We start from the raw sequence: 144,179 nt of genomic DNA on the forward strand, positions 1-144,179 counted from the left end.
GATATCAAGGTTTAGGTGACATCATTATTTAATTTTTTAACTAAGACTGAACTACCGATCTAGGTCAACTACCGATGAACTACCGATCTAGGTAGTTTCCTTCTATATATATATTCAAGAATGAGGTTTTGCCCGATGTTTCGCATTTACATATTGCATATTCATGGGCTGGGCACAAGAAATAAAATATTTATTTTTATTCCATACCTATATAAAACATTGTTTTAATTCATATGCCCATGAAAAAGCAAAACACGAAACGTAGGGCAAAACCTCATTTTTTTTAATATGTAGCTTCAGTATATTGGCCACAGCTCAGCACTACAGTTGCGTTGAACGTTTGCTGCAGATTATAGGGGAGGCAAATAATATTGCAGTAGATTAGAAGACAATGTTTAAAATTATCGCCATGTCTGGCGCAGTAAATACAGTGGCGCAGTTTCGTAACGGCGGAGCGCGATTTTCAAACACTTCCGTCACCGCTTTTGCAGTATCGAGTTCTCTGCACACGATTCTCGCTGATTTTCAGCCGTTTTTCGGTAACTGAATTTTTGAAAAATTGGGTAAGTATTTAACTTGCGTTTATCTAGCTTCCATGCTGTGAGTAAAGGATGAGGAAATAAAGCGCTTCTACGAATGTAAATATCCAAGACAGAATGAATGATTACAAAAACATCAAATGTATTTTTGGACACAAAGCATTCGGTATGAAAATACCTTGATCACTTTTAAATAGAGAATTTAACTTAACTTGACAGATATTATAATCGACAGCTTGAACACAAATCAAAATATAATACCTTAAGCATTTTATATTTATTTTATATTTGTGTACAAGCTGCTGCCTGCTGGTGATAATTTCTGTCCTCATTACAATTACCTACTGTTTAACATAGTGATCAAGGTATCTGGTATTTTCATTCTGAAAGCTTTGTGTCTAAATATGCATTAGGCCGGCGTGCTATTGTTATCATTTATCCAAACCACACTAACTTTCCTCAAGCTAATTTTTTTGCTCCAGTTTTATGATTTCATGCCTTAAATGATTAGAAAATAAAGCAACTAATATTTATGAAAGACATTTTTTAAAACTTCTTTTCATATGGGAGAACTAGATTCCATTTTTGGTAGCAGTTAAATAGTGGTGGTGCGGATGCTTATGCATTGACCATTCACATTGCGTAGTTCAAAAGCACCTGCATGCTGATTGGCTGAGCTTAACCACTGCGACAAGTGGCTGAATACATAACATTCTTCTTCAAGTGACATTCCTCTACAAGGCACTCTTTTTGGAACAAGAAATGAAATATCTTTGCATACAGCATAGGGTGATCATTGGGGTGTAAAAGCTCCTGATTTGTGCTAGCTTCAGCACAAGCTACATACTGCTATTCTAGTTCAAAACTCCATGTTAAAAGTGGTATATTTCTTTCAATGTGAGTAAGCTTTAGATTCAATACTCATGTGTCTCTATGGTTTACTGAATAATGAAATCAATAGGTAGGTATCAGGTATCTAGGTATTCCTAGAATAGCTAGTGCCTACTTTGTTCTTAGGTACCTCATTTTCAGTGTACCTACTTAACAACAAGGGTTCTAGTCTGAGTCATAACATTAACATCTAACCAGACCATCTTTTCAGATCACACCATGAGTCTCTCTGGAAACAAGCGTGATCAGCACAGTGTCAGCAAAAGGTGAGAAATTTATTTAAAGCTCTGACAATTTTAATAGTTAGCTGTTACTCTGCAGCTTTTACCTATATTGATACTATTCAGTACATTTTTTTGTCTATCATTTTCTTGAATTTTGATTCCAAATAGGCAATGTAGGTATCTGATTTTCAATGGTGTTTTTAGAATACCATTCTGATTCATGTTATCTATGCATTCTGATATCATCCTTTTTTCAGGCTTCAAGCAGAACTGATGACATTGATGGTAAGCAGTCATATTTTTCTTAATTTCCCTTAGGTATTAAAATGTAGTTTTGTTCATGTTTGTTCATTGTTAAGGATTTCAATGAAATTTGTCACATTGTTATTTTGCTTTGTTTAAGTGTAAGTCATAAAACCCATTATAGTGAAGTGTTCATTTGCTCTTCATCGCTTTCACATCAATGAATGAATTGAATGAATTCCACATTGTTACGGAGCGAGCGAAGCGAGCGGAGTCTTACGTAGAATAACGGAAATTTCTGAGTATGAGCGGCCGGCCGGCCGGCCGGCCGGCCGGCCGGCCGGCCGTGCGGACGCTTTTGCGAGGCTTATATCTCAGCAACCACTTGACCGATTTACACGCGGTAATTTTTATAGGGTAGCTTCATTCCTTCTACCAAGTATTGGACTATTCCCGATGCATGTGGGTGACCCCTTATGCACGTGCCACGTGCAAAACGAAGAGGTGTCAGTTTTGCAATTGTTGCAATATTTTGGTAACTACTTGGCCGATTGCGCTGAAAGTTGGCATGTAGGTAGGCACCCACTAGGCACTGCATATCCATGTGCCAGAGTTGGGGTGCTGCTGCACGTGCGCACGTGCAGGGGTCGTTTCCAGATCTCGAGAACGGCTGGACCGATTGCGCTCAAATTTGGTACACAGTTAGGGACCGGTTAGTAGGGTGCCGTGCAAAAGCCAGTCGGGACCCATTTTGCACGTGCGCACGTGCAGGGTGCTGCTCCCAGATCTCGAGAACGGCTGGGCCGATTGTGCTCAAATTTGGCACATCGCTAGAAACCGGTCAGTAGGGTGCCGTGCACAAGTCAGTTGGAGGTACCCCCTCGAAATTTCGCACGTGCAAGGCTCACCCTCTCGCTCGCTCCGTTAGTCGCCCCAAAAGGCGTTATACTGGTATTAATTACGGAGCGAGCGAAGCGAGCGGAGTCTTACGTAGAATAACGGAAATTTCTGAGTATGAGCGGCCGGCCGGCCGTGCGGACGCTTTTGCGAGGCTTATATCTCAGCAACCACTTGACCGATTTACACGGGGTAATTTTTGTAGGGTAGCTTCATTCCTTCTACCAAGTATTGGACTATTCCCGATGCATGTGGGTGACCCCTTATGCACGTGCCACGTGCAAAACGAAGAGGTGTCACTTTTGTAATTGTTGCAATATCTCGGTAACTACTTGGCCGATTGCGCTGAAAGTTGGCATGTAGGTAGGCACCCACTAGGCACTGCATATCCATGTGTCAGAGTTGGGGTGCTGCTGCACGTGCGCACGTGCAGGGGGCGTTTCCAGATCTCGAGAACGGCTGGACCGATGGCGCTCAAATTTGGTACACGGTTAGGGACCAGTTAGTAGGGTGCCGTGCACAAGTCAGTTGGGACCCATTCTGCACGTGCGCACGTGCAGGGTGCCGCTTCCAGATCTCGAGAACGGCTGGGCCGATTGTGCTCAAATTTGGCACATCGCTAGAGACCGGTTAGTAGGGTGCCGTGCACAAGTCAGTTGGAGGTACCCCTCGAAATTTCGCACGTGCAAGGCTCACCCTCTCGCTCGCTCCGTTAGTCGCCCCAAAAGGCGCTATACTGGTGGTAATATGATATATTCACAAAGCATGTATTTTATGTGGATTGCTTTGATGTGGATGTATTTGTGATTGCTTATGAATGTGGATGTATCTATCCACATTCCTGATTGTTTTGTCACCCTTGAACCATAATCTCTTTTCACAGACTTCTGGAGATAAAGGCATCTCTGCATTCCCCGATGGTGACAACCTCTTTAGCTGGGTGGCTACCATCTCTGGTGCTGCCAACACGGTAAGCCAGTGGTCCGGGCCACACTGCCTGGAGGTTTAGTTTGAATCAGCAACTGCACTTTTAATCTTAAACTTTTTACTTCTGCTCGTGGTGGATGAGACACTCATTTCACTTGACTCAGCTGGTGGATCAGAATCATCCTCTTTGCTCTTCACTTTTCGCCAGCAGCTGCTGCCTATTCGCGCCGACTTCTCGCCTCGCCTGCCGCCCTGGCCCACACGCCCTCCTCCTGTTTGCTGATGGTCTCCCCCGGTCCACAGGTGTACGAGGGAATCGAGTTCAAGCTGCGCTTGGAGTTCTCCAACAACTACCCGTTCTCGGCGCCCACCGTGCGCTTCACGTCGCCCTGCTTCCACCCGAACGTCGATCAGCAGGGCAACATCTGCTTGGACATCCTCAAGGAGAAGTGGTCGGCGTCGTACGACGTGCGCGCGCTGCTCCTCTCCATACAGAGTCTGCTTGGCGGTGAGTCACGTCGATCGATCCGCCAGCCCGCCGGGTTCGCGGGCGGGTGACCTGCAGTCTATGATATTAGCTCTATAGAGCATGCCGGAAATGCAACCATTTGTTTTCTACCTTTCGGTGTTGCTTTGCAAGCTCGCTCCCTTTGCTACAACCGCACCACACGCTCGATTCTCATGTCTCATATACACTGTTTTACCAGCCTGCCGCCTGTCTGTTTCAGAGCCCAACAACAGCAGTCCGCTGAACGTGCAGGCGGCCGACCTGTGGAGCGACCAGAGCCGCTTCCGGCAGAGCGTGCTCGAGCGGTGCTCCAGCTGCGTGCGCCAGTCGTGACGGACGTACCGCCAGCAGGCGCGGCCAGGTGCGTCCCTGACCGTCCCGGACCATGGGGCGTGTCTGGTCTCGGACCGTCTGGTCCCGGACCCCTGGACCGTCTCTGGTCCCAGATCTAGGGACAGTCCCTGGGCCCTGCCGCCGTTCGGGGAGAGTTCGGATAGGCTGGTGAGGCAGCGCTGACAAGGCGGCGCATCGGTTCCTTGTGTTGTCTCTCATCGGCAGTGCCAGAAGACCACTGCTTTGTTGGTAATTCTGGCGCCTTGGAGCCCGGGTCCGACCTTAGCCCAGTCTCGTAGGCACTGCCTCGCGAACCTGTCCATATATGGTGTTTCCGAGATGTTCTCATTGCTCATCCCCATACGTAGTTTTTCGGTTATGATTCCACGGATGGCCAATTCTCGATTGCATTGTAGAGCATGTGCGCCTTGTTTTGACTGTCTTTGACTTTTCCTATACGTCTCCGTTTTTTTATGCAACATCACTTATGTCTAATGAACTGCCTAACAAACTTTCCATACATTTAAGTACGCTTGTGTAATTTTCACGCCCTTGACAGTGATCGGATAGGCCACTTCTAGCGGTATTTGATACATATTTGGTAAAATATTTGCATAACTGCATACGGAATGGTTGCGTGGGTTTCGGTCTCAGTCACGACGTATACGACGCGGAATTGATATTAATTTGTGTGTGAATTAGACTATATCTGGCTCTTTGTGCGGTGCGCAGTTAGGCTCAGTTAGGCTCAATAACTCACCAAAGAACCGTGCTCGACTAGCATTTCACTATGCATCTACGATCGATACGAATGCAATAAAACGATCACATAACTAAAGAATGTCTTTTCTATCGTTGACGCCAAAAGTAATTTTGGGCCTTGCTGCCCTAGATGATTTGCTATTTGTTATGCTGTCCATGCCCTGGGCTTTGTCAATGAGCGACCTGTTCTATCGAGGATTCGTGTGTGTGTGAAAAAGTATCGCACTATTCTCGGCGCTGGTTCCGAGGGATGGAGGTGGGAGGGGCCTGATGCAAGAGCCAAATGCTCCGTCCAAATGACAGGCTCCTGGCTCATATTGACTCCCGTTGCCTCGTCCTTGATCCCAACAAGCAACGAAACCGTAAGCGCTAAATGCGATTCTGGGGGCACGGCTGTGCAGCGTGCGCTCTGCAAGCTTGGTCACCTAGGGGATCGTGGAAGTGCGGGCGAATTGTAACCCTCGCTACTCGCTTATCAGAATTCTTATGGAATTAATTTTATATATAAGTTTTATTATGTAGATCCCGGAAGTGGATGTGCGGTTCACAGGAGCGTGTTTTCTTCGTTTTGTCGTTGGTATATGGATCAGTGATCACTCGTAGAATGCAAACTGAGAGTCCGATCCTAAGAAAATAACGTTTATTAAAACGAATACACAATATGAGGTGTTTACACTAGGTATAGGATATATCATACACGATAGGGAAATTCCAGATTTCTGTGAGGGATTCGCGTGCGCAGGTGCTCCATTTACCAATATTTACCGATATACCGACAATCGTACACCATGGGCATATACAAATCAACGACAACACACAATACCTTCGGGATATTTCAGTGAAGTTGGACACAAATATAAACTAATCACCCTCCTCTCACACAAACAATTATTGCTCACAACGCGGCTCGCGGCTATCTAAAGCGCATGGAAACTACATGGAAATCGCTCAACAGGACAGCTCTGTCACAACTGGACGCCGCCCGCGCCGCGGCGGGCGACTGGAAAGCACTTATGTTCTGTCATATCCTCTCGGGGTGCGTAACAACAAGTGTGCGCTCGCGGTGTCGGGTTCGCGGACCCGCGGCCGGGCTACGGGGCAGTTGACGCATCGGGCGTTAGGTGGAAGCCAGGTATGGCTCGAGGTTGGTCTGAATTCGGCTCTTGCTCGACGGCCTTGGTAGGCCCGCATTCTGCATATCGGTGCATTGCTGGTACCGGATCGTTGGTTAGCCCTCGCCAGGACCGCTGCCGTCTGTTCGTAGTATCCCGCTGTCGGGTCGATCCAGACTCACTATGCTATCTCCCTTCTCCCCTGTGTGGTCCCGGGAAGAATCGAACCCCGTCCTTTCGTCCATCACCATCTGCCCCACGCTGCCGCCGCCACGACCACCAGAGTGGCGACCAGCAGCGGCCGGCCGGTCGGCTCCCCTGCCCCGCTACCGCTGACTGAGGCGCGGTACGGCGGCCACTGGTCGGCCGGCCGGGACACCTCCAGCTCGTCCGTGAAGTAGTTCTTGAAGTACCACTCATTGGCAGTGTCGCGCGCCGGCTGGGAGCGGCCCAGCGCCGGCTGCTGCGACAGACTGTCTCCGAACGGGATCGTGTTGCTCTCGGGCGCCTGGGGAGGCTCGGGCTCGTCGGGCGGCGGCCGCGCGGCCTGCTGAGGACCCAGGCCGCCGCCGCGCGGCGCTATGAACTGCGGCAGGTCGTACTGGTTGTCGTAAGCCTCCACCTTGGTGATGCTCGGTCGGCCGCGAGGGGACGCCGGCAGTTCGGCTTCAGGGGGAGGCGGCGGCGCCGCGGTCGTCCTCACCATCGGAGGCGGTGGAGGAGACGCTTCTTCCTTAGTGTGAACCGCCAGCTCGGCTTTCAGTCTCGCCTCGTATGTGGCATTTTTGGGCCGTCCCCAGCCGTGATCGGGTGAGACCGTGTCCAGCTCAGGAGGGTCAGATGTCTCCGTGGTGGTCTCTGCGCGCTCCTCCGGCGCCGGACTGACCGTGGTCTCTTCCTCCGGCTCATTCGAGAACCAGTCGGAGAATGTATCCGACAGCGCGTTCGACAGCACGTCAGAGAGCTGGTCGTCATCGGCCGCCGGCGCTGGCTCGGTCAGCTGGTGTTTCTCCGAGGCCTCGTCTAGCGCGTGGACCGGCCACTCGGTGCTGGCTCGACGGTCGGCTACGTCTGTCCACAGTGGGGTCGTCTCGTCGGTCCGCTCTGTGCTCGTGATCGCCGGCTGGCGCTCCGTGGTAGACTGAGGACGCTTTGTGTCGTCTGTCGCGTCAAACCAAGCGGCCAGCGTGTCGCCGGGGCGCGACTCGGACGTCTCAGCTATCTCCTGGTACTCTTCCGCAGGCGGGGGCGGGGTGGTGAAGTCGGAGAATCCTGTGCCGCCCTCGGGCCGTTCCACCGACCCCGGCGTCGACTGCTCAGCGATCATGCTCAGCAGGTGGTCCAGACTGAAGTCGGCCAGCTCGTCGGACGGGTAGCTCTGCTCGGTGCTTGGCTCGCGCTCCGTGGTGGTGGTCGAGGGTCGCGCGCGCTCCGTGCTGGTAGTGGTCTGTCGCTCCCCGGCCGCTGCGTCCTGCTCCAGCTGCCGGAGCTCGTCCAGCAGCATGTCCAGCGTTACCCCGGCCTCATCAGCTCCCTCCGGCGGAGTGCCCTCCGAACCGGGCGCCGGCCGCTCGGACCACACGTCCTGCAGGCCAAACCGACTCCCCCCGGGTACTGCTGGCGCCGCCGCGGGCCGCTGTCCTCCCTCCGACAGCGGTCGGAACCCGTTCATCTCCTGGGGCTCGGCGTCAAACGAGGGGCTGGGTACGAACGGCGCATCCATCGGAATGGTCTCGGGCGTGGCTGGTCTCTGTGCCGGAGCCGGGGACGGAGCACTCTCCTCTCCAGCGAACACGACTGAGTTGTGTGAACTGGAGGCACCCGGGTTCAGCTGCGGGTCGGGGAACACGAACGCGTTCAGGCCCAGCGGGTCGACGACGTCGTTGTGTCGGATGTGGCCGTGCTTGGCCGGCACAAATAGTTGGTCGGATGGGACAGGCGGCCGCCCGGGCGGCTGACGCTCCGTGTTTTGCCGCGGTGGAGGCGGCGGCGGCTGGCGGGGCCTCGTCGATGGCCGGTTGGTGGCGCTCCCTGGCGGCGGGCGCTGGTTCTCGGGCCGGCCGCGAGGTGGAGCCTGCGGCGCCCCGGGCCGGCTCCGCTGCGCGTAGAAGTCGGGCCGGCGCTGCTGGTTCGGATACTGTTTGTTGTGTCCGGCGAACTGAGGCGGCAGCGGCCGCCGGGGTCGGTCGTGGCCCTGTGCCACGTGACCGCTCCGGTCCGAGTTACGGTTCGAATTCCCCAGTCCAAACGTGAGTCCCAGTTTCGGCAGAAGCGTCCCTAGCGTTCCCAGGGTACCCAGCGTGCCGAGCAGACCTCCCGCCGAGGCCAGTCCGGCACCCAGCGCCCCCACTCCTCCACCTCCTCCCTTGGCGGCGTCGGTCTGTTTCTGCACCTCGGCCTGCTTCTTCACGGAGCCGACGTAGATGGTGGGCGTGTCGCCGGCCGTGTAGTTGGGGTCGGCCACGGCCAGCGGCGTGGTGGCCGTCGGCGCCGCGATCTGCGCCGTCGTCTCGGCGGCCGTCACCGCCGCCGTCCGCTGTCCGGAAGTGGGCGCCCCCGCGGTGGATGCCGACGGAGTGGTGATCTCGTTGGCCGAGTCTGGGGACAGATGGGCGGGAGGGGTGAGGTCCGGGACCAATCTATTGTAGCCACTGAGACGGGGCGTGGCAATCGGAATGGACTAAGGACTCCGAGAAAGGGAAACATGTCTCATAATCCGATCCTTATTATCAGAAGTCCCTCCCATCAGGTATCGGCCTGTCAATTGTAATGATTATTTTTCGGTTCGCTACTTCTTTATCTATTATTATTTTTTATACGCTTTTAAGACTGGACGGCTACCCAAAGCATAGTCATGAACCTTGACAGGCAACGTCCAACAATCCTCATTCAGCCCATAACGACCCCACTTATCCTCAATCTCCTCACGCCAGGGTCTCTCCCCCGTCGATCTGTATCGTCTGCTACCCACCTGCCGCCGTGTCGTACTCCCCATCGTATCCGGTGAGCTGGTGCGGGTTCCTGGACCCGGCCGGCCGCGGCGTGGGCTGGAACACACGCAGCTCCACGTCCGTGAACTCGGGACACGGCTCCTCGTCCACGGACGCCCTGTGAACGGAACGGACGTGACGTGACGTGGTGTGCGCAACTGGAGACGTGATTGAGTGCGCGGGGGCGTAATGCGGGACGTGAAATAAACTGGGTTGGCATTGGACGTGACCGGTTACGTGTTGGAAGATGATGTGGCACATGAGAGCAGTGAGTTACTACGAATAACGCCCTGGGAGATCCGTGACGTCCACTGACACGCTGTCCGTCCGTGACGCCGCGTGACGCGTGCCCGGACGCCCCTGTCAGCGGCCACGGTGTGACGGGAAGCACGCCGCCGGGCGGTGTCGGTTAACCGTCGTTTCACGGGTGATTAGCACGGGCGCGGCCGCCCGTCCGTCGGCCGGCGGCGCGTGCTTCCTGTCTAATCCAGCGCTCGATGATGTATGTTTAGTGGAAACATTTACATGAAGTGTCGCTGACCCTGGTCAATGCCTCGCTGGTTACAGCCACAGGCATACAAGCCCAAGACTTCCTCTAGATTATGGATTGATTCAGCACCTACGCGGATAAGTTGCTCACCGTTTAAGCCCTGTCCTATTGCACAATCATTTTTGCTCGTGGGGTCTGTGTCTTCCCCACTCACCAATTACCTCGTCTCTGAAGATACTCACCTCTCGCACGTGAACTCATTCTCTCTGGTGCGCAGCATGGGGATGCCGCGCATGGCCTGCGGGTAGTAGCAGATGGGCTCGCGCAGCAGCCGCGCGGCCGGCGGGTGCAGCTCTCGCAGCTCCCCGAGCCAGTCCCGTAGCCACTGGATCTCACAGTCGCAGCGCAGCGGGTTCCCTGCGGAGGGCGGCATGACGCCGAGTCAGTGCTTTGTCCGGGTCTCATCGACATTCAGTCAACTCTGAGAGTAGTTGTCTCTTTAGGGGAAGTTAGGGCAATGCCGGAGTTGGGGCAACGCCGAAATTCGAGATATTTCTAAAACCGTACGACATGGATGCCACGTCTCAGTGATGCTCTGAAGCTTAAGTGACTACAATTATCGCATGTTTGTTATGAGTCGTCATTTGGAATACTTCGGCTGTGAGGGCGCCAAAAGCGTTTTCAAGGTACGTTTCCTTGTACTACATGCGCCTTTGAAGCTGCATTTCTTACTCATTATGCTACCGTTTGTCTGGCCAATTCGGTCAAGTAATCTTCAGCATGTCTTTGCATAAGTGTGCTGCCTATTTGAAATTTATACAGCACGTTTAAAAGTTATGGGCCTGCAAATGAAAGTATGGCTGGCTGGGGTAATGCCGAAAACGTGCAATTACGCACGTTAAAGCACGCTACGTGGACTTTACTGTTGTAGAATAGCAACGCGTATTTTTAGTCAAACAAATTACACTTTCAGCCGGCACAACGGCCTGTTACCTATAAGGAATGATTTGCCTGGCATTTTCTTATTATATCACACAATTATAACTTCCAGTGTGCACCAAGCGTCCTCAAGCAACGCGTGTCAGCTTTGATGAATTTTGGATAAAGTTTGAGATAAATTGGCAAAACATCAATGTCGGTATTCCTCGTAGATCATTTATCCCATTTTCGGCTTTCCCCGCAGTCCGGGGCAACGCCGAAAAAGTCAGTTCTTTGATATTTTTAGTTTTTGCGCTTAACGGTATGCGAATTCATCAAATGCGCCTGGTATGTTTGAAAGACAAAAGACTGGCCTCTCGAATGACGCCAACAAGAATAGCTTATGTTGTCTATCTTGCGTGCTACGGGCGTCAGCAAAAAAGTGTTCGGCGTTCCCCCAACTTCCCCTACTGTAGTTATCAAAGGACTCCGTTTTCACTCGCATTCGTCAGACAAAATCGCAGAAAAGTGAAAAGAGCGATGAACACTTCAATGGAGAAAACAGCACTCTCGTGCGCTCCCAAGCGTGGCACTCCCGCTGACATTTCATTCTGTGAACCATCACACCCCAACTTACCTGAGACCTCGAGGTGTCGCATTCGTGAGGTGACCCGCCGGAACAGGGGTTTCCGGAGGGAGCGCAGTCGGTTGTTCTGCAGTAGCACGGTGTCCATATGCCGCTGGCCCGAGAAGGCGTCCTCGTGGATCCGACACATACCGTTATCGTTCAGCTGTGGCGAGAACGGGGGGCGTCAGTGGGGGAGAACATGGGGTAATGATGCTGCGAGTGTTGGGTACCCACTGCTCAGTCGCTCGGCTGTGACGGGAGTGAGGGGCTTCACTCACGGAGAACATAATAGGGTAATGATGTTGAGGAGTGACAGACGGTGGTTAACACTGAGGTTGTTCCCTATGTGGTCAGGGAAGAGTGAGACCCACTTGACCGGTAAACGTTTGGAGGGGGAGCGAGGTAGGTAGTTGTGGGCCTAATTATATGAGTAAAGAGCACTTGATCAGGGAAGGGATCACTAATTCTACAAGGGATGGCCGGACCTCGCGGCCGTCAAAATAATCGTGACGCCTTCTTGCCGCCGGCCGATTTCAGTGTTATCCACGGCTGTTTCGTGCTAATGAAAGTAGCCCTCTGAACCATGTCACGGGTCAGCTCGGTCGCCTGCATTTATCGGCGCTTTCAACACCTCTGTCACACGGTATTCCCTAGCTGATCTTCCCTTTTATCTAGCTGTCTATCTTCGGACTCTGCTATCAGCGACCATCACGATCGGCGCTGGCCGTCCTACCGTCACGAGCGTGTCAATCGTCACGGTCCGCCGCTCGGCCCGTCACTGGGGCTATCGATGGGGAGAGGGGGACGGGGTCATGGGTCACTGCCGACCCGATGACACCGCCCCAGGCGATCGCTGGCACTGTCTCAACCAACGGTGTCGTCGCTGATGCAGAGTTCGCGAGGGTATTTACGATCGGGAATTGTGGCAAATGTCCAGCGGTTTGTGGCGGTTTGGTCGGTGGTCGCGTTAGGTATGTTAGTGGCTTATAATGGCGGAATGGGACGCGTGCAAGTTATATAATTGCAGCAATTAGGACACATTCTACGCGTGAAGTGATTGTACGTGAAAGTGAAAACGGTGCCATACGAGGCGTTAAAAGGAAACTTTGTGAGGGGTGCCCACTTTACTAACGCTGGCAGTCGGGTTACCCTGCAGCGCGCTCTACCACAATTATCCACAGTCACGGTGAGTGACCTTGTCGGTCAGCCTGGTATCAGTCCGTCCACGGAGCACGCACGGAACAGGACACAGATCGGTCGCATCACGGAACGGTCCTGCCGTGGCCAGCCGACCACAAAGGCTGAATTCCGGGGCACACATGGTTCGGAAACGATCGTGGTTAGCCGCGCGCGCGGCGATGCCGGATCAGTAACGGTGACGGACGGAGGTCACACAACAGTTGCCGGTGGACGGGTATTGCCGCTCGTAATTGCTTAAACCGAACCATTACAACTTTGTTCCATGGCGCAAAATGACCTTGGTAGTCGGTGCGCCCTATAGACCCAATAAACCAACAAACAGCTTTGTACCAACAGATGGTGATGGGTGCGAAATTTGGCAATCGATATCGTAACGAGCTTCTTCCTTTTAGGACCGACAGTTCACTGGCGTTTTAGTTTGCATCAAATAATTTTCCATCCCCTTTTGAGCACCACTGAAAGCGGCTTTACAATACTTTCGGGCATATTGACTGTCACTAGCCCTGATTTATCAAGACAACTATTATTGCCCTGTTAATCCACTCGCTGGCCTAGAGTTAGCGCTTTGCGAAGGTCATCGGTTGTGTCGAGGCATTGGGAGTGTAGAGGGTGTAACAGACGAACATACTGTATCATTGCCAAGTGGTGGCTTACATAAATCACAATTAACAACAACTGTCGCCCGCGGGTGTCGGTTAGCTCAACGGACCTTGCAAGAACCTAGCAAACAGCTGCCATTACAAACTTTGTGCATGACATGGCACCATGGCGTGGCCTGTTTTATGCCAGCTCAGCTCTGTGAAGCGCAGAGAGAATGTTTAACTTTTCCCTATCACCACTTTTTCATGGCGGTGGGTGACTAACGACTAACCCGCCAATATATTCAGCGAGAGTTCGACCGTGTCCTGGTCAATGTCACCTACTTAGCAAGCTAGCAAATCATTTCAATATACCTAAAATGCCAGTCTGTCTGATGCTACCTATACGGGTACTCACATTATCATCCACCCTTTCACTCAACCTCATCGTGCACCCTAGCTACCTATGTCCATCTACTCATCTCCCCTTCACCTACCTTGACCATGCGGAGGTCGGCCAGCGGTCGGAACACGGCGTCCGAGACCTCCAGGATACGGTTGTGGCCGAGGTCGACCCTCTGCAGCGCTGGTAGATTCCGGAATGAGTCGCGCGGCAGCCGCTCCAGCTTGTTGAAGGAGAGGTCGTACTCGCGCAGCGCCGGCAGGTTCTGGTAGGCCTTGTCGTCCAGCTCGGCCAGCTGGTTCTCGCGCAGGTCGAGCCGCTCCAGCCGGTTCAGGTTGACGAAGGTGGCTTCCTTCAGCTCACGCAGGGCGTTGTTGTTCAGGGACATGGTGACTAGCTGCTGGTCGCCTCGGAAAGAGCCCGGATCTAGCTCGGTTAGAGCGTTGAAACTGAGGTCCAGGTGCCGTAAGGAAGGCATGTTGAGGAAGGTGTTGCTCTTGATGTGCTCCACGTAATTGTGGTGCATCTCCAGGTGCTCCAGAGATGGTGTGTTCTCGAAAGTGGTGGAGGAGAGGACCTGGATGTTGTTGAAGCTAGCGTCCAGGTATTTGAGCGAGGGCAGCTGGTTCACCATGTTGTCGAAATCAGTGAGTGTGTTGTTCCTCAAGTCCAGCGTCTCCAGGTGTCCCAGGCTGTGGAACGTCTTGGGCGGGATGCTGCTCAGCAGGTTGTTGCTGATATTGACCAGCCGTAGCTCTCCGTTGTGCTCGAACAGCTCCAGTGGGATGGTCTTGAGGAAGTTGCCGCTAAGCTCTACCGACCGGAGGTCACTCATCGCCCGGAGCATGTCGGGGTCCAGCTTCGACAGCAAGTTGAAACCCAGGTCCAGATCCTTCATCCTGGTCAACTTCTGCATGGCCTCAGCCGGTACCTCGCGCAGCATGTTTTGTTTCATCCTCAGCTCAGTCAGTCCTCGGAGCTCCATCAGTGCGGACGAAGGGAACGTGTCGATGAAGTTAAAGGAAAGATCCAAAGCTCTCAACGACTCGTGAGTGGGCATAGAGCCGGTTTGAATGACGGATATTTTATTGTACTTCATCCCCAGCGTTTCTAACCTGTCCAAGTGAGAAAACAGCCCCGTCTCTAGGGATGCGATTTCATTGTAGCTCAGATCCAGTTGCCTAAGCTGGTGCAGATTCTGGAAGGTAATGGGATTGATCGACTGGAGTGAGTTATAAGAAAGGTTTAGGTACTTGAGGATAGGTGTTTCTTTGAAGCAGTCTTCGTCCATTCGTGTGATGATGTTGTAGCTGAAGTCTGCGTGCTCGAGGAGGCTGACGTTGCGCAGCAGGCTGGCCGGCAGCTGGGTGAGGTCGTTGTAGCGGAGGTCCAGCACGGTCAGCTTGGGCAGGTCCCACCAGGCGCCCCCAGCGGCCGGGCTCAAGGCGAGGAAGTTATGATGCAGATGCAGTTCTCTAAGACTGGGGAGCGTGATAAAGCTGGATGGCGTCAGCTCCTTGATGTTGTTGTGGTTCAGGTAGATGATTTCCAGCGTCGGGTGACTGAATGTGTCATCGGGAACTGTCTCGATGAGGTTCATGCTCAGATCTAGAATGCGCAACTCCGGGAGCCGCCTCAAAACGTCTGCGCAGCCTACGAGATCAGAGATGTTGTTGTTCTTGAGAAGCAGCTGTTCCAAGTTTTCCATGCTGTAGAACGCCTCCTTTTTCAACGAATTCAGATAGTTATTGGTGAGATCTAGTCGCTTCAGCTGTGGAAGAACATGGAAAGCGTCCCTGTCCACCTCTGTGATGAGGTTCTGTCGTAGGTCCAAACTCTCCAGCTTCCTGAGGTCCACGAAGGTGCCGGTCTTCACGTGCTCGATGAGGTTGCCGCTGAGGTCGAGCCGGCGCAGTCGGGGCGCCTCGCGCGCCGCCACCGTCACCACCGTGGCGTCCCGCAGGCCGTTCCCCTCCAGCGAGAGGTGGTCGAGCTGCTGGGCCGGCCGCAGCGCGCGCGGGTGGATGTAGCCGATCGAGTTGTGGCTGAAGTCGGCCACGCGTAGCATGCCGAGCCCGATCAGCGCGGCCTCGCCGAGCGCCACGGTCGGGTTGTGCGTGAAGTGTAGCTCGCGTAGCTCCGGAGTGCCTCCGAACGAGCGCGCCGCGATTTGCGTGATGCCGGTGCCGTTGATGTGCAGCAGACGCAGCCGGTCGGCGCGCGCCAGAGCCGGCATCGTCTGCAGCGGCGTGCGCTCCACGTGCAGCGACTCGAGCGTGTACAGGTCGTCGAAGGCGTCGAAGGCGAACATGTCAGCGGCGGGCTCCTGCAGCAGCAGGTGGGTCAGCGAGCGCTCGAGACCATGGAACGCGCCGCGGTCCACCATGGTCACGCCGTTGTCGATCAGCTCCAGCCGGAACAGACGCACGCCGTCGAACAGCCTGTTTGAGAGCGTCGACAGCCGGTTGTGGCGCAGTGTGAGCCGCTCCACAGTCCCACGCCACCGCGCCAGGGCCGCGAGCGCATCGCGCACCTCGGCCAGGGCGGCGTTCTCACACCTGGGGAAGGTCAGAGGGTCAGATCTTGGTGAGAATGGCGTTCTCGCACCTGAGGAAGGGCAGAGGGGCAGATCTTGGTCAGGGCGGAATTTTCACGCCTCGGAGGGCCGAGGGGCAGAGGTAGGTCACATCACCATAATTGGGTAAAATACTTGTCGGGTGTGAGATCATTCAAAGGAACACACTTGTCAGCATACACCCCGTCGTGCTGGTATGGTGATCACTTGATCAGTGCTGAATGATATGCGTGAAAATGTCGACCGTTTGTATTACGAGTACATCCTCCCTCAGGCATTGACGATTACAGCAACACCACTACAAATAGATATAGAGTAAGTAAGCTTTGCTGGTTTATGTGAAAGTAACACCACGAGATGATGGCGGTAAAAGTGCCTGTTACAGCGACACCATTGGTCATGGTATGGGGAGTGCAATAGTTCATGACAGTATAGTAGCATCAAGAGAGGGATGCATTAGTTCACGTTACAGTGACATCAGCGTATGGAGACTGCGATAGTACATGTAACAGTAACACTTCACGGAGACTGCATCACCTAGTCTAACACTAACATCAGAGTATGAAGACTGAGTAGGTAGTCTAACAGCAACGCTACAACATGGAGACTGCATCAGATCATGTAACAGTAACCCGAGATGCTAGAGACTGCAACAATTCACATGACAGTAGCACAATATGGAATTAGAGACTGCATTGGTTCATTTAACAGTAGCACCAGGGTGGAGACTGCAAGAGCTCACGTAACAGTAACCCAAGGGATGGACTCGGGAGACTGCAGGAGTCTGTGTAAGAGTAACACCAGGGGACAGAGACTGCAATAGTTCATGTGACAGTAGCACCAGGGTTTACAGGAGAATACACAGTGAATATGAGAGTACCGCAACCAGTCGAAGGCGGCGGTAACACATGCACGATCAGCAGTTAAGACCATGGGATGGAAGCCACTGGAATTCACAAAACAATTACACCACGATATAGACTATAGGACTGTGTAAGTGTATAACTTCCTGCAGCACAGTCGGCGTATCAATGCACGTGTACTTTGAGCAAAGAATGAAAGGTGTCTACGCAAGTGATGCGTAGCTGATTTGCTGATCGTATGAGTGTGTTTTTTTATATTGAAACCTTTGCTTAAATGAATGAAATAAAGTTTCCAGTAAGACTTTGCATCCACGTGATAATGAGTCTCCCGTTCAATATTGTTTAGCTTTGCGAAAAACGTTTGACATGGCATGAACTATTTCTGTGGGATTCTCCTTAGCCTACCAAATATCCAAACATTTTTTTCCTTTATCATTGTCATGCAAGACTTGGATGTTGCATCTAAACGTTAGGTACGAGCATAACAATGCTTTGGTTGATGACTAGGCTGTCAAAATGACCGACGTGCGCACGACGTCCGTTTCACCTAATTATGTTGCCGGCAAAAATGGTGACAGCGTGACAAACTGATGACACCGAGACAATGACAGTGGTTGCGTCGGAACCATGACAAACAAATGCGGACGTTGCGGGTTACACAAGCCAGGATTTATGAGTTTCTGTGAATTCATGCTACCGCTGTTTTGGTGGAAAGCCAGCAAGATTGGTCAACTTGTATCACAATGAAGATGCTCCAGCTTGAATCGGAACTCACGTGATATTAGGCATTTCAGATGGGGACAGACAAATATAATAGTTAATTGCGGAAGGGATCGGACACTCACGTAACATACGGAATATAATGGTAAAGGTGGCGCAGTAACTCAAATGGCAAATCGCGAACAGTATCGGCAAGTCACTCGGTATATACCTACAATATATTACCGGTGTGGTTGATAAACTCACGTGACATAGACGGCGCCGCGCTCGCTGGTGCAGACACAGGGCCGCAGGTCGCCGGGCACGGGACAGTCAGACCGCGACTGGGCTGCAGCGAGGGCCGGCAGGGCTGCCAGTGTCAGTACCATGACCACTAGCGGCTGAGCCCGGCGGTAGGCCATGCTGTCAGCGGAGGTGGACTGGCCGCATCTCCGGAGCGGCGGGCCGTCGCCGCGACGTGCTGCCCTGCTCGGCGCCACCGTGCCCTGTAACAGGGAGAACACAGGGAGGGTCAGCTGGGGAACGGCGTGACACGGGGAAACACTCCCTATAACACAGACAGCTGGGGAACGGCGCCGACACGGGGAAACACTCCCTATAACACAGACAGCTGGGGAACGGTGCCGACACGGGGAAACACTCCCTATAACACAGACAGCTGGGGAAACGGCGCCGACACGGGAAACAAACCGTGCTCTGAAACACAGAGGGTCAGTGGGGGAACGGCGTGACATGGGGGACAATCAGTGTCCTGTAACAATGGAGAGAGGTCAGCTGGAGAGACGGCGACAGAGAGTTATAGGTAGACGGCACCGACCGACGAAGGGACAATCTGTGTCCTGTGGCACGGATAGAGGGTTAATGGGGGAGACGGTGCCGACACGAGGGAACAATGGAATAGATTAGTAGGACTGGTGGTGTTGACGCGTGTAATGAAGTTGTAAGGAGGATGACAAGGCTGTTTACAATGTTGTTTTATGGGTAATTAATTGAAAGGAAGCTGCGAATACGTGAAGCTGTGGTTGCTTGAGCATTAGTTCTCTATCGGTGCATCAGATTTTGTAGCGAGGTGTGGTATAGGCAGAGTTTGGAAGCATGTCAACTCTTCAAACATGAAACATTAAATAAGTCTACTTCAGCCCATGGCTTCGTCCAGCATCGCTTGGCTGTCAGCGTATATTTTTGGATTTAATTTCCAGCGGAATCACCGATTACCCAGCTGAGTGTCACTTCCTAGCTCGGGTGAAACGCTGCCGCTCCGAGCTCCGTGCACACACGGCGACGGCGCGTGCCGCGGTCACGGAACGACGCGAGTTGTGTAAGCTCGCCGCGCGGCGCCCGGCCGCCTGTGACGTCACGCTCTAGATGACGCCGCCGTGTGTGACGTCACCGCGGAACGGTCGCCGTCGGCGCGAGTTCTGAACACGGGTCGGGCAGGTAGTCTATTCTGGGTCAGAGGAGGTTGGTGAGGCCGCAGGGTGTAATTTCCGTATTTTGAACGGAGTGGTATAAATTTGTGAATCGGACAAGTGGATCTGAGCATGTTTAAGAATTTTGCAAGATGATTTGCACCTTCAGTCTTTAGATTTGCTTCCTCAAATAGGTATCTGAGGCCGGACGGTTATCCTCTGAAGGTGGTATTCTAATCATGACAAATAATGATGTTCATATTTCATGTGTAATATCAAGGCGTACAGGTCCTAATGGCAGTTACGTGATCTACATGCCCTACTCCGACGTCCGGCGACCGCCGCAGGGGGATGTCGTCCCGGTTCTCCCCATGTATTATTCGCCAATCAGCTTAACACTACCAGTGACGTCACTGGTGGATCGCCAATCGGGGCCGGCCGGCCGGGCCCGTAGCAGGCCAAACGCAGACGTTTTCAGAAAAGCGTAAGCCGTATAGATACAGTCTTGGATGGAGTTTTGCTGTGATTCGGCTCTCCAAGAGTGCGTCAGCGGACAAGGACCAAGATAAAGGTCCTAGTGAACCGGCATCTGATAAAATCCGCTCACGGCTTAGCAGCCGACTTCGACCCTTCGCCCTCGTAAAATACAAAAGCTTGCCGGTTATCAATCCACCTGCATCTCCTCATCTGCTCACTGCCTATATCGACCAGTTACTGCAGCCGTTTTGGAGCGGCTCACGGCCGATAACACGCCGGGCGTGCGCTAGCCGCCGGTGCTAAGCGCTAACCACTGAGTGCGCGTGGCCGACTGCCGCCCCGATGGCGCTGGCCCCCGGCACCGACACCGGCGCGGCGCCGCTGACCCATGGGGGGGGGGGGATTGCTAGAGCCGGAACTGGGATAGAAGCCGGTATGGAATTGGGATGGAAACTCAGCGAGACTAAATGATTGTTAAAGGTAACGTTTGGCTACCCCAACCATCCTGACAGCGTCGAATCCCCGCCAACCACCCCGTCACCTCCAGGGAATGGTTCGTATGTCAATAGTAGCGTAGGTGACAATTTCCTCATCCTCTTCCTCCGTCCGTCACCTGTCTCTCGGGCTGCGAAGTATGTGCATACCAATAGGGCGTAGATGTACCTACTTCAAGGACGCAGCCACGAGAGATGGGAGGCCGATCAACAGCCAACGGTGACAACGAGAGATTGAGGTAAAGGGAGCGGGGAAACGTTACAGAAGTTAACATAAGATAAAGTTAGTTATGGGATTGTGTTGTGCCTTCGGTAGGCCCCCAAAAATCACCGGTGTAGTGCCCTCAGGGCCGCCGGTTATGAAGCCTTTGGAGGCACTGGTGTGGGCCCTCAGAGGCATTGGTGCGGGGCCCCGGAGGTGCCGCTGTGGGCCCTCTGAGGTGCTAGTGTGTGGCCCTCAGAGGCGCCGGTGAGGGTCCTCACAGTTGCCATTGTGGGCCCTCAGAGACACTGCAGTGTGGGGTCATCACAGTCGGGAATGGGACCCTTAGAGCTGCTGGCTCGAACCCTTTATAAGCCGACAGGGGCTCTCAGAGACCGACAAAGGGCCCTTAAGAGGTCTGCGGTGTCTTCAGGAGCCCTGTGGAGTCCTCAGAGACCAGCAAGGTACCTACTCTCAGACGCCGGTGGGGGCCCTCAGAGTCGTCGGTGCGGGGCCCTCAAAAGTCACCGGTGAGTGGCCGTCCGATGCGAAGGTCCCGTCTTAGGCCGTCAGAGGCTCCGGCGTTGAGCCCTCAGAGCCGCCGATATATGGCCTTAAGAAGCACTGGTTTGGGCCTTTGGAACTTCATTCAGGGGTGTCGGTTGAACTCAGAGGTGGCAGTGTGGGGCCCTCAGATGGGCACCGCTTTGGGGCTTTCACAGCCGCCGGTGAGGGCCCTCGCAGGCGCCGTTGTGGGGGCCTTCAACCATTGGTTTAGGGGGTCATCACAGGCGTGTGTGGAACCCTTAGAGCTGCTGGTCCCTGATAGGCCGGTAAGGGCCCTCAGAGGCAGGCAAGTAGCCCTCAGAGGTCGCCAATGGGCCCTGAGAGGCCGGCAAGGGGCCCTCAAATACCGACAAGGAACAATAAAAAGCCGGTGTGTGGCTCTTATGGAGAGAAATGTGGCTATTGTGTGGCTATTCGGAGCACATAAGATGTTCTTTCGAGCCCTGCGGGGCCCTTCTGAGTCGAAAATGCCAGCGTGGACCCTCAGCCGCCAATTGGCGTCGCAGGGCCCCTCGGGCCCGAGAGGCCCCCTGATCCGATGGGGGCACGTGCCCCCTGCCCCCCCCCCCCTCCGGGTGCAGATAGAGAATGCAATCGGCGGTGCGGGACACAACAATTGCAATCGTTCCTTCTCCCGTCGCGAGGTCGCCCATTCGACCCATTTATCCCAAGATTGTCAACCCTGGGGCTCGGGTCGGCAATGCATCGGCAAGGAAATCAGCTTTAGGTGGGTAAAAAAGTTATTAAGAGTCATTAGTAGTCGTTACGTTCAGTAATAGCAACGATAAAGTGCCAAATGTACCCGACGTACGGCTTGGAGCCGGGCGCCGCGCGGCATCCACCAGTGACGTCACGCTAATGCTTAGCGACCGGTCCATTGGAAATTGCGGGATGATTCTACCTCTCTTATACGGCCTTGGACCGCCGGACCGGCGTCACTCTCATTACACATCCAGCTCGTCCCAATATTCCCTCCTTCACTCTCCCTTCCACCCGTCGCTCGTCGTCTCCAGTGAGGCGCCTTCACCTGTCCGTCTGCCGCCCTCCCCTCCCCCCCCCCCCCCGCCGTCCGTCGTCCGTCTACCGGCCCGCTCCGCCCGTACACTGGACAAAGGGTCGGCGGTGCGGTACCGACACTACCCACACGTGTTAGAAAAGGCGGCAACAAAAGGCACGGACTCGCTCAGTGAAAGGCTGTCCTGTCATGCATGCCCTCTGAGCCAACACCTACACGTGAAAGTGTTCTGCGTTCGCTCCAGTGCCCTTTCCGCCCTCTCGCCTCGACGAGTGTGTTTCAGAGGACATTTCGTTGTCCTTTCTAGTTTGCCGCCTTTGATGTTTTTTTTTTCTTCTAATTTTAATTTATTCCCTGCAGTTTCACGAAGAGACTGAAGGGTTTACACGGCTTACGAGCTAAAATTGTTTGACAGCGTGTGCGATCAAGACATGTTGAGAAGTCTTTGTGGCGGTATTTTGCAACCTTTATTCCTCCAAAGTAACTTGGTCAGAGGCCCTGAGGAAGCGCATTTCATTTCTTGCTTTAATAGGTAGCATTAAATGTGTGATCACAAATGCATGTAATTGACGATGTTGTCGTCCTGCCTGAACTGGCGTTAGCATTACCTTGCAACGCATATGCAAGTCTGGGTACCATGAATATGAGAAAAGCACTGGATGTAGTGTAACATGAATTTTGCGAGTCGAAAAAGTGTAAGGCACTATCGAACCTGATGCTCTTATGTGGAAGGATCACAGTCCCTACCAACGTGTGTTTTTCACGCTATTGTAACCACACGTTCGGCGTGACACGTGAAGTAATTATTTTCCCGCAATTATCACCACGAAAATTGTTACTTATTACATAAATGAATGTTAATTGGGATACTGGGGGTCCAACCGGCAACCTGGGCCTCGTTTTATAAAGCGAGTCCGTAACTTACGCCGATTTTTGGTCTTGTATTGCAAGTGCATGTGAAGCAATAGTTATTTTCCCCTCTCCCTTCTGTTTTTGCTTACAAGATAAATAAATTTAACGATTCAAACTATCGTCATCGCTTCACAGTTCACATGCACTTGCAATTCGATTCGATTAAGACAATACAATACAATACAATACAATTCAAGACCAAAAACCGACGTAAGTTACGGACTCGCTTTATAAAACGAGGCCCTGGTGCCGAAAATCGGGAAAAGCACTAAATGGAGTTCGAGGATCCGATGTTCAGGCATAATGTTTTCTGCCCTAAAATAGGCGTATTGTTAAAAATCAGTTTTTATTATGGCTGATGGCTCACATGCCCTCTGCGGCCTCCGGTGATTGACCCGGACAATATTTCTGGTCACAAACTATTCACATGATGATGAATCTGTTTGTTATAGGCTGATTTTCTCGTTCCGCTCCGGTCCACAATTAGTGACAGTCTTTGAGTTGAAAGCAAAAATCTGCAGAAAGCGTGCCGAGATTGCGCCGGCTCAGCCAGCCACGAAAACAGTGACCGCGCGGATAGCTGCCTGGGCTTCGAAGTTCAGACGATAGACCGTGACACGTCAATAGCTGTTCGCCGACAGCTGTCCCGGGTCGTTGGGTCTTTGTCGCGCTGAATCTGCCGCTATTCTTCGAGCCCGGAAGCCGTGCAGAGGAGAGAATAGAGAGAGGAGGTGCTTTACGGAGGTGGATGATGATGATGTGTTCACTTTTTAGCCAACCGTCATCTCTTTTAGATGTCCAATGCACCGTTTTCGAGCACTTGCTCTCCGCTACAGGTCATCATTTAGCGCGGTACCCCATCTACCTCGCTGTTGACACAAGCGGCGCGTGCGGCCGAAATGTGGCGCGCCACGCGGCCAATGTCACGTGAGTCACGCGGCTGGTGGCGCGCGTCACGGGCGTCCGGTCACGAGCCGGCCGACGGCGGCGGCGGTGACGGAACTGGGACTGGAGGCGGGTCGTGAGAACGGACCGTCGGCGACTGTGAGAGTGTGCGTGCACGGTGCAACTGGCGGGCGCCGGCTAACGAGATGTTGGTTTAGGAGGCGATGCTTGCTTGGAACGTTGACTTATTGTTATTACATGTATTGCAAAGCAAAGCGGTCTGTTCTGATACATGATCCAACACTTAAAAAGATGAAAGTCCCACAACTCACACGCAATCTGCATTGTTTCATTACCAAACGTGTGCCAGCCAGCAGTCCCCATGACCCGACCACCGGCCGGTCGTCTGTAGCCGGCGGGCCCTGTCCCGCGCTGCTCCATGCCGGCGGCCGCGCGCCGAGCTCCTCCGTGGCCTGTGGCGCTGCCGTATCGCGTCCAGCTGACACACTTCCGCTCCCCCTCCCCTCCTCCTCCCCCACCACCGCCGCCAGACCGTGGTTTTTCGCGAACCGGGCGACCTTTTTGTCACAGCACACTCACCGGCTGACCCCAATACGGCCTGCGGCACTCTCTAGCAGCTCACTGTCGCACGAATGTCACGGGTGTGTTCTGAGGTCGCCGGGGAGCTCGCTACAATGGAAGTGGCATGTCATACTGGGTTTTATTGGCGTTGACGTATTATGATGGCACACGACGTAGGTTTGGTGTGAAATATGAGCAACTCCGGGTCACTAGAAGCACGGGTCTGTTTTCCCAAATGTATTCCAGTGAAATATTGTTAGGCTGTAGACCACATTTGCGCATACGCTGTCGCTTGAGTGCAGGGGACTTTATAGTTCGGGTGTAGCGGGGGCTGACCGGAGCTGGGCGATCAGAACGGATCCACCTGCTGTTTCACCTGCCCACGCCACCTGCCGCTTCCGTCCGGCTCCTTCGGGAAAACGATAGGCCGCTAATGACTTCGGCTTGTTTTGGACCAGACCAAGACCAGACTAATTGAGCTACAAACATGCGCACAAAACACTGTCCGTTCGTCACACCTTCTCCACTCTCGAAGCGGAAAAGGCAAGACGGTAAAATAGACCTTACAGCATTTCCGACTTGTGCCCAAATGTTGTTATAGTGTAACGTGTTTGCGAAAGGAAAGTTCTTGATGGTGAGACAGCGCTTCAAGCTTACCTTCAAGGCTAAAAAATCCGCAGCGGTCAACAATTGTTTAGTTCGTCCCGGTTTGACTTATGTTCCCCTGCATGCAGCTGCCTCCAGCCTCATTTGTGCCACCTTCTATCTTGGGATTACAGGGTGGGGCAGAAAGATTTACCTCTTGATTTTCTTAAATATTTCGGCCCTGAACAAAGATATCAAATTGATTTCTGGCACGTATATGCAGTAGCATGTACACTTCTCAGCGACGGCATTATGGCTCAATATGGTCACCTTGTCCTTCACCACTGCCTCGAAACGTTCCTCTGCGGAGGGGCACGAGCGCCGCACGGTGTCCCCGCCAAGATTTGACGGTGCCGTCTCAAGGGCCAGCTTCAGGGCGGCGATTCTGCTGTGTGCTGCTGCGCACACCCTCCTCTTCAAGATGGTCCAGATTGCGAAGTCCATCGGGTTCAGGTCTGGACTTGATGATGGCCGAATGTCTGTGTCCCAGAACCCAGGCATGTGGGTCTTCCACCACGGTTGAACGATGTTGGCCGTTTGCGGCGGCGCACCGTCCTGGACAAAGACGTATCCGTCTCGGAACGACTGAGTGACCCAAGGCAAAACATGTTCCTCCAGCAGATGGACTTAAACCTGTACATTAACTTGCACAGCCTCCTTGATGAATACCAAGGATCCTTTTGAGCCGTCGGATGCGACGGCAGCCCAAACCAAGACACCAGCAGGCTTCTGGCGACGAAAAATGGTGCGAATAGCAGGATCAATGCTGGATGAACCACCTGCCAAAAATTTGACGTTTTGGGAGTGTCTCTGGGGCTCAAGCATGAACATGTTGTCATTGGACCAGAAGAATGCCTTGTTACCGGCGCTCCTGATTTCCTCCAATGTTTTTTGGGTCCTGTGTAGCCGCTTTTCCCTGGATGCCGCCGAAATTAGGTGCCGATGTCCCATCCTGTATGAAATAAAGCCCAAGCCGTCGTTTATGATTCTCTTGGCGGTTCTGGGCGAAACACTGAGCTCCCTTGGCAGTTTGCGCATGCTTCGCCTAGAACTTAAAACACCTTCTTGTGCACGATATTAACCAGCTTTTTGAAGCAGATATCCCTTATTCTGCCTGGCATGGACTTCGTCGACACCAACCCTGTCTTTTTAAGTCATTTATTTACAATGTAAACAGTTTTTACGGCAACACCGAGCTGTTTGGCAACGCTTCAGGAGCTATGGCCAACCTACTTAAGCGACGCAATTTGGGCTCTCTTAGTCAGCTTCGCCATAGCTCACCAACAAATATAACGAAATGCAAAAACGATCTAAATGTTGATACATGAGTCAGTTGGGAAGCTGCATGCAAAATTTTATCAAAATCCGTTCAAAACTTTTTGAGTTATGGACTGAAAACAAACAGGTAAATCTTTCTGCCCCACCCTGTAGATGCTGTATCTCATCAACATAACAACGTCGGTTCAGTGCCATCTCTCATTAAATTAAATTCCTATCAGCGTCTGGCGAGGAATTTGCAAACTACCACTCACACCGTCTGATTGCCAGGTGGTCGAACCGCCTCCACACACCCCCCACACACCCTTCCGGCCTGCCCGCGAATCAGCAGAGACGACCTTGGGGCGCGCGCCGTCACAGGAAGCTCAGGGGCGGGGAAGACAGGTGTGATGACCGGCCACCCCCCTCCCCCCCGCCGCGCCTTGTCTGGCCGGGCAGGGTGGGGCACCGTTCTGGGTGCAAGTGTCGAGCCACAGCCGCCCCGAGGCCCCAGGCGGTAGCTCGAGTATGACCAGTGTCCCACATCGTCCGCCGCCGGCCGCCGCGTCGGCACGGGTGCCTGGCCCCGTGCCGTGTCGGCGGCTCGGGCGCCCGTCTGGTGCCGCGGGCTGGCCGCACGAGCCGATATGCCCCACTGACCCCTGAAGCCGGCCAGTGTGGCTGTGCAGTGGTTTCGGTCAATGGTGCTGGTAGCGTGAGCCTGTGTTGGTATTCTTGTGCTCGGATATATTGAAAGAATGAAGAATGCGGTTAGTTGAGCTCAGTTTTGATGGGGCCAGGCACTCGTGCCGTGCACATGTTATATGGTATAGCACAATGCCAGCGTGAGTTCATTTAAGAGGAAATGCCCTTATAAACATCTGACACAGGACTGATCTGCTCAGTAGTTTACTCAGGTGCCATCAGGTATAAGTACAATCGTCTCGCACTCGGTGCCCGACTCACGTGACCGTGACCGTGTTCTGGCGGGCGGGTCACGTGACCTGGGGGCTATGTCACGGCGTGCGGCTCGGCCGTTACTGAAGCCGCTACCCGGCCGGCCCGTGTCGGTAGGAGCCGCGCCGACTGGTAATCAGCCCGACACGGGACTCTGTGCGGCAGTATAGACCTGTACTGGTAGAGACAGAGTGGCGGCGGAGGGAACGGTGTCTGCATCATGGCAGAACACTACTACAGATCGCCGGGCTATAAAACCGCATCAGTTGATACTGAGGACTGAGGGCGCAAGCCGCAACGGTTCCGGAAACAATTGTTTTGCGACTAGATATTACATTTTGGAACTTCTAAAAATCAGCACTTTCATGGATATTAACCGAACGATTCTTTTTTAAATGGAGTGTTTTTATTTTGCTTAATTGCCTTCGTCTTCTGACTCCACTCCATTGGTTCTTTTTACATTTGATGTTTGCGCTTCATTTGCGCGACCGATAGGTGAGCCTGAAGCTTTCCGGCACGGTCGCCCCGCGTCACGCCTCCGTCGTGTGTCGGTCACCGTATATAGCGGTTCACACACGGCTCCATTCACTGCAAACTGAAGACGAACGGACAGGCGGAGGACAGGGGCGGAAACCGCTGTCGGCAGTGAACAGGACAAGACAGGCAGGGGCAGACAGCTGTGGACAAATGACAGTACCGGGCAGATTAAGTACTAAGACAGGGAAGGAAAGTGAGCGGGCATAAAGCGGACGGCAGCGGACAAAAGATGACAGTGGTGGACACTGGACAGTGGGCACTGGACAGTAGCGGACAGAAGCGGACAATGGTAGACAGTAGACAGTAGCCAGACAGTGGCGAACACTCGTGAACAGGACAGTGATGAACAGAAGGGGATAGTGGCGTATAAGAAAGGACGGCGGCTGTCAAAGTCAGGACAGCGGCTGTCAGTAGCGGACAGCGGCTGTCAGTAGCGGACAGTGTCAGACAATCGACTGTGGTGGCGGCACAAGTGGTCATTAGAAGACGTCAGTCAGCCCTGCGTAAACGAGCGGACGGCGGTCTCGGTCATATTAGGTCATTATTAGTGTCAATCACGGAGGCATCCGGATCTCAGTGAGACTTGAAGGACATTCCTCACAAATTAGAGATGTGGTAAAACGTGCAGATGTCAGTTTGTCATTGATAAAAGAGCTTTATTGAGGGGATTCATATGTAAGTACTAAGTAGTAAGTAGATGATATTTTGAATGCATATGTCACTAAAACAGGTGTTGTATTCATTGGGATAATCACTGATCATTTTGCATGCATGTACTACATAACCTGAACCCCGGGGCGACATCCTTACGTGGCCTTTGAGCTGGAAGATGCGATCTTTACAATGGTATAGCATCCCCCATACAGTTTGGGTAAACATCGCTACATGAGCCGCTGCCTGTGTAAACATCCCTCTCGTGACGTCTGTACAAAACGACAGCGCGTACTGGCGTGACGGAGATTTGTCACCTTTTCAGTCGCCACGCGCCGCCGGGGGACAAAAGAGCTGACCCGACGGTGCCCGTGTCGACACCGGGTCGACCGCTTGCCCAACGGGGCGCGCATTGTCCCCCGTGAGGCAATGCGGAGCAGTTTTCTGACACGGACTGCGGACCGTGCCGTGTCGTAAGGTGACACGGTACCGCTGACACGCCTCCTGCTGGTGCCGCTGCTACCCTTTCCAGCGAGTGTTCAGTAGGGTTGTTCAAAAAAACCGAATTTTGAAAAAGTATATGTGCTCATGGCTCATGTGGTGCGGTATTCTTTTCTGAGACCAATGATGCCCTTTTTACTGAAAACTATTAACTGTTAGGGGCTCCTCAAACGGCTTAAAGAGGATCATGTTACGCCCGCCGACCGGCCGGTGTCAATAAGGGCGAGAATTCGACGCCGCACGGCGGCGGCAGCGCCTTATCGGCACCGCGCGCCACGACATCTGCCGGGCCGCCGGCTGGGCGGTGGGAAGTTATAAGTCCGTGGTCTTAATGCACACGATCGGGGTGAGCTATCCCATGTTTTCGGGGTGGAAAGTTTCAGTGCAGCATCGGTGCGTCTGCCACGGTGGTCTGTGTCGATGGTATAGAAAATAACTCAAGCAGAGCTCAGAAAAGAATGAATGATTCCGGGTAGTTGCCTCGAAATAATCCGTTTCAAGAATACAGCTGCCTTCTTAACGTACCGTATCACTTGTCAATTCTTCAAAAAGCAAACTCTGAGCAATAACACACCTCTTTGCATTGCTGTTGACAATTTACGTTAGTTTTTGACGGTGGCTCGCACCCCAATATGCTGCCGCGCAACTTTATTCCAACGGCAAAACGGCAACTTCGCGAGAATCGAAAATTCACGATATACGTACAGCAGGGGCTGACAATGCAGTATGCACAAGGACAGAATATGGAGGAGACCCGACAGTCATCGGTCCAAGTTTGGGGGTGGCTTTGACGAGCATATGCGTCACCAATGTCATTATTCAGATACGTTGATGTCAGATGCTGGGGCAACAGAATCGACGCCAGGTGTAACTTAGATTAGCGGGTCGAAAGAAAACATAACATGTCTGGGAATGACAGAGTGGCCACCCTGACAGTGTGACGAAGTGAGACATGAGTAGAGACATTAGCCGGAGTACCTACTCATATAAATCAAGCGCCGTTTAACCAATCCTTCGAGCATAAGCGACGCCGGCAGTCCGGCCAGGGCGGCCGTGCCCACCGATGCCGATCAAGACCCGAATCCAGACCCGGCATAGAACACAGCTCTGCCCTGACGTTACACATTACCCCGGTGTGCCACTCATGACGGATAGACCAATGCAGGAGCCTTGCCAGCTCCTGTTGTACCTACTTCGTTAAATTTTCGATTCTCGCTAAGTTGCCGTTTCGTCGTTGGAATAGAGTTACGCGGCAGCATATTGGGGCTGCGAGCCACCGTCCAAAAGCAACTTAAATTGTCAACAGTAATGCAAAGAAGTCTGTTATTGCACAGAGCTTGCTTTTTGAAGAATTAGCAAGTGATACAGTACGTTAAGAAGGCAGCTGTATTCTTGAAACGGATTATTTCGAGGCAACTACCCGGAATCATTCATTCTTTTCTGAGCTCTGCTTGAGTTATTTTCTATACCATCGACACAGACCACCGTGGCAGACGCACCGATGCTGCACTGAAACTTTCCGCCCCGAAAACATGGGATAGCTCACCCCGATCGTGTGCAATAAGACCACGCACTTATAACTTCCCACCGCCCAGCCGGCCGCCCGGCAGATGTCGTGGCGCGCGGTGCCGATAAGGCGCTGCCGCCGCCGTGCGGCGTCGAATTCTCGCCCTTATTGACACCGGCCGGTCGGCGGGTGTAACATGGTCCTCTTTAAGCCGTTTGAGCAGCGCCTAGCAGTAATACTTTTTGGAAAAAAGGGTATCATTGGACTCAGAAAAGAATACCGCACCACATGAGCCATGAGCCCATATACTTTTCCAAAATTCGGTTTTTTTGAACAACCCTAGTGTTCAGGTGTCCGAAAACGGCGCCACGGGCCGCGCCGGCCGTGTGTAAGTGGCGTGGCAACATTGATCATCGTGACACGCTTTCCAGAGCACACGAGCTCAATGGTCGAGCTGCGTCCCAATACCCCATAATGGCCTTGCATTCTTGCAATACGTTCTCTCTAGATGTTATCACCAAGGACTCTCATAATCAACAATTGGGGAATTTTTGCATGACCTGATGATGTGCTTGCATAAAAAAATCACGCACTGTTTGGCTCCTGGTTAAGGCCAGCCAACCACGAGCTGATAAACATCACATTCGCCAGCCATTCTGACGGTTAGAGTTATAATTCTGGTGACACGTCATATATGCGTTTTCCTCTCAACTTATACCGGCCAATTATGCCGACCTTTCTGTTGAACGTGATTCACGACTCGGTAGCTCGTTTTTGTGCGAGTGTGTGTAACCTGTGAACTTTCTCCCTGTATGCCGTACAGTACAGCCGCCATGAAAGCGTAAATGAGTGGCTCGGTAGCCAGGTTTTAGAGTTACTGGGCAGAACACGATCAAACTGAAATGGCGCAACCCACCGCCACTCAATGAGACGGCGGCTTTTGAGTACCGATGACGGCTGTCAGGATATCAAGTAACGGATGAGAATGGAACGTTCAAGGAATGATAAAGAAGCATTGAAAGCGTACCGTTCACACACAACAACTCAAGCAAGCACAGCACATCAATTCAACCCTCGTCAAACCTAATATGTTGCATAACGTCCCGAACTTGGGGCTGCAGAGTATGTCCTATACATCGCCGTTTCGGTCCTGATCGAGCTTGTTTTTAGCGATGGAAACTGACATGCTGGTCTTTACAAGACCCTGCAAAATGCAAATGGTACCCAATTTTAAGTCCTCTGGTCACAGTTCATCGACCCATAATGTCGGGGCCCGGTTTTTGGGAACATAGATTCGATACAACAGTCGCAAAGCATCAAGATTAGTACCTACTTACTATCACGTTTGTCATATTTAACTGCGTCGACATGTTTCTTTTTGTTTGGAAACAGTCAATTCTGGTGTTAACCTTAGGTCAAGTCAAGCTCATAGCAATGTCAGCCTGTTGCATATCACCCGACTCGGCAGCTCATGTCATTCGTGCCTCTTCTGATTCGCCAGCTCAATTTGCTCAGGGCATTGAGAAAAAACTCGGACGACGTCCAATGACCTCATGAGTGACGTCAACACAATGTCCAGATTGCAGGATCTTAGCGTCAACATTTGCGAGTTGGCTATAGAATCTCGATTTCATTTGTTTGGTAATATGATGAAATCACTTCTAGAGCTAAAAAAGTAGTTTCCGCATTTGTGGTGTTACTTTTGTGTGTACTGTTGCAGTCTCCATCCTGTGGTGAAGCTGGAGTGTATATTGTAGTCTCCACCCATTGGTGCCACTGTTATGTGTATATACTGTTGCAGTCTCCGTACCGCGGTGCTGTCCCCTGGTGCTACTGTTGTGTGTACTATTGTAGTCTCCATCCATTGGTGCTACTGTTATGTGTACTGTTGCAGTCTCCGTACCGTGGTGTTATCTCCTGTTGCTACTGCTGTGTGTACTATCGCAGTCTCCATCCCTCTAGTGCTACTGTAGTGTGTACTGTTGTAGTCTCCATTTCCTGGTGTTACTGTAATGTGTACTGCTGCATTCTTCTATATATTGGTGCTTCTGTTGTGTGTAGCGTTGTAGTCTCCATATCCTGGTGTTACGGAAGTGTGTATTGTTGCAGTCTCCATCCAGTGGTGTTGTACAATTGCAGTGATTCGCGTTGAACGGTTGAATGTGTTTCTGCAACCCAAAACTTGAGCGTTTCGTGATGAAAATAGTGCTTCAAAGCTGTAACTTTCTTGGGTGTAATGCAGTCAGTTTCACAGTCTAACAATGACGCATTCCACTTTCTCATTTTGGGCTTTTTAGTGGTTATGGTTCCATTCACGCTGCTTCACCGTTATTCCGACTTTGCAGAACGGTGTGAAATGTGAATGCTCTCGACAGCTAGTGCACTGCTAGGGACTGAAACATGCAGCAATTGATATACTGGTGGATGATTGTCAATAGGTACCTACTCTCTTGATACGGTCTAAGGGTGTTGAAACCCCTGCAGAAATTTCACGTCTAAAATGGGACGTGTTACGAATATAGAACCAAATTATACATTTGACCCGTCTCTCCGCAAATAATTACGAAGAAACATGCCGATTTTCCATAATTAAAACGGGTATGCACCGTGCAAGCACTGGCGGATCCAGAAAGGTGGACCTAAACGCTGCGGAGGGGGGCATACCGAGTCTCTTCTAATTCCAAAAACTCATCGGATTTGCAAATTTTTGTCGATTTCGGGCGTTGGGGGGGGGGAGGGGATTTACCCAAAATGCCCCTTCCTGCAGGAAGGCGGATCCATTGATCCATGGCGGATCCATGGATCTGCCAGGGCGTGCAACTACGTTCTCCGAAATATGGGAAATAGTTAAAGATAAAATACAATTAATCACAATTCGAAGACTGTTGGTCTCATGTATGATCTCAACTAAACCTCCGAAATCTCGCTCACTCCATACCTGTGTCAGCGTCGCTCCGGTAAAATCCACACCTCTGCTCTCCCTCCGTCCACACACTCCGCTTCCCCGCTCGTCTAGTCCAGCCTCTGCCACCACCACACACCCAATGACCAGCCTGACACACTGTCACAGTCGGCGCGGGTCGGCACGGGTCGGCTCGGCGCACTGAGGTCGGCGGCACGTGCCTCTCGTCGCCGGCTGCTCGGCTCGACTGAGGGGGCGGCGGCGACGCGCGGCACGTCTCCGCGCCGTCGACACGGCCCGCAGAGCACGGCCGGCCACGCCACGCCGACGCCGAAAAGAAAATGTGAAACTGGAGCACCGGTTGGGTCATCGCGCGACCCGCCGACCCCGCTCCCTCCGTGTGGTGTCCGGGACAGGCGTACAACACTCCCTGTATTCAAGGTGTTTGTACGACCCGGTTACGTGTTTCGGAGCCTATACAACATGTGTTCATGGATCCCGCGAGGTGTCGGAGACAGAACTCCAGAATCCCCCTCTCCATGTATTCAGGTAAGCTGACATATTTCCAGTAGCGAGTGCTCATACGGTCTCCGAAATGCAAAATATCAGCATTCCAGTTCGGGAAGGCATGTGTGTTTTAGCAAGAATTCCGCTCAGGCGGTGGAGCCAATGACTTTCGGTAGTCATGAGAGGCCGGGTTCGAATGTCTCCAGAACTCAAACATATGAGCGGTTGATAGGAGCAGCCGCGGTCTAATATAGTCAGTTTGAGTGGGGCGAACCGTGTCGGGTTTTGATGGGCACGCTAAATTTTGGCTTCTACCCTCTCCCGATTCATCCCGGATTGTCCGATCGAACGGTAGGGATATGGACTATACGTGCGTAATTGGCTCTGCTTGGCGTGGGCTACGGCGCTGTCGATCCATACCTTCATACATTCTAGTTATACCTATTCATATAGAAAAAGAAAAATAGAGCAACGAGCGTTTCAATCACAAAGCACAGTGTCTCCATTCTACTGTCACAGATCGATGCATCCCGTGATCCATTTTTACCGCAAGAAAGTTTTGTTTTTACGTTTATGGAAGCAAAGGCAAGCACGTAACTAGGTCCCATCATGACCGAAGTGTTCACGAAACTGCTTCGAAGCAGTTTCGATCGAAAACATTGGCTTTCGGTGTGAGATGCTCAGTTATGTAAGGTGTCAAATTAAGGTCTAACTCTGATAAAATGACTTGGGTCCTGGGTCTCATAGCGCCGAGTAGCAAGAAACACTCGAAAAGCTGACACAATCAGTGAGAAAGAATTTCGTTCATATTTATGCCAGGTCACTTGGGGTAAAAAAGATCCCAATGCGGTGTCACCCATATCCGTCAAATACCGGCTTCCTATCCCTCAGCTACCAATTTACCCACTGTCATCTTCGCCATAAGCTGCAGCGCTTCGCACACGGCACAATGTTCGCTCAGCACTGAAACTGAGGTCAGAAGTCGGTACTGAAAGTGAGGTGTTCGTGGCGTGGTTTTGATGGATTAGGCTGTGCTTGTGGAATCAGGCCGTGCAATCGTCCATCAGCCCCTGTGCCTCCGTAGCCAGTCGTTGTTCCTCCAATACCGGCCCCGCTTGTCCCTCTCCTTCCCGCCCCGTCCCTCCTCAGGTGCCAGTTCCCACCCTTCGCCACATCCCCCTGTTCCACTGGTTCCAGTCCCTTGTCCCTCCGTTACATATCATATGCCTCTGTTCCACTGTTTCTGAAATATCGATCCCTGTCCCTACGCTGTCCCCGTGGCAGCTTTCCCCACTGCACCACGCTGTTAGTATCGCTGCGCTGGCGACATTGCATTACCGTGCCGATAGCGATCGCCTGGGCCCGCTGTATCGACGCTGCCTGTCACGGCTAGCGGTCAACGGGAGGGTCAAACGCGGCGGCACGTCCCGCAGTGGCGGACTTTCACAGAGCCGCAGGACGGGCCTCTGGAAACGGACACCGAGAGAGGTGTTCGCGCCGTGGATTTGGAGGTTTGGGCTGTTCGTGGAATTAGGCCGTACTACTGCGTCGGACGTGGACGGAAGTGTGGGATGAGATTAACAGGTGCAGGTACAAAAGTGAACATCGGACTGGGAACTCGTAATTCGTAGTATGCACGGAAAAATAGTGGAAAATAACACGAATTGAAAAGAAAGGCGAGATCTTATTAAGTTCGCATTTCCATCCGTCCCCGTACATACACCTTTTCAGAAAATCAAAAGCGCTTAGCCAAAGTGAAAGTACCTACCTACATCTTTCTCGCCAAAGCGTTGCAAAGTTCTGCCTACTGCACACCTTTGCGAAATTGCCCATTGGCACACATTTTTATATCTTGCAGTCACAGAGTGTGCCCAGATGGGCGATGCGATATCAAGTCCCCGATAATTTTATAAGATTACGCGATAAACATCATGGCCAATCAATCCCACGTCAGTTCAGCAATACGTTGTGAAACCGCATGATCAAATGCAGACGCGAACGACTCGAGATCCCATGGGTGTAGGAGCGCCAAAAATATTGGTGAAGGATGTCACCTGAACCTTCAGAGAGGGTGCAGGACCTTACCGCAGTGGAGGGGGGGGGGGGGATTTCGCCAACTCGTTTTTTTCTCGCAAATGTCTCACGCCATTATCATCTAATTAACGTCAACTTTTCAGTACATGCCTAAAATTGAATTTTTAGATATCCAAGCATACCTTTGGATACCTACCAAAGGTATCCACCATCCAAGCATACCTTTGGAACCTAAAGGTATGCTCCACTGCATTTTTTCGTGACCAAAGTCTTACAACTTTCCCACGAGTAAAAACAAGCCAATTTATTTCGATATTCACGGCATTTACTGAGACACATTTACACGTTTACCAACTTCAATACAGTTTTCGGCTTTACTGTATGCCTGGCCTATTCAAATACATTAGCCAGAGGGGTGTGGTAATAACTGGTGTAAGCAAATTGACCACGGTCAAAAACGAATTACCAAGTCAACATTTTGGATGGCCTCGTTCAAAAACGGCTAAGAGTAAGAGCTTCGGTCTAGACAATTATTTTATCGTTGGCATACAGTAAAATACATACAAAACTCGGCCGGTGATAAATTTTCAAGACCTCAGTCCTTACAGATTTTTGAACTCGGCCTTCGGCCTCGTTTAAAAATTCAGTAAGGACCTCGGTCTTGAAAATTTATTTACACCGGCCTCGTTCAGTATTATATATTACTGTATGACTGGCCTATTCAAATACATTAGCCTGAGGGGTGTGGTAATAACTGGTGTAAGCAAAGTGACCACGGTCAAAAATGCATTACCAAGTCAACATTTTGGGATGGCCTCGTTCAAAAAACCGCTAAGAGCTTCGGTCTAGACAATTGTTTTATCGTTGGCATACAGTAAAATATATTCCTGCCCGGGGCCGGGATGATTCAATAAATGTCACCGAGGTTTTTTAGCGAAAACTCCGAGGGCCGTTAGGCCCGAGGTGATTTTGCTAAAAAAAAGCGAGGTGACATTTATTGAATTCCCGGCCTTAGGGCTGGAAGGTGTTTCCCATACCTGCCAAAAAGCTCACAACTATATGATAGTGACGTCAGCAGCCGTGTGGTTCAACGTGTTTAACCACACCCCTTGAACCACACGGCTGGTAATATTAAAGCATTGCATTAAACTTTGAAAAGTGTGGTACAGTGCACGTGCCGTTTAAATGCCTGGATGTCTCGATTTAATCATGCAATGTAGCAGGTATGGGAAAATACATACCAAACTCGGCCGGTGATAAATTGTCAAGACCTCAGTCCTTACTGATTTTTGAACTCGGCCTTCGGCCTCGTTCAAAAATTCAGTAAGGACCTCGGTCTTGAAAATTTATTTACACCGGTCTCGTTCAGTATTTACGAGCGAGCGAGCGCAGCGAGCGAAGCGAAGTCTTTTCAATATAAGGGAAAAATCTCAGTATGAGCGGCCCGGCCCGGCCCGGCCTGTAACGCTTTTGAGAGGCTTATATCTCAGCAACCGCTGGACCGATTGGCTTGCAGTCTTTTTTGCTGGGTAGCCCCATCCCTTCTACCCCGTAATTGACTACTTTTGATACATCTCAGTGACCGTCGTGGCACGTACCACGCATGGGTGAAACTTTGACATCACCATTGGGGTCCCAAACGTCCAAGGGGGCCTCCATTTAGTGGGGGCCTCCAAGCAATTAGGGGCCTCCAATTGCGGAAGCGGTAATTTACGAACCACGCCAGGGCCTCCTCTAAGAAATTTTCACTTGGGGACCGGAGGCTCAGAAGCCAAACCTAGGGTACCCCCAAATCCAGTTTTATCATCGGATTTAGGCCACTTATTTTTCGTCACAGCCCGGATGCCATGATTTTTTTAATATTAATAAAGAAATGGTAGTTCACCTGACCCATACTGGTGGATCCAGGCCAGCAGGGTGACATTGTATGTAAATATCCCCCGCAGCGTCCGAAATCGATGACAATTTCTGGCTTTTTCACTTTTGACAATAAAACAAAATGCCTTTATTTTAGAAAAAAAATTTAATGGCACAGTATTACGCAAGGAATCTAACCTATACCCCAGAAAGTGTGAGGCTTAACCCTCGCCCGCACCTGGGGGGAGGGTTGCCACCCCCCCCCCCCCCAAGTTAGTTTTTTTCTGCTCTACACTGAACATTTTTAAAGCTAGAAACCCGATTTTTGGATAGCTGCTTTTCTATCTTTTCTCAGCGTCGCCTTTGAAAATTTCAAGTTTCTGTGGCTTTTGGGTTTGGAGATATGACCTTGTTCTTCAGGTCATGTCATGACCTAAATGAGGAATACCCAATATCTTGCGTTCAGCGTTGGCTATGGGCCTTGTGAGCTTTTGAAACCTTGATTTCCGCTTTTTTTTTGCCAGTCTTACCTCCTACCTATCATTGAACATGTTGTTCTGCGATGTACAAATGTCAGGGTCAGGGTTAAGGTCAACCTAGGTCATCTAAAGTTATTTTCGTGAAGTTTCTTTGACTGCATGTTTAGTAAAAGCTTCTCAGTTCATGATCTCATCACTCATGTAATAAGGACACACAACCCAATCTGTGCACACATCAGTACATACACAGACATACACAGACATACAAACACATATCATTGACCTTGACCTAACTTGACGTGAAATGACCACAGCCAGCAAATTAGTCGGATAGTGTGACAAAGAGCTGTTCTAGCTGGCTTGGCACCAATACGGCAGCGTCATCGATATATGATGGGTTGGCCCGCTGCTTGTGTAGGTATTTTATTCGACATCACCACAATTTATTCAAACAGGATTTTAACCCTCGCCCGCACATGCCATTTTCCCATCCTAGAACGCACATGGGGGGGTGGTTGCCACCCCCCCCCGCGCCATTTCGTTCCTGTTGGAGATAGAGCTTAGCAGTAAGGACCAAAAAGATTCTTTGGGAAGAGACGAATCCAATGATACCCAGTTTTACCTTCTCAGGTCAGTCATTGACCTTCCAGGTCAGGTCAAACTAAAAAATGTTGCTGTTTTGGGTCACCGTTGGATATCAAGTGCGCTGCTTATCAAATACCGATGACGATGCTGTTTTCTGGTGCCAAGCCAGCTAGAACCTCTTTGTCACACTATCCGACCAGAATTTTGCTGCTGAGGTCATTTCAGGTCAAGTTAGGTCAAGGTCAATTATATGTGTTTGTATGTCTGTGTGTGTCTGTGTGTATACTGATGTGTGCACCGATTGTTTTTGGGTCCATATCACATGAAATCATGATCTGAGAAGCTTTTACCAAAAATGCAGTCAAAAAACTTCACAAAAAGTAAATTCAGCTTGCCTAAAACGCAGTTATCTTAGATGACCTAGGTTGACCTTGACCCTGACCTTGACCCCTGTACATCGTCGAACAGCATGTTCCATGATAGGTGGGAGGCAAGACTGGCAAAAAAGGCCGAAATCAGGGTGTCAAAAGCTCACAAGGCCCATGGCAAACGCAAGATGTTGAGAATTGGCCATTTGGGTCATGACATGACCTGAAAAACAAGGTCATATCTCCGAAACCAAAAATCACAGAAACTTGAAATTTTCAGTGGACATCAAAAAAGGATAGACGAGCATCTATACGAAAAATCAGCCTTCTAGCTCTAAAAATGTTGAGTGCAGAGCAGAAAGACTGCCTGGGGGGGGGGGGTGGCAACCACCCCCCCCATGTGCGGGCGAGGGTTAAGCTTCGCGGTTAAGAGCAACAGATTCTTGGGAAGAGACGAATCCCATGATACCAAATTTAACCTCATCAGGTCAGTCATTGACCTTCCAGGTCAGGTCAAACTAAAGAATGTTGCTGTTTGGGGTCACCGTTGCCCGTTGGAATATCACGTGCGCTGCTCATCATATACCGATGACGCTGCCGTATTGTGGTGCCAAGCCAGCTAGAACCTCTTTGTCACACTATCTGACTAGTTTTGCTGGCTGTGGTCATTTCAGGTCAAGTTAGGTCAAGGTCAATGATATGTATTTGTATATCTGTGTGTGTCTGTGTGTATACTGATGTGTGCACCGATTGTGAATGTGTCCCAATAGCATGAGATCATGAACTGAGAAGCTTTTACCAAAAATACAGTCAAAGAAACTTCATGAAAGTCAACTCAGCTTGCCTAAAACGCAATATTTTTAGATGATCTAGGTTGACCTTGACCCTGGCATCTCTACATCATCGAACAACATGTTCCATGATAGGTGGGAGGTAAGACTGGCAAAAAAGGCCGAAATCAAGGTGTCAAACGCTCACAAGACCCATAGCCAACGCAGGATATTGGGCATTTGTCATTTGGGTTATGACATCACCTGAATAATAGTCATATCTCCGAAACCAAAAAACACAGAAACTTGAAATTTTCAGTGGACGCTAAGAAAGGATAGAGAAGCAGATATACGAAACATCCGGCTTCTAGCGATCGAAATGTTGAGTACAGAGCAGAAAAAACTACCTGGGGGGGGGGAGTGGCAACCACTGCCCCCCATGTGCGGGCGAGGATTAAATAATTTGAACATCAGGAAAACAATTTATTCAAACAGGCATTCCAACAGAGTCCCACTTTTTATAGGCTGACCTACGATTTGTGTAGCCTCTAAGTTGCCCAGGGGGCCTCTTATTTGTAGGTATAATTAGTACAGAGAACCTCCTACTTCGACTACTTGCACAGAGAGCCTCCTTTTTGTACATACCTACAGCTAAGCTTCTACAGGCCGAGCGCCGGCCTCCTATTTGTACGTACGGAGAGCCTCCTACTGTTACAGAGTCTATTTGTCTAGGGGGCCTCCTATTTGTCCAAGCGGCCTCCAATTCGTCTAGGGGGCCTCCTATTTGTCCAGGAGGCCTCTGTTTGTCCAGAAGGTCCCCTATTTATCCAGGGGGCTTCTATTTTCCAGGGGGCCTCCTCTTTATCCAGGGGGCCTCCTACGTGTTCAGGGGCCTCCTATTTATCCAGGGGTCTTCTATTCTACCAGGGGTCTCTTATTTGTGCAGGGGCCTCCTATTTGTCCGGGGTCTTCTACTTGTCCAGGGGCCTCCTTTTTTGAAGGGCCTCCTTTTTGTTAAGGGAGCTTTCTATTTGTCCAGGGGGCTCCTATTCGTACAGAGGGCCTCTAGCTCCTACTTGTCCATGGGGCCTCCTATTTATTCAAGAGGCCCCCTATTTGTACAGGAGGCCTCCTATTTGTTCAGGGGGCCTCCTAGTTGTCCAAGGGGCCTGTTATTTTCTAGGGGCCTCCTATTTGCCCAAGAGGCCTCCTATTTGTCCAGCGGGCCTCCTACTGATTCAGGGGGCCTCCCATTTTTCCAGGGGGCCTCCTATTGGTTAATGTAGCCTCCTATTTTCCAAGAGGCCTCCTATTTATCCAGAGGGCTCCTATTTTAGGGGGGCTCCTTTTATCCAGGGGGCCTCCTATTTATCCAGGGGCCTTCTATTCATAAAGGGGGCCTCCTATTTGTCCAGGGGGCCTCCTAATTGTCCAGGGGGCCTACTAATTGTCCAAGGGGTCTCCTTTTGTGAAAGGGGGCCTCCTATTTGTCCAGGGGGCCTCCTTTTGTGAAAGGGGCCTCCTGTTTGTCTAGGTCTAGGGCCTCCTATTTGTTCATAGGGCCTCCTCTTTTTCCAGGGGGCCTCCTAGTTGCAGAGGGCCTCCTACTTGCCCATGGGGCCTCCTATTTGTTCAGGGGCTTCTTATTTGTACAGAGGGCCTCCTATTTGTCTAGGGGCCTCTTATTTGTCTAGGGCCTCCTATTTGTCCAGGAGGTCTCCTGCTTGTCCAGAGAGCCTCCTATTTCTCCAGGGGGCCTCCTGTTTTCCGGGGGGCCTCCTACTTTTTCAGGGGGCCTCCCTGATTTGTCCAACAGGGCCTCCGATTTGTCCAAGGGACCTCCTTTTTATACAGAGAACCTTCTATATGAACATCGGACCTCCATTTGTAAAGTAGCTGGTGCGTCTCGGGGGCCTCCACTATTGGGGTCCCAAAATGACAATTGGGGTCCCAAATGTTCGCATTGGGGTCCCACATGGGACCTCAAAAGTAGGGTGAATAGGTCAAAAACGCCCCCATTAAGCGCGAAACCTTCTGACACTCAACCCAACACAGATTACTTAAACCTTTGGGTACCATCATGTAGCTCATTCTTTTTACTACGCTTTGAGACCAAGAAAAGACACCTGCGTGTGGTATTTAACCCCCCAAAAAGGTTTTCGCATACCCTTACAAAAGGGCGTTTTGCCCCATACCCTGGGTAATACGCCCACACCCATGTGCAAAGCGCCCCCCACCCCATCCATCAACAGAAAATGATGAACATGGCAGAACTTGACGTCATTCTGACGTCATTTGTGGTCAACCTATCATAGCCTTTGGAATAAAATTTTGTTGCAATGTGTAAAATAGATGCCCGGAGGAGTCCTGAAAATTTGGTGACGATATCTGCAGTCGTTTAGGATATATCAGCAAAAAAGGACAGGGAGAAGCCTTTTCGGCCCCGACCTACAGGGCGCTACCCTGCACTCTCACCACCGTGCAAAACGCCCCCCTTTCAGAAAACTGGGGGCGTCTTGCCCCATGCATCGAGTAGGCGTCTTTCCCCATCCACTCCATTTACGGTCAACAAAATATTGACAAAAAACGCGCCACTAACGCCGCAGCATAATACATTCAACAGAATGACAATAAAACGCAGTTTTGAGTGATGTGCACAATAGCAAGTTTTGTGATATAAAGAGGGCATCAAAATATTAGGAATCTTCTGTAAAAACAACAAAAACAACACCCAAAACCAACATCAGCACCTACCCACGCTGCTCCTCAAGACGCAGAACCGGAAATAGAGACCTACGTAAACAAGCAGCTGACTGTTCTGAAAGACAGGATAAAACACCTATCCGTCGATAAGAAGTACGATTTTTTTAGGGGAGGCGTTTAACCCAGGGGTGCGTTTTCCCCACAGTTACCCTATACAAAGTTACACCCATGGTACCACGTGAAAAGTCAAGGGTGTTCAAGCAGTTTTGCAAAAGTAATGATTTTGAGAGGCCCATATCTCAGCAGCGGCTTGAGCGATTGTCTTGCGGTAATTTCTATATAGGGTAGCTGCATCCGTTCTACCAAAGGTCGGATACTCTTGATCTATGTGAGTGACCCCCACTGCACGTGCAAAATACAAAAAGAAGAGGTGCCAAATTTGTTCCCATTTCAGTAACTCGGTAATTACTGGGGCGATTTCGCTGAAACTTGGCATACAAGTAAGCACCCACCAGGCAACGCATTCCCATGTGTTGCGGTTAGGGTGCTAACTGCACGTGCGCACGTGCAGGGGGCGTTTCCAGATCTCGAGAACGGCTGGGCCGATTGCGCTCAAATTTGGTACACGGTTGGGGACCGGTTAGTAGGGTGCCGTGCAAAAGTCATTTTGGACCCCGTTTGCACGTGCGCACGTGCAGAATGCCGCTTCCAGATCTCAGGAACGGCTGGGCCGACTGCGTTCAAATTTGGCACACCGCTAGCGACCGGTTAGAAGGGTGCTTTGCACATGCCCGTTGGAAGTACCCTCTCGCCCTTCCGCACGTGCAGGGCTCACTATCTCGCTCGCTCGTTCTTCGCCCAAAAGGCGTTTTACTGGTATATATTACCTATCATTTATTAAATGGCGTGAATTGTGAAAAAGGTGGGCATAACGCTTCATAACTGAAAGGATGGGGTAATTGGGTACCTGTTACCGTTTTAGGCTTTTTGTTCATCCCATTCGGCATTGCTTTTCTTTTCTTTTTAACATTAGATCGACCGTCGAACCCAGTCGTTTCAGCATTGGTGAAGACCCTCACCTGCATTGCTCAAGATTGGTGAAGGATCCTTCACCAATCTAAAACTTTGGTGAAAGGTATCCTTCACCAAAGAGATACGTTGCTACACCTATGCGAGATCCCAACAGATACATTTCACATTTACGTTGATGCGATTGGGAGACTGATTGAAATAGGATTTATTTATTTATTTATTCATTTATTTACTTCGTAGTGGCCGTCCCCTATCTATGACCGAAGTCGAAGAGGCTATTCTTGGCACTGAGTCAATAAAAAATGGTGATGAAGTGGGTAAAAGAAAATCATGCTATGACATAAAAAATGCTTAAAAATCACTATAAACGCACATAACACAATGCACATTGCACATACATATACATACATATCACACTTCGTCCGCACCAGACGACAGTCGACGTTTCAGCTGGTTTCTAAACTCGGTGACGGTCAGATCAGTAAAGGCGGCGGGGAGAGCATTGTACAGCTCTGCGGCACGGTATGTAAACTGCCGCTTTCCCGCCGCCGTGCCGCGTATGTCAGGGAGCCTCAGCAGGTTGTCACTGCGAGTGCTGCGCACATGGTTGGGCCGTTCGCGGTTCGTGCGGAACCGAGCAGCCATGGAGACTCGGGCTGCCCAGTCTGACGGACCTTATGAAACAGTGTGAGGGTGTGATGGACGACCAGGTCTTGGGAACACAGCCAGCCCAGGTCTTCTCGCACGGCGGATATATGGTCAAATTTACGCTTTCCAGAAATGATGCGGGCTGCATAGTTGATTTTTTTTTTTTTTGAATGGTTGCCATGTTTCTGCCAGAACCGTTGCCGTACACTGCCAAACCATAGCGGATGTGCGAGAAGACTAGGGCTGAGACGATGATAGGAAGGGATCCGGGGGGTAGGTAGTGACGTAGGTGAGAGATGGCGGTCAGGATCCCTGCGCACTTCTGAGACAGCTGTGATACGTGCAAATCCCACGAAAGATGACGGTCGAAAGTGATACCAAGATTTTTTGCCTCGTAGCCGGGAAGGAGAGCTGTACTCCGAAATTTTACAGAGAAGGGGGGAAGGTTTCGTAGATTTTGCCGAGTGCCGATAGGGAGGAGCTCAAATTTCGCCTCGTTGACTTTCAGTCCATTGGACCGAAAGCCACCGATTGGACCGATTGTGAAAGACTGCGACTTTGAAAAGTAAGGCACGTGTCACGTGCATACATTTAGGGATATTTGTCCAGGGGCGTCGACACCGGTCCGACTTTTCCGACTAGTCGGACCACTTTTTCGACTAGGCGGTGCCCTGCTGTGGCTCGCGGGGGCCCATGCTGCAGACCGCGGGGGCCCTACTGCGGCTCGGGGGGCCCTGCTAGAGACCGCGGGGGCCCTGCTGCGCCTCTGGGGCCCTGCTAGACACCGCGGGGCCCTGCTGCGGCCCGCGGTGTCCCCTTCTGCGGCCGCGGGGGCCCCGTTGGGGCTCTCGGGGGGCCCTGCTGCGGCCACGGGGGCCCCTGGGGGCCCCCACCGGTGGGGGCCCCCCGAAAAAAAGTCGGACCAGTTTTCCTTACGCGTCGACGCCCCTGTATTTGTCTTTGTAACTTGCAGGCATGCTTGCTGGCACGATTGGGGGAGGGGGGACTACAAACACGTGAGGACGATATGAGGGGTGGAGACTTCCACTGGCGTCCAACTGGCGTCCAACTGAGCAGACGTTCAAGTTTGCGTCTAACTTGGCGTCTAACTGTTGGACGGAGACTTCCAAGCTATTCATGTTATCACCATCGTTTTTGTTTCGTCCAAACACGTCGCATGGCTTACAATTTGAACTTGAATAGAAAACTTGACATCAGGTAAAGGTCATGACCTGACTAGAAAAGAACCTGCTGCATAGGGATCGATCTGTGTTACTGAGCTGAACACACCCCAGGTGCTGTCATCGCTCTACAACGTCTCCATTAAAAGTTGTTGTCGAAAATGTGTTAGAGACCTTTGATGACCTAATCACTGACCATTCCAGTCACCACTGGTCATTAGCTGCACCTTGTCTCTAAAATGAACAAGGTGCCATGGCTACAAAAGTATCTAGCGTTTTTAGCATATTCTTTCAAAGCAGAAGTCATCGTGCTTTTTCTCATATCTTATCATGATTGGTGAGGTCACATACCTATTTGACCTGACTTCACTTCTCAGATGTAAAATCCCAGATCCATGAACTGTTGACACTTATAATCCCATTCATTACACCAAATTTCAGACTTAAAGGAGTCATCAGGAGATAATCTATAGGAATGACAAGATTGCAGTTTTAAGAGGCATTAAAACTGAACTTGACATGACATTGTGACCTGACCTCAGGTGACCTGTGCTTGATTTTTATGCACGATGCAAAATTGATATACAATAAGATATACCGCTGCTTTCGCGGCGCTGCGCGCCGAGGTTTTTCTCCGGGCACACGAAAAAACCGGGAGTGTGGCTAAAAACACCCCTACCCATCAAGACGAAGACCGGAAACCCGACCCCCCCACTCAAAAATCCGTGGCGACGCCCCTGTTCGCGTCTAGCTAGACGCGTCTAGGTCTTAGACGCGTCTAGCTAGACGCGAACAGGGGCGTCGCCACGGATTTTTGAGTGGGGGGGTCGGGTTTCCGGTCTTCGTCTTGATGGGTAGGGGTGTTTTTAGCCACACTCCCGGTTTTTTCGTGTGCCCGGAGAAAAACCTCGGCGCGCAGCGCCGCGAAAGCAGCGGTATATCTTATTGTATATCAATTTTGCATCGTGCATAAAAATCAAGCACAGGTCACCTGAGGTCAGGTCACAATGTCATGTCAAGTTCAGTTTTAATGCCTCTTAAAACTGCAATCTTGTCATTCCTATAGATTATCTCCTGATGACTCCTTTAAGTCTGAAATTTGGTGTAATGAATGGGATTATAAGTGTCAACAGTTCATGGATCTGGGATTTTACATCTGAGAAGTGAAGTCAGGTCAAATAGGTATGTGACCTCACCAATCATGATAAGATATGAGAAAAAGCACGATGACTTCTGCTTTGAAAGAATATGCTAAAAACGCTAGATACTTTTGTAGCCATGGCACCTTGTTCATTTTAGAGACAAGGTGCAGCTAATGACCAGTGGTGACTGGAATGGTCAGTGATTAGGTCATCAAAGGTCTCTAACACATTTTCGACAACAACTTTTAATGGAGACGTTGTAGAGCGATGACAGCACCTGGGGTGTGTTCAGCTCAGTAACACAGATCGATCCCTATGCAGCAGGTTCTTTTCTAGTCAGGTCATGACCTTTACCTGATGTCAAGTTTTCTATTCAAGTTCAAATTGTAAGCCATGCGACGTGTTTGGACGAAACAAAAACGATGGTGATAACATGAATATCATTTACATTCACCGAATCATAGGTTGTTACATAACAAATGTTTCGGCAAAATCCGTCCGTTTAGCTGTTTGGACTCTATGGTACACAAGCCATAGACCCGAAGTCATATCTGAGGCGAAGTTGGCGAAAGGGCTTTAAAAAAGCTATCGAATACACTTTCTGTGTTGCTGTAGGCTAGCTCTTATTCGTATTTTACGGGTCGCTATAAGGTAAAACGCTTACCAACGTAACGCTAAGGCATGCTTTCGGCCCCTGATCGAGGTAGAGCTTCGTGGAAGAGCGAGAATGCTGCCCGTGATGAGAGAAAGCCAATGATGCCCAATTTCAAGGTCTTGGCCTGGTCATCTTAGGTCAACGCCCAAAAGTAGGAAAAATCTGGCCGCCTGCTAGAACTTAGTGAGCCGTAGCTGTTATCGGGGTCCCGAGTACGAGTTTGATGTAAGTCTTGAACAAAAATGATGACTCCATGCATTTTGGGTAGATCGGGTCGGGTCAGGTCAGGTCGACCAGCAGGCTTCCTGCCGGCCATCTAGAGTGGGTGACTGACAACCACCAACGATAGCTTCGTAACATGTTACATAACCACCATTTATCAAAACTACTTCAAACGGTTCAAACGGGCGCTAAACTCGAAATCAGCCCCAAAAACCACACTTGTAAGTGGAAGCAAATAAAACTAAAAAAAGTTAACCAAGGTCATCCATATTCGAATCAGGGCAATTTTTTTAGAATAGGTGTAAAATTCATTAACTCGAGGTCACTGGAAGTTTCGTTGCAATATACTCCTTTTTGCGCGTCTTATTAGGAAAGCCCCAGAGGGATCCACCATTGACCCCATTTCCCCTATGCAGGCAGGTCCGAGGGTAGCAGGGCTGAGGCCAGCCAGGTACCTCGTAGTTACTGATACGTCATCCGACGAATCGACTGCAACCATTATTTTGACAATCAGAATTCAGATGAACGCTTGGGTCAGTTTTGACGCGCTCGCTCATTTGAGGGATAAAATGGGACTAGAATCATATTGTCATGCTGATGTTCTAGCCCACAGCTTATTGACCTATAAGCAATAGGGACTAGGGAGCTCTTAAGGCAATTCTGAATCTGACGTATTTGTTGATGTAGCTGACGCCAACTTCCCTGACATGATAGCTAAAAAAAAGCATACTCAGCATCGCCAAAACTGGGGGGGTCGACCCCCCCGGTTCTGACGAGTGGGGGGGTCGCGACCCCCCCGACCCCCCCGTCGGCGACGCCCCTGGACGCGAAATGGAAGCCTCCACCCAGGGGTAGCCAGTAACAGTTGGTAGCATTAGGCCAAATGGGCGCTCAAAAACTACTACCCCATAGGGTTTCCATGTTAAATCAACCTTTTTCAAGCGAGCCTCACACGTAAGCTAAAAGATAAAGAGCCAATATTATTGTGGGGAAAGGTAGCCTCAAGCTTCCTCTACAGCCTTTTTATCTAGCGTTTTTCGATGCGGAGGCCATAACAGGTCCAAAAAGCATTGGGCGCTGCGCGAGGTACCAAAAGCCCCTCCATGAGAGCACAAGTTCCTGCGCATGCGCACATTGCCTCAACCCTGTACTGGCGTACATTAAAGATACTGCTCACGGACTCGGTCAGCCAATCAGCGTTCCCGATTACATAAGTAGATGTCGCTAGCATTACGTAAATCCTGCTTGCGAACACATTTTAAGAATGAAACAGCTGCGCCATTTCCGCCTTCCAGTAATTCCTGCCATCTTAGTATCAACTATACACTTTTCAACTACTTCTAGACCAAGTTTTAAACTATGGTCAGTATGATATTTCTGGTACATATAATTTAAAAATAACTGCTTTATGAATTTGGCTTTACTCGTCAGAATAGAATACTCTATTTTTTCCATATTCAAAAAATATATCACCTACCATGTAACTCATCCAGGTAAAATGGGCGCTTTCCGCGTCGTTGGTGTACCCGTTGTTCTATATACCCTGCCTCCACCCAAGATGTGCTGCTGCAAGTAGGCTGCAGCTGCCGGACATTGGTCACGTGACCATATTTTCCGTTTGACCTTGAGTTGGCACCAGATTTTGTCGACAGATGTGGCGCAGCTTATTTTACTGCATTATTTTAGATACTAAATATTTAGACGTGTGGTAGCAAATGATACCGTGCAAATAATATTGAATCATCGGTGACAGAGTTACCATTGAAACTCGAATAGCATCAATAAAATACAATTCAACTATTATTACTCTTCCATTGAGTTTATTGTGTTTGCAGGTATAGGTAGAAACTAAAGAGCTGAGCCTGCAGCTTACAGTTGTTCTAATTTCTATGACTCTTAAATGCATAAATCAAGGCTACTGAGGGCTGCAAATTTGTTTCACTTATCTCTAATAACTTATACCCTACTTTCATCAACCATTATCTGTAAGAATCTTGCATCAATCATCCCCACTTATTAGTTTTTTTTTTTACATACCTACGCCCCGGCCGCAAGAGTGGGCGGGTACGACTCCCTCGCCCTAATTGATCTAGCCTCGCGGGAAAAACAAGCATGTGTGCCGTTACGGGACCGGGGACGCAGCGATTGATGCACGGTTTAAAAGTCTCAGGTCAACTGGTGGCCTCTGAAGGTCAGGTCAAGTGCCCCGGGCCAAAATACGATTTCGGGTTTTGAGAAATAACTGCCAAAAAACGGCGCAGAGTCGCGATTTTAGTGCCATCATGTTTGTCATGCTCCGGTGCGTCAAATGGTACACTTTTTTTGGGTGTTTTTTTTTTTTTGTTTTTGTTTGGGTGGGGTCAACATAAGGTGTTCACATCGGGTCAAAGTCAGGTCAGAGGCACTCAGATCACGAAGTTGGTCGGAGGAGGTTATATCGTATATCCTTCGATTCGGTAGGTCTTCCCGAGTCCAACGGTGACTTTTCCGACTTGCCAATTCAATTTTATCAGGAGTTATTGACGAAAAAACTTGTGACCTATGACGTCACGCTAGGTTAAATATGCAAAAGTGAAGCATTGGGCATTGCAAGAAGTGCATGAAATTGCGAGATTCCATGTGCTTGAGCTAGGTTTAGATCATTCTCGGCGTCAAAATTATAGTTTCCATATTTTCCCCATTGACTTGTAATGGTGACGTCACGCGATCGGCCTGACCTCATGTGACCTCTAGGAAAAATCCGAGATATACAAGTTTTGTGACTTCTAGAGGATACTAGGTCCTGTAAGTATCATCTCGCTGTGACAGCTCCTCTGGCACCGAGGGCATTGCGAAGTTTCGGTATTTTGGGACTATTGCAGAAGTCAGTGATCTGACCTGAGACGGAAATGCAATTGGTTTCCAAAGATGCGTATGGAAGCAAAGATAAGGTGTGCCAGATAGCAGCCCTCTAGCTGTAAGGTGTTTTGAGCTATCGCCAAAAGTCGTAAGTGGAGCGCTACTGACTCCTCCGATCGGCCGCCGGGGGTTAGGAGGCGTGATGATGATGATGATTTGGTGTTTTAGGGCGCACCAGCAACGAGGCTATATGGCGCCCATATCTAACCAATCTTCCTCAAAGTCGGGGGTTAAAAATCACCTGAAGCCCGGAGGCCGTGATGAACGAAAAGAGGCGAAAGGAATCGAGAAAAGGGGAGTCGTCGCGGAGAAGTGTTCTCAAAGAGAGCTGGGGGCCACGCAATCCAAAAAACCGCAATCGCTCAGCGTCCAGTCTCGGGCACTCGACCAAGACGTGTCGGACCGAAAGTCGGTCACCACATCTGGTACAAATAGGCCTGGAGCCAACGCCGATAAGGAACCCATGGGTGCCATAAGTGTGCCCGGTACGAAGCCGGCAGAGGACCACCTCCTCGCGTCGCGATCTGCGTGAGGCCGACAACCAGGTAGCTAAACCTGGCTTGATACGTAAAAGTTTGTTACCGTGGGATTGGCTCCAGGCCTCCTGCCACTTTCCGAGGAGGAAAGAGCCCACCGCCGGTACAAAGTCCCTGGCGGGTAGAGGGAATCGGCGGGAGCACGGATACTGCGCAGCATGGTTCGCAGCTCGGTCCGCCCGTTCGTTGCCGTGAATACCGACGTGGCTAGGGATCCAGCAAAAAGACACCGACGTACCCTCTCGGTCGAGGGCTGTCACACGAAGAAGAATCTCCTGTGCGAGGGGGTCAGAAGGATAGAATTGTGACAAGGACTGGAGACCACTCAATGAGTCAGAAAGAATAACATATGACCGAGCGGGATTAATCTCGATAAAACACAGGAGTTTGAGGATAGCGACCAATTCGCAGGAAAAAACGGATGCATGTTTAGGTAAGGTAAAACACCGCACAGCGTCGCCGCAGACGAAAGCACACCCGGCACCGTCATCAGTCTTTGAGCCGTCAGTATAACAGGCTATGTAGTCAGAGTACCTTGAAATATGTTCCAGCGCACGAGCCTTTAAAACAGCTGGAGGGATGTCGCCTTTTCTCACATCGGTGAGGGAAAGGTCCACCTTTGGCGGGACTTGTCTCCACGGTGGGACAGATGGCCACTCCTTACGCATGACCCCCCGAAGTTTAATTTGAGCTTCCGAGAGCAGCGATTGCATACGAGAGCAGAAAGGGGGGTAGCGGACAGTACGTGCACCTTCTCCGGTTCTGAAAAGCGCCAGGTTGGCACGTGAGAAAACTGCATCATAGGCAGGGTGGGAAGGCAACTGGCGGAGTTTTATGGTATATCTCATGCCCAGTAGCTGGCGACGCAAGGCAAGAGGTGGCTCGTGGGCCTCTACAAGGAGGCTGGCTACTGGGGTGGTCCGGAACGCACCAGTGGCAATACGAAGAGCAGTATGGTGCACAGAGTCCAGAATACGTTTCGAGGTCTCCGTGGCGTTATCGTATATAAAACAGCCGTAGTCAAGTCTAGAACGGACAAGAGCACGATAAAGCAAGAGCAGTGTCTTACGATCCGCCCCATAGCAGGTACGCGCAACACATTTCAAAACATTCATAGCTCGAAAACATCGGTCGCGGGTGAGTGCGGTAGGTAAGACGGCTGTCTATTACCATCCCAAGAAACTTCACCTCCGACTTCACAGGGATCACTGCACCCCTTAGCCTGACAGAGAAGTCAGGGCAATTACGGCGAAAACGGCAAAAGTGGACACCTACAGTTTTGGCTGTCGAGAATCGTAGTCCGTTAACAGCACTCAAGTTTTCTAATCTTTTAATTGCCAACTGGAGCTGTCTCTCTACTATACGTGTGGTTGCACCACTGGCCCAGATAGAGAAGTCATCCACAAAGAGGGCACGGCCAATGGAAGGGGGCAGGTGATCGGCAATATCGTTAATCATTACCCCGAACAGCACAACACTTAGGACTCCTCCTTGGGGGACACCGTTGACCTGGGGGAACTGCTCTGAGAGGTTGCCACCGACACGGACTCTGAAAGACCGGTTAGATAAAAAGCTGGCGAGGAAATGGCCCATTGTACCGCGTATACCGTACTTGAAAAGCTTTTGTAAAATACCGAAACGCCAAGTGGTATCATACGCAGCCTCAATGTCGAAAAACAATGCACCAATGTGTCGCTTCCGCCTAAATGCGCAACGAACCTCGGTATCAAGGGCTAAAATGTGGTCTACTGTGCTCCGATACTTTCTGAAACCGCACTGCGAGTTAGATAAAACACCTTGTTCCTCCAGAAACCAGACGAGACGCGCGTTTACAACTCGCTCAAGCAGCTTGCCCAGGGCAGATGTCAACGCAATAGGGCGGTAGTGAAGCGGATCAAGCCCGCTTTTACCAGCCTTCAGCACCGGGATAATGATGGCCGTCCGCCATGTTTCGGGATACAGCCCTCTTTCCCAGAGCGCATTGAAAAGATGGAGCAATGCTTCAAGTCCCGGTGACGGGAGACGCCGAAGCATCTCATTGTGTACAAGATCAGGGCCTTCTGCGACACACTTCAGGCCACCTATAGCGGACTTTAACTCTTCCATAGTAAAGGGATCATTGTAGCTAAAATGTTGTGATGTGTTAAAATTGACGCCAGTCGATTCGCACCGAGCACGATGGCGGGCGAAGTCGGGGTCAGAACAGTCACCGACACAGCGGTCATGTAACGCACGGCCTATTTCGTACGCTACATCAGCTGGGTTCAACACATTTCTGCCAAACACCAGGGTATCGGAAAACCACCTAGTACTTTGCGAATTTTGCCGATAAAAATACGTTTCTTATGCCGACTTATAGCCAAAAGACGACTGAATCTCAAACCAGTCGTATCCTTGCACTAAATGGCTTGGTTTAGACACGATAGGTCTGAAAAGAAAAGGCCCCATGTATTCTCTATGGGCGCCGCGAGGCCGTTGGCACCAGAGTTTCGGGAAGTGCCCTCGCCACAACCGCACGTGCAGATTTGGTCACGTGACGAAGCGCATTTGCCGCCACTGTATTTATATACACTGTGGTAGGCTGAACCCAGGCTGGCACGGTCCGCCGACATCAAAACAACGGTGCGTCAGCTGATTATTGGTCCTCCGATTCAGGAGAAATTGTTAACGCGGGAACGCCGGCGCTAAATAAAGGCGGTAGCAAGGCCATATATAGTGGCGGTAGGATTCACGGCTTCGCATGATCGTGTGCAATATTTTTTATAGTATCAAGCGAGGGGTATTGCTGGAGTTTTGCAAATAAATATTTTGTTCTCAGTTTGGCTATGCGATCGTGAACACTTTATTATCATAGATACGATATGAAACAGGATAAACAGGCCAAATGTAGGCCAACCTTAGACTTCGCATAGCCATGGACATTGCGTAGGAAGGTTTAGGTACTCGCCGATCGTACCACGATACCACGGGCAAGATATCAGACTTTTGGGAGTTTTGTGTCGCTGAAATGTATTTTAAGTGCTAAGAAGGAAAATAATTCAATTTAATGATGTCATGGACAATGGACATTCAGCCATTCCAAGCATATAATTTGCCTGGCTTCGACAACCAGATAGCCAGGTTTATTTCAAGAGCTTCTAAAGAGGTAGTGGATTTAATATCGTTTCTATTACATTTATTTGATAATCCTACATATCAGTAAACCTGCCACGCTATCATTCTCGGCGAGCGAAGCGATTACCGGCACATCGTACCAATGCCAATGCAGCGTCGAGCGTCCGATGGTTTACGATAGGAATTATAACAATAGTTTTAAACTAGCGCTTTTTAGAACCATGGTCCGAAATGGTAATTCAAAGAACCTCTTCCCCTTTCAACTCACCTGAAAAAGCTGCTTTCGTGTACCACCCAGCACCCGTTTCGTAGAATATCAAAATCATAACCGGAGGCGAAGATTATCTTTATGATCTACCACGATTCGTGGGGCTGACTAGTACCGACGGGGATCCCACAAACACGACGGTCACATTCATTAAGCATGATGTACGGCGTAAAGCACCACAACTCGGCCCCAAAAGCGCAACCTTCTGAGATATCTTATATTTAGTTTCAATGCTGGTACTGGTGCAGTTTCAATGCTGGTACTCTGCTCATTTCTGTTCAATGAAGTTATTTCTCGCTTAAATGCGCCTCACATTAATCGTGTGCTGTGCTCCACAATCATTGCGCCGCGCGCTCTTCCTTCTTATCGGCCCCCTTGAGATCGTATCCATCAATATCTATTTGCTTCTAAGTTCTAATGACTTGTAGAGAAACAATTTTAGAGCGTTTAACAAAATAATTGCATAACGAGCGATGGGAAAAGCCCAATCGTCCAACTCATAAAAAACTTTGGGACACAAACAACTGGAAACTGTTGGTAGTTGGTACTTTCGCGCATAGGCGGCGGAACGGGGAGGGCACCGGGGCACCGTGTGACCGTGCCCTCCTTTGATTTTGGCATTTTAACAATGGGCTCTATGGGCGTTACATGGAAAGAATGGGACCAAAAGTCGGCAGTGCCCCCCCCCCCCTTCCCCAGTTGAGCTGGGCGCAGGTACTAAATAGCATCAAAGGAAATCCTATATTCATCTCGCCGCATTTAAGCGCACCAATCGAAAGACGACAGCGTGACCGCGCTGACAGGCAATCAACCTGGCCACATAAAACTAGCTAGTGCAAGGAAGATGTCTATATAAACCACTGGACCATGCAAAGCGTTCAGTAAATAAAATACGAGTAAAGATGACGCGTTTGAGGGCAGACTGGCCAAACAGTGACGTTACACGCGGATCTCAACACTGCACAACACATTCATCAAAAAAGATCTCGTGGATCCCTATATACGTCATAACTAGCCCTAGTACGGGGGTATATAGCCATGGACGTAAATGGCCGGCTTAAGGCACAGGATCCCAATTGTCATCCCCATTACGTGGTCCCCAGAAGTCGCCAGACCGAGAGCTAATGGCAGTTAAGCACATCTTACACGTGCCGACAAACGTGACACAATGAATCCAATAACGAGTCCGCTAATAAGCCTGCCTAATTCTGCATGTAGGCTGCTATTTACCACCACGGCGGAAGGCTAAAACGCATCCATACAGCTCAACATAGGTGTCAATTTCCGCCGGGTTGGGGGTGCTCAAGCTCTTTAGATTCCCCGCCGGCTCGGCTGGCTTGGCTTTGGAGCCCCAACAGACGGTGCGGGTCAAGACTCAAGGTCACCGCTAAGGCAGCGGCGGATTTGCTGCGCCCGGGCAGTGGGCACCCTCAATTCGGTGAAAATCGACACCCATGCAGCTCAACATGACAAAACGCTGCATACAAGCGCACGTCCTCGCATTTAATTGACGCATTTAACTGCGTCACTAACCTCGTACACTGTACAACACTGGTGAGATGACTGTCCGAAGGAAACTGCCGACTTTGGCTGGCAACATTCAGGGTTGGTGACTTATGTACTGAGTTCGGCTGGCTGACGGCGATGTGACTTCAGGACCGGTTGATGAACGGGCCATCCTAGCCCCATACTACAGGAGCCCAGCTGGTCTTGGCGAGCGGCGGCGACTGGACGAGGCTGGACCCCTACTACAGGAGCCCAGCTGGTGCTGACGAGCGGCGGTTACTGGACGAACGGGTCAGCCTGGACCCCTATTGCAGGAGTCCGGCTGGTCTTGGCGAGCGGCGACGACTGGACGAGGCTGGACTCCTACTGCAGGAGTCGAGCTGGTCCTGTCGAGGAAATAGTTCACCTTTAACATGGGATTTTAAACTGAGATAGCAGTCTGATAGAGCAGATTTGTGTATGCCTTATATTTGAACCGTTTGAGATATTCACCTTTTATCAGTGAATATTGGTGCTTAAATTAATGTTCTAGTGCTCATTTACAGCAAGCAGAAACCTCTTCAACACACACAGTGGCCAATCAGCGATGAGAGCACTTACAGGAGCAGAATCCCTTGCAGCTGATAGGTTGTTCAGCTGTAAGTGTTCATAACTCTAATCATTAAAATAATGAAATCCCTTTAGAAGAAGTGTGTAATTCCAAGTTAGAATACATTTAAATTTTATTCATCACATTTTTAACACACCTTTTTAAATTTTATTTATCAAGTTACTCACAGAAGGTGAACAATTTCTTTTAACACTTACCTTGCTTCAATGGTGACATGTAGCTCTTGCAGCAGAGAAGGCACAGCATTTGGCTGCAACTTCAAATATTTACTTGTTGCTATCAATTATTCAGTTTTGAAATGCATACAGGTAGGTACAATGAATCTTGGGTTCTCCTGTAAGAATGCCGACTGCAGAAGCAGAAGTTCATCCAAAGCTTGCGCCTGAAAAAGGGCCAGGTTTAATTATCATTATACCATAATCACATTTATGCCTAATTTGTAAGAAATAGGTTTAGGTTAGCAGAAATAGGTAAGGTTTTGACTAGACCCCCTGGGCCCTGGGTCACAACAGGAGATGACCCCCGTGATTGGTGGGACCACCAGGCACCAGCGTCCAGCACTGGCACAGTCCGTTCTGACCACCGCACACCTATCAGCCACATTTAAAATGCACTACACTACATCCCCCACCACCTGACCACTCACCACACCAGACCAAATCTGCACTGCGCTACACAAAATCCGCACTGCACCAAGCTAAATCCACGCCACACCAAAGCCTCACCAGCCGGACAAGCCAGCACAGACGAGATCTTGTCGAAATTGCCATGCTTTGCAGAGTGCATACTGGCCTACCTGAACCTGACCTTACCCAGCATATGAGCCTTACTGTCCTTAGCACTGGGAGCTCATTGAGACCAGGCCCCACAAGCCTAGTGGCCTCCTGAAACCTGATTTCCATATGGGGTGAGCTATTTAAGAATGGTGATCGGATATCGAACGTGAGACAAGACAGCAATGAGCAGTGGGCGGTTCATGCAACCATAATCATGTTTCCTTACCACAAGTATCAAAGCAAAATCAAAAATAGCTACCTATCGAATTCAAATTTCACTGGAACCTCACCTGCATGGATCTTAAGTGAAAGGATCTTGATACATCTGCACGAAAGATACATCTTGATCCACTCATCTCAATCTTGTTTTTCTGCATCCAGGGCATGCAACACTTCTGGTCAAGGCCGTATATAGGACATCGCTTCTGGTATTTTTGGCACCACACTCGACTGCTGAGCTCAAATGCAAATTTGGATTGCAATCACGGTCATAAAATACTGAATGAATCGCAATGTATGTTCAGTCGATGTACCCCTCGTTCGATGTCTCTCAGACGACGAAGATTGTACGTCGTCCGGCCAATCCCGTTCTAGATCAACGGGGGCTCGGCTGCAATTATGGAATGTGATTGGCCGAATGGCGTAGAATCTTTGTCGTCCGAAAAACATCGAACAAGAGTAATGTCGCTACTGCGCCATTGTTGCATCGAATTCGCCCCATAGAAGCACGTGTTAACTCTCTCCCATAGGCATGTTTTTTAATCCCACCCAGAAATGACAAACAAGCTCCCTGATTGGCCAGTTGCCGGCCAGTTGGACTTCAGCGGTCGCCATGGTGGTATCGGGGACTCGGCCGGCATCGTTAGGTGTTGAATTATGTGTTTCGTTTTGCTAGATATCGCCAATTTGCTTTGATATTTGATAAATAACGTTGGCTCATTCTTTGGTGACCTTGCATACTAATACGACGATATTTTGATACCGATTATTATACATCAAACATCATGAGACAAATGTGGCGATTTCCACACCCTTTTGCAGTGCCCCCTCCCCTTGTGTAGTGAGTTAACAGGCTTGTAAGAACCAAGTGAACCATTTTTTAGTCAAGTGGTCATGATCGTCCCTACATCTGATGGATAATAGTCTTGCGCAAACTTATAAAGTACTGGAGGAAGCAGAAGTTACGATTTTGGAGTACGCAAACTTAATATTAAACAATATCAGGTATTTTGGCTATATAAAGTGAGAAGAAAAGTTCAATTGATCATTTTTTATTACAATTGCAATAATGATAATATCATGATAATTGTACTGTCAGGTATTGATAATAGTCATGTCACGTCATGCCACTAACCAGGCTCACAGACACAACACATTTTCATCTTTATGTATCTAGGCATAAGGTATTACAGGCATGTTTTTGCACACCTCTCATGTGCGAGTGGGCATGGCCTCCTTCACAGTTAAGTTTTGGCTGATTGTGCTCAAATTTTGTAAGCACCTACATGTAAAGGGATGTAGATACAGTTAGTCGGGCACTCTTCTCAATTCAGTTTTGTGCAGCACTTCCTGCTTTCACCATGCTGTGCCCACTCTGTTTTACAGTGGACAGCTGCTTCTGTGACACACATTAATCTTGCGTTCATTGAAACACTTAGTTTTGAGTGTTTTGACTCAGTTTTGTTGTAACGTTACCTGTGTTTATATTTGAATAACTTGTTTTGGGCTTCTCATATTTATCTTTTTTTCTTGGCTTAGCAGGTTTAGTGTAAAACAAGTTTTAGCTGACATTTTACATGTTAAGATTACATGAGTGCATACATTTTATAAAAGCTATTTCAAAGTACTGTAGCCATGTGTAACATGCATATGTCTTAGTGAATGACTACTCAGCATGCTGCTTGGTGCTCAATGGTAATAGTTTGATTTGTTTTTGACATCAAGTAAGATTTGATTTTTGTTTCTGAGATTCCAATGTTATTTGTGGCAAATATTTTCCAAAAATTCTCCATCTAAAGCTTCAACTGAATTCTAAAATGCCTGCATTTTCTACCAGAAACATTATCATTGATACCTCCTACAATATTTCATTTTGTCACCAGGTACCTGGACTGGTGAAAAGTGAAAACTGAAATTCATTCATGTCACCATTATCCTATGACCTACCCCCTAAATGGAATTGATCTTGTTTCACAAATGAGTTGTACATTGTACAATGTCTATCAGCTGATGTCTATTGTCTATCTCTCTTTCAGCACAGAAGATCCTCAGTCATAGTTAACAAAATGGAAAAAAAATTAGCTGTGTTTTTAAGATTCCAGTGGTGGCCATCAACTGCTCAGGAAAGCAGCCCAGAATCACTTCACAACAGGTATGTTGATGCATGTACATTGTACATTGACATCAATGTCTGAATGCTGAAGAATTGTTGAACAGGGAACACATTTACCTAGCCTCTAAAAACCACAAATCCTACATTACTTACATAAACATTTTTTCTATAGAACTTATATTATCTACTTTCATCTGGCTAAGGCTTTTTTACATTATATTCCCTCTGTTAAACATGAAAATATGATGAGTTATAGACTAGTATAACAAGCTGGTAATTATATCTACCTTGTCAGCTTGGCCAACATCTGCATCATGTCTATCACAAACTATGCTGCTTTCCTGGCATTTGCATTTGTTCCACTCACCAATTGACCACTTCTACCATCTGCTTGCTCTATGCACAGACATTGTCATAGGGTCTGTTCCAGTCGCACTTCCTAACACCTCTTAACTCCTCCAAGATTGCTTCCCTGTTCCAGTGGCAGCTTTCGCCCCTACAAAGCCAAGAAGGGCCCTGCTCCAACCTCCTCTATCTTGCTCTTTGAGGAGTTTAGATGTGTTAGGAAGTGCGACTGGAACAGACCCATAGCAAATTAGTTTCATCTCCCTGAGTTGTACTGTCTTTTTCCAGGTTTCCAAAGGATCATCATTCATCAGCACAGAAGGGTGGGAAAGAGAAGGCTGTTCAAATTCTGAAAAGCCAGAGCTGCAAAGGAGGTCAAAGATGCAGTGCAGTTGGCCCACTCAGTAGAGTTTCACTAGTGGTTCTGATGTGGACTGAAGATTACACGCTAGATTGAAGTGGCCGGTCTGGAGCAACTATAGTTCATCATTCTTGCTGATTGTGGACGAGTAAGAGCCCGCGTTGGCCCCGATCGGCGATCGCTGGCCAAAGCCCACCACCAGTTTGGTGATAGGCGTTGGCTGTGATATCTAGTGTTAAGTGTCGCCTATGTGTGAAAAGGATAAGTTGATAACAAAACCTGTTGCGCCATGTTATTAACCCGCGCCCGGGTGGCCCTCAGCCAACTTGGTGGGGGGGGGGGGAGGTGTATTCGGCCACACCAGGTTATCTTGGAATGTAGCAAAGCTGGAAAGACGCAGTAAAATCAATCTATAGATCGCTATTTTTCTTCAGAATCATACAGGTCATTTTTGATCAGGTCATCGCTGAGGTCACTGGAGGTCACCAAAAGTAAAATGATGACGAATTTTGGCCCCCGATTTTGACAACTTCACAAATTGGTTCATAATTCGGGAACCAAAGAAGCTACAGCGCCGCGGAAAAGCGAATTCGATAGCTCTTTCGAAAATCTTTCAGGTTCTCAGATTTGAGCTAAGGTCAACTAGGGTTAAGCCTCCAAAGGGCAAAAACTGAACAATCGGCTTGCTTCGGAAGTCGTCTTTTCTTTAAAAATTGTTTAAACTGATACCAACCTTTTATTACGTTGATTTTACCGGCACTGCGTTTCTCTCGTCTTCTTGGCCTAACAAGGTCAGCTTAATAAATTTGACCTCAGGTCAATGTCGCAGAAAATGCCATTTTGCATGTCATTGATTCGTTACATTGAAATTGAGATTAACATCAGTAGCGGCGGAACACCTTCAATTAAGGGGGCATTGCCGACTTTTGGTCTCATTCTTTCCATGCAACGCCCATAGGGCTAATGTTAAAATGCCAAAATCAAAGGGGGCACGGTGCCCCGGTGCCCTCGGCCTGTTCCGCCGCCTATGATTATGATGCTTTTAGCGCTCTGGCCACGTTCCATCTAAAATCGATGTACAAAAATAAACTGTTGGGAGGCGTTACATGACCTGAGATGACCTCAGGAGCATACGATAGATCCCGATGTTTGAGTGCTTTTGTTTCAAAAGCAGAACATTTCGAGTTCCTCATACTGACTGAAACTGGAGACGTCGCAAAGTTGACCTGACCCTAGGTCACCACCGAGATCAAAATTAAAGATATTCAAGATGTTGGTACTGATTCTCTCATGCAATAGCTCGAGTTTCAAACTTCTACTTCATGGTGACCTGACCTGACCTTAGGTGACATGGGGTTACTTTTTTCACAATTGATGCGAATCGATGCATTATACATAAGCTATACTAAGTTTCGTGTCGTTTTATCTATGCAAGCACAAAATTGTCAGGTGTGGCCAAAAACGCCCCCACGGCCCACCCACCTGGGGAACGTTAAAGCAGTGATGTATTTTTTCGGTGTATTCCACGATGCATCGATCGGTGTAATGCATTACTTGATAATGCATTATTTATTGCTGCGTGTGTACGCTTTTCCTCTGTTCAGTGTGATCTGTGATAGGAAAACTACCGATATATCTCCACGCGCATGACTGAAAGAGCTGGCGTGATCTATAATATTGGGTGTCTGTTTTTGTTTGACATTTTATAAATAATGAGTCAGCTGTGATCGTTTGATGAGACACTGGGACAGCCGGCCTGTATGATCAGCGAACGGCAGGCGGCGGGGCAGTGGTCCGGTGGCTGCTGCATGGGACTGACAAGTGACACCAGCAGATTCAGAGCTGCGATACGCGGACGTTATGTTCACAGTACCTTTGCAAAATAATATCTGATAGATATCATGTCCTCGAAAATGTTCTTCAATCAATATGATTTTACCTCCTGGCTTATTCCATGGGGGCCGAAACCGATCGTTTTATGCACGCCTTTTCTGGGCCTCGTTCTCCTCTAAATCCGTGTAGGTAGCAATTTTATTCAAGGGACGATTGAAGGTGCCTCCGATTGGTTTTCAGCGTAGGTGGGATATGGCCGTTGAATGTGAGGCAGTAGATAAGGAACGTCGAGCTGGAACGGTCTGACTCATTGGGTAGGTACTAGGTAAGGTATGTGAAAGGCAGCAGTGGAAAACAAGGAAGGGAGGCGTTTGGTGTGATGTTTCAAATGCTCTATGCATAAGAAAAGTTCATTTGATTATATGACACCGTCCTTTTTATCGCGATACGTGAGCAACGCATGAGACGCTCACTGTTCAGACTTGTAGCGTTAGAGACAGGCTGAGAAGGGCTATTTCCGCGAAAGGATATTCTGGAATTTGAATTGAAAGGCATTTAGTTTTGAAAGTATCAGTACTTCTTAGCACGATACTAACTCATTTAAAATTTCATTTTTTCCCCATTGCGATAACATAAACAGAAACTGCGGTGTCCCCGTACGCAGGATTCTGGAGACTGTCAGGCGGATGTTAGTAGCTAAAAGCTTTTGTTCTTTATTTAACAGATAACAATCATTTCTTTTAATACTTTGTAACACCTAACTCACTAGAAACAATCTGTACGGGCTTCCAAAAATGTTATATTTAACATGTTAGATCCATTACAATATTTTAGCTGCCCTAACCTGTAAATGTAACGGATGCGTCATTATTGAAAACGTGCTAAAGCATTGTATTCTATTGCTGACAAATATTCTGCGTCTGTCAGCCAAAACTGGCCAATCAGAGGCTTTTTTTGTCATTTCTGGGTGGGATTAATAAACATGCCTCCCATAGGGCCCTGGGTTGACTCTCTCCATAGGGTCCTGGGTAAACTCTCCCCTTGTCTATTTTCTTTAAACGGAGATAGTTTGGACAACAAAATATTTTCGACCTCAAAAAAAAAATAAAACTTAATTTTTGATGTACCTCATTGATGCAAAACATCAGAAAAACATTAGAAATTAAGTCAAAGAAACCGATTATTTATAAATGGACAGCTGACGGCATGCCTCCCATGTCCCCTGGCTTGAAGCTTCGGCTCCGTGTTACCTTAGTATTCTATGACCGTGGCTGAACCCAGGGTATATTAGGCTGAACCTAACACAGTCCTTTTATCCTCCAGTGTTATGGTCGTGACACCGCCGTCAACTCACCCACCATCAGACCAGTCCAGTCTCCCGCCAAAACCAAACACCCAAATGGCATGTCGTAACTGTATATATCATCGAATATACTCGGCAGATATAAATATAAAATATAACGGCTGGTACCTCGAACATAATAGACGATAACACAATCAATCTCACAGTGGCGGCAGCGCGGGGCGCCCGATGTAGACAACAAATCAGCGATTTGGTGCGCGCCGGATTGGTGCGTCTCGGTTGTCACAGCAGCGCCGGGGGGCGGCCCGTCCCCTCTGCAGAGGGATCCATCGCGCCAGCAACTCAGTCTATATGCACCTCCCATCCCTCCCCGGCCCCAACCCAGCTTCAGAAACGCTCCCGAGCCAGCGGAGCCTACTCGCTCTCTCGCGCTCTCACTCAATCGCAAACCACTCTTACACGCCTACAAATGCAGGTAGGTTCCGTCGTTTTCACGCAAGCAAATACATATGCGGAGTCTCACCATGCGCGCACGAGCAGACAAGCGCCCACGCACGCCAAACAGCGTCGTTGTGCGCCCTGTTGAGATAAATGCCGAAAAGCTGCAGAGTGGAGCCATCGGACGCGCGAGTCAGCGGTCGCATCGTCCAAGGCACCGCTGGAGGCCGGTGACGTCATACATACGCACTGTGACGTCACGGCGCCGAGAGTATTGAACTGGCCAGTCGGCCGACTGCACACAGTCAGATGACGTCATCCCCACAGGCCGGCTACACGTTGATGACGTCATCCAGGGAGAAGGAAGGGTCCAGCACCAGTTTTGGCACGGGAGACGCCGGCACGGCGCCGGCGGCAGCGGCGTCAGGGTTGAGCGCAGCGACCGGCGGCGGCCCGTCAACTGAGCTCTCCATCAGACTCTGTAACACGTCCGGCGGCAGGAGTTAGAGCGGGGAGACAGACAACTGAGGTCTACAGGAGTCAGGGCGGAGGACAGTCAACTGATGTTCAATGTCCAGCCTCAGACTCCCCAGCGTCAGGCATTAAAACGGGGCGCCAAATGATGGTGAACTGAGCTCCCCAATCCCATCGGACTAAAAACGTGTCCACCTCAACACAACGGGCAACTAATAGAGGGTTACGTCGGAGAGCACGTAGTTCATGAGTGCGGAGGTCAGGTCGTACACGTTCACTGCAAAGGTCATAGATCACAAGGTGCTGGCTTCTGGACTCTGGCAGTAGCGCCTGGCAAGGGCCAGACAGATACTTCGAGCACCAGTTCGAAATCATTTGAGCTGTAAGACGCAACCTTTCTTCAAGTATTTGGTTACCAGAGCCTCCTCTTCGTTTTAGGAGACTTAGTCGGTCCAGGTAGACGGCCGTGACAATCAGCATTCACTTACCTGGAGTTCAGCCGTCGTGAGCGGCCTGCGCGGGCGCTGGACACTCGGTGAACCGGTGCTTCCATCTAGCGGTGCAGGTACAAAGCGTTAGTGCCGGGCCGCGACACTAGGATTCCGTTACCGAGCATTTAGGACCGCCGCCGCGCCAGGCGGGATAAATGATAATGGCAAGGCAACTGAGAGCAAAACCAGCAACAAAACAAAACACAAGCAGCACAAGCTAAACTGACTGTGAACCGGCTCAGTGGCGTCAGTTGGCGGCACGCCTATTGTACAGGGAGGGTGTGGAGGAGATCGAATATCGGTGACACTACTTGGCATGCATTCGATCATCAAACTACGGTGATAGGCAAAACCAGTGAACAAAAATGACAAGCCAAGTGCAAACAAAACGCTAATGTGATCATACAGTACTCATAGTAATCTCTGGCCATTTTCAATATCGCAATATTTCTGACTTGTCTTAAGCCTTGACAACTCCGATTTAATTTTTGCAGCACACGATTCTCAGATCAAAAATGAAAAATATAGCTGAGACATATGATTGGAATATCCGGTTTAGGTAATAGTTATGTATAAGGACAGAATACATAATGTTATGTTAAGGACGGTAGCGGTTGCCTCACATTGTTAAACCTGAACCAAGTTAATTGTTAATAAAACGTGAAACACAAAGTTAAATCTTCTTGTTGGACGTTATTAAAACAATAACATTTCTAACACCTACCCGTAAAAAATCAGAACGGAACATCAATACCATATTTCACATACACCTAAGCAATAATTCACGAGTCAGTCAATAACAGGCTCGTTTTAAATCAACTAGCGAACAAACTGGCCCATGCAGGCAGCATGCCAGCCAAGGCCGAGCCTTTGTACAGACAGGGTCAGTGACCGTGCGGCTCTGTGACGAAACGTGGCGGTCGTACTATGGCCTACACTACTGCTAGGCTGTTCGAGCCGACACCAAACTTACATGCAACTCTGTCTATCCCGTTCCAACCCTAGAATACAGCCTTATACGTCCGCTCCGACATCCTCCTCCCGTTCTAACTCACAATACGGATGCAGCCGGTCAAATCCCGCCTGCGTGAGAGCTCACCTGGTGCGCCGTCGGTGACTGCGGGCGCCGGGTCGACTGGCCGAGAGTTCCACGACTCCGGGCCGCTGTCGACCGCAGGCGGGCTGGCCGCCCCCGCGGCATCATCGGCCTCGCCACTGGACACACTACCGCCACCTAAACAGGGGAGAGGAGAGGTCAGCCACTGGTATAAGCCGGGGTACAAAGCCCCGCCGGCGGGCTGGCCGCCCCTGCTGCGTCCTCAGCCTCGCCACTGGACACACTACCACCACCTAAAGGACGGGGAGAGGGACAGTCAGACAACGGTACAGACTAGAGTACAGACGCCACCGCCGGCGGGCTGGCCGCCCCCGACGCGTCCTCGGCCTCACCGCTGGACACACTGCCGCCACCTAACGGACGGGGAGGGGAGTCGGGAGAATCAGTCAGTCGTTGGTTTGGACCAGGGTACTTACATACTGGGTATACTCAAGTCTGCTCATTGGCCATGCCTACGTCACATATGGAAGGCGCATCTAGTAGCTGGTAGGAACCAGATTCTAGTCTATTGTGTGAAATATGGATGGATTTCTGGTAGGTTTATGCTAGACTCTAGTAGGTACTAGATGTGGTGTAACTGTTTAATACTTTTTCATAAGTTTTCTTTTTGATTAATGTTTATTTTCACTTCAAATTAATTTATATTGTATTTTATAGTGATAAACACTATCTTTGATTATATATTCATGTGATGCGACGACGTTTTTCAGAAATAAATGGATTAGTCAGCTGACTGGATTTCGCCGAACAGCCGTTATTAACGGCGCTACGTTCAAATAAGCAATTCTTGGGGCTTTTTGTGGCGCAGTTGGCGTGTTTTGTGCGTTTTGGAGGGTTGGTGAAACGAGAGTGGTGGAATTTCTGTGCTTTTTTGCTAGCTGGTAGAAATTGATTGATATTTTTCAGTCAATACGGTGTGCGAGCTGCCTTGGATATGCCAGGCTGTGCAGTGCCGGGGTGTAAACACCATACAAACTGGAAAGAAAGAGATAAAAGTGTGATTTTGCATTCTTTCCCGAAAGATCAGGCACTTGCTGATGAGTGGTGGCAGAAGATTCGTCGACTCGCTGAACCAGCCAGTGTCAAGGACAAGCGCGTTTGCAGCCTGCATTTTACTGAGCATGACTACCAGAGAGATCTGCAGTGGGAGCTCCTGAATGCAGGAAAAAGTCCCATGCTGAATCCCCGTCGGGCTCTGATTCCTTCGGCAGTACCTTCATTAGACATTGATCCTGCTAGGTGAGAGCACAACAATATGGAGAATGTAATGAATGCAACACTCACTAATTCAGTTTTTCACTAACCATCCTCAGTTTTTTTTGTGGTGCAAATATAAATAGGCTAATGCTATTTATGCTAATACTGTTATCATAAATGGCATTGTTATGCTGTTAGCCTCATCAGCATAAACCTGTCACTAAACCTGTCAGCCTCATATTTGTATTGTCAATTGTCATAATTGCAAAATTGATCTTAAGTTGTGCATGAGTGCATCAGCAAATCTCTGGATAGGTGGCATCCTTTATTTCACTTATAAAACTACTTTTTGAGAAATGTTGGTACCTTAGACCTGAGTTCACATATGAACTGTTTTTCTTCGCAGTGCGATGACCAGCAGTGGAACTGCGGGCCTTCAGAAAAGAACAAGGAAGAAGCTTGCTGCTGCTGCCCTGCAATCATCGGTGGAAGAAGTGGAAGCCACAATGACAGTGCACGAGGAGCAGCCAGGAGGTGGAGAAGTTGAGGATCTTCGGCATCAGGTTGCTATGCTCAAGTGTGAGCTGAGCGAGCTTCGGAGGTCCTGTGCCAATTCAGCAGCAGCTCAAAATGGTCTCTTCACTGAACAACAGGTAAATTAAATGAGGATGTTGGCAGTAGAATTGAGAGAGGTAGCTACCGTAAAACGGGGTGTTAAGGGACAGTGGGGTGCTAAGGGACAGTTGCGTGGGCAAAACTTTGAGTCACATTAAGTTCTTAATTATGGGCAATTCCATGACAGATCACCTAGGCATGTTCACCATGACCTCTCCGATTTTGCTCAAATTTGGCATGCAAGTTGACCTATGGGCACTACTTCGTCACAGTAAATTTTTAGTCTCTAGGTCACAGGGGTCATGAGATATGGGTCATGCAAATTTTTAGGTTTTCCGGAACATTGAAATATAAAGTATTTTTTATCTCTGCAACGGTTCACCGGATCAAAAAAAGTTATATATGATATAAGAAGCGCAAAGACTGGTGCGTCTAGCAAAAATGTGAACGAAACCCCAAGGTCATTTTTTGACCCTTTGACCTCGTGACCTTTCCTTGACCCCGTGACCTTTCAAATTTGTCCTATTTTAAAAATTCTGATTTTTTCTATCAGAGATGTCTTATCCATGCTCTTAATAGTGGTATGTGATTTGGCTGGTATATCGGACCCGTTGACCTCAAACTGAGGTCAACAATGTGGTCATGACCTGACATGAAAATGACATCTGCCGAGAACGTCGAGAATCATAGGCAATATGGGTGTCATATGAAAGCTTACTTCACGGAGAATACATTGGTGGTGTTTTTGAGTAGGTATGGGCCGGGTCAAGGTCACATTAGGTCAGTGACCTAACACAGCATTGTGTTCTTTGAAGGTGGCGTATTTAATTTGTTTGGTAAGCCCAGTGATCAGCACACAATAAAAAAAGGAAACAAAACGTCATAAAACATCGTCTGTCTTTATTCAAAAAGCAGAGATAAAATGCACACATACCCATATAAACACACTCGCAAAAACACACACATTCATACACCTTGTTCGAGGAAGTTCTTTCAAACAAACCCCAGTGACACACGCGCTGTGAAGAACGAGTCTCAGAAGACTCGGACAGTTTGAAGGCTGCTATGGTATTGGAGTCGAGCAGTACAAAGCGGTGAAACGTCCTGGTACCCTTCACCATGCGGGCACTTGTGAAGCGTTCTTTCATTTTTGTCTTCGTTTCTGCTATTTGCGTTGCGGGAGCTGACGCGGGAGCTGAAGCGGCATTTCAGGCAGTGGTTATTCCCCACATTTGAAATGAATGCCCAAGACTAAAAAATACACTACTTCTCTGTCCGAGCAGCGTCCCAGTACAAGAACAAATACAATTTTGCAAATATATGTCATCATGCCGAGGATTTCGGTGTTCAATGTGAGTGGATTTTTTTGCCACCTCGCATGGCAAAAGCGCATGCGATGGTATTGGTAATACTGTGAGGACCACCTTACCGATAAAATGCATTTCTTCTTCGTTTCGGCAACGCAAATAGCAGGAACGAAGACGAAAATGAAAGAGAACGGTTCACAAGTGCCCGCACGGTGAGGGGTAGGTAGTAGGTACACTCGGGGGCATATTGATGTTCCACCACTCCCTATACCCATCGGGCTCCCATGGCTCAGCACTGGCTGCTGCCAGTGGCAGCACTGGCAGCACTGGCACTGGCAGGCAGTGCTGAGCAGTGCTGAGGGCAGGCAACACTGGCAGCAGCCACTGCTGATCCATGGGAGCCCGATGGGTAGGGAGTGGTGGAACATCAATCTGCCCCCGAGTGTACCAGGACGTTTCACCGCTTTGTACCGCTCGACTCCCACACCATAGCAGCCTTCAAGCTCTACTAGTCTTCTAAGACTCGTTCTTCACACCGCGTGTGTTACTGAGGTTTGTTTGAAAGATCTTCCTCGAACAAGGTGTATGTATGTGCGTGTGTTTGTACGAGTGTGTGTATATGGGTGAATGCATTTTATCTGTGCTTTTTGAATAAAGACAGACGATGTTTTATGACGTTTTGTTTCCTTTTTTTATTGTGTGCTGATCACTGGGCTTACCAAACAAATTAAATACGCCACCTTCAAAGAACACAATGCTGTGTTAGGTCACTGACCTAATGTGACCTTGACCCGGCCCATACCTACTCAAAAACACCACCAATGCATTCTCCGTGAAGTAAGCTTTCATATGACACCCATATTGCCTATGATTCTCGACGTTCTCGGCAGATGTCATTTTCATGTCAGGTCATGACCACATTGTTGACCTCAGTTTGAGGTCAACGGGTCCGATATACCAACCAAATCACATACCGCTATTAATAGCATGGATAAGACATCTCTGATAGAAAAAATCAGAATTTTTAAAATAGGACAAATTTGAAAGGTCACGGGGTCAAGAAAAGGTCACGAGGTCAAAGGGTCAAAAAATGACCTTGGGGTTTCGTTCACATTTTTGCTAGACGCACCAGCCTTTGCGCTTCTTATTTCATATATAACTTTTTTTGATCCGGTGAACCGTTTCGGAGATAAAAAATACTTTATATTTCAATGTTCCGGAAAACCTAAAAATTTGCATGACCCATATCTCATGACCCCTGTGACCTAGAGACTAAAAATTTACTGGGACGAAGTAATGCCCATAGGTCAACTTACATGCCAAATTTGAGCAAAATCGGAGAGGTCATGGTGAACAATTGGAAAAAAATTAGGTGATTTGTCGTGGAATTGCCTTAAATTTGAGAAGGTTAAATAAAAACTTGAGAGTGGTAGTTGGCACTATTTTGTTCTTGACTATAGGACAAAATGGCATGGTTTTTCATGCAAGTGATTTGGTTCTTTTTGAACTTGGTTTTGAAAATCATGCTACATTTTCACGAAATTGAAACATCTCCAAAACTCTGTGTGTACCACATAAACTAGTAGGTGTACAGGGAAAATGAATGCATAGGTGTATTGCCACATGTATTGCACATGTTTCCTGAAAAACTTATAACAAATCCACCCATTCATTCATCATCCTCTTCGTCTTTTCCGGACATATGCATATTTTGAGGTGGATGTGGGGTGCTAAGGGACAGGGAAGAAAAAAATACAAAATAACATCTAAATATAATTTCATAAAGTTTTCTTTCAGTAGGCATGAAAAACACCAAATTCCACATAAAATGATGGCAAGTTAATGCTTTTATCTCTAAAGTTATATAACAAAACATCTCAAAAACTCTCTTAGCACTCTTTTACAATGATGGGTCAATGAAGCCTGATGTAGGTAAATGTGATGTCATCATAAAAAGGCCAAAACAAAGATGGCAACATCATGGCAAGTGACTAGCCTCAAAATGGGTTTTTGTTGATGACAGAAGAGTACTTTTTGGTTCTGTTTACCTTATAAATAGCACATTTTCCAGAAGCGAACTTGAAATCTATTAACATTTATTTGGCAGTGCAAGTTTCAAAGCGCATCAAAGTTAATATAATAGCAAAAATGGTACTTAAGTAAAGAAATTTCAAACAGGGCAACTAACATTCATTAGGGGGCTCAGTCAGCATTATTATTTCTGCCCACAGGCCAAGTTCCTGATCTACGGGGTGAGGCCCTGTCCGTGGGATGATGACACAAAACTGAAGGCTCTGGATCTGCGTCTCCACTCTTCTCGGAGGACCTATGACTGGATTCGGCGGTCTGGGATGCCATTGCCAAGTCTGGCTACCCTGCAAAGGTGGCTGTCTGCCATCAAGCTGCGTCCGGGGGACACAGAGCAACAGGTGCTGCTCCTGCGGAAGTTGCTGGCCCCCATGACAGAACGTGACCGCCACTGCATCATCATGTTCGATGAAATGGATCTGATGGGACGAGCCAGCTATGATCCACAGCTGGATCAAGTGCTTGGCCCACACAAGCATCTCCAAGTGCTGATGGTAGCAGGCATCTTCAAAAAGTGGAATATGCCAGTCCAGTTTGCATTCGACCAGGCAGTCACAGGCCAGATGCTACGAAAACTGGTGGTCGACCTGGAGCGAGCCGGAGCACGAGTGGTGGCAACTGTAAACGACATGGGTGGCAGCAACCAGGGCCTCTGGCGTGAGCTGGGCATCCAGCCTCATGGCCAAACGTCGATCACCAATCCCGCCGATAGTGACAGGTAAGCTTTTACCCAACTGTAGGCCTGGTGGTTGCCTGGTGGTAGTGGTTGCTAATGCGTGGTAATCTGATTGTTGCAATGAAAATGTTAGCATCTCACTTTTCAAATGCTGGAAAGTTTGATATGCAAGCTTAATATCATGTACCTATCTCATTGTAAATGAAAATAGCTATAATAATAATTGTTTTTTCCTGTTGTATTTCTTAACCCGCGCCGTGCTGGTGGCCTGAACTTTCCGCCGAGTGCTGGGGGGGGGGGGGGGCGTTTTCACGCCCCCCCGTCTAACTCGGCTCCTGGGCCACGTAGCGACACGCGGTAAGCGGCAATCGAAAGAGTGTCAAAAATAAGGACGAAAACACTTCGGTCATTTTTTGGGTCAGGTCAAAGGTCAGGTCACCAGAGGTCACCAAAGGTAAAATGTTGACTATTTCAACATTTTGGAAACTGCCAACGGCTATCTCGGGAACCGATAGAGCTACAGCGCCGCGGAAAAGCGCATTCGATAGCCCTTTTACAGACCTTTCTGAGTAATGTTCTCAGATTTGACCTCAGGTCAACGGTTTAGCCTCCAGAGGGCAAAAACTCCAAAAATAGCCGTTTTTACGAAAAACGTTTTTTCGTCAATAACTTTTGACTCATAAGCGCCATGACATTACTTTTGCCAGCATCGTGTTCCTCTCGTCGAGACGCGTCGAATGAACTATTTGTTGACCTTGAAAGGTCATTTTGAAAATTTGACCTCAGGTCAAGGTCATGACCTGACCGAAAAGGGTCATGTTGCATATCAGTCGATCCGTATCGTCGAGCTGAACACATCTGACGTGTTTTCACCGCTCTAGCACGTCTCTATCAAAAGTTATAGCCAAAAAACTGCTGGCGACCGTTCATGACCTGAGATGACCTCAGGGGCACACAGAGGGGTCACAGGTGCATTTTTCCTATTCAGTGTGTCATGTTTACCTATGAACCGATGTTTGAGAGCGTTTTGAACGATATTCGTCCAAAAGAGGCGCATTTCAATTTTCTCCCATTGACTTATAATGGAGAGGTCGCAAAATTGACCTGACCTTAGGTCACAGATATCAAAAATCCGAGATATACATTTTATACATACTGTTACTCATATCAATCGCTGAAAGTTTCAAAGTGATCGTTCAGTCGGTGTAGCTATAGCGAGCCTTTGAACTTTTTCTGAGGTAAGGTCACTTGACGTGACCTGGTGACCTGACCTTGAACGGCCTAGGTCTGAAATTTTCACAACATGTGCGGAAATGATGTAGGAACACGTGTACCAAAAACGGCGGCGCTGCGCGCCGCCGTTTTTGAGATATTCGCGAAAAACCTGAGGGGGGGCGTACTACCGGCGGGCTGGCCGCCACTCCTGCGTCCGTCCTCACCGCTGGACACACTGACACCACCTAAAGGACGCGGAATGAGGAGGGAGGTCAGCGAAGCAGATCGTGGTACATACAGATAACCACTTACAGCAATGGCCGCCTTACAGCAATGGCCACGGCGATACCTGGGCTCAGCTGCCAGCTTTCACGGTCATACAGTTTTTATATACATTTGGCTCACATGCATGTGCTGCATCTGCAGTGTAAAATTTTTCAGGTATTAGCCTGGAAAATCACAGTTAATAAAATCTGCTAATTTTTCATCCTGGCTCATAATTTTCATCTTTCAACACAAATGCACCAAATCCTTATTCAAATCGGTTAAAATGTCCCAAAATAATGTTAGAAGGTTAAAAACTGCACCTATCATGAAAACCACAAAAAATATACATGATAAATTATACGCACCTTCCTTTCCAATCAGCAATGATAGTAATGACACATGGAAATATCTCAGCACAGTGTATGTATCATGCGCTTCGTGATTGCCTCGATTAAAAAAAGAAACAGAACAATAAAAAGGTGTAGGTAAGTGCAGATAAATACACTTGATAATACAATATTATCAATCACATAATGTCTAAAAATTAAAATTAAATTAATTTATTGCTTTTGTATAAACATTCCCTGAAGAATTGCATTAAAGGGACCCTCCCACCTTCAAAAAAGTTAATGAATTGGCATAAAAGTGATGTAGCGTGAATCACAAAGAGCGAAAATGAACATCTACCAAATTTTACCGGAAAATATCCACCCGTTTTCGAGATATAAGACTTTTATTTTTGTTTACTTTTTGGGAAATCCGCTGTTTCCATGACGTCACATAAAGGTTTTCTTTACGTCGGCATTTGGAAGCAATAGTTTGGTATCAAAGTGCGACAAATATTGCGCGAATGATGCGTTTATCTTATCAAGGTCAATATATGATGGCCAATAAAGGATTCCAGGACAATTCTTATGGCATTTCTTCGTATCACAATTCTTCGTCTGCAAATCTTCGTCAGGGCATTTATTCGTACCTATCGCATTACTTTGTCTCGCACCAGGGTATATGAAAATCGGCTCGCATTTCTTCTTCAACGCAAATATATGCAAGAGTAAGCATTGAGGGACAAATAAATGCACCGACGAAGATTTGTAGACGAAGAAATGCGGACGAAAAAATTGTGCTACGAAGAAATGTCATGCGAGGATTCGTTCGGGTACCATGACATTTATGTGATTTCAAAGTCATGGATTACCTACTACCTGGATCGGCAACTCCGCGGAATTCCCATTGTATTGCGCGACCGCCCGAAAGTGCTGCCACCTATCGAGCAGACTGATCCCTGCTAAGGACAGCCCGCCGCCGCCGCCCAGTCAGACAGCGGCCGATACCAGCAAAGTCCGAAAATGACCGGCAAGTTACATGGCCTGAACCAGCCGCGGCTAAGTTTGACATAGGCCAACAGTGTCGGGTTCCGGAAGAGCGGTCCAGGGCGGTTCCATAGACTATGTATCGTTTTGGAAAGAATGGTGTGGTGGGTCGTTTACCGAGCGCGACTGGCCGATTTTACCTCAGCACGTCGTATTGTTAGCTCTCATGGCCAGGCCAGGCGCCTTCTGCCAGCTGCCTGAAAATACCTTCGATCAAACGACTTTGTCTATCACTCGGGTTGCCCCTGATCAGCTTGAGCATTCCAACTCAGTCGTCGGTAGACCGCAGAGGAAATGTGCCGTCCGCCGTGAAACATCCAAATCATTGCTACAGCCATTTTGACTGACTTATAAAGATCAAGACAAATGCTGTCATATCGATTAACGAATATCTGCACCACTGACAATTTCTATCAAGAAGCATTCCAGGATTATAAGCTTACCATACACCGTTTCGTTAAAAAACTGTTTCCATATTGAACTTATATTTGCCGTCGCATGAGCGAATTGCCTACTGAGTACCTACAGGCTGAAACCGATTCTTTCCGCAGTCAGAAATCATGTGCGAGACCGAGAGCCTATTCAAATAAACCCCGGTCGCACTCGCATCCATAACACGCACCTCCTTGCGTGCGATTGATGCTATTGCAACTTAATGGATTTGAATAGGTTCTCGTGTGCGATTTCCTGAATGTGGAAATAGTCTGTCACGGCCTGAAGTTCAGAATTTAACACAGGTTCAATGACAACTAAGGTGAACGATGACACACAATGTATACAATGCATATTATTGCATAGACTGATAGGTAGGTTTCGAGAAACGACGTGCCACATGCCTACTAAACGGTGTCGTAGCACCAAGCTGGCTTCCAATTCACACCTACCACCAGAGTATATCGGGAATAAATGCAAACACGATGCACACGAACGCATTATCCGCTCAATGGGTATGCCCGTAGTGGGTATGTTAGTCAGTTACAAACGCTGTGATACCTTAAACATTTTCGGCCGAGCCAGTTCACAGTTCACACCCCGGCTGCCTGCTGCCGTCACGTCACACGTGTCCGCAGTGGGCGTGCACCTGCGAGTGCGTGCATCATAATTCACATCACAAATCACAGGATGCCAATTCAAGTCAGCACACCGTGGAAACTGAACCCATCTCTTTGATCTGAAACGAAGAGTGAGAGAGGGAAATTAGATAGGTACCTGAGCATACCGTAATGAAATGGAGATCCCTCGCTGCAGATCCCTCGAGTGCGCAGTGAACACGCACGGAAGTCGTTCTTTTGTCGTGCTGTCTCACTCTGGAACCGCGCTCCTGCGGAAGTGAGAGAGTCCCGCTCTGCCAGAGTCTGTCGGAGAAGGGCGAGAAAGTGGCTGACGACCTCCACCTAAATAGGACACTGATACTTTTTTTAAATGGTGTTGATAACTTTTAGGCGTGTTTCATGTGTATTTTAATATTTTTAGTGTAGGGTGCAATCTTACTTTTATGCTGCATATTTTACTTTTAATAGGTACCTGATTTTATGTAAACCTGACACTTGTTCCGAAAAGCCATCGAATGTGGACGAACATAAGAATACATGATGATGATGATGAGAGTGAGGGCATTCCAAGGCAAACTGTTTCCCCACAACATCACAAAAAGTATTTTACATTGCGATGATGTTGGCAAAAAATAAAATAAATAATACCTTGACAAGATACTCCCAAACAAAAGTACCCAAAAGCTTAACACCTTATCTGCTAGGCTTACATAGTTTAAAATGGCTTTATCTTACTTAAATCTATCTGCTATCTACACACAGTTTGGCTAGCACTCGTTCTAAAAAGGTGATTGTTATATATCATTCAATAGAGGGAAACTCACAAACTTCTTCGTACTACTCTGGACCTTTTGGCTTTGAGAAAAGAAGGAAGCTGATGTCAGGGACCAGGGTCGGCACTCTTTTGTCATTTGTGGTTGACAATGGCACTGGCTGCCATTAGGCTTTCTTTTTACTGTCAAATGGTTCAGTTTTTCAGGCTGAGAACATGATTTATTTAAATGTGTTTTTTTTTATTCAATATCATTCAACTATTTATGAAATCAGGGCATTGGCAAGCAGGTTATAAAAATTAGCTGAAATGACATGATGCCAGTCAACTGCTCCTGAGTCCTGAAGTGTGTTGCACTCTAGTCAGCCGTTCAGAGAAATACGTAGGAAACTGATATGGGTGAGCAGTGAGTCTGAACAGTGAGCAGTTGACCAATTTATAGGTAGGTATTGGCACTACACAATATAAAACAGAAACCATTTTCAATAGTTGAACAAATATTGAGTTAAAAAATAATGGCACACTAACTGATTTTGCTAAACTAAAAACTTAACAAAAACTTAAGCAATTCACAACTAACAATGCATCATCCACCACCTATCATGCGCTGCCACGACCGAAATTGTATCACAAGCAAAACCATGGCTATATCAGCGGCATGTATAAGCACGGGTGGAGAATGTTTGAAAAAGTTACCCCGGCCGGCGACCGAAAGTCAGAAAGACGATGATGCTCAAATATTTGTCAACGGTTATCAACAAACGGTCAAACCCCTATTCTGTGGCATAGAATAATGGATGTCTGCCGTTTGTACGTTTTTAGGGAAAACTGCTGCACGCAGGTGCGGAAGATTTCGTAATTGTAACAACAATTTTGCAACACGCCTTAAAATTGCGGACGCATGTCACCTAGTGCTAGGTCAGGTCATCAGGTCAAATTTGCTGGATGATCGTGCTAAAAATGTCATCATGCCCTTTGCAAAGCTTATTCCGTGGAAGTTGCAACCTTCCCACACCAAACAAAATGTCAAATTTGACCGTTTTGGCCCTGTTATTGATTTGAGCTCGCACCTGAAATATTATTCGCGACCGAGCCTTAAACGAGTGATCGAATGTTATGTTTGCAGTGTTTAAGCTCCGCTATGTTCCTGAACTGTGAGAAAAGTTGTCGGAGAACGATAAAATCAGAGAAATTTGGCTTCTGATGATCTATGGTGATTTTATTATTGAGCTTGCCTAAAACATGACCAGATTTCTCTGATCACGTTTGTCGCTCTTTCAAACGTCGTTCCGCTTCTCGCCTCGTAGCCCAGTAGCCGAGTTAGAAGGAGCATGAAAAGCCCACCTCTCGACTCAGCGTGTTACGATAGGGCCACCACCCTGGCGCGGGTTAAGTTGGGGGAGCCTTGAGCCCCAGCAGCTCGTCCTTCTATCTCACTGATATTACCCTCGTCCTGTCTTGTGATGGTATACAGTGCCATCTTACGATAACGGCCCTTAACTATGATTTACTTCTGTTTGATGAAACATGTCGGGCTCCGCGATGAAAAGACTTAAAAACATAGAAGCTCCAAAATGAAAATAAAGTAAATTTTCAAGAACTTTTCAAGGTAGATAAGAATAATGAGAGACGCTTTTATAGATGGCAGTTTTTTCGTATGGAGACAGCTTTTAGGATTTACAAAAGTGGAAAAAGTTACCCCGGCCGCGCCGGGGTCGGCTGAAAGTTACCCCGGCCACGGCCGGGGTGGCCGGGGCAGGTTCTCCACCCATGTGTATAAGCTTGAGATATGATGTGTCAAACATATAACAAACATATAAAAACATAAAATTAAACATATAAATAAGTGATTAACCATTCAATTACGGAAATTATACGATTTTTAACGACATATGGCGAGAAGCAATGTGCGCCAGTATCGTCAACAGCCGCTCTTTACAGTCATATTTTAGGCCACTCAGACCCTCCAACCACAAAAAAACCTTACCAATCTTACCTTGCCATCTTCCTCCATCTTCTGAAACCTTCCAATCTGCTCCAAAGGGGCTTAACTTTTCAAAAAACAAGGCAAACGATCCTACGACGCGACGCCGACCATTGTTTTGAATAGCACCCGCTCCCCCGCGTCCTTAGCGCTCGACACCACTGCCACCTAGCGGTGGTCACAAACATCGAGGAGTTGCCGATCCAGGTACTACTTCATCCATGTCAAAGTCAAGGTTCACAGCTGATCTGCTAAATCAAGCCAAGAATCCAAACTATCAAAAAACTATAAATATTTGTTTGTCTGTCACAGAGGTCTCAAGCAATATAAGGTTGACATATGTTGAATCGAAAATCTACTGCCACAACTCACATCTCCTGCCTTAGTTTATCATTGTTGTTTTAACTTGCTTTCAAGAGAAACAGAAGCCAGTATCTGATATCACTTCAGATGATTGTTTCAAGATCTGAGTTCAAATGGAAATAAAAGCAAGATCAAGATGAAACAGGGATTATTGCTGTTAAAGTAGTTTGGCCATGATACAACAAGCACATAAATCATTAGCCAAATCAAATACTGGTTGGTTTGTCATTTGTCAAGATGTTTGTTGTCTGTCGTCCATTAGCGTCGCCACGGGGGGGGCAAGCGGGGCAGCTTGCCCCCCCAACCTCGGACCGGGCACCCCTTGAGATCGATACAGATCCGATGAGATTTTGGAGTCGGGAAAAAATGGGGGGGGGGGTACCTTTCTGAGAATGCCTGTTGAGGTCAGACTCGGTTGGAGAGTGAAGTTCAAACCAGAGTCTGACTCGCAGTCGCCAAAATCTTCAAGACTCCGAGTCCAGACTCGGAAATGTCAATGCACTGTGATTCATTTCATGTTCCTAGTTCGTTCTTTATTACATTTTACAGCTGATTTTCATAAGTTTTGGAGTGCTGACACAATTTTCGTTCAAAGCGTGAAACGAAATCTTCGGGGCCTTTCTCAACTCTCGTCAAATGTCTGCGACAGGCTCAAGTACCGTACAAGTGTCGCAGGGCTCATGAGCTTGCTTTAAACGAAGGCTCCTAAGGAGCTCCACTGAGCCCTAAAGAAGCTTTCAGAGGGCCCAAACCGGCCGCTGAAAGTCCCACTGGTGTCCATGTTCTCTGAGGGCCCATACAGGGATCTTTGAGCCTTCGAACATTTCTGAGAACCTTAACTGGCCTCTGATAGTTCAGCCAAAACTTTTGAGGCGACAAACTTTGCTAACTCCAAGCCGGCATCTGAGGGGTCACAGCTAGAGGTGGCAAAAGATGCAAATTTTAGGAACCAGACTCGAACCAGACCCGGCTGGACATTTCTGGAACCAGTCGGACCCGGTATTAGTTGGAATCGGAACCAGTTGGACCCGTTCCCCAAAAGTCAATTAATACAATTTACTTGTAGGTATCATTAGTTGCATCATGTAAAACAACCCATTTCCCACTGGGAATACTCATGATCTACTGTGTGCAAAGAAACATTCACTTCATTTACTTCATATTTTGCAATAATGTGTAGTGTGCAAGATGTATAGTTTATGGTAGGACCCGGTTGGACCCGTCAGAAAATTTCCAGGAACCGGTCTGGACCCATATGGGTCCAGACTGGTTCTTTAGACCGGGTCCTCGGGTCCACATTTTGCCACCTCTAGTCACAGCTCACGTGTCCCTCTGAGGACGTCCGCAATATTATGTCCCTACGTAGGGTCCTTAGGGATTCGACACAGACCCCGAGGGTTCACACTGTTATCCGAGGTCTCCAGGCTCACCCTGGGCCTAGTCTCTTAGCACCCGCCGCCCACACTGGCTTCTGAGGGCCCCACTTTGGGCTCGGAAAGCCCTAAAGCACCACGTACACGTAAATATTTGAGGTGACCCACGCCGATCTCCGGGATCCAAAGCATGCTTCTGAGAGTCAGCACTGACCCTGAGTGGCCTGAAATGGCCTGGAAGTCCCAAACCTATCTCTAAGAGATCCCTTGCCGCTATGCCGTGCGTAACTTTTGGTTCCGTTAAACAGTTTTTGTTCGCGTTTGCAGCGCTTCCCTTCACACGAAAAACGAGAAACTTTTGTTCACACTCGAGTGAACAAAACACTTCCTCTCACTGCAGCAAAGATGAATTACTTCCGATTCACACTTCCGACATTCACTCTCCGCCGAATGCCCAACTTAGCTACGATCGGCGGATGGGATAAGTCCTATGCATTTCACGTAAAACCTCTGCATGCATGCGTGAATGGAGGTTTTAGCAGGGTGATCCGATTAAATGGAGCGTTTTCCACCTTTTTTCTGGGTAATGATCATGAGCGTCGAGCGTCTGCATAGGGGCCCTCTGCAGTGCGTCGGCAATCGCAGCCACAATATACTATAATTCTACCAGTCGTTTTTGTCATGAAATTTCAAAATTTCGAATTTTTCTGTAAAAAATTACATGTCATAGCTAGAAGGACACCTTTGTCACCATCGGATTCCTCGCACCATTGCGCGTCAAATGATATGTAAAACGAGTGAGTAAAGACTGGGGAAAGGCAAGTTTTAACACAAAAGTTGATTTTGCCCCCCCAACCGAAAATCTCTGGCGACGCCTATGCTGTCGTCTGTCGAGCTGCTATGAACACTGAACGCTCTCACTCTTACTTTAAAGAGAGTAGTTTAAGTTGAATGGTAGTGAGCTGTAATTAGACAAAGCAGCTATTCAGTGCTCACATCAAGCCAGGCTAGGAAATGGCATCAACTGTGGTGGGAGGAAGCAGGTTCGGCAGCCCTATGTTGTAAACTTCTGTTATGTCTTGTGTTTGATCAACTGATGTTTTCTGCTCTGTTTTGTGCAGTGATAGTAGCAGGTAACTGCATGCTTGTCAAATTATGTGAATAAACGAATTCATAACATTGCATTTTTCTCTCCATGCAAGGAACAAGTAAGATGTTGTAGAAAATGTAATAGAGGGCTGCATTGCTGATTTTGCACTTTATCAGAGCTTTATTTAGAATTGCTTTCCTGAAAGCTACACACAGGCCACAGTGCTGAAATTCACATTGTCATAGCTTTTGGCAGAAAAAAGAAAAGACTTACCTAGGTAAAATTGGCTGAAAGTATGGCAGAGCAGGTCTTGATGCGTATGCCCATCCGTGTGCTTGCCGAAGCCGAACTGACTGCAACACATTTAACTCTGACCCACCATGGTGGCTGGCATATCCTGAACTTTCACCACTCTAAACAAGACAACTTTCAGTCCTCAGCATTGTATTAAAACACTGTAAAAAACACTCAAAATTTGTTTCAGTGCCATCCACAGACAACATCAGTCGCCATTCACCAGGCCAGTAAAAACAGAATAGATAATAGCTTCAAACCCATGTAGTCAGAGTTACTAGGTCTGCACCTCAAAACAAAATCCAGGTGACATTCACCACGCCAGTAAAAAACAGGTACTTAGGTAACGTAACAGCTTCAAATCTGGTAACATGTTGGTCGGACTTTACACTACCATATTTACATGGAATAATATGATACCAAACAATAGTGCAACCATTCTGGACAACAAAAGTGTATGATAAAATTAATTTAGAATACTCTGGCAGCATGATTTACGAGCACAGGCAGGTGTTACCTACCAGCCTTCTCAATGCTCGTAAAACCAACATTGTAGTTTTGATTTTACCTTACATGATAACACACTTGGCTGCAATGGCACATTTAATTTAATACTGTGAAAAGACCAGTTATAACCACTTCACAAGCACAATTGCACCTCATGCCGACATCCTTTTCCAAAGACTGTCAGCAGCGTCTTTCGTCAAAACTGGAAGATAAATCCCCTTTCAACTGTTAACATCAAAAATATTTCTTCATGGTGTGACTGTGATCTCCATATGGAAACCTTGCAGGAAAAGAATTAATGTCAATTGTCAGCTCTTCAAATTTCTTTGGACTTTAACTTGCAGTACCATATCCAGTTTGCTTTGATATTTTGTTTTTTATTCCATGTTGAAGTTGAACACAAAGCTCCAGATATAGCAGGCAGCTTGATCATCTTCGGCCTTGGTATAATATCAGTCCAAGTTCCAGTGGTGGGTATCTTCTAATATTCAAATTAAAATGAAAAGCAATAGGTAGGCTTTCTCAGCGCCGACGACGGATTTCACGTTGATAAAAAAGGGAGCTCAAGGTCAGCAAAACTCGGGTTCAAGGAATGGCGGGCGTTGAAATGACTGCTGACGTCATCAACAAACCGCTAATGGTTAAGAGATAGGGACTAAGCTGGTCCCACCCTGCAAGTAAAGGGAAGAAATTTCTTGAACACCATAAAGCTGCGGGGGTTGCGACCAGGATAAATGGTGGTTTCTGAGCCTGGCCGCAAACTTGGCTATCTCAACTCAAAACTAATGTTAAGGTGGGATGGTCCCTTTAAACTAGTTCTACAACTGAATGATGAAATTAGGATGAAAAGGCATTAAAAAGGCCAGGCTGAGGATGAAATTTTCCAGGTAACCGCGGGGATCTCTCACGCCTTCATGAAGTTTCCAAATCATCTGCTGTTTGGATTAGCATGTTAAATGGATCGTTCTCCATGTTTGCTGAAGATATAATCGAAAAATATTGAATATTAGGGAAATTATAGCTGTTTTCTTACAGAGTGTCCGAGGATGAAAAATTCTTCGATTTTTAGTCACCAATCGAGAATGCTTGTAGGGAGTCTAGTCAATATTTTTATGACTGTAATGCATTTTTTAGAAGATAAGACACTGGACTTCGTTATAAGATACATACAAACTCTCAGATTGCTGTTGATATAAAAATATTGCCTTTCGAAAATGAACAAAAATTTCATCCTCGGACTGGTGTCCAGGCTGCAACATGGACGCAAGCTATCTCATGATTTGATGAAAGATATGACAAATACTATACATATGTGACAGCCTCGATCATTTTTGAACTGTGTGGTGCAAGTTTCTTCCGATTTGATGCCATGCGGGCTGGGTAATGTCTCGAGGGAAATTGCACCTCTTACGGTGTCGGGGGGCCGGGTTCGGTTTAATGCAACGCAATTATTTAGTAGCCGCATTTGCTGGCGCCAGCGTGACAAACTACGGCGCAAACAACGCGTCGCGTGCCTTCCGTTTTCAGAGAGGGTAATGCTCAGCACTGGCGGATCCAGGGGGGGGCCACGGGGGCCATGGCCCCCCCAAAGGCCTAAAGTGGCCTGTTTGGCCCCCCCCAAAACGCCAGAAAAATTGCTAAGAAAATATACCTTGATGGAGGTTTTTAGCCACTTGGTGAAGTAAAGCTTTCCACAGCATAATATGGAAGCAATATAGTAGCAGTGAGGGTCAGTCAAAAGTTGCGCGAGCGGAGTCGACCTTAAAAAAAAAGACTGTTGTTGGCACGTGTTTATGGCGCGGCAGCTGGTAGTTGGCGGTGTTTCGCGTGGTGTGGCATCACTGGCGGATCTGGGGGGGAGGGGGGGGGGGGGGGGCACGGGAGCCTGAGGTGCCCCTGACAGGCCCGTGGTGCCCTTGCTAGGCCTGTGGTGCCCCTGGACCCTAGCAGGCCTGTGGTACAGTCCACAGCAGAAGTAATGTGGGGTTTCAGTCATGGGTATGTTCTGCTTCTGAAGCTTAGGAACGATTAGCCAGACTACAATGAAACTTTGAATGTAGCTTATATGTATCGTCACCCTTGCAGCTGCAACTTTAGCTATTGACATCTTCTTTTCAATCACTTCGCATTAAACAATCGCCAGTCAAAGCCAACCGTTGAGTTTGGTAAAACCCTACATTACTTTAGCGGTGGGCTGTACCTCTGGCGGGCCTAGGGTGCCCCTGCTAGGCTGCTGATGCCCCTGGGACCTGACAGGACTGTGATGCCCCTGACAAGCCTAAAGTGCCCCCAACAGGCCCGTGATGCCCCCGACAGGCCCAAGGTGCCCCTGCGTGATGCCGTGATGCCTGCGAGGCCGGTGGTGCCCCCTGCGAGGCCGGTGGGGCCCCTGACAGGCCCATGGTGCCCCTGCTAGGCCGCTGGTGCCCCTGGGCCCTGACAGGACTGTGGTGCCCCTGACAGGCCCAAGGTGCCCCTGCAAGGCCGGTGGTGCCCCTGTAAGGCCTGTGGTACCCCTGCTAGGCCTCTGGTGTCCCTGACAGGCCCATGATGCCCCTGCGAGGCCGGCGGCGCCCCTGGCAGGTCTCTGGTGTCCCTGACAGACCTGGGGTGCCCCTGACAAGCCGGTGGGGCCCCTCACAGGCCCGTGGTGCCCTTGCTAGGCCTGTGGTGCCCCTGGCGGGCTGGTGGTGCCCCTACTAGGCCGGTGGTGCCCCTGACAGGCCTGTGGTGCCCCCGGGCACCAAGGGGTCATGACCCATGTGGCCCCCCTTGGATCTGCCACTGATGCATAATATATTGATTTGTAAAGGCGTTATGGCTTATGCAATATGCAATTGCAGGCACTTGGTATCCCTCACTTATCCCTCATTGGGGCTCTGGCGGGCTCCTGAGGGCCCACGTCTATCTCCGGGAGCCCATATAGACAGGCTCCTTTGGGTCCTTTCAGTACACTATAGCATAAGAGGTCTCCATGCGAGTCTGTACATACATCTGAGGGCGTACCCTGATGTCTGAGGTACCCAACTGCAGCTCCAATGGTCTCTTCTTACACTGGCGGATCCAGGGAGGGGGCATTTAGGGCCATGCCCCCTTCCCAGAGGCCTAAAGTGGCCCGTTTTCCCCCTCCCCCAAACGATAATGAAACATAGTTCAATCAGGGCGTGGCCCAGGAGCCGAGTTAGACAGGGCTGTTTTACCACCTCCCGGCCCGCAAAGGGACCCAAGCACTGACTCGAAGCGGGTTAAAGAGACCCTCCCACCTTCAAAAAAGTTAATGAATTGGCATGAAAGTGATGTCGCTAGGTTCAGAAAGGGCGAAAACGAATATCTACCAAATTTTATCGAAAAATATTCACCGGTTTTCAAGAGATTAGACTTTTATTTTTGTTTACTTTTTGGGATATCCGCTGCTGTTCCTAGCGACTTTATTTGAAAGTGCGGCATTTGTTGCGCGCAAAGCAGCCTATACCACCGCATGTTACCAAACGTTTTAGTTAAATATTAAAAAATCATTAGATCTCCGCTGACGTCACACATTCAGAGGGGTATCCAAAAGCATTAGCCCCTCTGAATCAAAATGCTGCAATTTTGAAATTCAATATTTCCGATTTAAGGCATTTCTCGATGTTGTGAGTGCGTGCCGAAACCGGTAATTGTGAGCCAGGGACCCCATTTTGGCTATCTCAGCTCAAATCTAATGTTAAGGTGGGAGGGTCCCTTTAACTGGTCGATAAAAACAATGGTAAGTGTTTACAAAGTAATATAAAGGCATGGGTCGGGTGGGCTACCATTTATATATTTTTCTTTTTAGTAAAAAAAAAAAATTCATAGTGTCAGGGCTGTGACGAAAAATAAGTGGCCTAAATCCGATGAGAAAACAGGATTTGGGGGTACCCTAGGTTTGGCTCCTGCATGAGTTGGCCCCCCCCCCCCCAAAACGCAAGCCTGGATCCGCCAGTGATGCTCAGGATATATATAAGCAACGTAATGATAATGCGTCGCTGGGTAGCTCTCTGAAACCTGGGCCTCGTTTCATAAAGCTCTGCCGTAACTTACACCTTTCCGTAATTCACACCCTTTCAAACTACGGAGCGCAAATGAACCCGTTTCACAAAGCCACGACTGGAATTGTTTACACCTCCGTAACTAAGCACATTTGCGTAGTTACCGTAATTTATCAAGCGTCCTACAAATTACAATTTCATGTCAACACTTATTTTTTTACGAGAAATTATTTAACAATTATGTTGAATTTAAATATTAAAAATTATTTATGAAAAAACAAAATTGATATTGATGACCATCTTTTATTGAAACAATCTATTAAAAACAGCAGAAAGCCAGCTAAGCAGAAGTGCCTAACTACGAAAGTGGCGCGGCGCGGCGAATAAACAAAATTCCGATAGTGGCCACAAAAAGCGACTGGTAGTGGTACAGAAGATTTGCAGCTTGTTTGCAGTTTCTTTTTCTCATTTTGGCTGTTCTTTCTTCCTCACCGGGCTCAACATTATAAAATATATTAAAAATTAGCTTCGAATCTTCACATTAATTCAAAATCACGCAACATTTTTGTGCGTAGTTTACACCACTGATATCAAGAGCTTGATAAAATATTTGGCGTTAATTACGTCGTTTTATGAAACCCAAATGGCATCAATTGGTCCGGAATCGAACATTTGCCGTAAATGAAGCTCCGTACTTTCGATGGCGTGAATTACTCCGGTCTCCGGCTTTATGAAACCGAATTGGCATCAAATACGCCAAATCTGGCATAATTGACGGAACGCCGTAAGTAATTCCTTTTATGAAACGAGGCCCTGGTAGGTATTTTTATTTTCAGAATTATTTTAATTTTACATTGTGAAGAAGTTTTTCACCTTCAACTCGAGCACTATCCTCTCTGATCAGAGAAGATGGTGCTGATTGTTGCCCATAACTTGTGAATAATGACCATAGGTCCATACTGATACGATGAAATTTTAGCCCAACATTACACAGGTAAAATCATCAGACGCGTTTACATAGGGTTTGTTGCAAGCTTATATCTCCGTCCGTGATGTTGCAAAAGATGCCAATGGTGCTGAACAATTTACAAAATGATCCCCTCTAAATATTTGAAGACCACTGTATCGAAATTATCGCCAAATTAACGAGCTAGAGCCTCGTCAAATATGCTATGTAAACCGGGTTATCATTGCATGTTAAGATCGGTCAATTTTTTTCATCACTGACTGGTAAAAAACAAAACTTTTTTCATCTGCACAGGTAACGGTGAAGTAAAAATTTTACACTGTGCATCTGCGTGGTTATATGGTAAAAGGACAGAACAGTTACCAAGAAATGAGCCAATCAGGCAATAACCAAATCCTTCCAATGGAAAAAAATGAAGAAATTATAAGCACATGAATTCGGCGTCTTTTCATTCAAACTAAAAGGCAAGAAAATATCCATTAATAGGATGCAAAACTCCTGAAAGAAAAGAACAACACGCTGAAATTGAAAACGAAGCAAGAAACATACTCGAACAAAAGCTGTCAAGAAAAGTGAAAATCAATCAATCTCGGTACCGAATCTTTGGAAGAATCAGACAAATATTCTGTCATTATTGGCTACATAACGAGAAAAGAGCAATGCCCGGAGTTCAAAAGATCAATTTACTCGAAGGCTGATTGCAATAAAGCAGTCAGCAACAGCACCTCACCTGCCTCACACTGAACAGGAGTCGCGCAACGTTTCAATGTCATCACGATGCTTCTCACAAGGACACCATGCTGGCGACTACCCATGCTGGAGTAGCTCCAATACCTACAGAAGCGCCATGCCTGCCCTCCCTCAGTCCTGATAAATCAGCCTTCTGCTGCTGTCTCCCCTGCAGCCGTTCACAACCAGTCCCCACCAACATAACCCCGGCGCGGTTCGTCCCACTTACCCGAGTGTCGGTGCTCCGTTCGCGCCGCCATGGAGCGCGGCCGCGGCTTGGGCCCGGGCGGCAGCGGCGGCGGCCGGCCCTGGCCCGGTAGCGGCGACGCCTGCTTGGGTTTACTGGCCAGACTCGGCTTGGGACCTAGAACAGGCGGCGGCCGAGCTGTTACCCGGGGGAGGCGGCACGGCCCGGTCCCGGAGGCGGCACGGCCCGGTCCCGGGGGCTGCAGCGACCCGGCGGGGACCCTAGCCGTCTCAGCATAGATCCCGACCGTCCCGGCAGCACAGGCAGACGCAGGCGCTCTCCCCGGGACGCCAGCGGAACAAGACAGTCGGTCGGGGGTGACGGGACAGCCTCGGCTCCCGTGCCGTGCCGGGGCGCAGCGGGACAGTCAGTCACTGAGTGACGGGGCAGTCACAGCCGCCTTGCCATGCCCCGAGTCACTGACAGCGCGCGGTCCCCTCTCGTCAGCCAGCAGGCGGCAGAAGCGAACGATAGCGGCGCGGGCGGGTTAGCCGTCTCACGGGTGCCTGGTGCACGCTCGGGTTAGGTGGGCGGGCAGCGCTCTGTGCCGGTACTCACTGATGGAGGGCGGGCCGTGTGGGGCGGCTGGCGGCGACTTGATGGCGGCGGCGGCAGCCAGCGCGGCGGCGCGACCCTTCACTTCCTGGAGCGGCGAGCGCTCCTCCAACTCCTCAGGAGTCTGGCGGCGAGAGGGGCCGTACAGCACGGTCAGCGGCGCCTAGTTCACACCAGTGTCAATCACTATCAACAGATCCACCAACAGCCCCGCTCAAAACTCAGTGGGGTACAGCAAGGTCAGCGGTTCGATGTAGTGCAGCCTCCAGACATCGCCGGCTGGACATCCCTCTTCTTCCTTTTTCTTCCACCGCTCACTCACGTGTTTGGGTGTGAGGCTGGCGCGCTTTTCCTGTTTGGCGCGCATTTCTGCCAGCAGGTCGGAGCCGCCGAGGCCGGCCGGTCGCCGGAGAGCCGCCGGCTCGACGGTCGAGTCGCCCTCGCCCGGTGGAGGGACCACCACCGGCGACAGCAGGTGATTCAGAAAACTGTCCGCGCTCCCTGCAGAGGAGGTGGGGGTCAGTCAGAGTGCAGCACACAGCAAAGCATAACATGTAGTGTAAGCCGATGTAAGCAGTGAGCACACCGCGGCTCGACAGAAAGCTATAGCATAATCGATAGGAGTAATGGTAACGCTGCTCCTCATATTCATGAGTAGAATCAATCACAAACATCCCACAAATTACGTGAACGAGAAATTTCAGGTTGCCTGGAGCTAAGTGCACTATAATCCATCATCCAAGCAAATTGAATCATTTTGCACCGCTAAAATGTTGGTGTATCGTCCATGGCTACATTAGTTCACTGCCATATCCCTCCTCTCTACCTCTCCCCATTCCTCTCCGCTCTCCCTCCACCGTACCTGATCCGGCCGACGAGTCGCTATCGGCTAGAGTATCGGCACCGGCTCCCTTCCTGCCACTCTTGCCGCCGTCCCCGTCTCGGTCCTCTCGGGAGCGAGCCACTCGGTCGGCCGCCAGCTTACTGAACACAGAGGAGATGCCCTTCTTCACCCCACCACCGCTGCCGGCGCTGCCGGAGCTCTTACGGTCGCGTTGCGCCTCGTCGTCTCGGAGCGCGGACGAGCGGCGCGTCCGGTCCAGACCCAGGTGGGGCGTGTTGTCGGCAGAGGTGGTCATCAGCTGCCTGTAGGTGGGAATGGGACGGGGATTCAGTGGTGATAGCTGCAGAGAGGCAGCAAAAAGACCAGTAGAGCAGTAGAACACAAATGATCGCCTAACCGGTTTATTGTGTAGCTAGCTGAAATAACCTAAGGCTTTTTTGACCAGCCAGCAGGCTACCCTGGTGTGTTGAGTTCAAACATCACGAAGTTTGCGACCCAGGCCCGCACTGAACGTCCATTCACCAGTCCAGACATAGAAAACCAACAATCGGTGCTACCGGTATACTTTAACTCCTTAGGTTACGTTAGCCTCTGATCACGCGGTGATTGCAGTGCGTACCTGGACTCGGAGTCGGGCGATGTGAGCGGGCTGCTCGGCAGCGAGCGTGCCGGTGGGAAGAACGCGTCCAGGCCCGAGTCCAGCCCGGCACCCTCCTCGCCGACCACGGGCCGGGTGGGCGCGCGGCTCTTGGCTCGCCGCGGCCGCGCCTTGCCCAGGTGCCGCAGCTGGTGCGCCGGCGCTGGCAGCTCCGACACCGTGTCAATCTCTGACGGATCAGACGCACGGAGACGTTACGGGGACGGTCGGCGGCGGGCGGGCAGTGGACACGCATGGTAATAGGCAGCGATTATACATCGGCTTCAGGTTATAGCGTTTATCATATGCATTAAAAGCATTTACATAAAGCTTTGTGCAATGCTTCCTTTGCTACATGGAGTCAAGTTGTAACAGTCAATCAATATATGTATAGCTTAGTCCCAGCACAAACCTTGGAAGATGACCATATTCGTGCCTCCTTAGCAGAATATATGGTGGAACAAAGCGGACATCGCTGAATAGAAGATATCTGACTGGTCTTCGACAATTTTACAGAATTGGGCTACATAATATACTTTGATTTTATGAAGTGACTCAAGTCAAAGCTGGACATTTGACATTTGGCTGTAAACTGCGTTCAACAGCAGAATATTATTCATCAGATTTCGCGTCAAAAGCAGAGCGACACCAAATGATTTTCTCTCGGTAAGTGTATAACTAACGAAATTTCAGCAATGGCTAACACGAAAATAGCATTCCTTCCGCCACATATCTCGAATCACTGAGATCAATCAACGCATGTCGTTGATTTTTGTATCAAGAACGTGCTTTTCGGTATACATCACGCCCATGCTACTAACCACTCAAAACTTAAGAGCAAACGTCTAGCCTCATGCGCAAAAAGAACGAAAACCGACTTACAGTGCACATACAATAATGAGTCAAACATTTTAGTGTCAGCTAATCCGAAAATACATAAGCTGTGGTATGCGGCATTATAGGTCGTACCTTTCCTTTGATTCCCTGACCCACGCGTCGAGTATTTGAATTACTACCTTAAACAATAGAGGGGACACATGCATTTTCACCCACCCAGTTCACTGCGCTGCCTAAGTTGAAAGATCGATTCTTTAGTCACCCGATCCTAGTCCGAATTTCCCGTAACGAGTTTCCGAAGCTGTTCTCATTGCCATCTTGCCAGCAGCACCAGCTGAACACCATGAAATATGGATGAGTGTTTAATGACAATGGGGTTTTAATAGAACGTCTAAATCCCTTCCCTACAACCTAAATCCCTCAGAAACCAGAGGATACCATCCCGTGATCAGTGGCGGGACCGGCTCATGAGTGGCAGGGTTCTGTGACCCCGCCCAGAAGGGAGGTGAGCGGACGCGCGCCCTACCTTCCTCTGTGTCCTCCAGACTCGGCAGCAGATCGGGAAAGTGGTCGGCCGAGACGCCCTCCACGGAGTCTGCTCGGGACGCGGGGAGGGCACACACTGAGGGACGGGCTCGGGGCGGCTACACCCCGCTGACAGGGGGCGGTTCAGCACACCATGCAGCAGGCACAGCACATTCACAGCACATTCACAGCACACGGCGACCTGTGCGGGGTTCGGGAGAGCCGCCGGACACACACCGACCGATCCCACCCCGCGCCGCCGACCGGTCACGACTGAGACAGTAAAGCACAGACAAGTTTTTCAGCTCAGCTGGGATAGATTCGGGTTAAATTTAGCGATCGCAGACTGTTGATATCATAACAGAAGCAAGTTAATTTTGAGACAAGCAGGACAAAAAAGGAAAACAAAAATGACAATTAATTGTGATTCGCTAGCAGAAAGAAGCAAGCTTAGTTGCCGACTGACTACATGCTTGAAATTGTCTCAGATCGTCCTGAACGGATTGCCGCGGCGCGCGGGAGGGGATCGGTCTAGTTCAGAGCCATGCTCTAAAGTACACTGAACCACCGCCATCGCCCATCAGACCGGGGCTGGGCAGGGAGGGTTATAAGTCCCTTACTGTACACATCCAAGTTACACCGGAACAGGGGCAGACCTGCTGGGCGACACACGGCCGGGGCGGGGACTGGTCAGAGCGAGAAAAGGGCAGGTCAGTTCAGCCACAGTACGGCAGGAGGGGTGGCTCGGTCACCGCAGAGCGTGGGGCGGGGACTGGAAGAACACGGTGTGCAGAGCGGATGGGGAAAGGTCTGGTGGAGCGCCACGTTATAGAGCGGACGGGGATATGGACTGAGACAGGCTAGATGGGCGTCATGGGATGGCGGTGAAGGAGGGGAACAAATATAGACAGGGATGGGTGGTATTCAGCAACATCTCGCAAATATATGCAAATTACACAGAACATACCAATATGTGCAATATAAAACAGAACGAATGCGGGCTCAAATGTGTCATAATTATGGTCGCCGTATAATTATACATAAGGTAAAACACTATCACTCGGAGTCATTTCAAAATCGCGTCGCATCAAATCATTCACTTGAATGATACTTTCGTACTGTTGCAGAGCTCCGAAAAAATGGTCAAGCAGTTACCGTCACATTACAAAGATATCCCGCAGCTGGGGGCTGAGTACAGGCCGGGTCACGTGCTCACTTACCGACGACCGACTTGGGCCGGGTCTTCCTGCCCTGCAGGTTCAGCTTTTTGGCGTGCAGCTGCGGCGTGGCCTGGAACACAGCGACGACATGTCTGAGGTCAGCTTAGAGCTCGAAAAACGTCAGCATGTATCGTATTATGATTCAAACACGCGCAAGAAAACATGTTCACCGACATACGAGGAGGGTAAATGTTACCGAACGGCATCAGACAACAGCTGCTATGGACGGCCTTATAAAACTTCCCCAATGGCAAAATATTGACAACTGTAGCCATTGACACAGAGTGAAGATGCTAATTTCAGAGGTACTTTATCAAAGTGGTGGTGTATAACAATTAGCAAAGATGAGCGTAACCACTGACGGCGACAATCATACTGGCGGAAGTACACAATCTTACCAAATTCAGGTACTCCAGTTTCTAGGCAGCAGAAAACGAGCGACGGGGAGTATGAACGTTAAGCGCGGCAGCGGCTTATAGGAGGAACGACGAACATGTCAAATTAGTACGCATCTACTCTGTGCTCTCGTAAACAAAGAAAGCACAGTCTAAAGCTAGGGTGCGCAATAACTTTTGGACACAACGAGGAGACCAATCATCCAGAAGCAGGACGAGCTTTTCGTTCTCTAGTCAAATGCTAAACCTACAGCGCACTGTTTTCAAAGCTATCCTAAATTTAGCAGATATCTAGCTATACACATTAATTCCTCTAAAACCCCGTGAAAATCCCCAGAGGCACTGTTTGACTCCAATGAGAGGCCCTGTGAGACCTTCCCACTCACCGGCGGCGAGAGGTCGGAGCTCTGCTCGCTGGTCACGTCCTCCCGGGAGCGGCTGGACTCGCCGCCACCACCCACACTGTCCACATCGCCCGAGAGGCGCGGGTGCGACTTGAGCACGTCCGGCGTGCACGCCCGCCGCCGTGTCACGTCGCCCGTCTGAGGGTGACGGGCGGGGTCAGAGTGATGCTGTTGGAAGAGTACAATCACAGCAAGGAGATAACAGACACCGGAGGGAAGGTGGACAAAATAATTAGACATACCCTATCAGTCACTTGACATAATAATATAAGAACCGAATTAAACACACTAGCAGATCACAGACATCCTAATCTGGCAGCAAAACGATAGATTCCCCAAAAATCACCAATGAACTAGCAGGCACGCCGGCCTGCCCGGCTGCCATTCTCTCGCCAGGCGCGTTTTCTCCCGCCGCGTGCACTCACCAGCTCCTGGTAGCTCCTGGTGAGGCTCTCGATGACCTCATCCACGATGCGGTCGCTGACCTGGCCGGCCACGTTCAGGTGAAGCTCGTTGACTCGTTCGGCTAGCTCGGAGCCGGCGCGCTGCAGGCCGGCGCCCACCTTTTCCGAGGGCAGGGCCAGTCGCAGCCGCTCGGCTCCGGTGGCGCGCACAGCCTCCCGCACGGAGGAGACGAGGACGTGGGGACACTCGGCCTCGGCCGTGTCCAACATACGGTCCACAGTGCCCTGCGGGAGAGACGGAAGTGAGGGTGAGACCGGGCATTGCAAAGAGTGGTGCTTAACAGTACAGTGAAGATAAACAGGGCAGCATTGGTGTCCTGGTACACAGGTGAAGAAACTTGGGCTGGTAGTGCGATAACTACCTGTTTAAAACATCATCACATACACCCAAAACCCCGAGTTAGCTAACTGATACTGCCTCCACTTCCCACCCTTACCTCGATGTGCTCGGCTATGACGGTGCCCTTCCCAAGCCTCCCCCGCCGTGTTTCATGCCTCTCCCCTACCAATGCGCTATAACTTTGACACCCAGTCCTTACCTCGATGTGCTCGGCTATGACGGTGTGCAGTTCCTCGGCCACCTGACTAAGACGGAGCTCCACCGGACTGCCAGCCGCCTCCCGTTCAGTCACCACAGCGTGTAGACGACTCATTAACTGTAACAACAGAGTAACAGATCAGTGAACAGCTCCCTCGCGTCCCGTGACCACCGTGTGAAGACGGCTCATCAGCTGTGGAAGAGGGGGTACAGGTCAGTGGAGTACAACGTAACTCCCTCCCGTTCAGTCACCATCGTTTGAAGACGGCTCATTAACTGTGGAAGGGGGACATAGGCCAGTGAAGTACCACACAACAGGTCTTAATCTGCAACAATGTGATACAGAACATTTCAGCTGGAGCATAACGCAACGACGGGCCAGTAGCTGAGGCAGCATGGCATAAGAAAGATCAGTGGGGTTAAGGTTCGAGCGCGTATCACAGGAGACGAGTCATTAACTCCAGTGCGGAACGGGCAGTTCAGTGCAGACAGCGCACCGGACGAAAATTAGGGGTGGGGGTGGGGGGGGGGGGGAGTGACCGGAAACACAACAAACGGCAGGCGGCAGCTAGGACTAGAGAGCAGCAGCACTGAATAATTCCATCAGTAGGAAATCCTGTGAGAGCCAGCCATCAATTGAAAGCAGACCGACCCAACCCTCTGTCAACGAGTAGGGAAAAGATGGCGCGAAAGAATGCGGGGTGAAAAGAGAACGCAAATGAGCCCCAAAGTTATAATTCCTCCCCCAAAAAGAGTCAATCTACCCGGTCTTTGCTTCATTAAAGACGATAGACTTCCCGAGTCCGGCAGCAGTTCGAATTCCCGTAGTAAAATGAAGCATCAATGAAATATAAATGAAAGATCTGTCCCACACATGCCAACTAAAAGACCATAGGGTGAGCCAAATGCCATCAGTTCACCGCATACCTTGTCGCAGAAGCCGTGATCACACTGTAGCTTCGGCATCCTGCGCTTCAGCTTTTTCATCTTCATCTTCCCTGAATCATCCACCTCCACCCTGTGATGCTTCCTCGTCTTCTTCTTTCCTACGAGCACGTCTCCTTCTGTTCTGCTCTTCCTCAGCTGCGACATCAGCTCCCCCATGAAGCCGGCGGGGACGCCGGGTGGGACCTTCCTCGGCCGGATCTGGCCGTCCGCATCAGTCGGGGGCGGAGGAGGGGCGGGCGGTGGCGGCGGGGCGGCAGATGGACCGGCGGAGGGGGTGTCCTCATCAGCTGGTTTTTCGGTGTCGTCGTCTGCGTCGGTGATCTTGAGGGTTAGTTTGGGAACATCTGCTGATGGTTTCCGGGGCGGTTTTTCGGCTAGTTTACTGCTCAGTTCTTTACTGGAGTCAGGTTCTTTCTTCCTTAGCCGATCTTTATTGGTTTCATCCTTTACACCGTTCTTTCGTCCAGACAGTCTTTCCTTCTCTCCATTTTTGCGTCCAGGCGAAAAACGTTCTTCTTTTTCGTCGTTCTTCTTTTTCGTCGTTGCTTTGGTTTTATCATTCTCCTCATTCCGCTTCCTTACCCGGTTATTTTCTCTGACTTCTTCCTCCTCATTTTCTTCCGTCGTTGCATCATTATCCTTCTCTTCTTTCACAGCCTTCTCCTCGGATTCCTTTTTCTTCTTTATCTCCTCTTCCACCACCGTCTCCTCCTCTTTCTTCTCCTCTTCACCTTCCTCCTCCTCCTGTTTCCAATTTCTTTTCGTCCTCACTGCTGGCATATCGTCGTCGTCGCCGGCCACTGCCGATCCCCAAAAGTCCACCACGGGCTCCCAGGCGGGTGACTCGGCCACCTTTGTCGCTCCGTCCCCTCCGCCGGCCGCCGGCCGAGTCACAGAGTCAGACTCCGAGTCCGGGCCGGGCGGAGCCATGTCCGCGCTGATTACCCGGAGTTGGAGTCACCGGGAGTCACAGAAGACAGCCGGGGTGGGTCGAGCACAGCTGGGTGACGCTCCTTCACTGGAGGGTGGAAGATACTCGCGGAGTCTGATTCACCGAGTCACACCCCAGTTTGGAGCCGCTCCCCAACAGGGAATGGCAGATAGTTACTACGGTGGGTGAATCACAGGGTTACACCCATCGACCTTCTGCTGGGCCCTCTTACGGGCAGCCGAGGTCACCGCCGCCGAACCCGCCAATAATTTTATCACTGACGAACGATGTTCATTCCACCCTTAGTTCACTCGCCGTCACAACGCATCACTTGTGCGTGTCATATGACACCACTAGCGGACACTGTGTGTCATTTGACACCGCCAGTCGCCACCACTCGTCACATCCCATCAATAGACCGTCTCAGCGATTCAATGCGGTTGGTGCTGCTCACCGCACCACCGCGACTGATCGTCAACTCCACACTCCCCACCACAGATTGCAGGCAGATCACTCTCCGCGCCTCTACTTCTGCCGTGCCCGCTCCGCCGCGGTCAGCCCGGGCCGATCTCCGCGGCGTTCTGGGCCGGCGGCGGCGGCGGGTAGCCGGGCCGAGCGGCTGGGTGTCAGCCAGGGGTAAATATAGCCGGCGGGCGGCGGCCGCTCCACCGATTAAGGCGAGAGATGCCCCCACACTCATACACCGCCGCCCCCACGCCTGCTCGGCTGGCGTAACACGGACCCGACTCGGAAGGGTGTCGGTAGGCAGAGAGAGCCGGAACTTTGGCGGACGGAAACCGCGCCCTGCCGCCCGCCTACCTTCTCCTGCACGACCACCGGCAGATGCAGTGGGTGACGTCAAACATGACGTCACGTGTGACACTAGGTGTGACGTCACTGAATGACACCCCATTTGGCAGCGGTTCTGGTTATTAATGGGTGGCCATCTCGCAGATGAAGGTGTTCTCTTACGTGTGTTTGTTTTGCGGACGAGAATCGGAGACCCGATGGAACGAGTAGGTGTATTGCAGGTATAACATCCAAATGACACATATTGACCAATCGGAAGTCGTTTTGAAATGGGCAGCGACGTCTTCCATTTCAACATCAGTCATGGCGTTTGTTTTGCCAATCACATCACTGGGCGCAGATAACCGATCGATCAGCTCCGGCGGTGAGCTCAGACCGGGACCAGGAGACCGGGCCAGCAAGGCCCCGGAAAACAAACAGTGGCACCGAGCGCAGAAGGTGCGCTGGGTTCCGGTCACAAAAAGTGACCTGTGCAGACAAGGCTGCCCTCGAAGGGAAACAAGAACAGAAGGCACGCTAAAATAAAATCACAAACAGCATCCTGCGCAGATTAGGGCTGTCCACAAAAGAGAAAGAGCGCAGAAGGCGTCTACTCTAGTTTCAATCACAAACGACGCCCTGCGCAGGCGGAGGCTGCCCCGACAGTTGGATGGAGTTTCATTGTACCGGAGCAACGAAGATCAACGGCATTACCTACTGTATCCGTGAGTAACCAAAGGCAACATAGCGACGAAAAGAAAGCGGAACTTGGCAAGACACATCCCTGACCCTCCTTCCGCATTGCGCCCTGACAGCCGTCGACCAGCCGCGGATGGCAGGTAGTGTGGGGTAATATTAGCGATGCGTGATGTAAAACGGGGCTCGCGATATCGCTTATCCAGGACAGGAAGACAGCGTGACGCAAAAAGACGAGCAATGCCCATCAAATCCATTATCAACTTCGGAACACATTGAATTGGCGTCATCTGGACACCCTTTGCGAACATTCTGCAGAGCTACATTTTCGTACCAGCACCTTCCCTATTTCCCTACCGACCGGGCCATCACTGATCCGGGACCCGGAGGCGGGAGGCTCGGAGGCTCCTCATATCAGCACATGGACTTCGTTTTGAAGAAAGCGAACAAAAACTTTGTCTATCTTACAAAAAAGGTATGCATGTCTCATTTCGTACCACAATGACCATACTTTCAAGTTGGATCGCTTTCAATAATTTCCCACTCTCATTATCTTCATATCATTCCTCTCCGACATCTTTGTTTTCTCTGTCCGCACACGTCCTCCGCTGTTGTGTTGCCCTCTACCTTGAACAGCCCCGCCCAGCAGACAGCGCTGGAGCCTGTCCAGGTAAACAGCCACTGATGGAACGGTGCCAGCGGCTGGTCCAACACGGGCCGGGCGGCCAAACAGACGGTGGGAGCGCGACGACGAAAAAGGTCAACGGCAGACACAACAGATCGGGGGACCGGCGGCGTGTGTGACAGTGTTGGACTCCATATTCATAGTCAATCAAGAGTTTCATAGTCAAGCGGCAATCTAGAAACATGGCAAGCAACGAACTAACTAAGTGCAATGCCAGATTCAGCATCCTGACAGCATCAGAATCCTGTTTCCCGCTAAGTTTAATATCTAATGCAATATGTGAGCCAGCCTGCGAAAATACAGGGTGTCCCATAAGTTCGTTCTCACATTATGTTTGCATGTGAAACAGAGTACATTGCGTTTTGGTATATTAATGACCCCTCAATGTGCTCCCCATTTAATAGGCAAACACATGAATACATGCTGCGGCATGCCAACCGGCATGTTTGGCTGCATAGCAGGCTTAAAGTTAACCCAGACTGACTTGACATGCGCCGTGAGCTCCTCGAGGCTGGAACAGCGCTACGCTTCAACGAGCCTCAACTTCAGCATAACCAACAAATTTTTATGAAATTTTGATCCGATGAGGTGCCTGGCATGTGATCTTGCCACAAACGCCTGTCACAGTCTCCTTGCACCGCTTTTAAGCTTTGCTTGACCTGTGCACTGATGCACTGTCTTGCCTGAAGATGGGCCTACGACCTCCCGGATGCCATTTTCTCCTCTATAAATGTGTTCATACTCGCGGTTCGAGTTCAGCTTGAGGGCTGAAATTCCTCCTAGATGTTCTTGGAAAAGCATTCTGCTTCCCAAAACTGTTTCCGGGTTGCCACTTGTAACTTGATCAACTCCAGAACGCCTATAACCCCACAACACAGTGACCCTGGCCTTTTGCATAGGAACATAACGGGACGAAATGAAGGTCTCCTCCTTCGCCCTTATGGGGTTGTTTTCGGGTTTGGACGGGTGTTTCATCTCGAACGTGGACTAGTTAGTCCAGATGACCTGGTTGATGTCATCAGCCCTCTAGTTTTGTTTAGCCTCAGGCATAACGAAACTCATGTTTGGCCATTTTAAGACGTTTTTGATTGTTTTGAGCCCTCCGGTAAGCAAAGCTTAAGTCACCTTGAGTTATGTACCCCGAAAGAACACTCTTAGACAGCTGGTAATCCATCCTGAAAAGTCTGTTTACCAACTTTCTAACCCTTTGACCTTTTTGATGGCCACTTTGGCGCCACACAGTTTTGGCCACTTGGCTCATTCCTGAGGGCTGGCTAGAAAGAGGATAAACTTGCAGTTATTGACTCCCAACAAATCATCGGCGTCACTTGCTGACTGTGCGTCCAGTTAGCGATGGATATTGGCTACAGACTGGTAGGCCTCAATCACCCTCAATCGTCGCGAATGGTCACGTGCTGACTAAATACTGAGACGTACCCGTATCGGCGACCTCTATGTTGCGGCGTTAGCCGTCTCTGTAGGAAGCGGGTTCTCTAGCAAAAACTATTTTGTCTACAGAAATTAGCTACTGTGGAGCATATTTCTACCAGCCATGGCAACCATGTAAGCTCAGTTACGAACCAATTTCAGCGTGCCTTTAAGCAAGAAAGCCTAAAAACGTAAAATTTAGGTGAGAACGAACTTATGGGACACCCTGTACATTTGTCTCGACGGTACCAGATTGCTCTTCGTAGGCACAGACAGAGTAAGACGGTGTCTGACACCCGCGCTTACAGATATACATGGTGATTGGTGACCCTCGATCCTCTGCTACGGATCCGTGGCCCAGACTGATATTGGGACCGCTCGTAGGATAATGATTCTGCCGACTGTGTCCTTTTTCATAAAGCCTGGAATTGTAGAATTGTAGTTGTACTTTGTAGGTTTGTACTTTCGATTGTACAAATATGTTTCATAAAGGAAAAAGTACAATCCGAAAGTACAAACTACAATTCCACAAACCTACAACTCACATTCGGCAATTATCAGCCAAAAAACTAGCAATCTGTTTCATAAAAAGAACGGTTCCTCTGATTTTGGGATTTACTTGACGGAAAATACAATCGAAATCTACAACGCCCTAACCGTGTGTAGATTTTCGAAGATGAAGTATAGGAATCAGCTTAGCGTTGCTAATAATTTAATTCAATAATAACCATAATGCTCAGATACACGATATGTATTATTACGAGCGAGAGGGCGCAGCGAGCGAAGTGAGGCCTTTTCAATAAAACGGAAAAATCTCAGTATTGAGCGGCCCGGTCCGGCCCGGCCTGTAACACTTTTGAGAGGCTAATATCTCAGCAACGGCTGGACCGATTGGCCTGCGGTCTTTTTTGTTGGGTAGTCCTATTCCTTCCACCCCGTAATTGAACACTCCTGATGCATTTCAAAGACCCTCCGTGCCACCATAGGCGGTGGAATGGGGGGGGGGGGGGCACCGGGGCACCGTGCCCCCTTGATTTTGTCATTTTAACATTAGCCCTATGGGCGTTGCATGGAAAGAATGGGACCAAAAGTCGGCAGTGCCCTCCCCCCTTAATTGAAGGTGTTCCGCCGCTACTGCGTGCCACGTGAAAAGTCAGGGGTGTTCATTTTCAAGGAGGTACTTGCAGGGAGTGCCTCCAAATGTATAGAGAACCGCTGGGCCGATTGCGCTCAAATTTGGTACACGGTTGGGGACCGGTTAGATAGAGTACTGTGTAAAGTCAGTTTGGGCCCTATATGTATACATGGCCTTGGTTTCGGCCCAGTTTGCACGTGCGCACGGCAGGGCGCCACATCCAGATCTTGGGAACGGCTGGGCCGCTTGCATCCGACTTTGGTGCACAGCTAGTAAACGGTTGGTAGGGTGCCGTGCACATTGCACGAGCCAGTTGGAGGTACCCTGGCGCCCTGCACATGCAGGGCTCACTCGCTCGCTCGCTCGCTCGTTCTTCGCCCAAAAGGCACTTGACTGGTTATTTTCATCACTTTCCTGTTTATATATAACTTCATGTGTGTCACATTTCCGAAAAATGTCGGCATTGAACGGCTCGACCCGACCCCCCTCGATCCGGCTGACCCACGCCAATGGCGTTTTTGAACAGATGGAACTAAGGCGCTGAAACTCGTATCATCGTTCGGGCCTATTCAGAGTTTATAATTCGATAAAGAGACGGCATTTTATCAACAATTTATTTTCCTTATTCATACGGACCATTTATCAGTAGGCACTAGGCAGTCATATTAAGTTCACGAGTAATATCTAAAAGTGAAGGATATATATGCCTTGTTATTATTGATATCAATATCTGAATACATTAGCCTAGGTACTATACCTACCATCGATCGACTCATGTAACATTTTTTTAACATTGCTCATAATCTTACATTAACATAGCAGTCTTTTTTGCGGATGAAATTTTCTGGAAAAAGAGCAACTTACGATCATGTCCTATTCGTTTCCGGCTCAGTCTCTTCAACCAACACATGGAATGACCATGCACCTTCTCTTCAAGATGTAATTCTCTCAAGATGTAATTCATTTCCTTTAGGAAAGGCTTGTATTTTCATCAGTTTTCATCCCGTCTCCTGGGTAGCTCCAGCCTCCGGCTCCATCTATTTGCTTCTCGCTTCGTCACAATGCTCTTGCATTTTGATTTTGGCATTTTATTCGCTGGCTTTCTTGTTGCTTCATGTTTCACTAGGTTGCATTACTTATCAAAACGGGTATTTCAAGGCTCAAAGCAAGCTGTCATATAGCCCGTCGCTAGGTAGGTACCTAATATGACGGTCAACAACATCCTTAATTGCCACTCTAGTCTCTATAACTCGGATAGGCTTACTGAGGTCATACCTAAAACTTTTTCAGTCATTTTTGCATTATTGTCTGAACAATTCATGAAACAGTCTTTCAAGAAACTAATGACTTGTTGGGCTTACCTACTCAGATACCAAATCTCGAAACAGGCACATCTTCAAATGATTACAATGTTGAAAATGTTAATACTTTCAGCATAAAAGTTCTAACTATGCATGGGCAAAGCGATGGCTGATCCCTAAAAGCAATTCAAGTTATTTATCAATGGTTATTTCTTTCTAAAAATTGCAAAAAAACTGTCAGCACACCATACGCAATTTGCAACACAAAATCGAAAACTGTTGCAGAAGTTTTTGTTTACTCCGCTGCCATGGAGACGAAGCCCCGCAAAACTACGCTCCCGGATCGAAAGTACAATTCTATTGACGCCGCATGTCCAGGCTTTATGAAAAGTAGTAGTTTGTAAAATTGTACTTTGAAAACTACAAATGTACAAACTACAATCGGATTGTAGAATCTTTATGAAAAAGGACAGTGTGACCCGGTAAATGTAACCAGTATTACTGATGTCATCTCAGGTGATCTGTCAGTCCTGGGAGTTCCATTGTAAGACCATATTCTGTAACCAATGTCAGCTGAGTGTCCCGACGTATCACCCCTGTCAGCCCCACGTCACCCCGTGCGCCGCCGGGACTGACCTGTTTGCAGCGCTGGGCGTCTCCGCAGACGGCCTCTGCCCGCGCGATAGCCTGCTCGGGCGGCCGCTCGGCCTCTGTGGCGGCGCCGCCGGCCTCTCGCAGGGTGCGCACCTGCTCGCGGATCTGCGCCACCAGCCGGTCCAGCATCTGCTGGGCGCTGCTCAGCAGAAGACCCTGTGGGGAGAGGAGTAAAAGGTTAGATGTGAGCAGACCCCGTGTAGCTATACGACACAGACCAGCCGTCCGTAAAGCGTAATGCCACTGTCCCGTCGACTGTGGCGCGTTATGACAAGGTCCTGCCTACTGTCGCATGCTCTGTCCCAAGCCCGCATACCGTAGTGCTTTACGTCGCGCCCCCTCTCAGATAATAGCTTTCATGACACAGGCCTACCGATTATACTGCGTCCCGAGACACAGGCCCGCTGCCCGTAGTGCGCCAGGACAAGCTCCCACCCACAACCTGCTGCAGCCGGAAGGCCTGGCCGCTGGGCCGGCCGCTCGTTATGCTACGACACGGGTCCGCCGATCGTACCAAGTTGTCTCAGGCCCCCCCCCCCCCCAACTGACCTGCTGTAGCCGGAAGGCCTGGCCGCTGGGCCGGCCGCGGGGCGCAGTGTTTCGATGTAGCAGGTCCTGCAGACGGCGCCACACGGCTTCTGTCCGCTCCGGAGAGAGCTTCATACAGGGCGTGAGGTCGTGCAGCGGCGCCGGGATGTACTTCAGGGTGTAGTTACTGAAACAGCGGACAGGGCGGTCAATGTGGGAGCGGAAGCAGCCTTGAGCCATGTGCAAGTACAGTTTGTACACTTCCGTAATGAAAAGTCGGCAACAACCAGCAACTCAGAAAAAAAAACTGGAAACAACGACCAGGGACATCCAAGGCTCTAGCATCTGATTATTAGGACGATGACTTATTCATAAGTAGATATATTGTCAGAAGGTGATAGCGATAGCAACATCCCGCTCTTCACCCCAATGCCACTTATCCCATCTCTATCTAGTATCTCGCCATTGAAGTCCGTAGGCGATGTCCGACAGTCCCTGCAGGCTGATGCCGTTTCTGTCCAGACAGATCTGCCGCAGCCGGCAGTTGATCTGGAGTGCTTTGGAGAGGAGTCGAGCGCCCGTGTCGCCCATCAGGTTACCGCTGCGGGTCAAAAGGGAGGGACGGTCACCCGCTGTTCTCGAAGATAGACTGAGCACGTCTGGTGGGTCAGTTGCTGACCTTGACTCTGGGAGATAAGACTAGGTGCGTTCACCGTCAGGGCGTCGAGTGAGGGGGAAAATAAATATGGGCCTAGGTCTGGTGGTAAATGCTACAGGAGGGTTCAGAAGTGAGCCTCGGTTCAGCCGCGAAGCGGAACTAACAGCTCCGAGCAGTGACTGTCTAACATAGCAGGTGAATTATATTCAGAACTGCCTCATAGCCTCATAGGTAGTTCTGCTCCACCTCCCTTACACTAAAATTTGCCAGTTCCGTCCCGCCCCAGGTCCACTGCCCATCCGCCTCCCGACAGGCCCCCCCCCCCCGTTACCTGATGTCGAGCGTCTGGAGACAGCTGTTGCTGCCGAGGGCGTTGAGTAGGCTGTAGAGGTCCGACTTGAGTCGGGAGTCGTTCAGGTGCAGCACCTCCACCATACAGTCGTCCTCCTGTGTGGTGAGGAGGTCAGTGGTGTCAGCTCGAGTATGAAACAATCTGGCCAGGGAGAAGGGAGGCACACGTGACAACGGGTCAGGTGTGACACTCCGGTTGGGGAGAATGGTGCAGCAAAACGTACATCCGGCTTTACACAGAATCTTTAGGTCTTTTCCGGCTTTACACAGCCGGGAATCGAACGGCAATGAAGATACATTCGAATCATGCAATGCTTACTAAGATGCTAATGTCTTCAGTTCCACATACAACCAGCAATAACATTTTACAGCACATCTACTGAACGAAGTAAGCTGTTCGCCTGGCTGAGCACTCGCGCCTAGCCGATGCTTTCTTATTTCTAACCTGTATCATTTGCACCACGGCCTCGACCACGTGGTGGACGTGCTTCGACTTGATGTTGATCAGGTTTCGGCCCATTTTTAGGGTGCGGACCGACTTGTTGCGGCTGACGGCTGTTACCACGCCAGAGAGGTCCTGCTCCAGACCTGGAGAATAGGGATACAATACAATCACCGTAAATGCTTGGCACTCCGAGCTGACTGACGCACATCTGCTATAAGGCGCACGATAGGTTTGACTGTACCTAACAGTTGTGACACAGCTGTCACACAACGCAGATTGCGGGGCAGTCTTCGCTCCAACTTGCAAAGGGCGGGGTGAGGTTCAGACGTATGAGCAGACAACAGCAGCCTGTTATAATATGCCGTTGGTTTAAATACAACGATTGCGTAAGAGAAAAATGATACTTGCAAACAAGCAACATACCCGTGGGCTACACTAATTGATAGTAATGACAGTAGACACAGAGAGTCAAACGGCAAACAGCGTCACTGCCTGTCAGGGTAAATCGGAGGGCGGGTGATGCAGGAGCACTCCGTACCGTTTTCGCTGATATCCAGCGACGAGACGCACTTGACGCCGTGAATACACGACTCGAGGACGTGTGCGCCGGTGGATCCCAGTCCGTTGGAGCTGAGGTCCAGCTCCACGTCCTCGGTGGATTCGTTACAGGCCAGGCCCAGCAGCAGGTTTCTGAAGGAGGGGGGGGGGGGGGGCGTCAGCTGATAGAGAGGTCTGTACACCATAGAGTCCACTCGTTACAGGCCAAGCCCAGCAGCAGGTTCCTGACAGAAGGTAGCAGGTAGTGTCAGCTGATAGTACACTAAAGTTGTACACAGCTGTACACTAAAGTGGGCTACAAGCTCACCGTCACCAGACCTAGCCACTTGCTCCTGACAGGACAGGGTAGAAAAGAATCTAAAGACATCAAAATACGACATATGTATGAAAATAAAGCAACTGGCAGAAATCATTGATCCTTCACTCATCCTAACCTCAAAATGAGAACGTGCTTCAAATAATCAAACAAACGTTTTCACACTCAGCGCTTTGGTAAAGTTTTGCAAACAACTTTCGGAATGAAATACCATTCCGCCAGAAAAGACCGCCTTTCAAAGCACTATAAAGCTGAGCGAAAACACATAAAACGTTCGTAAATACTCCACATAAAACCCCAAACGTACTTGAGAGCCTCTAGCGGCATGCGACATCCTGAACAGTTGAGATACTTGAGCGCGATGGTGCTAGTGAAGAACTGCTTGAACGAAGGCGGAATGTCCTTGGACTTTTTCGTGTTGAAGACGTTCTTGGATATGTCCAGCCGCGATAGGTTCTGGGTACAGCCGCGCAGAAGCGCGCCGAATATCTGAAATACAGCAGTAAAAATATATCAGTAAGCTAAGATAGCCATTAGCCAGTCAATGACACTACTCGAATAATGAGATAGACATCGACATACAGCCAAGAGTGAGCATCGTCGCCAATTTATTGAGGGGCATTTACCATTTACCAGAGATTTATCAGACACATATAACCTCTCTCTCCCCCCGGCAACCCCTCTCACCGAGTCGAGCAGCAGGTCGCAGGAGCTGACGTTGAGCGACTGCACGGCGTTCGGCTGCGCCAGGAAGTTGTACAGGTTGGTCACCTCCTCCTTCATGTTGTTACCGCTCAGGTCGAGTGTGGTCAGCGTGGTGGCCATGGTACGGTTCAGACTGAGCGCGTGACACAGGTGGTTCACGCCCTTGGCGGTCAGGCCGCAGTGGGAGAAGGCCAGCTGCCGGAGCCCCTTGGCGGCGCGGCCCACCGGGCCCGTCAGGTGAGACGCGCCTGCAACGACAGGATGGCCGTCACAAGCGGGACCTGTGACGGGACTCGCGTATAGGTGGGCAGCTGCCGGGGGCGGTGGTCTTATATCGAGGTGGAGGCAGTCGTCAGCAAGGCCCTAACCTTAGCTGATAAGCACTAGGCCAGGCTTCAAAGTTGAAAGTAGAAAGCAAGAATTGTCCGAACAGGACACGTCTGGTCAGCAGAATGAATAAGCCGAGTTCCTCGAAGCAATAAAAGGGTAATGTAACAGCGAGAGCATCTGCTAATTATCAAGCCGAATACGTAATTAACAAACAACCTCGACTGCCTTAAACTTAATCGCTCTTAAAGCAACATCAATACCACTAAAGGATCGATATAATGATCCAATTTTTTATATGTCAGCAATATGTCAATGGCGAGCTCATTTCGCGTCCTCCAGTTAGATGGATATGACCACTGATGACCCGTATACCGGTCCTACGGTTACCATTCACCGTCCCGCGTCAGTTACAGCCGACTCTATACGACACATACGCCACCGTTCCCTGTCAGTGAGCTGTGGGACACTACCTGTACAATATACACGATACGAGCGGGGGACAACTTTAGCTCCATACCCTGGCCACTCCCGGTCAGTCACAGAGCACGGATACACCTGCTGCCGTACGGGACACATTGCCGGGTCTTATAGACACGGACACCGACCCCTACACGGACAAAGATGGGCGCACAGACGGAAATAGAAGTGCCTTATTACATTGAGATCGTCTACCCAGGGAGATATGGTTTGAGCTCTCACTACAACAATTTGTATTATCCGTCTGTGCGCCTAACTCTCCCGGGCAACCCATCACCAAAGCAGCGGCGGACGTGGAACATATATAAAAGAAACGGATCGAGGCGAAGGCGTGTCGCTCCTCCAGCGACCGCAGGCCTCGGTTCACGTTTGACACCATACGTAACAAGTGATAGAAATTGTGGTGTGCTTCATTGCTGTCACTGCTCGAGGCATGACTTTTCGACATTGTGAAAAAGAACAGGTTTACTTCGTGCTTTGCTTTAGCATAAGTATATCAAGTTTAATTTTGAAGAGATGAACAGGGTCATTGGGTGACAACTTAGAAAACCAATTGTGCGCATCAACTGACAGCGTCCATCCAGTCAATGCAGAATCTTAAGTTTGATGGCATTCACTTCCATCGACTTATGCAGCTGCGGCCGTCAAGCGACAGTACAACGGCAGAAGACGTCTAGCGTCAAAGCAGCGGCGCATCTCTTGTTGGCTAGATCCTCAGAAAGCTGACAGTCAAGCGGCTCAAGACAGACATACGACTACTACCACCTCCATCACCACCATCACCACACACTAGCACCACCGTCGCTTCTGATACCACTGCCGCTGGTCTGTGGACATGCAGCATGGGGCCACGAGTATATACACAACGTTCAGCTAGCCTGCAGACCGTCTCAGCTAGCCAGGCTGCGGGCCAGCGCATCCGCGGCCGACCTCCACATACAGCGACACATAGCCCAGAGCGACGGGGACGGACACAGACGAGCGCACACGACCGGGCAGACTGGCGCTAATGCGTTAAACAAGGCGCGGGGGACGGGTTCAAACCTGGTGGAGTCTCCGCCAGCTTGGCAATGGCCGGTACAAAGTGGGATACACCTAAAACAGAGTGCAAACGGTGCAACAGTGGTCGGAAACGCAGCCAAAGAGAGACAGATTGGGGAACAGAGAAACATCCGAGAGGAAAATAGTGGGCTCAAACATCCACAGACGCGATTGAAATGGGGCAAAAAAAAAAACAGAAACAGCTGAAGGTGTAAACACCGAAGGAAAGTCATAATATCGTGCAAGACTCAAGCTGTGACAACCATGATAGCTAATCAATTCCGCCGGGGAACCACAAAAGAAATATTCTGGAGGAGGTCATCCTTGGGTCTGTTCCAGTCGCACTTCCTAACACCTCTAAACTCCTCCAAGAGCAAGATAGAGGAGGTTGGAGCAGGGACTCCTTAGCTTTGTAGGGGCTAGAGCTGCCACTGGAACAGGGAAGCAATCTTGGAGGAGTTAAGGGTGTTAGGAAGCGGAAGTGCGACTGGAACAGACCCCTTGTATCTGAGCCATTATTTCCCAAAGGCAATAATACTTATCGGTACACAGAACACTCACTTGCTAATTCTGACTGCACGATAAATGCCTAAAAAACGGCCAGTGCCGGGTCTCTAGGCAGCTGCCCGCCGGACCAGCCTGAGAGCTCGTCATCCCTCAGACGTCAGAGATGAGCAACTCAGCATAGCTATAGCTGCCACAATCGTGGGCATATAAGGAAAGCGGTGCGTCACTGGTTGCCTAGCTGATTAAAGTGACTAATTAATTTCTACTTCGACTGATCATCCCATTTCTACAGCTGAACAACATCTGCCTAACTCAAATCAGCAAAATATTGTCTGCCTAGCCTTCCGGAAAATACTGGCATTTATCAAACCCCAGATCACCCCCATTCCATTTGGGGAGACGACCCTCTTATCTCCGCCCCTCTGGTTACAGCGGGGGCACGGCGAGTGTCCAGCTGGTCGCCAGCTGTCGGCAGAGAGCACCCGTCTCGGATTTCAGCACGGGGATCCCGGGCCCCTCTCCCCCTCGCCAGGAGGGGAACTCGGCGGCTTTCTCCCGCGAATGGAGCCTCCCTACCTCACGGGTTCATTACGGAACTCTCCGTTCGGCTGGTACCGGGGTTGCCCTGTCAGCGCGACTGGGGACGCACCTCTCGGTCCTCATGGGTTCATTTCAGTACCCCCCCCCCCCTCCCTACGGCTGGTACCGGGTACCCTGTCAGCACGACTGGGCAAGTACGCACCTTTGTCTTCGATGGGGTTGTGAGATACGTCCAGCACAGTCAGGAGAGAGCTGGAGTTGGCCAGCAGCGCCATCGACAGCTTGCTCGCGTAGTCGCTGAGTAGACATGGTCACGGGTCAGGTCAGGAAGACAGGCGGGCGGTGTATATACAGCTGGGGATAGCGAACATGAATATCGTGTAGCTAACAGGGCGTAGAGCAAATTTAACGCTGACAATCGGCAATTTTTCTCCGCGTGATAAAAACAAATATAAACGCAAACATAATCATGGTAAAAATGTTATAAATGTGAGGCGCAAATCTAGCCGCAACTTGGCAACGTATCGCATAAATATAGTCTTGACCCCCACTCCCTCCCTAACAGACCAACACCGACAGTCGCACGCGCTCCACTCACGCCTTCAGGCCGGTGTTGTCGAGGTAGACCTCCTCCAGACTGACGGACTTCTTCAGCACGTGCAGCAGCCGCTCGGCGGCCTCGTGGGAGAGCCTCAGGTGAGAGATGCGTAGCTTGGTGAACCACGTGTTGTACTCGAGAGCAGAGATGATGGGCACCAGATCTCTGCAAGGGGGAGGGGAACGTGAGGGGAGTAGCATTCATCGATATCGATGCTATACAGGATTGTGATTTTGTCAAATGCGAGATACGGATGTTTCAATACAAATGTAGCGTTGCAACATAGTTCCGTAGTACCTACTAAATAAAACATATTTTGATATAGAAAAACAACATACACTTGGTTATTGATGAGCGGCACTTTAAACAAACATGCGTATTGCGTATTACTGTGAGGTGAGGAAAGGAATCCGGTTAAAAAAGTATTCAGTCGTCATCTGGCAACGTAAAAATAATAATTAGCGGTGCAGGTAAATTCTAATCACATCGTTTCAGGGGCGTGTGACGGCTGTCTACACTTGGCCATACGGCGCAGACAAGAGCCCGTAATCTAGCCTCCCCGTCAGGAAGCATGACCGAGGGTCAGCGCTAAATATGGACCGTCCTAGCCACAGTAACCGGGTATGACCGAGTGTCAGCGCTACAGACACGGACCGCGCTGACCCCAGATATTACGGCATTTTACGACGTCCGTAAAACGGCACGTCGGCAGCATCCGCCCGGAATTTCCCGTCCGCTCCCAACAGATGGACGGAACGGGCGCACCTACACGACCGTGCCCCGCATACATACTAAAAGAAACGCGAGCACAGCAAAACACCCGGTTATGTTCAATGCCGGCCGATGAATTTATTCGGCAGTCTGAAAGACCAGAGTCCAGCCGCGTCTATGGTTTTCGGCCCGCGCTATCGGCTTCCATTCAATAAGCGGGCTGCACAGTAAATTCCACCCTGGTGGTATCGTTTATCGGTCCTTATCGTCGCTGTGCCAATAGGCCACCATCCCACGCAACGATCGGGCACGCCGGCCCCGCGGCCCACCGATACCTCTGGTGTGAGCCCGCCGACAGCAACCCGCTACCGACTCACCAATACCCGGCGATATCATACAACTGAACCCAATAGTATGAGAAAAAAAAAAGACAGATATCATCAGCTACCGATCCGGCGATATAACAAACCTTCATCCACCAATGCTGAGCTCAGGAAGCCGTATGACTGTATCCCAGCCACTAGCCCGCTGATAGCCCGGCATATTCACCTGATTTTCCGCTCATCTGCCTCTCACCCGATCATCAAGTCATGTCATCATCTCCCCCCCCCCCGTCTTCGCCCAGATATACCCCACCCGCGGCCATCCCCCTCCCCCTATCCTCCGACAGTGACACCGGAGACGGCGGCTGTCATCTGACCTCGACCCCGTGTGGTTACCGCACGGCGCCCCGGGCCGACCGGCCGCCTATCTCAGCGCAATGTCACACCCTGTGAGTCAGTGGTCGATCATACTCACTGAACCATCGTGTGGCTGCAATTGGGACAGCGGGGATGGGCGAGGGGAGGCCGGGCGGCGACGGGTGAGGGGAGGCCGGGCGGCGCTAACGGCTGGGGAGGGGCCGGGGAGGGAGGTAAGGGCTGGGCTGGAGTTCCGGGCGGCAGAGTGAGACCTCAAGGCCGTTCAGAGAACAGTAACTTGATGGTGAGAACTGGGTGTGATTTTGTCACAGAGACTGGAGCCCCACGTAAGGCTTGAGTAAGGCGATAACGTTCTTGTCAGTCTCGGCCCGATCGGCAGTAAAGTTCCCCTACATCTCCACCCGCCAGGGCAGCCAGGGATGGTCGTGGGGCGTGCGGTGCCCGGCGCTGCTCCAGCCGACTTACTTGGGATCGAGGTGGTCGAAGTCTTGCAGACTGAGCTCCCGGGAGTCGTGAGACAAGTAGATAGTGTCCACATCCTGTGTTACGGGTCAGTGTCAGTGGTCGAAAATCATAGCACGCTTATCGGCATAAAAACGATGTTTTGGCCGGTACTGGTCAGTGAGTGGTCACCTACTGAGGTGATTGTGGATTTGTTGACTAGAATATATGCAAAATGTTACACTGGTAAAGGCTGCACGGACAAAATGCCACGTCAAATGAAACAGACAACCGGTTAGATTGCAATTAATTGCAGAGTAATAACAGAAACAAGTACTTTAAATTCGCCAGCTCAGCACGAGAAACAAACAGAAAACCTTTCTATCGGCCTCCAGACAAAACCGCCCCTCTAGGGCTCGATTTCCGTTCCCACACCCCGCCCACTCCAGCAGTCGCGCTCGCCGGCCCATCTGCGGACACATCCGGGACGGGCCGGGACGGGGCGGGTCACCTACCCAGGCCACCTCGTCCCGGTAGGGCAGGTTGTGGTAGTCGCACATGCAGGCGTACTGGGTGGAGAACCCGCCGCACGGCACGGGCTCGCGCGCCTCCACCAGCCGCGCCACCTCGTGCAGTTTCTGCAGCCGGCGGGCCGGCACCACCTCCACCTTCCGAACTATGTGGCTGTGTAGGTGGGCGGGGGAGCCAGGGGAGCGGGTACGGAGTGTTAGCCACACGGGACACTCGGGGTACTGCCGACGGACATCGGCAGTGGGGAAACTGTCGCTCGGCCCCCGCCGCGCCGTCGAGATCAGCCAGCACTGTCACTGCGCTCGATATCCGGAATCAAAGTTGATGCATTTGTTGCCAGGATGACCAGACTAGCGACATTAGGTCGTCAGTCATTCATTTTCATCAGTTTTTTTTATCATCCTGAACGGGTTTGACAGAGTAACTGGTGAAACCACCCGTTCATTTACCAACACCGGATTCAATGACTGGCTGATCTCGATGGCAGCAGGCCATGACGACCTCGGGCCTCCGGCGCCGGCGGGGAGTGACAGACCACACGCCACAAACACCGCAAATCCCGCACGCACCAGAGGTACAGAGCACGCGGGACAAAAGGACGACGACACAGACCAAACACATCATACAACTGCTCAAACGCACGGCAATCGAACACCCAAAACACGGCACACCGCAAACCACGCGACCGGAACCATACGTAAAACATCACGCAATACGGGCGGGTGGCACTCATCGCATAGACGTACGGCTACAAAAAAGATACTTATAAGAAACCAAAAATCAAACCCTGCACGTCAGCACCGAGTCGCGGCACGGACTGCGTAAAACATCGCTTAAGCGTAAAATCCTTCTCAAAACCGGATATATCAACGCACGAGTACCAGGGAAGGAGTAAACCGCACACCGTCCCACAATACCGAGTGCCAGCACAGGGAGACAGCAGGGCACTCACCTGAGTGGCACCGTGGGGAACACATTCTTGATGGAGACGCCCAGGTTGGTGATCATGGCGTCAATTTCGTTGTGCCGCTCGTCAGCCGGGATGAACGTGTAGCGCTTGTCGTTCACCACCAGACAAAACTGTGCGGCACGACGGGGTCGGGAGTGTTAGGGAGGCTATAAATGACGGATTACGTGGATAACAGCGTACTGGTGTAATGCGGATAACAGCGCTACTGTGTGTAGGTTTACACTAGTGGACGGTGTAGGCCACTACCGGTCCTAACAGAGTAGCCAGTTGTCAGCCATGGTGTCACCGCAGTCCATTCCACCCGCCCTAAACCTACCTCGTTCGGGTGCTTGCTCTCGATGGCCTGAATATCCAGGTAGTGGAAATGATGGTCAATCTGAAAACAGAATCACGGAGTAAGTCAGAAACTAATCGATCAACAGCAGTTTGACACTGCTTTTATCCGCCTAGCCACTGACACCTGTCTTGAATATCGCTCATTATTCCTACACTAGAAAGCACGCACAATATTGACGACTGACAAAAGCATCCAATATTCATATTCATAGGAGCTTTGGCTACCAGCATCACTACGCACCGATTTTAACAGACGTTAGAATACCGGAAAACCTCGTTCAGACAATCGTCGGATGTCCGAAACCGCGGTAGCTTAGACGGCAGTCTCATGTTCTAAGTAGAGTTCCGTGTGAGAAGTGTCGCGGAATCAACTGAACTACTTACCCGGGATGGAACCTTGGCCGTCATGATGAACAAACGACATGCTGAGAACGCCTGGGGGATTGGAACACGGAGTTAGTATGGCGCGTCAAAAGGCCGTTGCAGAGATAGTTACAAGGGTACCACTCGACCAAAGCCCCTAATCCCTTCGACACTCGAAAAAGCTACGGACGTTCTCGGCCAATTCGTGTCAAATTCAACTCCCCTGCCAAGTGAACTAGTCAATAAGCAAGCGATTGCACTTCTAAAGTGCACGTTCACTTAACACGCTAACAGCGGCCCCATCAGGTTTTGCCAACAAGCTTCCACTTTAACTTTTCTTGTTGATACACTAAAACATGGCAATATTACATACCACAGCTGCATCGAAAACCTGATCTGTTTCGCCACTGCCTTATAACTCACCAGGACCCGGTTCTCGAACTTGTCCTGTTTCGTTTCCATTCGGACCATGCACTTCATGGATATTTTCACCGACCGGCCCAGACATGACCGGATGCTCTCTGTAAGGTGGGCGCGGGTACGTCAGAGCCACGACCGGTCGCCGTCACACAAGCGATACGGAAACTGAGAGCGGCACTACACCCTCATCGGTGTTTAGAATGGGTCACCGACCGACACACACGCCGGCAGCACGGTAAAGAGCACAGAACAAACAGTGTCCGGCTTTAAACCACCTCCGGCACCGGCAGTCAACCTTTTCTCTGGTCAGCAACGGAGGGCTCGTATGACGGCGCAATCTGTAGTACCTAGTGGCATTATTCCCGAGTGACCACGCGGGAGCGACCACACATGCGTGTCAGTACCGGACAGTTAATCAGGCACCGGTATTAACGGTCCCACGGAGCTCCCCATGTGATTCGAACCAGCGAGAAACCGGCAGCTCTAGGTGGCCGGTCGTCTGCAGGCGGCCGTGCAGCGTTCCATTAAACTGGAAGGTCGTGCAGCCCGCGAAGCGGTGAGTCACCCGACACCAGCGTGACACCAATCGTGGTGACGGCCGCGGCGCTGGGGATGTTCCGTACACCACCGCACGCAGGGGGCCCGCTCCGTGAAACACGGGGCGAAAATCACGGTACCAAGAGCCGCGGGGTAGCGCCGGTACCGAGAAACAAGGACGGTGTTTTGGAACAATGTGAAAAGTATCGAGGAAAAATCAGCTGCGAGGGAACAATGCGACAGCGGTGCATGTAAAGCTGTGTGTTCATTGTGAAGGCTCTGCTTCTTGTAATTCATACCAGAAGACTTTTCAAATGCCCGCACCAGCCATTAGTTGATTTCAATGAAACACTCATTGTTTGTAAATTAGTAGCCAAAACACCAGTTGCTTGTTTTGAAGGAAACAAGCCAAAAACCTACGATAAAAGATGACGAAGAAAAACGCTCAGAGGAGTTGCCGATCGACATATTTTTGTAGAGAAACAAAAAATGAATGTTACCTACATTTCAAAAAGGCTGCTAATTAGAGAACAAGTATGTGTAAAACAAATGAGGGAGCTGACACATCTTCTGATCCAGAGTGCATTTCAACATCTCAGTTTCTAATTTCGTAATCTTCTCGAACTGTTTATATTTCAGTTGAACATTCAAGGCGTGGGGTACGTGGGGCGTTCCACGACAAATCGACAAGTGCCCTGCACCCTCATATTTTATTTTTTGCTTAAAATTGGTCTAATGGGCTGTGATGGGCGGGGAAGCCAGCTGTGGCAAGGATTTTTTTTCTTCGAACAACGGTTTCCGAGATATAGCCTCGGGCAATTCTTGGAGTTTGCGCTGCAGCCCTATGTTTGGCGGCCTATAACTCAGAAACTATTAGTTTTTTAGGATAAAACTTCATATGGTTCAACTCACAATCAACCAACAAACATTTTGGCTATCTCGGATTTTCAATTTTTGAAAATTTTGATCACGTGACATTTTGTCCTATTTTTCGAAGAGTGACCTTGATATTTTCCCCACTGAGAGTTGCAATTTTGTCTGACGACGATTAAAGCTTTATCAATTGTCATTCATATGCGATAATAAAAAAGTGGTTATCGCCCTGCGTTGACCTCAGGTCAGGTCATTTTTATGACCTGTCCATTATTACGAGCGGGAGCGACAGCGAGATCTCGAGAATAAAGCAAGATAGCGACAAGCGGTAAACGGTAAAGGGTACACACGGATAAGGTCTATAATTTTTACTGAGGTCATTTTCAGGTCAGGTCAAAGATGACGTCACAGGAGCTATAAGGAAGTCAAAATAGGGGCACTATACATATATATGAAGTTTTTCTCGAATAACTTTCAAGGTATCCCAGCTAGGAACAAACTAATAGCACCATCGTGATCCTCTCGTCGATCCGCATCGAAACATATGTATGTTGACCTCGAAAGGTCGAAAGGTCAAAAGTTGACCTTAGATCACGTGACCTAGGGTCAACTTTTGACCTTTCGACCTTTCGAGGTCAACATACATATGTTTCGATGCGGATCGACGAGAGGATCACGATGGTGCTATTAGTTTGTTCCTAGCTGGGATACCTTGAAAGTTATTCGAGAAAAACTTCATATATATGTATAGTGCCCCTATTTTGACTTCCTTATAGCTCCTGTGACGTCATCTTTGACCTGACCTGAAAATGACCTCAGTAAAAATTATAGACCTTATCCGTGTGTACCCTTTACCGTTTACCGCTTGTCGCTATCTTGCTTTATTCTCGAGATCTCGCTGTCGCTCCCGCTCATAATAATGGACAGGTCATAAAAATGACTTGACCTGAGGTCAACGCAGAGCGATAACCACTTTTTTATTATCGCATATGCATGACAATCAATAAGGCTTTAATCGTCATCAGACAAAATTGTAACTTTCAGTGGGGAAAATATCAAGATCACTCTTCGAAAAATAGGACGAAAGGTCACGTGATCAAAATTATCAAAAATTGAAAATCCGAGATAGCCAAAATGTTTGTTGGTTGATTGTGAGTTGAACCATATAAAGTTTTTATCGTAAAAAACCAATAGTTTCTGAGTTATAGGCCGCCAAACATAGGGCTGCAGCGCGAACTCCAGGAATTGCCCGAGGCTATATCTCGGAAACCGTTGCTCGAAGAAAAAAAATCCTTGCCACAGCTGGCTTCCCCGCCCATCACAACCCCATAAACCAGTTTTCAACGAATAATAAAATATGAGGGTGCAAATTTAATTTTTTATTTGTCGATTTGTCGTGGAACGCCTCACGTGTTTAATGGATGCAGACGAACGAAAAAGCTTAGGAGCTGCTTTCATGAAATACGGAGTTCGAATAATTTTTAATAACAGACGGACTTGCGAGGTTAAAAACGAAACCTAAGTAAAGGTCGTTACCCACATCCTAAGCAATATCATTCGATCAGAAAGCTCCAAGCGGGCAGAATGTTTGACTGGATGATGATTCACAAGTCGACATTTTGAGATACGACCGAGCTGACCATCCTAAATGCAGCCACCTGGCCTGTGCTGCGATTAGCGACGCCGACAGTAGGCTATCTCCGACGGAACGGGCGCTGGAGGGGCTCGAACCGGGAGTTCACGTTCACCACGCATTTACCCGATCGGAAATCGGACACCCCTCGCCTGAGGGGTCCAATACCTGGGACCAATTCCAGCTTGGCAGTAGCATTTGAGTTCAGAATGAAAAATAAAATAAAAAGCCAACAGCAACTGAAGTAAGCGAGCTGGGAGACTCATGACAGCGATCCAAATGCCCTCAACGTTGAGATGTGAGGAGCCAGAGACGTGGCCAAGAAGGCCGGTACGTTTTTCCGGTATCCGGAACGGCCGGACAAGATGGTACGTTTTAGCGGTATCCGGAACGGCCGGACAAGATGGTACGTTTTAGCGGTATCCGGAACGGCCGGACAAGTTGTTTTGGCGGTATCCGGAACGGCCGGACAATTTATCGGGGCAACTGAGCTGATCCTGGTAAACAAAACCAAAGCTGTTGGTTAATGGCACGGCTTTCCCAAACGATTACAATCTTACACCTTCAAAATTCTACACTAATGCACTTTTAAGTCATGCTGATTCATGTTACTGTGTCCTACTCAGCAGTAAACAAGAGGTAAATGCTCAACAGCTGGGTATGAGTAGAACCCCCTCACTTGACCTGGGAAATTAGGATAGGCTGTCCTTCATTAGAACTCAAACTAGGCATAACTTGATGAGAGCCATGCAGCCCAAAAGCAGCCAATAGAAATTACACACCTGACATCACAAGCTGTCCATTGATCACTTGAAACCACATTGCATGGAACACTAAGACAGAAGACAGAAATGTGTGTTATACAATTTATGACATGTTCTCAGAAAAAAAAACTTTTTTGATTATATGACAAGACAACACACACCCAATAAAAACATTATTCTTTGAATAACAAGAGCAACAATGACATAAACCTAGCTTAACTCAAAGGTCACAAGAGACTGAAGAACAAATATATTCATACAGAACAGCTAAGGAATCAGAAAATAAATGACAGCATGTTGCTATAAACTTATTCACTTTCCCTCCCCCCAAAGGCACATTTTGACAGCAATGAAATGGATGATATTAATGTTTGTAATTATAGTGTGGCTAAGTGTATCAAAGTACCTAATAATTATTGTTACAACATGGCTGTAGAGATGATAAATATCTTACCATTAAGGTCTCTGGTAAGCACACTTCTGATGGACATGCTTGATCATACAAATGGATGACGCTGACCAAATCAGAATCTTGAACAGTGGTAAATGCAGGTAGACTTTCAAAGAAAGTTACTATGGGCTTGTATCAAAAATACAGTATTAAATGCACCTTTCATTGAGCTTGTAACTGACCCAATATCTTGAGCTATTAGGTACACTTTCACACAAAAGTAGGCCTCGCTCCCATTAACTCATCACGGTGAACTTGGAAAATGAATTAAAACGAGGTGATGAATCTTGATGGATCACCATAATAAAGGAAACCTCATCTTCCGGTCGTGAACAATGCTTCCATTTTCATTGCTTGAGAGTCACCACATACTTCTTACCAATCGCACAGCAAAGTACACTGAAAACATTCAACAATACACGTCTCAAGGCTGGGCTCACTCAAACCAAAACGGTTTTGGGCGAAACCAAGCCCGTGCTGGGTATGACTAATACAACAAAATGAGCTATAAGGAACTCAGCTGGCTAGCCTTTTAAAGAAGAAAATGATTTTGATATGAGGGTAATTTTGGGAAATTATCATCTTCTCATTAATAATGTTTTGTAAAAATTGACATTTCACCTTGCTCAAAAGTAAATCAAAAGAAAATCTACTCATGTTTTAGGAAACTTTGACAAAAAGGCAGACCGAAATCACAGTAACGTAAGATCAGCTGAGCTGTGATTTCCTAGCTGCCACTCAATAACGTTTGTATAATTGCATGCAGATTGATATCAATCTCGTACATGCAGATTCCGGACCCTTTCAAATCGCCTCAAAATCGGCATGTAGACCAAACAGGACACGCTGATCACGAATCCGAAGTCCGTTCCGCGGCACATATGTAACTTTTCCCGTAATTGACGAATTACGGATCTGCATGCAGATTCCGGACCCTTTCAAATCGCCTCAAAATCGGCATGTAGACCAAACAGGACACGCTGATCACGAATCCGAAGTCCGTTCCGCGGCACATATGAAACTTTTCCCGTAATTGACGAATTACGGATCTGCATGCAGATTCCGGACCCTTTCAAATCGCCTCAAAATCGGCATGTAGACCAAACAGGACACGCTGATCACGAACCTGAAGTCCGTTCCGCGGCACATATGAAACCTTTCCCGTAATTGACAAATTACGGATCTGCATGCAGATTCCGGACCCTTTCAAAACGCCTCAAAATCGGCATGTAGACCAAACAGGACACGCTGATCACGAATCCGAAGTCCGTTCCGCGGCACATATGAAACTTTTCCCGTAATTGACGAATTACGGATCTGCATGCAGATTCCGGACCCTTTCAAATCGCCTCAAAATCGGCATGTAGACCAAACAGGACACGCTGATCACGAATCTGAAGTCCGTTCCGCGGCACATATAAAACCTTTCCCGTAATTGACAAATTACGGATCTGCATGCAGATTCCGGACCCTTTCAAAACGCCTCAAAATCGGCATGTAGACCAAACAGGACACGCTGATCACGAATCCGAAGTCCGTTCCGCGGCACATATGAAACTTTTCCCGTAATTGACGAATTACGGATCTGCATGCAGATTCCGGACCCTTTCAAATCGCCTCAAAATCGGCATGTAGACCAAACAGGACACGCTGATCACGAATCCGAAGTCCGTTCCGCGGCACATATGAAACTTTTCCCGTAATTGGCGAATTACGGATCTGCATGCAGATTCCGGACCCTTTCAAATCGCCTCAAAATCGGCATGTAGACCAAACAGGACACGCTGATCACGAATCTGAAGTCCGTTCCGCGGCACATATAAAACCTTTCCCGTATTTGACAAATTACGGATCTGCATGCAGATTCCGGACCCTTTCAAAACGCCTCAAAATCGGCATGTAGACCAAACAGGACACGCTGATCACGAATCCGAAGTCCGTTCCGCGGCACATATGAAACTTTTCCCGTAATTGACGAATTACGGATCTGCATGCAGATTCCGGACCCTTTCAAATCGCCTCAAAATCGGCATGTAGACCAAACAGGACACGCTGATCACGAATCCGAAGTCCGTTCCGCGGCACATATGAAACTTTTCCCGTAATTGACGAATTACGGATCTGCATGCAGATTCCGGACCCTTTCAAATCGCCTCAAAATCAGCATGTAGACCAAACCGGACACGCTGATCACGAATCTGAAGTCCGTTCCGCGGCACATATGAAACTTTTCCCGTAATTGACAAATTACGGATCTGCATGCAGATTCCGGACCCTTTCAAATCGCCTCGAAATCAGCATGTAGACCAAACAGGACAAGTTGATCACGAATCTGAAGTCCGTTCCGCGGCACATCTGAAACTTTTCCCGTATTTGACAAATTACGGATCTGCATGCAGATTCCGGACCCTTTCAAAACGCCTCAAAATCGGCATGTAGACCAAACAGGACACGCTGATCACGAATCCGAAGTCCGTTCCGCGGCACATATGAAACTTTTCCCGTAATTGACGAATTACGGATCTGCATGCAGATTCCGGACCCTTTCAAATCGCCTCAAAATCAGCATGTAGACCAAACAGGACACGCTGATTACGAATCTGAAGTCCGTTCCGCGGCACATATGAAACTTTTCCCGTAATTGACGAATTACGGATCTGCATGCAGATTCCGGACCCTTTCAAATCGCCTCAAAATCGGCATGTAGACCAAACAGGACACGCTGATCACGAATCCGAAGTCCGTTCCGCGGCACATATGAAACTTTTCCCGTAATTGACGAATTACGGATCTGCATGCAGATTCCGGACCCTTTCAAATCGCCTCAAAATTGGCATGTAGACCAAACAGGACACGCTGATCACGAATCTGAAGTCCGTTCCGCGGCACATATGAAACTTTTCCCGTAATTGACAAATTACGGATCTGCATGCAGATTCCGGACCCTTTCAAATCGCCTCAAAATCGGCATGTAGACCAAACAGGACACGCTGATCACGAATCTGAAATCCGTTCCGCGGCACATATGAAAGTTTTCCCGTAATTGACAAATTACGGATCTGCATGCAGATTCCGGACCCTGTCAAAGCGCCTCAAAATCGGCATGTAGACCAAACAGGACACGCTGATCACAAATCCGAAGTCCGTTCCGCGCACATATGAAACTTTTCCCGTAATTGACGAATTACGGATCTGCATGCAGATTCCGGACCCTTTCAAAACGCCTCAAAATCGGCATGTAGACCAAACAGGGCACGCTGATCACGACTCCGAAGTCCGTCCGTTTCCGATTTTGAGGCGATTTGAAAGGGTCCGGAATCTGCATGCAGATCCGTAATTTGTCAATTACGGGAAAAGTTTCATATGTGCCGCGGAACGGACTTCAGATTCGTGATCAGCGTGTCCTGTTTGGTCTGCATGCCGATTTTGAGGCGATTTGAAAGGGTCCGGAATCTGCATGCAGATCCGTAATTCGTCAATTACGGGAAAGTTTCATATGTGCCTCGGAACGGACTTCGGATTTGTCATCAGCGTGTCCTGTTTGGTCTACATGCCGATTTTGAGGCGATTTGAAAGGGTCCGGAATCTGCATGCCGATCCGTAATTCGTCAATTACGGGAAAAGTTTCATATGTGCCGCGGAACGGACTTCGGACTCGTGATCAGCGTGTCCTGTTTGGTCTACATGCCGATTTTGAGGCGTTTTGAAAGGGTCCGGAATCTGCATGCAGATCCGTAATTTGTCAATTACGGGAAAAGTTTCAGATGTGCCGCGGAACGGACTTCAGATTCGTGATCAGCGTGTCCTGTTTGGTCTACATGCCGATTTTGAGGCGATTTGAAAGGGTCCGGAATCTGCATGCAGATCCGTAATTCGTCAATTACGGGAAAAGTTTCATATGTGCCGCGGAACGGACTTCAGATTCGTGATCAGCGTGTCCTGTTTGGTCTACATGCCGATTTTGAGGCGTTTTGAAAGGGTCCGGAATCTGCATGCAGATCCGTAATTTGTCAATTACGGGAAAAGTTTCAGATGTGCCGCGGAACGGACTTCAGATTCGTGATCAGCGTGTCCTGTTTGGTCTACATGCCGATTTTGAGGCGATTTGAAAGGGTCCGGAATCTGCATGCAGATCCGTAATTCGTCAATTACGGGAAAAGTTTCATATGTGCCGCGGAACGGACTTCAGATTCGTGATCAGCGTGTCCTGTTTGGTCTACATGCCGATTTTGAGGCGATTTGAAAGGGTCCGGAATCTGCATGTACGAGATTGATATCAATCTGCATGCAATTATACGAACGTCACTCAATACTACACTGAGCAAGGGAGATGGGTTTATTTTAATTTTTAAAGACATTAATGACGCAAAAGGTTCTTTTAAGCCGCACCAAAACTCAATAAAGGTCATTCTTGCGTTATAACTCGGGGAATTTTGACCCTTACACTTAGTGTTTACCATTTTGTGCACATCTCAATCTGCGGTTTTGTTCAGCATTGTTGACGTCAATGCACTGAGATTTCCCCGCTCTAGCTGGCTGAAAAAGTTATTGAAAACGTATCTATCATATCACCTACAGTGTGCTTGTTTATGGTTCTTTGTCAGATAACGATAAAGGTTGACAAGGGCATTGTGCTACTGCTAGACCAGCTACTGAGACGCTAGTGTGCCAAAAAGTAAGGTAGGTAGTGAATGATTTAGATGTAAAATATGGTCATTAAAAGAACCTTTTTTGTTTTGTAATGGGTAATTGTAATCAATGTTTAGGTATGATACATATGCTAGTGTGACACATTGCAGGCCGCAGGGCGCAGGCTTCAGCCAGCTAGGGTGCAATGAGCGATGACTCTGTTTTGCCGTTTGACCATAGCCGTCCACAGGTGAAGGCTTGACCAGCAGCCATGAGCAGCGGTTTTGTGAGCGAGGCTGAGCTGCAGAAGCAGAGAGAGGCAAGACAAAAGGAGTGGGAGAAAGTACGCACGGAGGACCAGCCGATCGGTGAGCGTCAACAGGCTTATGATCTGATAGCTGGTTTGGTTTCTTTGAACTGCAGGGTGCTACAGTACCTATTGATGTGATTCATTTAAGTAGCCATGTAGTTAAGCATTTACTTTTTTCTAGCTAGGTACTGACCAGAATGCTAGGTACCTACCAACCTACTTTGATAACTCTTCTCTGAGGTGTAAGCAGCTGTATGAAATAGTTGGTCTTTCTAGTCACAATTGAAATATTGCATTCTAATAGGTATTTGTTTTTAGATTTATATCAGTTTTACATTGAACTATTCTTCTAAGCTCAAGCTTTATGCATATTTAAACAAGTTGTGTTGTTTGTATCTATGACTCATATGGCCTCTGGCACCTTTTTCAGAGGCTCCTGAACCAGAGTATGATCATAGGACATTGTATGACCGTCTTCAGGAGCAGAAAGATAAAAAGCAGGAGGAGTGGGAGGAGTCAAGGAAGTTCAGTAAGTGGGAGGCAAATGATGTGATTACTTGCTGTGATAATAAACCTCCATCAAAAATGTGGCTGCTGGTGGGATGGCACAAACCTTGCTGGGGACAGCTTGTGCAGCTGGTATGACCTTATAGAATGGCATTTTCTTGGCAACTTTTATGGTCACTGCTTTGCATATTGTGTGAACTTTATGACAAAAATAGGCTGCATTTGGCTATATTCTAATCAAATCTATTTCACTTTTGGCCTAAGGGTCAGCTGTGGTGCCCAACACCTTAGCTATCGCCCTTGGCCCTCCTTGCTGAGGTGCAGTGCGATGGCGACCGTTGGTGTAATCCGCGCTCGGTTTTCTCGCGATTGCTCGTACCGGTTAGTGATAAAGAGCTGACCGCTTGCATGCCTGGCCTTTGAAACATTCAAGGTGGATCTTGCTGACATCAGCGTCATCTTTATCCTTGAGTCATGTCAGGCCACATGATCTATGGCGGCATAAGTAAACCTATGCACGGCCCAAAAATGTCGCAACTTATCAACGCCCTTTGTGCCAGGGAATGTTTCATAGGGAGATGAAGAAGTAAGCTTATGAGTGACTGAGTCCTTCTCCTTACGTAAGCGTGACAAACACGACGGTCACCAACTCGCGACTCTGCCGTCGTTTTCGGCGAAGTTATTGTCAAAAAGGGACCCATACCTTTGGGGCCTTGATCCGACCTCACTGGTCACCACTCGGCCTAATAAGTTAGAGTCCGGTACCAATCCCCGCGTACCGTGACGCTCGTTTTCCGCCAAGCTCTAGCTCAATTAAGGGCAAAAGGATGAGAAAGATCACACCAACCCCTCCCGGATCGGTCGGGGTGCATAGAAGAAAAAACGGTAGGTCCAGCGAGAGAAAGGGCTCCTTCCATAATTGTAGCTATCGGTCCTATTTTATGAATAAAACAATCTTTGAACATGTAGTCTTGACCTGCATAGCACGATTTCATATTGACGGTTCATTGCCGAATTCACAATTGACGGGATTCGACCTGATGAGCGCTGTGATTTTTAACGTTTCACAAGTTCCAGTATGTCACATTTTTCCTGTCGTTTTAGAAAACCAAATAAAGAATCTCGATGAAGATGAGTGCAGCTTTCTTGATCTTGTCGACAAGACAAAAATCGAGCAGCAGTCGAAGATAAACCGAGAGGAAAACAAGGAGCTGGAGGAGTTTAGGTGAGTTACAAGCTAAGGCTTCGAGAGCGAATGAATCAGTGATGCAGCATCCAATTTTTTATAGGTCGGTTTGAAAAAACTTAAAATTGTTTGAAAGTTAACTGCTGATTTGCGTACCAACTTCCATTGGTTTCGTGCGTTCATGTTTGACTGTGAAATATACCCCGCGTTCGATGTCTCTCGGACGACGAAGATTCTACGTCATCCGGCCAATCCCGTTCAAGGTCAGCGGGGGCTCGGCTGCGGTTATGGAACGTGATTGGCCGGACGACTTAGAATCTTCGTCGTCCGAGAGACATCGAACGCGGGGATGTACTTTTATGAATTTAGTGTTAAATGTGTTCAAGCGGCCTCTGTCCCTAGCCTTTTACACTATAACTTTTTGGGCACTTTTCGTTTTCAATGGTAAAATTAATGTTTCCGAAACACTGGATTCAGCGTGTTTTAGGAGGTTAGGTTGGGCGGCTTACACGCTAAACTAAGTATCCCCTGGCCCTAACTGACACGTCTGCCCCGCCTGCCGCCTCAGGAAGGCGCAGGCGTCAGCAGAGGAGGCGGCCACAGAACAGCGGCTGAAGGCGGAGGTGCAGCGGCCCTCGGCGCCGCCCGCCGCACGGGCCGCCGCAGCCGGCTCCAAACGCACGCAGAGCCAGCTCATGGCCGGAGTGGTGAAGAAGAAGGCGCGTACCAACTCTGCCGGGGACGCCGCCGAGAAACCTGTACCGGCTGCCGCGTCGGATGCGGCGGAGGGCAAAGGCGATTCCGGTACGCGTAACATGCCTTCGGACGCGGAGCTGATCGGTTGTTTTATTCATTTTCGGTGCTATTCGTATCCTTATTCGTAATCCGGTGCTTTTCGTCATGTTTCTTACGAGATATCACATTATTGCTATATGACATGTCATGTGTCATGTAATAAGTAATGATTTTTAGCGCGTTTTCAATATCAATGGTCTAAATTTAGGTTGAGTTACGGCTAGTTCACGCTCCGAAATGTTTCTTATGGTCACTTCTCAGTAGATAACTGCCGCAGAGCCTTCGTCGTAGTCTCTTCCGGTCCTCACTGTCAACTCACCGTACTTTATTTCCCCAGGGCCGCCCGTGGGAGCTGAGGAGACGACCCCGGTACCTGCGCCGGTGAAGGACGGGGCCGTAGAGTATCCGTCGGCGCTGGAATGTATTGGCGTGCTCCCCGGAGTCGGCGCCTACTCTGACTCCAGCGACTCCGACTCGGATGCCTCGAGCGACATCTCGTGGCCGAAACCGAAGAAAATGGTTGTCAGTTCTGCGAGTACCGCCGAATCACACAAGGGGCACACCAACTGCACGTCAAATTCCAAAGGCTGAGGAGACGACCCAAATATGGTCCCCCAGTTCAGTCGCAGTTTTCTTGCAGGGCGACATACGGGAATAAGGAGCATTCTGACGGTTGTGTACGGGAAACGCTTGTTTGTAGCGACTACGTGGCGCGTGCGCATTTCCCTCTTTTACCACATCCCTCGTTGGATGTGTTGGTTTGAGGTACTCGTAGGTACCACTGTCAATGGAAGAAGTAGTCCCTCGACGAGGCAAAAAGTGGCAACGGTGTGTCTTATTCCATTTGCCTGCAGTTCGGTTGTGGATAAAATGGAAGCGCAGAAGCATCAGGTCCCGATGAGCCAGCTTGCTCGATAGATAGCATTTGAGGCAGTTTGTGTGTGAATGTGTTGTGTGCGTGTTTGTCGTGTGTTTGCGTAGTTTGTATTATCTCTTTCGGTGAGTGTGTGGATAGTAGCGGATAGCTGAGTCATAGGTACTGTCTTTGCTGTTGGATGCTGACGTTTTCTTTGTGAACTCTGTGCGATGCTGTTCTGACCCTTGACCGGGCTGTGCACGTTGCGCTGCCGCTCACGCGCTTCGGTCAGTGCGTAAGCGAGCCATCATCGGTCCTGCCTTGAAGTGTGTTAGCGACGCTTCGATATGGTTGCCATGAACGGTTCAGTCCTCTGTTTTGGAATGACACAGGCACATACATGGAATGAGCGTGGGAAAATGTTGGTGGGCGGTGGATATTAAAACGTCGTTTGAGAAGCATAGAAACACTGTCGTGGCTAAATGACACATGTCATGTGTCATCTCTAACTTTAACACCGCACGTATTAGGAAATTGTTGGGGTTTTTCTCAACGTCGCTGTTGGTGTAGAACCCGAAGCGATAGGTATCACCCGAATCAGAAAGGCACCAGCAATTTCGAAACTCACTGCCTGTTTCAAAGTTCAGATTCCTGAGCACCACCACACACATTCTCTTGAAATAAAATAGGTCTGGCATACACGAAAATGGCAGGACAGGTGACCGAGCGTCCATTTGAACTAGTTAGCTGCCCCATGCTGTACTGAGTCCTGAGCCCCGTGTCGGCCTTTAATCCTTCGACACAAAATTGAGTTAAATCATTTTATACTCAGGCAGCCTCCTTGTGCACTGTGCAGCACTTCTGGGTGCCATGGTGGTCCACACTTGGTCCGTCCACACATTATCATAAATTTGAGCATCGAAGTAAAGCATGTCATTTAAAATTGACGTGACTGTTGAGTGATGACCTCGACTTGTTCCACGAATGGTTAAAGGGACCCTCCCACCTTAACATTAGATTTGAGTTGAGATAGCCAAAATGGGGTCCCTGGCTCACAATTACCGGTTTCGGCACTCGCAACACCGAGAAATGCCTTAAATCGGAAATATTGAATTTCAAAATTGCAGCATTTTGATTCAGAGGGGCTAATGCTTAGGAATACCCCTCTGAATGTGTGACGTCAGCGCAGATATCTAACGATTTTTAAATGTTTGACTAAAACGTTTTGTAGCACGCGGTCGTATATGCTATTTGCGCGCAACATCTGCCGCAAACGCCGCACTTCTAAAATAAAGTCGCTAGAAACAGCGGAGATCCCAAAAAAGTAAACAAAAGTAAAAGTCTAATATCTTGAAAACCGGTGAATATTTTTCGGTGAAATTTGGAAGATATTCGTTTTCGCTCTTTCTGAACCGAGCGACATCACTTTCATGCCAATTCATAAACTTTTTTTGAAGGTGGGAGGGTCCCTTTAACTTAGGCGATGTAATATCTGTTATGTTTGCTTACCTACCTACAATATCGAGATGATGGACCTACGGCGGGCGGCCAGCGAGTTGCGACTGATTCGTAGCCTTACATGTAAACCATTTTGGCGTAGGTCGTTGATAGGAGCATAATCAATGCATCAATTACGCGTCATGCTATTTCTTGGCTATTTCTCTCTTTTCGCCAGTAACTCGCGCTGTCTTTCTCGGGGTTGTTGCCGTTGGGAGTGTTGTCTTTCTTGGAAGCGAAATAGAACTGCAGTAGTTTAGCGATGCCTAGTAGCTGTAATTTATGTAACCTTGAGTGATGTATTTCGCGCCATGTGTGTATTATTTTTTCCGTGTGGATGTTTGCTGGCGTATTTACAAATTGCAACCGAGCTCCGCCGTAGGGTATTTTATTTCCGCCGTAGTGTATTTCACTTGGGGTATTTTCTACCATACATCTGCCTGAGCTTGGGGTAATTACAATTTGTCGGCGACGGTCAAAAATGATGCACCTTTTTTCGCAGTATAGGTTATCGCATGTGCATATTTTTGCCTTTTGGTTGCGCTTTTCCCTCGCCCGTATAGGGGGAGGCGTTGAGCGGACCCCATCGGTTTTTCGTGAGTAACTCGCGTAAAAACCGTCCGATCGCGACGAAACTTTCAATACCCCCGATTTTATCAATTTTACACCTACCCTGAAAATTTCATGGCCCTGACCCAAATGACCTTTGACCTGTGACCTAGGTATTTCTCGAGACCATGTTTGGCCCGAATCGCGATTCGGCGTATGTCGGCTCGCATTGGCCGCGCGTTTGCAGTCTTTACGTGGCTTCAAGCGTTGAAAAATGTGATATGATGCTGGTCCCATGCATTAGGGTGGGTGTCAAGGTCACCTGAAGGTCAGGTCAGCTCAATGACCTTTGATGACCTCGGTTCACTTTTTCGAGTTTTACATGTTTCTAGGCTAGTTTTTGGAGCTGATTTCGAATTTAGCAACCATTTGAACATTACAGCTGGGGGTGTAACGAAATTATCCGGACACCTTTCTTCCCGCTGTAATTAAAAAGCAAAACATTCTGGTACTTTTTCTTTTAACTGAGCATGTAGCCACCTTTCATAAAAACACAGTGGCGAATGTTCTGGAGCATTTCAGCCACTGGATTCTCCAGCACACTGGCTTTAATGCGACGCCCTCTAAACCTGTGCCTGCGGTTGGGCGGTGCTTGTGGCGGGCGTCTCTTCAGTCACCTGCTGAACAAGAGCCCACAGGTTTTCGATTGAATTGGGATCGCGACTTTTTCCAAGTCATAAGCGTTAGCCCAGAATGATTGAAGGTTCTATCGGCATCACTTCCCGTTCTTTTAGGGACTTTTAAGTAGCGCGCCGCCCCGCATGAAGACAGCGTGGCTTGAATCAGGCACCATGACCAGTGCGCGTTCAGAAACCGAGCCCTCCTATACCGTCTGGTTGAGCGACTCCAACCAATTAGGACATAGTGTCACAAAATACCGCGTTCAACGTCAAGTATTACCGGAGCAACATACTGGCCAATGAATGGTTGGCAACCATTCATTGGCCAGTATGTTGCTCCGGTAATACTTGACGTTGATCGCGGTATTTTGTGACACTATGTCCTATTGGAGCATCGCTAGGCAGCTGAACATGCTCCAGTTCTGGATATTGTCCGGATGTTTGACGGCGGCGAAGGCCAGCAAGTTCGAGCGGCTGGCCGCCCATACATGGCCGATTTGACGGTTCAAAGGATAATACAGCTCGAACGGCTACCCATCCAACCAGACCACCTCACCCTTATCTTTGTTCAACCAGTGGACGCGATCTGGCGTGAGGCGAAAGGTGGTGAACTGGTTATTTTCCCGTCAGTTTGATTGGTGCCGTTTTCTTGCTGCTATCTTGATGACTCTCCTCACCACTTGACAAAGGGCGGCTTTTGTGGTCGCGACCGGGCTGAATCTGCCACCAAAGTCCCAGCTTATTACGCCTCAGGCAGATGTGCAATTGGCTGCTGCTGATGTCCAGCTGCTGGCAGAGCAGCTTCTGGCTCATGACGCCGTGGATGCCGCTATGCAATTTTACCACGAAAGGAGAGATTGTATCCCTTTCTCGCAACTGCCTTGGACGAAAACTACCGTGTGAACCCGTCTGTGAATCGACTCCTCCTACTCAGAGCAACAGTCACACTCACATGACAAGGTCAGGTCACTGCTGAGTTGAAAAACCGATAGCAGAGGCACGTATTCATCCAATATTCCCACTTCTAACATCAGAAAGGATTAGGAAACTGCGCAAACAGATATGGCGAAAAAATAGATGCCCGGATAATTTCGTTACACCCTGTACTGAAGTAGTTTCGGTGCCTTCGTAACAAGTTACGAAGCTGTCAGAGAAAAAATAGCGTTCTGGCCCTCCAACTTTTGCTGATTTGTATAGAACTTCGTTGCTTAGCAAACCACTATGTTGTTCGCATTAAGGAGCTTTGAAATGTCTGTGTAATTCAAAATGTTAGTTCTGTAATTTAGAGAAATGATTCAGTGTTGCACATAATCTAACTTAACAACCGAGCATTGCAGGTTTGACGGCTTTTTGCCCCACCACCTTCCCTGGAAAAGCTCCACCCTTGCATATGGGGCAAAGCATAAGGGACAAAAACACAAAACAAGACAGATAAAAAACAAAACAAAATGAACTCATTACCTAATGAAGTTCAGTCTGGAGCAAAAACATAGGTAATAGGTATCTATGTCAAATTAGAATGAAAGATTAAAATCAACCTGACCAGGCCTTACGGTCTGACCTGGTCCTAACCGCCTTACTTCACCTAACCAATTCAACCTAAGCTAGGTACCACAACACCTGCAGAGGTACCTTCCTGGAAAATGACGCCCAGGGAGGTGTCCAACTTTTTGGAATATTACCATGATTGCTTGTCAAAATGTGTGTCATCATGGCCATGCTCTTGTTTGACAAGTGATTTATAATAAATGTGACATTCAAAAATGGTCTCCTGACTGTTGAGTGATCAGAATATTCAAATAATCAGGGTACAACGCTGTGCATAATAGTGCAAACTAATCATGTTGTTTTGTGTAGGCCCTCTGCGCATTAGGTATGTATTGTGTACACTGCCATGTGCACCTTAAGGGAAAAAGTGACTGGTGGTACATGACAAAGGGTTGTGCAACAGTGAAGTTCATGCCCTTGGTCTTGCTGGTGCCAAATGCCTATAGCTATAGCAGGATCAGTGAGGGTTGTAGACATGCTAATTACACTGTGCATTGAAGATATTGGCACAAAGTTCATCCATAATTACTATGCTTAACACCTAATGTAAGAAGCAATATAAATGCCCAGATGATACAGCTCTTTGGTCAACATCACACAAATTTATTGACATATTTTGCAGGTACATATTCACATTCATAGCAAATACTTTCGATTTGATCAATAATTAGGTGCTAGTAAGCTTGTATTTTTGTAGGTACAACAATGACCATACATTAAATCATAAAACAACCTTCTCGTGGCATTCATTGCATACCTTTTTACCGAACAAGTACCTGTCTACCATGCAATGACTCTAAATTTTGTCCGCAATCCACCTATATCTCAACTGACACATTGAAATTGAAATACCCTAACAAAACCTAGAACTGTACATAAGAAGAATGCAATACTACAAGAACTATGAAGTTCTGAAGTTATTCTCACATGCTGGAATGTTGAAACTTTACTTTTGTCGTCCATTTCCACGTTTGATTGAGCCATCATATAGAACTGTTTTCGCTCTTCAGTCATAAGCAATTGCACAAATCTTGAATTTTTACACATCATCTTGAACCATGCTCCAGTCTTTCCAACAAGGTACTATGGAACATCAAAGCATTTTTGATTTGTTACAACAGCTTCAGATCATGATGATAGGCTTGAAATTTCAGTTTGTTACACCATTTGCCAGACAAACCTCGACAACATGTGTATCAATTCCCAAAATAAGCAAATATCAGTATTTGCAGTTTCCACACAATATTTCATTAAATTATTCGATTTTTATATCAAGAAACTCAAATAATCCACAAATTGTTATTGAAACACTCCCACTTCAAGAGCTCACAGCAAGAACAATACAAGTTCAGAAGCAAACAAACATTGCGCCAGATTTCGTATGAAACGCGCCATCATCTTGAAGTTTCTACCACAGACGGTAGTTCAACCGCAGCCGTAGTGCAAAAACCCCTGCCCACCTTACCCCACGGCGGAGCTCGGTTGCAATTTGTAAATACGCTGTTTGCTGCCGTGAAATTTGCAGGAGAAATTTGACAATTTTGGATTAAACTGTGGGTGATGTTGAATTACGTCTTTATGGAATAATGTTGGTGAGTGCATTTAACAAGTGGTCATTCATAAATATGGAGAACCGGCTATACTGATGTGATACCATGGAAAGCAGAGATGAAATCAGTTGGGCAAACTAGACTTTTGGAATCAAAATATGGAGGCATCAATAATTTGATTCTGGTGGGAGGAGCCATGACCAAATATGGGCATGGAATCAATTTTTTGATTCATTTGGGTACGTTTTTGATTTCAAATGAACCGTTACGGTTGAAAAAAGGCCCATGACGGTGAGATTTTTCTTTTAAAAGGTAGAAAAATGTGGTAGGTTTGCAAAAAGTGTTACCTTAAAGCTAAGAAATTGTCCCTTTGGCCTTGTGAATGGGAAAAAGACAGAGCCACTGTCCATCACGTAAAAGCTGTTTTGAGGAAATCACACTGTATGTTATTTTTGTATCATGAATCACAAACTAACCAATCAGTATTTGTGTAAAATGGCAAAATGAATTTTTTTAACCCCTAATTATCATTCTTGTAGTGCTTTTATATTATTTATATGGTTTTTACCTGTTGCTTCAGTTTTTGTATTCTTGACATTTAAAAATTGTGAATTGTTATCAAATGTAGTGAAGGTCAAGCACAACAATGCTATAGGTATCAGTTGTGGTGCTGAGGATACCACTAAATGAGAATAATGGCAAGATAAGTGCTGTATTCTTGCAAGTCATTGTTGCCTATCTGTTAACATTACCTGTGAATCAAAATAAGGATTAGCCAGCTGACGGGGAATCAATATTATGATTATCTGTTTAAAGTGAATCAATTCCTTGATTGCCTTTCACTACCTATAGAATTCAAATTGTTATGATAGGAGCAATATTATTTTGCTTAGGAGATAGTTCAAGCATTTCTGTTCAAGATCAGGCATGCTCCTTCTTGAAACACTCTCTTATTTTTATGTGATTGGTTAGTTAGAAATGGTCTGCATTTATGCCCAAAAGGAATCAATCTTTTGATGCCTCCATATTTTGATTCCAAAGGTCTAGTTTGCCCAACTGAAATTGCTATCGCTGGCGGTTGGCAGATCGGGGGGAGGGGGCTTTTTGGGCAAATGCCCCAAAAGCCCCCTAAATTTCAAAGTTCTCTGTGAATTGCACAGCAGTGTGTAAGGAGCATAATCAGAAAACTGATGAGTTTTCGGAAATTAAAGAAACTTGGGAGCATGCCTCCCTGCAGCGTCCACTGTCGTCTGTCCAGGACTGTGTTTCTGGATCCGCCGGTGATTGCTCATTGATCTGCATAGTTTTCATTTTGTTGAAACCAGTGCAAGAGTCAGAATCTCATAGTTAAGATATATCCCACTGCATCTTAATTTTCATGTTGTGTTGTTCCTTGCTACAGTGATGACCTGGCGGTGAGGATGGGCGAACCAGAGGTACAGCCATGCTGCCTCTGTGGCCTGGCTGAGGATGACCAGCTGAAGTATGGCCAGCTATTCAAGGTTGATGGGCTCACTGTACATCACTTCTGCATGGTAAGTTTCATCTTCACTCCTCTGCTTTGTAGACAGAAAATAAATACATTGAACATTGTCTACATCTTTATCTGAGTTTAAAGGGACACTACCACCTTCAAAAAAGCTAATGAATTGGCATGAAAGTGGTGTCGCTCGGTTCAGAAAGAGCATAAGCGAATATCTACCAAATTTCATCGAAAAATATTCACCGGTTTTCAAGATATTAGACTTTTACTTTTGTTTACTTTTTGGGATCTCCGCTGTTCCTAGCGACTTAATTTGAAAGTGCGGCATTTGTTGCGCGCAAAGCAGCATATACCGCCGCGTGCTACAAAACGTTTTAGTCAAACATTAAAAAATCGTTAGATATCTGCGCTGACGTCACACATTCAGAGGGGTATTCCTATGCATTAGCCCCTCTGAATCAAAATGCTGCAATTTTGAAATTCAATATTTCCGGTTTAAGACATTTCTCAATGTTGTGAGTGCCGAAACCGGTAATTGTGAGCCAGGGACCCCATTTTGGCTATCTCAACTCAAATCTAATGTTAAGGTGGGAGGGTCCCTTTAAGAACCAATGTGTTAAAGTATTTGTTTTCTTCAACGCAGAGCAATGACACCAGGGGAAGCCAAGTGGCCATTATTGGCTGCTGACTGCTGAGTCATGGGAGGCGGGCACAACATAACACAACAAAACAACACACGTCACATTTACACACATCCTTCATTTGTGCCACCACACTGCTACATACTGGTCGGGTCTCCATATTGCTCATGCAATAGCTATCCAGAAGAGTGTGGGGCGAGATCAAAGGTAGGGCATTGTAATGCGGTAGATACAGTGGCATACAGGACCCGGTGGAGCACGATTGCGTTCTGCTCTATTCAGAGGGGTGTTCACGGGCACCGCACACTGCTGCGTGCGGTGTGTGCGGGGTGTCCAGCAGGCGTGGGGGCAGGGAATGGGTAGGCGGCTCTGACGTCACGGCTGCGTGCGGTGGAGGGTCCGCTGTGGCCAGTCCCGACCAGCCACAGCGGTCGCTTTGTGCGGTGACGGAAGGCTGACGTAGGGACGCAGTGGGCGGAGCTTGGAGGCTGTGTGCGGTCCGACCGCACACAGGGCCCGTGAACAGCCCTCAGGTACAAATTGAGCAGGTCGGTCTGGCGTGTGTCACACTCACGCCCATGTATGTGCTTCGTGACACTAAGCCGCCGTAAAAGGTATTTGGGCTGCCCTGTCTTGAGCATTTTTATTAGGAGCGTGACAGACTGTGTCACATATTCTTAGGCGAAAGCCATTTCAGCACTTTCAGCACTTCGCTTACATGGTCATACCCATACATCCGCCTGGCCGACACAACACGAGCACCGAACTTGATCAGCCGTTGGAGCCGAGGCGTCTAGGTGACACAACATCCACCATTTACGACAATGGCGTACCAGATGGATGAGACTACTAGAGCCTGAACCGGAGTGGCCAGCGCACTGATGGGTAGGTAGTGCCTATTGTGATTGAGGCCCATCAAGATCCCGGTACAGCGGCGGACTGCAGATGAAACATGAGTTGAGAACGTCATACTCTCGTGAAACGTGACACTGAGGTTCTTGGCTGAAAACGTTCCAACAGCAATGGTACGGGGACCCGGAGTTGCTACTGTACACGAACCTCAAGTCTAACCGTCTGTCCTGTCCAGTAACAACCGACAACATTGATATCGACTGCCGGTCCCTGTACAAGAGCAGATGAGGTTTTCTGTGCGTGCCCTCTGACAGCTTATTTTTGTTCCCTGTGAGTGTGCTGGGACAATTTACTCAGGGTCGCTGTACAGTAGCAACTGCGGGTCGCCGTACCAATGATTTTAAAATCATGGTACTTTCACAGGGAGATGAAACTTACAGCGTGTAGTATCCTCCAGAGGTCTAACTTTTATATCTCGGATCTTTCCTAAAGGTCACATGAAGTCAGGTCGGTCACGTGACCTCACCATTAACCCGCGCCGGGCCGGGGGTGTTTGAACACCCTTCCCACTGCGGTTTTTCGCAGATATCTCAAAAACGGCGGCGCGGAGCGCTGCCGTTTTTGGCACACCTGTTGGTGCATCTTTTCCGCACATGTTGTGAAAATTTCAGACCCAGGTCGCCTTAGGTCAGGTCACCAGGTCACGCCAAGTGACCTCACCTCAGAAAAATTTAAGAATGCTCGTCATAGCTACACCGACTGATCGATTGCCTTGAAACTTTCAGCGATTGATTAGAGAAACATTATCTATAAAATGTAGGGGAGACCTTGGAGGTATGGGCCCCCTGGAGGTATGGGCCATCGCAGTTTTGAAGAAGTGTTGCGTGTTTTTACACATTTGACGGCGTTAAATGGTAGCCGCCATTCCGTTATACATCCCACGTGATTTTCAAAATCTTCCTCAGTCTTCTTTGGCAATGAGCGGTGATAAAGCGTTTTTGCCCTCTTCGAGTAAAATACGGTACATACAGAAAATTCGTGATAAATTTCAACCAGGCTCGTTTTATGATGTCGGACCATCGCTAACATAAAGTTAAACCCTCGCCGGCACAGGCCATTTTGAGTCCTTCGACGGCACAAGGGGGGGGGGGGGGTACGACCCCCCCCCCATCGCGTTTGGCCCCTGATCGAGCTAGAGCTTCGCGGAAAAAACGAGCGTATTGCCCGTCACGAGAGGAAGCCGATGATACCCAATTTTAAGGTCCTAGGTCATCGGGTGACCTTCCAGGTCAGGTCAATGACCCGAAAACCGGGAAAATCGGGACCTGTTAGAAAGTCGTAAAGTGTGGCTGCTATGTGGTTTTCCGGGGTGCTGATCACGAATATCGTGTTCGTTTTGATCAGCAATGATGTCTTGAAGCATTTAGACCAGGTCGGGTCAGGTCAGGTCAGGTCAACCGGTAGGGGTTGTGACGGGTATTCGTAATACGTGTCAACCGCCTGGGACAGCTTCGTAACATGTTACAAAGGCACCAAAACTACTTCGTAAATGTTCAAATGGTTGCTAAATTCGAATTCAGCTCCAAAAACTAGCCTAGAAACATGTAAAACTCGAAAAAGTGAACCGAGGTCACCCGAGGTCACCAAAGGTCAATGACCTGACCTGACCTTCAGGTGACCTTGACACCCACCCTAATGCATGGGAGCAACATCAAATCACATGTTTGAACGTTTGAAACCACGAAAAGCTTGCAAACGCGCGGCTAATGCGAGCCGACATGCGCCGAACCGCGATTTCGGCCAAACATGGTCACAGAAAAGAGGTCACAGGTCAAAGGTCATTTGGTTCAGGGTCATGAAATTTTTAGGGTAGGTGTAAAGTTGATCAATGCGAGGATACTGAAAGTTTCGTCGCGATCGGCCGCTTTTTAAGCGAGTTATTCGCGAAAAACCTTAGGGGGGTTGCATCAACCCCCCCCCCCCCCTGTGCCGGCGAGGGTTAAAGCATGCAAATTAAGACTGAATAGACAATTTGAAGCTTTCTTGCAAGATTTTGAGCTGAGATGCTACGCACATACTGGCGTCCTAACCGGGAGGTTGGGGCCACCCACCCCGTTGATGCTAAATAAATGAAAAGATTCTTTCATTGAATGTCCCCGTCAATAAGTTTTATTTTGTCGCGCAAGGTCGAAAATTTAACTACAAGTTTCATTCGAACAGAAAAAAATATTATTTATCTTATTTCATGGTGCATGCTTGAATTTACCAAAATACTTATGGGCCCAAGTGACCTCCATGAAGTAAGCTATTGGTCGCTTATGCGGTTCCTGGGCTCTAAGAGAGATGAAAGGTAGATACCAGCTACGAGTATTATTCTCATTGTCGAGCAAAGAATATGAAACATGGCACTGGCCCATACCTCCCGGTGTATTTTGATGGATCGAAAAAGCACGCCACTGCCCACTGGAAGAAAATTGCCTTTTCACAAAACCGGCCCATACCTCCCGGGTCTCCCCTATATCTCGGAATTTTGATATCTGTGACCTAAGGTCAGGTCAATTTTGCGGGCTCTCCTTAAGTCTATGGGAGAAAATTGAAAAGCGTCTGTTTTGCACGAACGCTATTCTAGACACTCAAACATCGAGATGTAGGTAAAATTGACATTCTGAACCGGAAAATGGCAACTGTGACTCCTCGTTATGTCCCCGAGGTCATCTCAGGTCACGAACAGAATCTAACAGTTTTTCGCTAATTACTTCTGACAGAGGCGTGCTAGAGCGCTGAAAACGCCTTAGATGTGTTCGGTTGACGTTGCGGAGCGACTGATATGCAACATGACCTTTTCCGGTCAGGTCATGATCGTGACCTGAGGCTCAAATTTTTAAGTTGACCTTTCAAGGTCAAATTATAGTTCATTCGACGCGTCTCGACGAGAGGAACACGATGCTGGCAAAAGTAATGTCATGACTCTTTTGAGTCAAAAGTTATTGCCGAAAAAACGTTTTCGTAAAAACGGCTATTTTTTGGAGTTTTTGCCCTTCGGAGGCTAAACTGTTGACCTGAGGTCAAATCTGAGAGCATTATTCAGAAAGGTCTGTAAAAGGGCTATCGAATGCGCTTATCCGCGGCGCTGTAGCTCTATCGGTTCCCGAGATAGCCGTCGGCAGTTTCCAAAATGTTGAAATAGTCAATATTTTACCTTTGGTGACCTCTGGTGACCTGACTTTTGACCTGACCCCAAAAAATGACCGAAGTGTTTTCGTCCTTATTTTGGACGTTCTTTCGATTGCCGCTTACCGCGTGTCGCTACGTGGCCCAGGAGCCGAGTTAGAAGGGGGGTGTTCAGACCCCCCGGCCTGGCGCGGAATCTCGGAGCACCGGCCCGGCGCGGGTTAACAATGATCCAAATGTTTTTTTTTGTTTTTTTTTTAAGAAATGGAAATTATAAAAGTGGTCCAAAAGGCCAAAAAATGCAAATGTAAGAAAATATGAGGTGTCATACCTTTATCCAAAATAGTTTTTTTTCAAAATTTCAAAAAAAAATAATCTTTTTTCATTGCAAGTTTACTGCCGTATAGGATTCGACCTTTGGATAATCTGTCTTAGAGTTACAGCTCGCCAAACCATATCTGATAAGCCTAAGATTGTTACAAGGGGATTCAGAGCTCTTGAACCAGTAGCGGCGGAACACCTTTAATTAGGGGGGGGGGGCATTGCCGACTTTTGGTCCCATTCTTTCCATGCAACGCCCATAGGGCTAATGTTAAAATGCCAAAATCAAAGGGGGACACGGTGCCCCGATGCCCTCCCCGTTCCGCCGCCTATGCCCTAAACCCCCGTAGGGGACACACCTGAGGCCAAGTCTCGTCAAAATTCGAGAGATGAGAGTGTCAATTTGGGGGAAAATGGTACGATTTATCGTGGAATGCCCCAGCTTGCCGTCGGTAGGTACTAATTCTGATACCTTGGCGAAACGTTTTCACCCAACCGTTTTACAACCTCGATATCAGTGGTCAGTGATTCAGTAGGGGAGAGTGGGGCAAAGCGGCCACCCGGGGCAAAGCGGCCACCCATCGTTTTAGCCCTTCATAGCTGGCGTCAATTCCAATTTATGGTTTCCAATTAGGTATACTTCTCCTCACGGTCGTTCGAATGAGCCAGACGGGGGTTTCAGGCCCATCACCATTGTTCTGTGAAACACGGAAAAGCATTTCTTGCCAGGTTACCAACTATGTTTACAATTTTTAAATGTTATGTTATTCCATAATCGTTTGGAATTTTTATAAGCGTTCTTGTCCATGCATTGCATGGTTATCATACATGTATTCTACCAATTTTAATGTTTTTTACCCCACTAATAGCTAAGCTGGAATATTGTTGTCTCGGACGGTATGCGCGGGGCAAAGTGGCCGGGGCAAAGTGGCCACCCCCCCCCCCCAATTGGCCATGAGTTGCTTCCATCTGGATAAAAAACATTATTTATATTCATATGTGTCGTCATGCATTCATTTTGGCCACTTTTCAGTTGCATGAGTTACCAAATAATGCAATTAAATGTTTATTTATGAAAATCCTTTCTTTGTTTACACTTTACCTACAGGTGGAAGATGATAAAGTAATCATCCATCCTCGCTTAACCTTGTCACCATCAAATACCCTAGTCTTACACGAGGAAACTATTTTGTTTCTCATATCGGGACTTGAGAAGACGCCGCACAGTGGGCGTTTCAAGGGTTCTAGCCTCTCACAACCTTTCAACCCTTATAGCCTTGGATCTAGGAGACCTACGCCTACGAATTACACACCAAACTGTAGCAAATTCATTAAAGAACGTGAATGCATGACGATTTCCCATGTTATAAGCTTTCGCAATGTGCAGTAACTGCATGAAATGTTGCATAAACGTGGCAAAACGGAGCACTTCCATTCCCCCTTGCGGTTTGGCCCCTGATCGAGCTAGAGCTTCGCGGAAAAAACGAGGTTGCTGCCCGTGATGAGAGAAAGCTGATGATACCCAATTTTAAGGTCCTAGGTCATTGGTTGACCTTCCAGGGTAGGTCAATTTCCCAAAAGTCGGGAAAATCGGAACCTGTTAGAACATCGTAAAGTGAGGTTGCTTTGGGGCTTTTCGGGGTGCCGATCACGAATTTCATGCTAGTTTTGATCACAGATGATTTCGTCATGCATTTAGGCCAGGTCGGGTCAGGTCAAGTCAGGTCAGCCAGTATGCGTCCTGCCGGGTATTAATAGTAGGTGTCAACCGCTACTGACAGCCTCGTAACATCATACAAAGGCACCAAAACTACTTCGTAAATGCTCAAATGGTTGCGAAATTCGAAATCAGCTCCAAAAACTAGCCTAGAAACATGTAAAACTCGAAAAAGTGAACCGAGGTCACCAAAGGTCAATGAACTGACCTGACCTTCAGGTGACCTTGACACCCAGCATAATGCATGGAACCAATATCATTTCACATGGTTGAATGTTTGAAACCACAAAAAGACTGCAAACGCGCGGATAATGTGAGCCGACACACGCCGAATCGCGATTCCGGCCAAACATGGTCTCGAGAAATAGGTCACAGGTCAAAGGTCATTGGGGTCAGGGTCATGAAATTTTCAGTGTAGGTGTGAAATTGATGAACTCGAATGTAATGAAAGTTTCGTCTTGATCGGCCACTTTTTACGCGAGTTATTCGTGAAAAAACGAGGGTGGTCCGTTCGACCACCTATAAGTCCGAAGGTTAAGGTTTTGAGTCGTTGACCTCGAGTCAAAGTCTGGTCAGAGTCCCTCAGGTCACGAACTTGGTCAAAGGAGGGCGAGTGTCTAACTTACTTTGTTCCGGAGTTATTGACGGAAAACTAATATGGCCCTTGTGACGTCATAAATGACGTCATGCAAGGTTAGCAATGCAAAGGTGTAGCACCGTACCTTGCAGGGAGCGCATTAAACCATGATTCCATGTGCTTGATATAGTTATAGATCATTCCTGGCGCTAAAATAACAGCTTCCATATTTTCCTCATTGACTTATAACGGTGAGATCACGCGACCGACCTGACCGCATGTGAACTTTAGCAAAAAATCCGAGATATAAATATACATGTTGTGAGACCTCGGGGTATGCTACGTCCTGAAATCTTCATCTCCCTGTGAACGTCCCTCTGGCACTAAGGGCGTTGCGACGTTGCAACATCTGAGGACCGTGCAGAGGTTCACTTATGACGTCATAGGTCAGCGACCTGACCTGACCTGACCTAAAAATGCGGTTGATTTAACAAGATCCGGCTTGAATCAAAGGTCAAGTACGCCAAGTTTCAGCTCTTTATCGCCGGCGTGTTGTGAGCTATCGCGTTAAAACCTATAAGGGGGCGGCACCCCCCCCCCCTCGGCCTCGGGGGGGGGGGGGTGGCGTGACTTATGCAGAAATTCCCATTAACTCATGTGCAATACTTCTCAATTTTTTTAGGACACAAAATGTGTTTGAGGTTTCGCGAGACCAGACCGGCCGGATCGCCCACTGTGCATCGCCTGAGGCCTTTCCGGTCACGTGACAGCTCATCCTCCGGTCAATTAGAATGCTTCTGACCCACGAGATAACACTGGCTGGTGTTACTGTCATCACTTGAAATAATATAAGCTAAAATGCAGGCTGATTTGTTCGCTCCCGTCACTATGGAGCTAATAAAGGCTAGACGGCGTATTACAAAATGTTGCATAGCAGCAAATGGCGCAAGTTTGCGCACTTTTTTATTGCTTGGCCGGTTCAATAACATCACAATGCACATGGTGACACTCGATTTAGAGCGGGACCTGGGGGAACTCAAAAGATCGGCTTAACATAGTGAGTGATATTAATTTTAAGCATACAAAATAACTCGGTGATATGTTTATCTCTCATGCTCCCTAATTGATTTTCGCAACCTCATTTTTTGTTGAGCGGAATTGATCGTAACATGTCACAGAACAACTCATAAAATCATTGGCGTGTAAAACTCACGCACATAAGATCCCCATGGCATCTACTTTGACTCTTCAAACACCCGAAAACTATGACTTGTCTACGGCCTAAGAAAGCTTTGTGTTTGAAGCCCCTTTCACCCTATACCAAGTTGTTGCATGACCAGATAATGGTCATTTATTACGGAGCGAGCGAAGCGAGCGTAGTCTTTCCTTAGATTAACGGAAATTTCTGAGTATGAGCGGCCGGCCGGCCGGCCGGCCGTGGTCACGCTTTTGCGAGGCTTATATCTCAGCAACCACTTGACCGATTTACACGCGGTAATTTTTGTAGGGTAGCTTCATTCCTTCTACCAAGTATTGGACTATTCCCGATGCATGTGGGTGACCCCTTATGCACGTGCCACGTGCAAAACGAAGAGGTGTCACTTTTGTAATTGTTGCAATATCTCGGAAACTACTTGGCCGATTGCGCTGAAAGTTGGCATGTAGGTAGGCACCCACCAGGCACTGCATATACATGTGCCAGAGTTGGGGTGCTGCTGCACGTGCGCACGTGCAGGGGTCGTTTCCAGATCTCGAGAACGGCTGGACCGATTGCGCTCAAATTTGGTACACAGTTAGGGACCGGTTAGTAGGGTGCCGTGCACAAGTCAGTTGGGACCCATTTTGCACGTGCGCACGTGCAGGGTGCCGCTTCCAGATCTCGAGAACGGCTGGGCCGATTGTGCCCAAATTTGGCACATCGCTAGAGACCAGTTAGTAGGGTGCCGTGCACAAGTCAGTTGGAGGTACCCCCTCGCAATTTCGCACGTGCAAGGCCCACCCTCTCGCTCGCTCCGTTAGTCGCCCCAAAAGGCGTTATACTGGTATAATGTATGGACATTTTGTAGTCGATTGGTATGCTTTTTGTGTTCATAAAAGCAAAATAATTTTTTTGCTCCGTAAGAGGCTAGACCGGCCCGAACGCCTACAGTGCGCCGGTGGCCGCTTTGCCCCAGGGTATGGGGCAAAGTGGCCAATATGCATAGGTTTAAAGTTTTGTCAATATCTTTCATATGTGAACGCCTTTGGAAATAAAACGCAGTTGAAATAAAAGGCAACTTAATAGGGATCACATTGGTATAGAAAGAATCTTTCCAAGTTTAAAAATCAAGCGTTGGCATCGTGAGAAGCGTTAGGGTGGCCGCTTTGCCCCACCCTCCCCTAGTTAGAGTCCGTGGTCTGTTCTACTCATACAGATCACTGGCATTATCGCTCAGGATGCGTATAAACAAGACCCTTCGATCGAATTTCAGTCGCCGAATAGCGTTGGTCGCAGCAAGCCGACAATTCGCCCCGTGACTTGTGTTAGTGT

General features: G+C 48.8%; 3 protein-coding genes and 3 long non-coding RNA genes across 15 annotated transcripts; 2 read left to right on the plus strand and 4 right to left on the minus strand.

Annotated features, from left to right (window-relative positions):
• Positions 1–403: 403 nt before the first annotated feature.
• On the plus strand, positions 404–5,400 carry LOC122370116 (ubiquitin-conjugating enzyme E2 C-like). Of its 2 annotated transcripts, none has more exons than XM_043345389.1 (6): positions 404–563; positions 1,642–1,696; positions 1,912–1,939; positions 3,678–3,764; positions 4,025–4,229; positions 4,450–5,400. In XM_043345389.1, the coding sequence occupies exons 2-6, from the start codon at positions 1,650–1,652 to the stop codon at positions 4,560–4,562; spliced, it is 480 nt and encodes a 159-aa protein (XP_043201324.1). In that variant the 5' UTR covers positions 404–563; positions 1,642–1,649; the 3' UTR covers positions 4,563–5,400. The 2 variants fall into 2 exon arrangements, with proteins under 2 accessions (XP_043201324.1, XP_043201325.1); XM_043345390.1 differs by having other exon boundaries at positions 432–563; positions 1,629–1,696.
• Positions 5,401–5,949: 549 nt separating this feature from the next.
• Positions 5,950–33,529, minus strand: LOC122370117 (protein artichoke-like). The gene is made up of 7 exons (XM_043345392.1): positions 33,338–33,529; positions 18,048–18,286; positions 13,738–16,201; positions 11,472–11,625; positions 10,159–10,333; positions 9,408–9,544; positions 5,950–9,034 (listed from the first exon to the last, which is right to left on the minus strand). The coding sequence occupies exons 2-7, from the start codon at positions 18,200–18,202 to the stop codon at positions 6,681–6,683; spliced, it is 5,439 nt and encodes a 1,812-aa protein (XP_043201327.1). The 5' UTR covers positions 18,203–18,286; positions 33,338–33,529; the 3' UTR covers positions 5,950–6,680.
• Positions 33,530–55,338: 21,809 nt separating this feature from the next.
• LOC122370111 lies at positions 55,339–57,896 on the minus strand. The gene is made up of 4 exons (XR_006254515.1): positions 57,884–57,896; positions 57,483–57,690; positions 56,614–56,798; positions 55,339–56,192 (listed from the first exon to the last, which is right to left on the minus strand). It is a non-coding gene; the product is annotated as an uncharacterized LOC122370111 (long non-coding RNA).
• Positions 57,897–57,999: 103 nt separating this feature from the next.
• On the plus strand, positions 58,000–61,952 carry LOC122370119. 3 transcript variants are annotated; one of them, XR_006254519.1, is made up of 3 exons: positions 58,003–58,027; positions 59,448–59,563; positions 60,158–61,952. It is a non-coding gene; the product is annotated as an uncharacterized LOC122370119 (long non-coding RNA). The 3 variants fall into 3 exon arrangements; XR_006254518.1 differs by having other exon boundaries at positions 58,021–58,058; XR_006254517.1 differs by having other exon boundaries at positions 58,000–59,563.
• Positions 61,953–63,463: 1,511 nt separating this feature from the next.
• LOC122370114 (F-actin-uncapping protein LRRC16A-like) lies at positions 63,464–119,242 on the minus strand. 7 transcript variants are annotated; one of them, XM_043345380.1, is made up of 32 exons: positions 118,784–119,224; positions 114,526–114,623; positions 114,124–114,174; positions 113,720–113,779; positions 113,386–113,513; positions 112,418–112,586; positions 111,927–112,000; positions 110,050–110,214; positions 109,654–109,748; positions 108,408–108,458; positions 106,539–106,804; positions 106,159–106,340; positions 105,516–105,667; positions 104,978–105,120; positions 104,513–104,628; positions 103,987–104,124; positions 103,545–103,710; positions 102,978–103,151; positions 94,430–94,546; positions 93,852–94,115; positions 93,409–93,564; positions 92,628–92,697; positions 92,028–92,063; positions 91,409–91,477; positions 90,028–90,235; positions 89,427–89,710; positions 88,887–89,065; positions 88,568–88,688; positions 87,992–88,126; positions 65,869–66,003; positions 64,767–64,831; positions 63,464–64,283 (listed from the first exon to the last, which is right to left on the minus strand). In XM_043345380.1, exons 1-32 carry the CDS (start codon positions 118,818–118,820, stop codon positions 64,137–64,139), a joined length of 4,251 nt encoding a protein of 1,416 aa, XP_043201315.1. In that variant the 5' UTR covers positions 118,821–119,224; the 3' UTR covers positions 63,464–64,136. The 7 variants fall into 7 exon arrangements, with proteins under 7 accessions (XP_043201315.1, XP_043201316.1, XP_043201318.1 ...); XM_043345381.1 differs by lacking the exon at positions 92,028–92,063; XM_043345383.1 differs by lacking the exon at positions 91,409–91,477.
• On the minus strand, positions 75,399–78,644 carry LOC122370115. Its single transcript, XR_006254516.1, has 2 exons — positions 78,445–78,644; positions 75,399–75,795 (listed from the first exon to the last, which is right to left on the minus strand). It is a non-coding gene; the product is annotated as an uncharacterized LOC122370115 (long non-coding RNA).
• Positions 119,243–144,179: the final 24,937 nt, after the last annotated feature.

This window comes from Amphibalanus amphitrite, unplaced genomic scaffold, assembly GCF_019059575.1.
Source record: "Amphibalanus amphitrite isolate SeventyFive unplaced genomic scaffold, NRLGWU_Aamphi_draft 001100F_arrow, whole genome shotgun sequence".
Lineage (NCBI taxonomy): Eukaryota > Metazoa > Arthropoda > Thecostraca > Balanomorpha > Balanidae > Amphibalanus > Amphibalanus amphitrite.

Coding starts and splice junctions, on each gene's coding strand:
- LOC122370116 (XM_043345389.1), top strand. CDS start 1,650: ATGAGTCTCTCTGGAAACAAGCGTGATCAGCACAGTGTCAGCAAAAG. Junction 1,697..1,911: donor CAGCACAGTGTCAGCAAAAG/GTGAGAAATTTA, acceptor TCCTTTTTTCAG/GCTTCAAGCAGAACTGATGA. Junction 3,765..4,024: donor TCTCTGGTGCTGCCAACACG/GTAAGCCAGTGG, acceptor CCCGGTCCACAG/GTGTACGAGGGAATCGAGTT.
- LOC122370117 (XM_043345392.1), bottom strand. CDS start 18,202: ATGGCCTACCGCCGGGCTCAGCCGCTAGTGGTCATGGTACTGACACTG. Junction 16,202..18,047: donor CGCGGCGCCGTCTATGTCAC/GTGAGTTTATCA, acceptor GACCTTCCCCAG/GTGTGAGAACGCCGCCCTGG. Junction 11,626..13,737: donor CCGACCTCCGCATGGTCAAG/GTAGGTGAAGGG, acceptor TTCTCGCCACAG/CTGAACGATAACGGTATGTG.
- LOC122370114 (XM_043345380.1), bottom strand. CDS start 118,820: ATGTCCATCAGAAGTGTGCTTACCAGAGACCTTAATG. Junction 105,668..106,158: donor ATGCCGCTAGAGGCTCTCAA/GTACGTTTGGGG, acceptor CCCCTCCTTCAG/AAACCTGCTGCTGGGCCTGG. Junction 90,236..91,408: donor TCTGGAGGACACAGAGGAAG/GTAGGGCGCGCG, acceptor CTGATCCGTCAG/AGATTGACACGGTGTCGGAG.